Here is a 113,999-nt window from a genome sequence, read left to right as displayed (position 1 = left end):
TATCAAAATTTAGTTATAGCGCCAATACCTAATTATGATAATATTTTGTTAAAAAATGATGATAGCGATAATGATAAGAGAGAATATTATATTGATATTCGAGATATTATTAATAGCGGTGACGTAGACTTAGGATTTCGTAATATAAATGAAACTGTATATAATAATATCAAAGAAACTGATTCATCTGGATCATATACATATGCTAAACAACAACAACAATTCATATGTAATACACAAACAACTAAAGATATTAAAATTAAATTAGCAGAATATTTATTAAAAATGGATGTATTTAACGCATTAGCTGCTAAATATATACAAATACCGTTATTATTTCCTATACATATATGTCAAGTAAGAGATTTCACACAAGAATTTATAGACGATAAATCATCAATAGATACAGCTGCCACAATCGGAATCAGACATTGTGATACATTATTTACTGTATTTCGCGTAAATCAATATTCTAGAACATGTTTTCTAAATCCACATATCAGTTACAGATTTAATATTGACGGTAAAATGTATCCACGAGAAGACTACACAACAGTAGATGATGCTAAAAATATTAATATGTTATTAGATAGTGTTAATTTAAATGGTAGTTTATTAAGCAGTCTTAATGAAGATTTAAAAACATCAATACAACCGTATTATTACAAAAATACTTATAATGCTTCTGGAGTAAAAACTACAACAAGAATTTGGCACGGTAAAGATAATAGTAATTTCTTTATAGGATTACCTTTTGCTGAAGGAGAAGATTTCCAAGGAGGCATTTCAACAACAGGTACTATACAAATAGAACTTCATGGAAAACGTGTAAATACAACTGATTATTTAGCTACAAGTGCAAATGCATCACCAGTAGGTATATACTTTGAAGATGCTATATTAAAAATACGTTCTGTAAAACCTGAAGGAAGATCACAGATTGAAATTACTAATGCATCTGTAGAACAAGTTATTAACGGATTACGTTAAAAATAATATATATAAAAATGATATATATTATTAAATATTTATTTTTGTTTGTCTATATTTTCATCAGATGCTGTTATAAGTAAATTACTGTTTTTAATATCTTCATCAATGTCTTCATCAGGTATTGGTCTTATAGATATTGTTATATACATAGGTGATAATAAATGAACTTCTTGCATATTAGCATCTACTAATTTTAATTCTAAATGTGACAAATCACTGCTGTTAATCAATACTTCAAAATCAGCATTATTAACAATAATAGGATAATTATTACTAAAAGAATTATCAATTCTGAGTATTATTTTTGATATATTGATGTTTTCATTTAAATTTCTATAACTACTTTTACCTAAATTACTTACTATATATAATACAGGTGTTGATAAATAATTCCCTACAGAATCGCATAATATTTCATATTTATTCGTATCTTTATTTAAATAAGTTGATGTTAAAGGTAAATTTGTATTATATAAACCTGTTAATTGTTTTATATTATAACTCATATCATTTACAGTAAATTCATTAGCACTACTAAATATTAATCTGCTTGTAGAATCAGTCTCAACAATAACATTACTTTTTGTAATTAAACTTGTTAATAAACTCGCAAAACTTGTATAATTTACATCAGTATACTGTGTGTTAAAAGTATATTTTGTATTATTGATTATTATATAATCACCTTTTTCAATGACTACTATATTACAATGAGTTGTTAATGATGTAATTATCATTTTAGCAAATCTTGTATAAGGTAATGGTAAATTAACATTAATTCTGTTATAATGATTACTGTCATATGATGAAATTATATAATCAATTATTTCATTAAACATTGTATTTTATTTTTATAAAAATAATGATATTTGAATTATATATATGTATTATATCAACTATTTATGTAATCAATTCTGTAATAAATACATTTATAAAAATATATAATATTGATATTGATAATAATGAAGAAGAAGAAATTCCTGATAATATAAAGAAATCATTATATTGTTAAAGTTTATTTTTCAACAGTCAGCATTTAATGCTGATAGCAGTTTTACTGCTTAGCTAATGTAATAGTTATTTTTTTGGCTTTTATGTATATATTAAATCTACTGTGTTGATCTTTTATTTTTGAATACTCATTCCATAACTTATCTACGTCAAAACAACTTGCAGGTGATTCTTTAATCAAATAATAAAAGTCTTCTTTAGAGATACCTGGAAATAATACTATATCAGATAAGGTTCTTTTCAAATCTTTTGGTATTGATTTTACTGTTTGTACACATACAATAACATTAATATTGAAGTGTCTTAACTTTTTTAATAATTTCATTAAATCAGTTTCTTTATTTTTTAATAACACGTGATTTGCAAAATCATCTAATATTAATAACATTCTGTGAGGATATGTTTTCCAATTGTAATAAGCTAATTTTAATGATATATATTTCAATATCTTTTCTTTTGAATTTAATTTATGTTTAAAAAAGACTCTTTCTAATTCCTCATTAATTTCTTTAAAGTTACTGTTAATATATTTCATTATTGAGTTATATTTTAAAATACGCCTCATATATTTGTTTAAGAAATCTAATAAATCGTTATCAGATATCGCTATGAGTTTACTGTTTTTTAATTAATATTTTGAAAGAATTTACTGTTTCATCAAACTTATTACTAGTAGAACATATACATATTAACTCATAAAAAGGTTCATTAAATAATACTTCTTGTTGAGCTACTAATTTTAAATAAGTATAACTTTTACCGCTTCCCATAGGAGCAATAAATGCACAAATACCGTTCTGAGAAAATGGATATTTTTCATGTATAGGTTTTATTAAAGCATTATCTAATAATACTTTATTTTTGTTACTAATCTTATTAAAATTGTTATCTATTTCCTTGAATTTTTTGTCAATAGATTCATATTTATGCTTCATTTTGTTAAAAATAAAAACACATCATATTTTTAAATTGTTTTAATATTTTTTCCTCATATAAATATGGAATCATTTAAAAGTTATTTGTTAAGTGATTTTGAAAGTCTTAATTATAAAGCAGTAGATATTAAATTTAAACACTCTGAGAAACCAGGTATCGATAAGAAAACTAAAGAACCATATATTCGTCACAGTATATTAGTAAATATGAAGTTTTATAATCAAAACCTCAAATTATTAAGTGCTGTTAACATTAAATTTATTAATGATAAATTAGCTCCTGTAAGTGCTAAAAAATTAAAGAACATATCACCAGATGAGCTTAATAATAAATTTATTGATGCTAAACAACATATTGTAAGTGAAATATGTAATGACATACAAAATAAAATTGAACATTTAACGTCAAAAATAAATTCTATTAACAATTATTGTCAAACATCTAATAAAACATCTAATAATGACCTCGAAAATGATGATATTATTAAACCCACAAAATCTAAGAAGAAATTTGATATGTAAAAATGAACAAAAATAAAATAATATTATTTTTAATGACTTAATTCAAGGTTATATAATAACCCGCTGTCATTACATGACGCTCAATATTTTTACAGGATCTTTACTATTAAAACATTTATTTTTATACTTATTATTAACATGATATATATATTCATTATCGATATTTTTACCGATCCAATTATCAGCTGATTTAATATATATTTCCTTGAATATGTGTTCAATCTTTAACTGTCCTAATTTATCACCAATATATCCTAAATCCAATAATTTGTTATAATCTTCTTCAGATATTAATAAAGAATCAACTTTAGAATAATATACATCAGATATTAAACTTTTAATATGATTCATTTTATCATTAAAATTATTTAATACAGACTTTGCAAATTGTGGATAAGTAAAGTGTTCTCTATAAGGTTTTATTGTATAAACATAATTATTGGTATCATATTTAATAACGTAAGGTGCAAATTCTTCGATATATTTATCAACGCTGGCATCAGTCTTTAATTTTTTATTAAAATTAGGAGGTTTTCTAATAGACATTCCCCAACAACTATTCATCATAAATTTCAATGTAGTAGATAATTTATTATTGTTATTATTTTTGGCATTCATTCTTAAATTATATAATATTTCAATAAGTTCTTTTATCTTAGTATTTTGACCTTTAAAATTACAGTTATTATCAGGTTTACCTATAGGTATTGATGTTACAGATGACATATATGCTCCGTTTAAATCTATATAATAATACTTTCCTGTTAAATGTATTTGTTGCCATATAGTCTTAGGAAATATACATTCATTACGTATTTTATTAGCAATATCACCTGATAACTCATATACATTATCAAAACAACCGTATTCATACATTATTTTTAACATTAAATCACTGTATCTGTAATAAGCTTTAACATTAATTTTTAAACCTAAATTATTAATAATATCTTGTAATTCATTTAACCTGTAGTTAACTTCATTATCATCAATATTATACCCAAATAATTTCTTACCGTGTTTCATTCTTTTAACAAAATCAGGTATATACTTCTTATCAGGTATATGTATTAATCTATAACTGTTATAAGATTTATTAATAGTTTTATAACTCCAACACAATTTATTATAAGCATTAATATCCATAGGTTTTAATAAATTGCATTGTTTCATAGTATTAATTATATAATATACAGATATAGGTTTAGAAGCATATTCTATTGTTTTATTTTTATCATAATTTTTAATACTGTCAATTGATATATTAACACTTTCGTTTAACATATAATGATTATCTATAATGATTAATTTTATAGTTTTATTATATTGTTTACCGTAATCTCTGTGAGTAAAATCTTTGTTAGCCATATATCTGACATTAATATGTACTTTTAATAAATCTGATATATTATTTAATTCTGATAAAGGAACTGTTCTAGTATTTATAAAAGATCTTAACATATTAATCTCATTATCTGTAAATAAATTACTTGCAATAAATGATTGTATCAAACAAGATTCATTAATATGTTCATTATTGATATTGTTGAAAATACCATATTTTGTAAGATCTATATCAGTAGTATTAATATAAGGAAAGAATCCTGGATTAACTCTTTTACCGTTTTTAAGATCTTTAAACTCAAATTTTATAGATTTAATATTTTTAAAGGTTTCTAATGCTAAAGTATTACTGTCACTAATATCATCTTTTTCATTAATTATATTATATAAGAAATTAACTGTGTTCATATTTCCATGATAATAAGATATATTATTATTATCGTCAATAATTGTCATCCTAATATCTTTATTAATTTTTGATCCAGATGATTTAATAGCATACATTAATGATTTTAACATAACATTGTTTTTATTAGAATTCACTGTATGAGTAAAGTCTTTCTGAACCATTAATTTCTTAATTAATTCTTTAGTTATATTGTTAACGAATTTATTATGTATAGGTTTTTCTACAGGTTCATGATCAGATAAAGCTATATTATAATAATCATCAAAGTAATCATATTTACTGCGTTTATTGTGTTTGATTTTATACTGTAGTTGATTAACTGATAAATGATCATATTTATTATTCATTTCATCATAAACTTTGTATTTGGTTTTAGTATTTATATGTTCAAAATTATCTGGTAATGTATAACCGTAATTATTGAACAATTCTATTACTTGTTTTGTTGTTAGCTTTTTAGGCATATATATATTATATTAAAATAAAAATAAAATAAATTTTATAAAATTATATTTTTAAAGATTGTTTACTTATATGTTAATCCTGATGTTGATTTAACAAATTTGAGTGATATTTTACGTTTATCGATAAATTCTATAACATCTGGAAAACTGTACTTTAAATTATATGTTTCGTTATCCTTTTTGACGTATATTTTGCTAACGTAATCATAAGTATTACTCTTACAACAATATGTATCAGTATCAGCTTTTAACAGTTCAACTTCATTAGTATCACATAATAATTGCAATAATTTAATTAGCTCATCTTCGTCAGCAATTATATATTTATTAACAATTAACGGATTATTTTCAATAATATCTAAACATAATACTAATGCTTGAATTAATAAATCTTTGTCGTGAATAATGTTTTGTAAATTATTATTTAAATCATTAGCTGTTTCGACAGATCTGTTTTGAATGTTTTCGTTATTATCGTTAACGTCAGGATATTTAACTTCTATATGATCTACACTCATAGAACGTTCATAAGGATTTACTACGACATTAACATTTTGATTTTGTTGAGGACTGTTGATATTTGTATCTACTTTTGCAAAAAAGCCTTTTGAACAAGATAACACTCTTGAATGAGGAGGAACTGTCATATTTTATTGTATGTAAAAATACACATTTGTAATGGATTTATTTGATTATATCAAGGAATTAAAACTTAAAAAAGTGTTTACTATAAAACAATTACCTTATATTGATTTAATCAATTTTTATATTGAGGACTTAGTAATATATAAATATATTATAATTGCTAAAAACAATATTTTAAAAAAGTCTAAAAAATTAGGTTTAAAACTCTATAAAATACAAAATAATGTAAATATAAAAATAAAACCTCCAATTAAAAACATTGAGAAAGGACGTTATATTTTAATGTATGATCCTAACAAAAATGAAATAACTGTATGTACAGGCGAAGAAAAATATTAATTATAACATATATATCCTTCATTTAAAAGTAATCAATACCTTCAGTTCTTGATTTAGGCTGTAATGAATCTAAATAATCTCTTATTTTAATGTATTCATCTTCAGTAATATTTGATAATTTATTATATAATTTATCATTTTTAAGTTGCATTCTTATGTTCATACTTGCGGGGAATGTATACTGAACAATAAATGTTTTGAAAGATCTGTTGTTATCAGCTGATATTCTAATAACATCATCATCCTTATATATTGTTAATTTACGATTTTTAACGTTATTAGATCTAACAGCTTCATCATAAATGATATATTCATCAATTTGTTGTTTTGCAATAAGTTCTTTATTTTTGTTTTTGTACAGCTCTAATTCATTTGTTAAATTGTTAATAACTTCTTTCATATTAGATTCATCATCAATTAATTTTGCTTTACCAATTTTTTTTAATAGTATCCATTATTTTTTCCGACATATACTGCATACTTAGGAGAACACCAAATAGCTATGTAATTTATCAATCTTTGATCAACATAAGTACCCTGAACTTTATCAAAACCTTTCTTTAATTTATAAACAGGGTTTTTAGGGTGCACAGAATTCGGAGCACCGTCATTATAACCATATTCTTTAATAAATTCATTTAAATATTCAACCCAAGATTTATTTTCAAATAGTTTATATATTCTTTTATTAAATCGTTTACATAATTTAGTAGCGTTAATAAAACCGTCTTTTTCTCTAATTAATACAGATATATTGTTGTAAGTAGAATATATAAATTTTTCATTATTAGATATTATTATTTGTTGTTGAACTTCTGACATCAATACTTTTATAAGAATTAAAAATAATTAAAAAATTTTATAAATGATGTGTTTTAGGTTGCTCCTTTTTCGCGCAAACCTCTTTTATCAATATCGTAGTATGCGGGACAATTTTGTCCCAACTCATTTTAACATATAAACTTATAAAAAATAATCTGTTAACAACAATACTTTTAATAAAATTATTTCAATGTAACTGCATTTCGATAATTATATATAAATACTAATTGTATAATAAATTTACAGTATCTTGGATATATAAATTTTTTATTACTGTTTGAAAATGTTATATTAAAAGTATTACCGTCTGTTGGAGGATTAAATAATACAGTCGGTTTATCATAGAAAATCATTATTTAGACCTATAAATCTGCGTTTATTATCACTAAATGAAGCATTAAACTCAATATATTCTCGATCCCACACATTATCAAATTGTAAGCTTATATTAGATTGGTTTTTTAATTTATCAATATTTGTTTGTGAAGTATCTTGATTCAAAAACTTTAAGAAATTTGTTAGATTTTCATTAGAAGTGCTTTTGACATCTTGAAAACAAAAATTGCATTGATTTATTGTTTGTGTATCAGATTTATATTTACAAAAGATATTTAATGTATTGTTTTCATCTAAATCGAATAATAATATATAATTTGTTGCTAAGTTATTAAATTGATTACACATATCAAATAATATTTCACGTAATGTATTATTTGATTGAATATATAAAGTAACATTACGTGTAAGACCGCTTGATTGACTCGGACCTTTAGCCCAAATTTTTAACATAATAGTATGACTTGTAGGTGTTATTTTTAAACGTCTTAAACTGATAACTTTATTTTGACTTGGACACTCAATCCAACGCTGTGGAAAACGAAAAGTATAACCTCTACCTTTATCTAATTTATCAATATTTTGTTCATTTTCTTGTACATCGAAATTTGTATATATTTCTTCTACAGGCAGTTGTGATACACTAGTGCTCATTTGACGTTCATTTTTATACATTATTTAATTATAATAAAATATGTTAAATAATAGGATTGACAGAATTGAAAACGTTGTAAAAATCATTATTAAATAAAAATAGTGTTGTATATTCTAATCACAGTAAAACAGCAGATACTATTAGTAACGGTATATGTTCATTAACAATTAATAGTATAGATAAATCATTTATATTTACTTACGGAAGAAATCATATAATAATTAATCCTTTAGATAACAGTATTAGAAACCTTGTTCTCATAAATGATATTTTAGTAAGTGATATTATTACAGGGTCAAATATTATGAATAATGCTTATTTAAAACAAATGTTTAGTGATATTGATAAAGTATTGACTTTATATAAAGAATTTGTTAAAATAAATGAAGATAATAATACTGTTAATATAAGCAATTTATTAATAGATACTATTAACGGCTATTCTACAGAAGATTTTGCTTTAAAAGATCATACTCATGATGACAGATATTCTTTAAAAGATCATAATCATGATGATAAATATTCTTTAATAGATCATACTCATAATATATTTAATAATGATATTACTGTTAACGGTAAAATTAATGATTATTATATTTTAAACAGTGCTGGAGGAGGATCTAATTCAACAATAACAATTCCTTGTATAGCTACTGTTAAAACAGACGGCGTTATGGAAGTAGGAGAATACATTGATTTTCATTACAGAGATGATTATAATAAAGATAATACTTGGAGGATTAGAGCAATAACTGATACATTAAGTTTTCAAGCAAAAGGCGGTAAAACAATTATTTTTAATAATAACGGCAATATAACAACAAATAGTATTAATAATATATCTGTTGACAGTTTTTCTTTAACAACACATAACCATGATGATAGATATTCATTAATAGATCATATACATAGTGATTATTTAACAAGTGCTAATTTAGATAATATTAATAATAAATTAACTGGTATATATTATAACGAAGAATTATTAGAAACTAATGAGGAGGAAGAAGAGGACATTTATGAAAAATATACATTAATAAATCAAGATCTTATTGTTAACGGTAAAATTAATGAAATTGATACTAATAATATAGCACTTATTGAAGACGGTATTTTAACTATTTCTGATGTAATATTATTTGAGAATGGTGTTAATATATCAACTTACGATAATATCACCGATGAAGGAATTACTGAAAACAATTTATTAATTAATTTTCCAAACGGTAATAGTATTATGTTAGAAGACTATGGACATACTTATGGGATAGTTAATGTTGATGGAGTATTAACATCAGAATACTATTTAACAAAACAAATGATTATAGATGATGATGAGATACAAGAATTATTAACAGGAGCGCCTGGAGAAGATGGTGAAGGATATAAGAAGAACTGGCTAGAATACTTATTAGATGTTTTTTCTTTTGCTATGTCATTAGCAGAATTTGCTGAACTGGCAAGTAAAGTATATAACAGTATTAAAAATAGTTCTTGGGCTATGTCGTTAATTAGCAGATTAAAGAATGTGTTTACAGGAGCCAGGGGTTATATACCTATACCTACAGTAAGATCTGTTGTATTTGATGAATATGATATATCAACAGATGAAAATTTAGATGATTTAGAAGGTCCTGATGATACTGATATCGATAATAGTTTTAATGAATATAATTATTTAATAAATCTGTTTCCTGAAATGAATACTATATTTAAGAACTTAAAGTATTATTATAAAGATGTTTCTAAAGGACAGAGAACTAATGAATTAGGTATGTTATTAGTTGACTGTCAGATATATAAACGTTTTATAAATCATACTCATGATCAATACTTAATAAGCTTCGATTTAAATAATTATACAGGAATTACTTATCATAAGGATTTATTAGAAACAATTATTAATGAAGAAGAGGAGGAAGAAGATGTTTATGAAATATATACTGATATAAATCAAAATTTAAAAATAAATGGTGATATAGAATGTAATTTTATTAACGGTATTGATTTAGATGAATTATCAATAATTAGTAATGATATATTTAATATTAACAATAAGCTAACAGGAATTACTTTTAATAAAGATTATATAGAAACTAATGAAGAAGAAGATGTTTATGAAATATATACTGATATAAATCAAGATTTAAAGGTAAATGGTAATATAGAAGTTAATTCTGTTAACAATATACCTGTTGATAATTTTTCATTAATAAATCATACTCATGATCAGTATTTAACTAATGATAATTTAACTGATATAAATAAGGCTTTAACAGGAATATCATATAATGAATACGGCGTTTGGACAAAGGTTGAACAAGATTTATTAGTAGATAATGATATTTCCTGCAGAATATTAACATCAAAACGAAATATAAATATTGATTGCAGCAAATATCCAGATGATACAAATATTTATCAAGGATTATTCATTTATAAATCTAATGCAGTAACAGGTAATTCTATCAGAATGGAAATAGGTGTATTACCATATGGCGATGATTGTAGTATAATAGAACATTACGTAGGTTCTGATGATAATATTGATACTTGTTTAAGATTTAAAACTTGTGACGGTAATTACGTAAGTATATATAAAAACGGTAATATTAGTTGTAATAGTATTAATGGAATTGATACTAATAATATTTCATTAACAACACATAATCATGACGATAAATATTCATTAATAAATCATACTCATAGTTATAATGATATTACTGATAAACCAACAACTTTCCCGCCAAGTTCTCATAATCATGATGAAAAATATGCTTTAATAGATCATAATCATGACGATAAATATTCTTTAATAAATCATACTCACAACACAATTGATAATAATTTAACCGTAAACGGAAGCATTAGTTGTACTTATATTAATGATATTGACACTGATAACATTTCTTTAAAAAATCATACTCATACAGAATTTAATAATAATTTAACTGTTAATAATAATTTAACTGTTAACGGAAATATAAATTGTAATTATATTAATGATATTGACACTGATAACATATCTTTAATAAATCATACTCACAACACTATAAATAACGATTTAAAAATATATGGTAATTTAGAAGTAAATTATATTAATAATATACCTGTTGATAACTTCTCTTTAACAACACATAATCATGATGATAAATATTCTTTAATAAATCATACTCATAATACTATAAATAACGACTTAACTGTTAACGGTAAAATTAATAATTATTATTTGAATAACGGTTCTTCAGCAGGAAATTATTTAAACACATTGCCTTGTATAGCTACTATTAAAAGTGATGGTGTTATGGAAGTAGGTTGTTATATAGATTTTCATGATAATAATGAATTTAACAGTGATTACTCTTGGAGAATAACATCTACTGATTCATTAGAGTTTAAAAAGAAACGGTTCTGGATCAATTACTTTTAATAATAACGGCAATATTCAATGTAATACTGTTAACGGAATTAACTTAAATAATTTAGCATTAACAAGTCATACTCATGAACCAAATGATATAGTACCTTATCAAAATGCTGTATTAAAAACAGGTAGATTTTTAGATTTTGTATATCATGATCAATCAACAGAAGCACCGGGAACATATACTTGGAGAATAACTTCTTATCAAAATGAATTAGGGTTTTGGCATTATTCTAATGATACTTATAGAAAAGCAATTATTAGCAGTTCAGGAGGAGGTCAAATGAATAAAACAATAACTCATAATAGCCCTATTTCTGAAAATGAAAATATCGATAATTTCACTATTGGAAAACCAGTATTTATAACAGGTGATGTTTATAAATTAGTTAATGAAAATGATGTTAATAAGTATATTTCTACTACAGATTCTACTAACTGTATACCTTCTGTTAAAAGTACAGGTTCTTATAAAGAATTTATAGGAATATGTGTTGATAAGCATGCTGCTAACAGTGTTTTTCAAATAGGAGATACTATAAAACAAGATATTAGTATTAATCAAGATACTATAGATTTTGCTACTCATGGTGATTATTATTTTAACGTTAATGATTCTAGTAAATATTCTGTTGGCGATATAATATTATTTGACGGCAGTATTTTAGATGATGATACTGTATTAACAACAAAAATAAACAGTATGATTATTGGAAAAATAACTTCAATAATTGATAATAATACAGTAGCTGTTTTTAAAATTTAATCATTATCAACATTTTCTGTTTGATGATATATATTTTTATATTCATCCTTTAATATATAATACCACTTTCTTTCACCAGAAGTTTGACGTTTTCTATAACACTTATCTTTTAATTGAAGTTGAAAAGACCTTTCTTTAATATCATATGGTTTATTATATAATACTTCTGAACATAACCAACCCTCACATAATTTATCATAATTATCACATATGAATTGTTCTACAGGGTTTCTAGAAGCTTCTATTAAATCTTGTTTAGATTCAGTTATAGGTATGATTCTAGGATTATAATTATTAATATCTCTGTTCATAAAATATGTTAATAAATGATTATAAAACTCAGTAGTAAAACTGTTATATAAATTATTCCAATAATCATGATTGTCCTTATATTTACCGTTACATAATAATACGACATATCTTCTGTCACCTGATTCTATTTTTACAGGATAACTGTTATTAGTAACGAATATACAATTAGCAACGTTTTCAGAAGTTCTTCTAGGTTGATTTTTCTCATTAATTCTAATAGTTTTATCAGTAATAATTGATTTCAAAGTATCAAAATTTGCAAGTCTGTCTTCACCGACATTTTTTAATTCATTTAATACTAATAACATCTTACTTTCAACAACGCTGTTAAAATTACCTGTTAATTCACCTATTTGATTAATATTTTTTTCACTATATCCGCTTAATAATTCACAAATAACGTCAGTGAATGTATTCTTTCCAATACCTTGCAATCCTTTTAAAACAATTGCAGTTTCAGTTTTTTTACCGGGATTTTGTATTATATATGATACCCAATTTAATAGATAATTATATATATCATTATTATTATCAGCAATTACTTCTTTAATCATATTTAAGAAATTAGATATTATATCTATGTTTATTTTATCAACAGATTTGTATTTATATCCTTGAAATATAGAAAATATACCTTTATTGTTATTACTATAGAATCTAACTCCCTTTATAGTTAGTTTTGATTGATATGCTATAAAAGCGTCGTAAGCAGTGATTGTTTTTCTATCATCTTTCCAAAGTTTAATCATTTTAAGCAATTCTTTCATATTAGTATTTGTCATATAACCAATAACATATTTATCATTATGAATATCAAACGTTTTAATAATAAACATTAAATTATTACTTTCTACAAATCTAATTACTTTGCTTAGATCTTCAACAATATCCTTAAAACATTTATATATATGTTTCTCAGCTTTCTCACGTATATTTGTCATGCTAAAATTATCATTAAGGTCAATATTATGTATAACTATATCGTCAACATCATTTTTGATGAATTTTTTATAATAATCTTCATTATAAAGTTTGATTATTTTAATTAAAACTCCGTAATGAGTTTGTAAATGCATATATCTCTCTTTAGCATTATAAAAGTTAGATTTAGCATTAGGCGTTAAGTTACAATTATTATATATAAAGTCATATGCTTCATTTATTACTTCATTTAGGTAAACTATTAATAGCTTGAAATAGCGGGAATAATGTAATTTCTTTTTGATAAAGGTATATCACCAGAATCATTATGTATTTCAAGACCTTCTAAACCATACATTAATGTTCTAGCAAAACCGACAGTGATATTGTCAGAGTTATTATACATCTTAATAATATTTTGAACTTCCTGTGGTTGTTCTATAGTTATTTTTATATCTAAATCCTTTAATATATCATTAACATTTCTGATAATAATACTGTCATAATTACCTCTAATAAATTCATATGTTGAAATAGGTAATTTATGTGATGAATCTCTATATTTTGAACCCGCCATTACAATTAATGAACGTTTATTTTCATCATAACAATTAAATATATCTATATCAAATTCATTAGATTTATAACATTTAATCATTCTGTTATTATTAGCAATAAAATCATCTGTATTACAGTATATATGTAAACCGCCTGAAGCTGTTTTTACAACAATATCATCATCAGATAACTTAGATAAAATATTATTACGTATTTTATCTTTAGTATCGTTATCTAAAGATTTATTTATATCAATATCTATTACTGATAAATTTTTAATTTTATTATTTAATAAAGCTTTGCCTGTAACAGTATTTCTTCCGGGTTGTCTTTTGTCGTGTTTATTGTAATTATATAAGTTGATGATATTATTACCAATACGTTCTTTTAATGTTGTCGTAGTCTGCGACATGATCTATTTTTATAAGAGGAAAAAAAATGAAATTATATAAAAACAATACTGCTTTTTAAAAGTAATATTTTTGATATATATTTTTCCAAACATATTAATATATATATATTTTTCCAAACATATTAATATATATATATATTTTGAAACATAATACTTATAAAAACAATACTTATAAAAACAATACTTATGAAAACAATACTTATAAAAACAATACTTATGAAAACAATACTTATAAACATATTATTTTTCAACAATCAATATTACAGCAGATTTATAGTAAATCTATAGTATTTCTTCAAAGTCCTTGATGTCCCGGTCTGTCCGTAGACATATAACTTCATCTAAAACTTACCCGCAACACGACAATTTACGCAATTACGCAACAAAAATATTATTAACAATATAATTACAAACAACATAAGTTTTAAAAAATGTTGTGTAAAAATATATGTATTAAAAGTATGTTATTTTTGGTTATTTTTATAGTATTTCTTCAAAGTCCTTGATGTCCCTGTCTGTCCGTAGACATATAACTTCATCTAAAACTTACCCGCAACACGACAATTTACGCAATTACGCAACATAACAACAATAATATATATATATATATTGCGTAATATATATTGCTAACAATTATTATAATAATAACCCTTTATAAAAGACGTAGACAGACAATATATATATATATATATTATATTTTCAACAATTTATATGTTAACAATTTATATGTTAATAATATTATGTCTGACTATGTCTTTTATAAAAGGGTATTATTAAAATAATTTGTAGCAATATATTATTATACAACATCATATGTTTGAAAATTGCGTGTTGCGTAGTTGCGTGTTGCGGGTAAGTTTTAAGAGAAGTGTTCGTCCATAAGACAACCGTGGACACAAGGACTTTGAAGAATATATTTTGAAAATTCAACTTTCGAAAACCTAATATTTATCATTATCATGTAAGGATATATACTTCAAAATTTAATTTTATTCTCGAAGCGAATGAGAATGAGCTGAGAGCACACACCGAGCGAAGCGAAGTGCACATAGAAACGAAGTGGAGATGTGCTGTGTGTGTGTATAAATAATGAATTATAATGATTTTTTTTATTAAACAATAATAAACAAAGAATATTAATGATTTGTTTTTTTAAACATCAATAAAATATGAATAATAATGATTTACTCTATAAAGCAATAACAAACAATGAAGTTTAATGATTTGTTTTATTAATCATCAATAGACAATGAATAATAATGATTTCTTTATTCAACAATAATAAACAATAAATAATAATGATTATCATTAATTAAACATTAATATACAATGATTTATAATGATTATCATTAATTAAACATTAATATACAATTAATAATAATGATTATCATTAATTAAACATTAATATACAATGATTTATAATGATTATCATTAATTAAACATTAATATACAATGATTTATAATGATTATCATTAATTAAACATTAATATACAATGATTTATAATGATCATCATTAATTAAACATTAATATACAATGATTTATAATGATTATCATTAATTAAACATTAATATACAATGATTTATAATGATCATCATTAATTAAACATTAATATACAATGATTTATAATGATTATCATTAATTAAACATTAATATACAATGATTTATAATCATTTCTTTCATTAAACATTAATATACAATGATTTATAATGATCATCATTAATTAAACATTAATATACAATGATTTATAATCATTTCTTACATTAAACATTAATAAACAATGATTTATAATGGTTTTCTACATTATATATTAACAAACAATGAATTTTAATTATTTAGTTCTTTAAACATAACACAAATTCATGATTTGCTTTATTGTTGCACATTTATTCAATTAATTTGTTTTTTCAAATTTAACAATAAGTTATTCAATATATAAGTGCTTATAATATTTAGCACATACTCAAAAAACTATTGCTTTTATTCATTCATATAATGTAATTCATGAATTACATTGATTATCGATGTTTTACAAATAATTTTAATGCATTTATAATATTTATTATTTGTTCTCATTACTATTATTGGCTTTTATAAATTTAACTTGCACCTTAATATTAACTTTTTTGTAGGAAAGCAAATATTGTTATTATATTCATTTGCTTATAAATGTTCAACAAATAATAAATTATTGTTTTCTGAAGTATAGTAAGATTAAAAAATGATTCATAGCTTTTTAGATGATCAATATTTCTTTGTTTACAACAAGTTGTTGTCTATTGATTCACATAAAAGATTCTTATATAAGAATCGATTATTGATAAAATAATTAAAAATTTATTATATTATATATAATATTTTATAGATTATATCATAATTTATTGCATTTCGAATGTTAAGCATTTTGCTTTAACAAAATCTTCTGATTATTTCATTTATATATTTAATATAAATCGATATATTAATTGATTGTTTTTTAAATGCTAGTTTTTAATTTCAATGACAATAAATTTGTGCTTAATGCTTAACATTTTACTTAAAAACTCTCATGTTGCCTAATTGAAATTATGAATCATTGTATATTAATGTGCAATAAAAGAAATGATTATTATTCATTGTATATTACTGTTTAATGTAAGAAATGATTATAAATCATTGTATATTAATGTTTAATTAATGATGATCATTATAAATCATTGTATATTAATGTTTAATGAAAGAAATGATTATAAATCATTGTATATTAATGTTTAATTAATGATAATCATTATAAATCATTGTATATTAATGTTTAATTAATGATGATCATTATAAATCATTGTATATTAATGTTTAATTAATGATAATCATTATAAATCATTGTATATTAATGTTTAATTAATGATAATCATTATAAATCATTGTATATTAATGTTTAATTAATGATAATCATTATTATTAATTGTATATTAATGTTTAATTAATGATAATCATTATAAATCATTGTATATTAATGTTTAATTAATGATAATCATTATTATTTATTGTTTATTATTGTTGAATAAAGAAATCATTATTATTCATTGTCTATTGATGATTAATAAAACAAATCATTAAACTTCATTGTTTGTTATTGCTTTATAGAGTAAATCATTATTATTCATATTTTATTGATGTTTAAAAAAACAAATCATTAATATTCTTTGTTTATTATTGTTTAATAAAAAAATCATTATAATTCATTATTTATCAATGATTGTAAATAATGTTTTTTCATAAATTATTGTCATTTAATGCTTATTGAAGAATATATTTTGTAGCTCATTGTTTTTCAATGCTTAATGTATATAATTATTCTTATTTATTGATTATTCATTTAAATTATTTTGTTTTACAATGTCATTTTTTATTTGTTCAGAATTTATTGTGGCAAAAATGTAAAGTATTGAAATTAAAATTGAATGAAATTATTTCTTCACAATTCCCACTTTTTGAACATGAATTCAATAATGCATAATGGACATCAAAAACATTTGCTAATAACACAATATACATTTTGTATTTTGGCAAAAAAAGAATACAGTAATATGTTTTAACATATGGAGAATTCGATTATACTATTTATTTTATAATATTTTATGATTATTTTCAAAATCGTTTTTTTCCACAGAATACTCATTATTATTTAATTCTATACTATTCATGAATAATTATATTGATATAGTTCTTACTATTGTTAAAATTATTTTCTTTTGTTGAGCTTTATTTTTTCGAAATTTTTTTTATCCAAAATTTTGGAAAAATGAGACGGTTATTTTACATCGAATTCAAAAAGTCGAAAATTGTGGGAATAACCGTCCAAAAGTGGGTATGTTTTGGGTATGCTACCCAGACTCTCATGCTTCCATTTCCCCATTATTACAATAACCACCGTAGGAGTAATCTCCGACTATATTTATAAGTTGTTCAAGCCATTCATAAACAGATATAAATTCATCTTCTGATTTAATAGAATCAAAATTAAAGTACAGGTGCACATAATTATCATTAATTATAAATTCATTAAAGCCTTTACTGAAATCATAATCGTTAATCTCGTCAAATGATATTTTTTTTGGAATGAAATTATTAGGTCTGTTAAAAGATATGTCATATTATATTTTTCTTTCATTAAAAGAATCTAATAGCTCATTAACGGCATCGTCGACGTTAGCATTAATAACGGATTCAGCAAAACACATCGCTCTTTTTGATAAAATTAAGAAAATAATTTTTTTAAAAATTAGCTTTATTTTTTGATTCTTCTAAAATGATTAAAAATAGCTAGTCGGAAGTCATGATATCATATATCTCAAAAACACATGGAAACACATAAAACATATCAAAAATGTGCAAAATTGATGAGAAAATAAGCGTTTTTCATGATTTTTTGGCATGTCAAAGCTGAACAAAAAAATGTCAGGTGGTTCAGCTACCCTCATTCGATCTGACACATGTGTCGGATGCAGAATCCTTCAAAGATGAATCAAAATTGAAAGACTCATGAATAGAGGACAATTCTCCTCCATAGTTTTTATTTCGACATTTTACCACAAAAGCAAACATAATAAAAATTCTATTTAGGCATGTTGTTAAATGGGCAAATCATGTTGCCATTTCTGATAAAAATATATACAACAGTCGGCACTTATCATAATTGACAAAAATAATGAGTCCTTTAATGATTTACGCTTACTTTTCAAATTCAAAATTATATCTTTTTACAAATTCACCGAATTCATCAATTTTATGTTCTGCATCTTACAATCCTTGCTTAATTTCTTTATTATTTATGATGGCAGCACTTAAATCTTGCTGTTCCCAACAATCAAGATTGTATGCTGAGTCAGGGACGCTCCAACATTTTTGATTAACTAATTCCTGATTAACAGATGACGCAATTTGTTTTGCAATGTCAACAAATACAGGTTTGGCATTTCCTACTGTATCCTGTAATTGTTTTTCTTCAAGTACTTCATGCACTTTATCGTTAATGCTATCCATAATCTTTCCAACAGTAATAGCATATTTTGGTGAAGCCCAAATCGCTATATAGTCAATTAATCTTGGATCGACGTAAGTTCCTCTTAAATCCTTTGTAACACCTAAATTTGATACGTAATGGAACCCTCCCATTTTTGGGAGGGTTGTATATTCATCACAAAATGCTTTATAATATTCTTGCCAGGAATGGTTTTCATTAATATTAGCAAATCTCTTATTAAATTGCTTGCACATTTCAGTTGCGTTTATGAATCCATCTTTTTCTCTAATTAATACTGCAATGTCGTTATATGTTCCGCGTACAAACTTTTCACCGTTGCAAATGATAGCTTGTTGTTCAACAAAACTTATTATTTGTAATAAAATATAAAAATATATTATTTTAAAATATTTACTGAGTTATTTTTGATCGGCCATTTATGACGAAAAATAAAATGAGTTCATTCATAATTTCATTAATGCTTTAATTGGATCTTCCTTTGTTTGGCATAATTCTTTAAGTTTCGGTGTTAAATGATAATAATATGTTCCGTCAGCATGTTTTCCGATCCAATTTTCCGCCGGTTTAAAAATAAACTTCTGTAAATACATGTTCAATATTAAATTCACCAAGTTCATCACCGACAAATCCTTTATTTCTCAATAATATGAAATCTTTCTCCGACACTAATGCTGAATCGACTTTTGGATAATAAATATGTACCATTTCCTTCAGATTATTCATTTTATCATTAAAGTTCTTCAGAACATTTCTTGCAAATTGTGGATGATAATAATGTTCAACATAGCTGTTAACAGTATCAACAAATCCTGATATATTATCGTTGTTATAAGTATACTTCAGTACATACGGTGCAAATGTTTCGGTATAGTTATTGACATCATTTGTTCGCTTATGTTTTATATTACTTGGCTTCTTTATTGAAAATCCCCAAGAACTGTTCATCATAAACTTAATTGTTGTCGCTAGTTTGTCGTTACCGTTTTGTTTGCCTTCTATTCGCTTTTGATATAATAATTCGACAGATTCTTTTATTTTTGTATTTTTTTCTCTAAAGTTTCCTTCTTCGTCCGGTATACCTGTCGGAATGCTTGTTACACTTGACATATAAGCTCCGTTAATATCGATATAATATAATTTCTGTGATAAATATATTTTACTTTATATAGTACGTGGGAATACTAATTCATATCTAATCTTTTCTGCTATATTTCCTGATAATTCATAAACGTCATCAAGACATCCGTATTCATACATGATTTTTTGCATTAAGTCAGCAAATTTATAATATCTGGCAACATTAATTTTAACACCTAATGAATTTACTAGCTCTTGTACTTCTTGTAAACGTTCATGCACTTCATTATCGTCAGGAGTATATCCAAAAAATGACTTCGTTTGATTTACTCTCTTAACAAATGACGGTAACTCTTTTTTATCAGGTATAACAATTTTTCGAAAACTATCATATTTTTCGCTCTTCCGCTCATAACCTTAACATAACTTATTAAATGTTTTTTGATTCATTGGAACCAATAATTGTTCTTCTTTCATGATATGTATTAATTTTTTAATACTTAAGCCAATAATATCTGTTTTATTAAGACATGGAAAGAATCCAGGATTAATTCTTTTTCCCTTCACGAGATCTGTAAATTCAAAATGAATTGATTTAATGTCGAGATAAGAATCTAAAGCGACTTTGTTTGAATCACTGATCTCTTTTTCTACTTCAGATAATGATCGGAGATAGTCAACTGTATTTTTGTTAGCATGCGCGTATTGAAGTTTGCCGTTTTCATCAATAATCGTCATTCTGATATAGTTATTGATCCGAGGACCTATTTCTTTCATCGCTAATATTAGTGAGTATAAGAAGGAATCAACATTTCCGCGATAGCTAAAGATATCGGAGATCAGCGATCCGTCAAAAGTCATTGTAAAATCTTTCTGCTTAATTAAATCTTTAATCATTTTTTGTGTATTCTGATTAAGTTCCTGTTGAAATTCATTAATCTCATTTTTGAAATGATCATCTTGTTTTTCCTTAAATCTCTCGAATGATTTTTTATACTTCAGTTCATTATCATCAATTGCCATATTCATAAATTGTGGAAAATCATATTTTTATCTGCCCTTATTAATTCTATATCTTAATTGTTTAAGAGTAAGTCTTTCTCCTTATCCTGTTTGCTCATCAATAACACTAATCAGTGTAGTATTATTTCTGTAAACGAAGTTTTCCGGTAAAGTATGACCATAACGTTTGAATAATTCTCTAATTTCTCTTGTACTATATTTTTTCGGCATCCTTCATTATTTGTGAAAAAAAATAGATTAAAAAAATTAAGCTTAGTTTAGAATCTACTTATTTATGACTTATTTTTTTGATGACTTGACAAACTTAGTTGAAATCCTTATTTCGGAAAGAAATTCACACACATCGGAATAATTATACTTCGAATTATAAGTGTTTCCATCTTTTTTAACATAAATTTTCGAAACATAATCATACGAACTGTTTCTGCAGCAGCCTGCTTTCTGATCTGCTTTAAGTAATCCTACTTCTTCCGTATAACATAATAGTTGAATTAATTTTACTAATTCATTTTCCTCAGCGATGACATATTTATCAACTATCAGAGGATTATTTTCTACAATATCCAAACATAATACTAATGCTTGAATCAACATATCTTTATCATTCATTACTTTTTCAAGATTTGCTATAGTTTCATTTGCAGTTTCAACACTTCGTTATTTAATTTCGGGTTCTTCTGGCGAAACTGGTTTGACATCCGGATAGCTAACAGGAACTCTTTCATAAGGATTAACGATCACATTAACGTTTTGACTTTGACTTTGTTTTGGAGAATTAAGATTAGTTCCGACTTTTGCTAGAAATCCTTTCAAACATGAGAGAACACTACTTCTTGGTACCGACATTTATTTATTGTAAAAAAATATTTTTATTACTAATTAAATGACTAACGTTTATGACTTCATTAAAGAATTAAAATTAAATAAAGTTATCACTACTAAACAATTACCTTTAATAGAAAACATATTCTTTTATGTTGATAATCTGACGATATATAAATATGTTATTAGTGTTCGCCCAGAATTATTAAATCGAGCGAAACGTGTCGGATTAAAATTATTATATGACATTCATGATAATATTAATGTCAAAATTAGAGAACCATTAATCAATACAGCAAAAGGTAGATTTATTCTTATGTATAACCCCGGAAATAGTGAAATTACAATTGTTGAAGGCGAAGACAGAAATATCAATTAAAACACTTTATTTTTAACGAGCTGCTCCCATAATGATCTGCTCGATTGATGCGTTGGTGATTTCAATTTGTGCGCGACCTTCAGGTTTCATACTACGGACCTTCAATAAAGCGTCTTCGAAGTAGATTCCTGTAGGAGCAATGTAAGCTACATCCTTCATAGAAGTGTCAGCCAATCGATCACCGAATAATCCAATTTGAACAGTTCCTGTTGTCGATATGCCTCCCTGGAAATCCTCGCCTTCAGCAAATGGTAGTCCTATGAAGAAATTACTGTTATCCTTACCGTGCCAAACTCTTGATTGGGTATTAACACCAGATGCGTTATAAGTATTTTTATAATAATAAGGTTAAACAGATGTTCTAAGATCTTTTGACAAAGAACTTAAATAACTTCCGTTAAGATTTACTGCATCCAAAAGCATATTAATATTCCTGGGATCATCAACTGTTTAATAAGCTTCTCTAGGATAAATTTCACCATCAATATTAAAACTATATCTTATTTGTGGATTTAATAAGCATGTTCTTGAATATTGTGATTGACGAAATACTGTAAACATAGTATCACAATGCTTTAATCCTATTGCTGCAGTCATGTTAAATGATGTTGAAGCAGATGTTAAATTGCTTCCTAATGGTTGTGTGAAGTCTCTTATCTGACAAACATGTATTGGAAATAGCATTGGAACTTGAATATATTTAGCAGCAAGTGCGTTAAACACATCCATTTTTAAGAAATATGTAGCAAGCTTAATTTTAACATCTTTTGTAACTTGTGTATGACAAACAAATTGCTGTGGTACATCCATTGTTGCGTAAGTTAAAGTACCTGATCCTGAGACTTTAATGTTACTCTTAACTGTTTCATTAATGTTTCTAAATCCAAGATCACATAAAATATTACCTTCGACGACTGACTTTGCTGCTACAAGTGATTCGTGATCACATACAAGCGCAATAACTATATTTTGATATGATGGCATAAGTTCAAGAGAAAGCTTTCCTCTTTAGTTAGGATAATATCTCATATTAAATAATAAAACAAATAAATTAATAGGAATTCTTAAAGGAATTTTAACAATTACTTTTTTAGATGCAGTAATAGCACTAAAGTCACAATAAACTCCTGAAACCATTGGATCATGATTACGGATTTTTTCTGAAGTCGCGAAACAATCATTTCCTGCTTTAGCTTCATCGGATAATGAATTGTATAGCATAAACCACTCATACCTGGCATTATGAACGTCTTGAATTTTATCCGTATTTGAATAGACTCTATACTGATCAATAGCATCAGCAGAGCACTTATACCCAACATAATATACTTCAAACAGAAGATTTGATTGTGGTGGAACAGTTATTGGAACTTCTTGTTCTAAAGTAATATAACTATTATCTAATCCAATAATATTAAACCTATCGGTGAGAATATCGACATAAGTTGTGTCACCTTCGTTAATGTCTCCAACATTTCCGTAAGAAGTAGCTGTAGTGTATTCATAATTACCTGGAATGATTTCAGAAGCTTTAACCGCTTCATCAACTTCATTATACCAATCCTGTGATTTTCCTGACATAGCGTCAATAACGTTTGGTTGTTGATTCTGTGGCGCAAACATTTCTGAATGGTAAAATAAATAAAATCATCACATCTATTTTATCAATTATTCACCGCTCCTTCTTGTTTACTCTTCATATCAATAAAAGCCGCAAGATCTTTATCAAGTGATTGTAAATATTCTAAACTATATGTTGACGGATCATTTGATGCAGCATACTGATATTTAGGATTTTTCATATGAGATTCATTTGATATTGGTGGAGGCACAATTTTATATTATTCATTAATTGAAGCCTTTACTAATTGTAACGCTTCGGCGTGACTAGCTAAATTATTTCTTGCTTCTGTTAATTGTTCTTCCATGTATTTAACTTGTGAGACGATGGACGCATCATTATTGTCAAGCATATATTGTGCTTTTTGCTGAGCAACACTACTTTTCCATAATTCTTCTTTTACTTTTAATGAATTCTTTAATTCTTCAGTTTTTTTATCCTCCATTATTGTTTGTTTTTCTTCTTCCACAATTTTATTTTGTAAGGCGACTGATTCTGGTGTCATATAATAATTAGCTGCTGCTTCTGTTTCTGCTAATTGTTTTGATAATTCGGAACGTTTTGCTCTAGCTTCTTCTAATTGTTTGTTTCGTTCAATAGCCATTTGTTTTTCCACATTAACAACAATTGCCTTTTTTAGATCTTCGCCTGGATCTGAAAAATCATTGTTTCCATTAATTTCAGTTATTTTATCTAAGACAGCGTTTGAATGTATTTTTCGCATCATTTCTTTTTCAAGTAATTGTCGTTGTTCATTATATAACTTTTGGTCAAGCTCTTTTCCTCTTATCGATTGCTCTAATCTAATGTTTTCTTGAATAGCAGCAGTAATTTTATTTTTTTCTGCTTCATTTATCTTATCCATATCTTCTTTTTATAAAGCTGCTTGATATTGAGCTTTTGAGTTATAATTTTTTTCCAATACTTTTAAACGTTGTTCAGCAACTTTAGTTTGGTATGTTTTTAGATTATTTTCATGCTGTGCTTTAACTAATTTAGTCAAACCTGTTTCATCTTGATATTTTTTCGCTAGTTCTTGTACTTGTTTTTGTCTTTCATCCAGCATCTTATTTTTCGCCGTTAATGAATCAATTTCTTTTTTAACTTGACTTTGATCTATTTCTGCTTGTTGTTGTTGAATGTTCATCTCCTTTTCAGCAATTGCAGCTTTCATGAAATCACGTTTACTTTTCAGCTCATTCAAATCAAAAGTATTCTTCAATCCTGCGTACTTCTTCGTCATTTCACGGTATGTATCTGTGAAACGATTAGCTTCTTCTTTTTCTTGTTCAGCTTTCCGCAACTGTTTTTCTTGTTCTTCAATATGTTTTTCCATAATCTTGCGCTGCTTCTGTTCTTCATTATATTTTTGCTCAGCTTCTTTAGTCGCCTTTTTCATCTTTTGTTCTTGTTCATCAAGATACTTCTTACGTGCTAGCTCATCATCTTTTTCTCTCTTGGTATCATTAATTTGTTGTTGTCGAAAACTACTAAACACCATACTAAATTTGTTGGTTTAACATAAAATTTTAATTCTATATCTTTAAATAATCGATTAGGATATAAATCAAATGCTTGTAAAGCTAAAATATCTTCGAATGGTAAATTCATTTCAAATTCTATATCATGTGGTTTTCCATCTGCGATATCAACTAAATTTACATATGTACCACAAACTGATTGAGAATAATTTGATACATTTTCATATAATGAATGTGTATATTTAAGTGTTTTCTTTTCAGAATATGGTTTAATTGTAGGATAACAATAACCTTCACGACAACATTCATTTTGTTGATGACCTGCTGATATATTATTTGACATAATTTGTAATTGTTCTGATAATTGATTTGAACTCTTAAATCCGACAAATAATTTAATTAAATGGATATCATCTTGAAAATCTGGTATTTGTGTTCTCAATTGAATTGTTAATTTAACTTTAAAATTAATAAATCCTTCTGTAATTTGTGAAACCATATGATCGCCATGTGTGATTCTTAATCTAGTTTCTTGTGATTGATTAAATGGTGCATTTCGATCATGACAATGTTGATATACTCTCCATTCTTTAATTAATTTTTTTTATATTCACTTCTATCTTTAGGAAATGTTTCAAGCATTTCTACACAAAGATCTGAAAATATTTCACTTTCTTCTTTTGTAATTTCTTGATTCATGATCTTGAGGTAAAATAAATCATTTTCATTTACTATTTTCAAATAGAATAATTCATTAATAATTTGTTGATATAAATCCATATTATTTCTTAAGTATAAATTATGTAGATAACAAAAAATTTCATAAATACAATTTGTTAAATTTGAAGTTGCCACAATTCGATCAACTTCAAATTTTTGATCATTTTCATCATTTGTACCTCATATTGCTCCTTGTGAAAGACTAGAAATACTATTCTGCGATAATTGACTATTGTTTTGCGATAATATTTGACTATTGTTTCAGGAAATTATTCGACTATTATTTTGAGAAATTAATTGACTATTATTTTGTGGTAAAAATTGACTATCAAAAAAAGGCAAAAATTCTTGACTACTAGTTGAAAGAAAAAAACTCTTGACTATCGAACAAAAAAAAATGAATTGTTTCCTTGACTTTGTAACACACCGATCAATAATTCATCATCTTTTCTTTTTAACTCTTTTTTTTTAACGTAAGCTTCATAATCAAAAGTTTGATCCAGTTCTTTTTTTTGATCCGGAAGTGGAATTTTATTTTCTTTTTTCTTGAGATTCATTGATGAAGAAAACAGTAAAAAAATGAAACAAAAATAATCAACATAAAGATTAATTTTTTTTTTTGGAATTTTGTCACAATTAAAAATAACCGTCGACAATCTATTGAAAATTATCTACAAAACCGAAAGTATTGAAATTGAATAGGGCCTCGGAACTAATTTACAGTTGATTTGAGGGGAAAAAACCGCAAAAATGGTTAGATATTTTGGAATTGAATACTTTTCAATAGGGCCGAGAAACATCAAAATCTTGATATACACACGCAATCATAGAAAAATAACCGCCGCTTCGCGGCGGTTATTTTTCAAAAGTTGTGATTTTTGTATCCCGTTAGGGACCAAAAATCACAACTTTTCTATGCTACTCTCAGTAAATCTTGATACTGTTTATTATCTAAGTTTGAAATATTGTAACATTTTTATATATTGATGTATTTATTAATTCTTAAAATATTACAATTTTTGAAAAAATGTCGTAGATATTTAATTTCATAATGCAATAAAATCAAAAATTCGTTCTATTACATTTTTAAACATTGTATTATACGAATAATTATATGAGTAATTCAAATTTATATGTGATAATTGGTGAGTTCTATTGATTTTAAGATCAAAAAATGAGTTTTTTGATATTTTGAGATTATAATCAACGTTTTGTATCTGATTGTTGCTCAATATTTTAAACAAAAAATATTGTTATATAATAACATATGTTATTATTTTTTGTTTTTGTAATAAATATGTTTAAAAGTGCAACTTACGATCAAAATGCATAGAAAAAATCTCAAAAGTTCAAATAAGAAAATCGGTTTATAAACATATTTATCTCGTAATTCTATAAATTTAATTTGATTTATTAATAATTAAATGAATTGAATAAATATGTAAATTATAAATGATGAGTTAAATACTAATATTATTCGTAATGGTTTCGTAATTTACATTTGAAATTTTTATCTTTATATTTCCAATATCTCTCTATTACATTATTTTTATTGTTCCATTAAATAGTTTAATGTAATTTATTTCATTTTATCTTTTATATCCATTGCTCTCTATTCATTATAAATTTTATTTTTCTGAAATTATATGAAATATGTTCGTTTCGAATTAAATTTTTTTGATGTATTTTTTCAATGCATTTAAAATTTTTTGATATTACTCTTTCCTTTTTATTTATTTTAACATAAATCTCATAAAATTATTATAGATTTTGCAATATTCATTTGATTCGATAATAATATTGCTTTTGGTTAAATTTTTTTTATTGTTCTTCTTTTTCGATTTCTTCTTCTTCCATATATTTTTGAATAAATTCATTATCATCTATATCATCATTACTCTTTTCACTATATTCATCACTGCTTTCTAAATTTTCATCTGAAAGAACAAATTCAACATCATTTTCATCATCTTTTTCTGTTCCATCAAATCCCATATTTTTAAACTCGAGTTTTTGGATATTGATATTATTTTTTTATCTCTATAAAAGATCAATGACGACCGGACACCAAGCGATTATCTCCAATGATGAAAAGTTCCTTAATGGTAGTTATAATGGTATAACTGTTTTAATAAGAGAATTTGAACTTTTGAAGTATTTTCTATGCATTTTGATCGCAAGTTACACTTTTAAACTTATTTATCTCGAAAATCAAAAATAATGGGATGCTAAAAATTTTAGCATTAATCAGATATAAAACGTTAATTATAATTTTAAAATATCAAAAAACTCATTTTTTTGATCTTAAAATGAATAGGACTCATCAATCACCAATATTGGTAAATTACATTTTCATTCAATTTTAAAACTATCAGTATTGAAAAATTTTTGTTGTTATTATATAAGTTGGTTTGATTTAACGGGGTTTTTCTCGTGAAAACTCTATACAAATTTTAATTTTCAGATATCTGAACGTTCATTTGAAAACGGTTAACCTTTTTCTACATTCCAATTATGATCCTTTTCTATGCTCTTTGCATTGACCTCAAATCAAACTATGTTATAAACCCATCATTTGAAACAGGGCTATCGAATTGGGGCTTTAATGACAATACATGTACTGTAACATCAGAAGTTTCACATTCTGGTAAATATTCAATCCATTGTCATGATACATCAGGTGAACGAAATTCTTTAGCGTATCAGGGTTCAGAACCGTTAGAAAACGGATTTTATTATAAGCTTTCAGCTTGGATTAGAATGAAAGATTGTACATCACAATTATTAGTTTATGCAGAGAACTGGAGTCCATACGCATCTGGTATTTATGCTTTTAACACTCAAAATTCTTCATGTTCTAATAACAATTGCAATGATCAATGGTATTATATTGAAAGAATCTCATTAGAACCAATAAATTCCACACGGCCATGTGTAGTTGGTTTTGGTCTTCGTGATAAAGGTACTGGTGAATATTGGATTGATGACATTACATTGACACCTGTTTATACTTCATTACTGAAATCAGCGGATGTTACATGTTGGCGTCAAGAAGCATATAAAGACAAAACTAATGTAATTGTTGATCTTGGAGTTAAAAATACACATTGGGAAAATGGCGAAGATTTATCATTTGATGTTGATTTTATTAATCAAGAAACTGGTCGCAAAGAACTAACACTTACCAAATTTACAATTAAGCGTAATATCGAAAACATATATGCTAATTTTGTCTTAGATCCTAAACTTTTAACACCAGGATATTATAACATTAGTGTTACATTACATAATCTTTTCTGTAATACCGATGAACATATACAAACACATATTCATATTTTATCAGAAAAACGTGATTATGCGATTTTTATTGATGATAAAATGCGTACAATTGATCATGGAAAAGTATTCTTTCCACTTGGATTATATTATTATTGTGGTTATTCGGAAGAAATAATTCGAGATTATATAGCATCTGATGATAGTCCATTTAATTTAATTATTGGTGGAGGAGGTAGTAAAGCAGCAATAGAACGAGTATATAATATTACTCATGGTAAAATTCGAGTTATAGATATAGGTACAGGAGGTAAAGTCTCATATAATAATGCAACAGAACGTAAAGAACTTGCTCAAAAACTTTCAAATTATGCAAAAACAGTTAAAGATTCACCAGGTTTATTTGCATATTATCATCTAGATGAACCTACAATAGAAGCAGTACCATCATTACATGAAAATCTTATAGCATTACGTGAAGCAGATCCAAATCATCCAGTATATACAGCAATTGCTGCTAATCATAGATTAGATTTACCTTATCTTAAAGAAGGTATAGATTGTTTTGGTAGTGATATTTATCCAGTACAAAATTTTGATCAATTTAATGCCGTTTATATAGTTTCTTATCAAAGTCGTAATGCTGTTATAAATAATCGAGCTCATTGGGGAATTCCTCAATTCTTTAGTTGGAAATATTATGATAATGTAAAACATGCAAATGAACTTCCACCTACTTATGATCAATTACGTCAAATGACTTATCAAATGATTGTAGGTGGAGCTAATGGACTTATTTATTATGATTTTGGTTCTACTTTTTGTGGACCACATCAACCTTGGCAAAATGAATGGGAAAAATTAAAGAAAGTTGCAAATGAATTAATGAATAATTATATACCTATTATTATATCAGGTAATGATATAGATCCTGGTTACGCTCAACCAACTTTTCCGAGAGAAATTATTGATGGTAGAGAATGTGGTGTAAGATTCTTTAATTATGATGGTTATGATTATGTTTTAGTTGTGAATGTTTGGCAATTTGATTCAAAAGAATGTACTTTCTTTAAACCTAGTACTACTTCAGATATTCAAATAATTACCGGTTCTTCTACAATTAAAAATCAAACAGATACTACATTGACACTGAGTATGCCTGCTATGGATGTTACTTGGTTAAAAATTACAAATGAAGCTTTTAATGGAAAAAAAGGTTTATCTACAACTGTAAAAGTGATTATATCAATGATTGCAGTATGTATTGTTATAGGTGTTTATATTGGAGTTGCAATATTCGACAAAAGAAAGAACAGAAAAGATTTTTCTGATTCTAAAACTTAGTTAATTAAATATAATTGACTCTTAATTATTGTTTGTGTTTTATTTTGAAATGTGAAATATATTAATGTGTGGAGAAATGTTTAAACATTCGAAAATGTTTTAATATTTTTTTAATAATAAGGGTGTGAATTTTTCCTTATTTTGAATAAATATTAATATCTCTGTTTATTTTCTAAGATTAAAAGAATGTAATATTTTTGCATTTTGATGTATTTATTAGTTCTTAAAATAAGATGATTTTTGAATAAATATTGCAGATATTTAATTTCATAATTTACTAAAATCAAAAAATCGCTCTATTACATTTTTAAACATTCTGTTTTGTAAATAATTATATGTGTAATTTATCTTCTTCGAATGATGAAATAATGGAAAATAGCCTTAAAGTTAATGAAGACGATCAAATTGGCATTAAAATTCCTAATGAAAATAACATAGGAAAACATTTGGAAAGGGATTATAATGACAAAATAGCAAATTTGATTGATAAATCTCCGAAAATTCGAAAAATAATTGCCCAATATCTAGAAGTGTTGAAGTGGAGCGATTTTGGTGAGTCAGGGAAAAAGAAAATAATTGATCTAATTCGATCAGATGCATGTTACGGAGTTTCATGTAGAGTTTTGGAGCATATACTGCCTTGCAGTAAGTCATCCATTTCCAATTACAGGAATATGGAGGCCGAAGATATGATTGAAAATATTAATAATCATCAAGTTGGCCGTCCATCGAAATTAACAAAAGAACAGGAATCTGAACTTATGGGCGAAGCGATGCTGTTAAGAAAACAATTTCAACCTATTTCCTTGAAGTGGGCGATTGATTTTATTTTTAAACGTCATTCTTTAACCGTCTCCAAATCTATAATCAGGAGAACGTTTGCAAAATATGGGTGGAAAAAACGAAAGGCTCAAAAAAGACATCCTAAAAGCGAGCCGAAAAACAAAAAGACACTAATATATTTATTTCAGGAGTATGTGTATGGTTACATTAGGAAACATAACCTATCACCTAGTAATGTGCATATCATGGATGAGACAGCTATATACTCCAATTCCATTGTCCCTTACACATACACGTATAAAGACGACAAAGAGGCGTATGTTATAACAAGTGAATCATGTGTAAAAGACACATTCATTGCAACTCTCACTGCCTATATATAATAATTAAATTGAGATTTCATATCATATATTCAATTTTTATGATAAAATTTTCTTTATTTATATAATACAAACAAATATATTTTTATTCAATAACAATAATATATTTATGTTTTTTATCTCTCATGAAAGCTTGATTTATGTGTATTCTTTTTTAAGAATTTTTCAAGTAGTTTTACAATTTTGTCTTGTGATTTTTCAGCTGCAAGAATAAGGGCTGTTTCAAAAATATTATAATGAATTCCAAATGTTTTTATAAAATCCTAAAAATTTGGAGAAAACTTCAAATAAAATAAGGAAATATTTTTAATATTTACATTAATTCCTTTATATTTAAGAAGTATCTTAATAATTTTTGTTAATCCATAAAATGATACAATCATAAGTGCTGTATTAAACTAATTACATAAATTCCAATTTATATTGTAAAACATAAAATTAAAGTAAAAAGCATCAAATTAAACAATATAATATTTTTTGCATTAATATCAATTTCATTACGAGCAAGAAGTAATTTTATAATTTCTTTGTATCCATTTTTGGGAAGCAATCATTAAAGCTGTCCAAAATAATATAAATTTATTCCAACAACTATTTACAAACAGAAAATTATATAAACAAACTTTAAAGATAATGAATTAACATCTTTTGTATTAACATCAATGCATTTTTGTTCAAGAAGTAATTTTATGATTTCAGTTTCGCCTGAAAATGATACGTACATTAATGCAGTTCGAAATTACATAAACATATTCCAAATTTTTCATTAGAACAAAGAACAAACAAATTGAATTATAAGCAAAACAAAAAAATATCTTTAGCATTGATATCAATACCATTTTGATTTAAAATATATTTTACAAGTTCAATATTATGTGATTGTGAAGAAAAAACTAAAATATTTTTTGGGATTTTATTTTTAATAAGAAAATGCTCAACGAGATATATATTTCCAATTCTTGCTGACTCATTAATAATTGAATTATTGATTTTCATTCCATTTTCTTTTAAAAATGAAAAAATTTCATAGTTATGATATAAAATACAATACCTTCCTAACTTAGATATGTTATTAATTCTTATAATCTTATTTTCATAAATGTATTTAAAGATATCATTTCGATGAAATTCAATTGCTATTTTATACGCTTTGTTAAATGATAAATGATTTTGTTCACATAAATGAATGATTTCTATATTTCCACCTGCAATTGCATATTTACCTGTTTTATTTACTTTCGAACCATTCATAAGCAAATATTTAAAACATTTAACAGCAGAAAAAAATGCTGCATAATCAATTAATGTAACATTTTCTTGATTAATGAATGAACATCTTTCATAAAGTGATGGTTCAATTGTTTGGTTAAAATTAAAATTTGTTTGTGATGATATTTCTTGAAGTTTTTCTATTTCATCATTTCGAATTATTTTCGCAATCTCATTTGGATTATGTCCTTCTTTAATTAATTGCTTATGAAGTTCCCAATCATTCTTTGATAGTTCTTCATAATTATTAATAATTTGATCCATGAATTTAACATAGTAAATATTTTTAATTTTATCTTCTTTCATACGATGCACAAAATATGAATTATTTTTAATGAATTTTGGTTCAAGTAATTTGTGTTCAATCATTGCTTCAAGAAGATAATTCCCTTCTTGTGTATTTTTATTAAGAAGAAATAACAAAAATACGTCGAAAAAATTCGATTTTATTGAATTTTTCTTAATAGATGATTGAATTTCTTTTAGAAGATTTAAATATATTGTAGATTTATCCATATCAATAGAAAACGATTCATATATCATTTGGGTGATGATTATGTTAAAAGATAATGGATAAATATTGTCAAGTATGTGAGTCGCGATTAAATTTACTGATTGAATAATCCTATCTTCATCCATATCAAATATAATGCGATTAATTGATAAAATTGTTTCCCATCCATTCCAAGATTTTTTATTTGTTATTTTTTTCCGAAATCGCTTTTTCATTTCAACAACATGAATAAAAGTGACGAATTTATTTGCTTTTTCAAAGAATACTTGTTTTGCGTTTGTTTTTAAATTTATAAATCGATATCTGTTAAACATCTAATATGTCACTGTATCAAAATCTAAAAGTTTGATTTCGGCGGATCTAATGTATTTTAATAACATCTGCAAAATTTTTCAGATTAAAAAAAAAATATATGAATCTTCTTACCTCGTCTCATCCTATGAAATTATATACATTTTTATATACATTTGATAATTTATATGTATCTGCAATATTATAAACTCTTGCTTCTTCATCTGAAAAAATAATGTTTACTGTTGTCACTTTTGCGCAATGTGTGTGAAGACCGTTTGTGTAATTTGTCCGGCATTTTTAAAAATTTTTAAAATTAATGAGTGAAGCAAACACAGCAAAAAAGAACGGATTAGAGGTAATGCAATTAATTCAACAAACCATTCCTAGCTTAAATGATAAAAATATTAATCAAGCGTTCCATTCAATAATAAGCATATTTAATGAGAAATATGTAAATTCTTTTAACATAACGATTAGCCGAATTATATATACATACATTGATATGGGAATTGCTGATAAAAAAGTATATTTTGATTTCATGAAAGAAATTGAAAAATTTGAAGAAACCAAAAAAATCGAAACAAAAATATTTAAAATATTTTCTGATTTACTTCTTAAAGAATATACTCAAAAGTCACTTTATTTTATTGAATATATGATTAAAGAGAAACTTATGGATTCCAAAAAAATTGACAAATTACATCCATATTTTATTCATCATTCAAATGAAGAAGAATTTAATAAAATTCTTTCTTTGAAATCTAAATATATAATAGAAATCAAAGATAACATTAAAGAACTAACAAAGAATGATTGGGAACTTCATAAGAAATTAATTGCAGAAGGACATAATCCAAATGAAATAGCAAAAATTATTCGAAATGATGAAATAGAAAAACTTCAAGAAATATCATCACAAACTAATTTTAATTATAACCAGAAAATTGAACCATCACTTTATGAAAGGTGTGATTTTGTTAATAAAGAAAATGTTACATTAATTGATTATGCAGCATTTTTTGGATCAGTTAAATGTTTTAAATATTTACTTCTGAATGGTTCTGAAATAGATGATACAGGTGAATATGCAATTGCTGGTGGAAATCTAGAGATAATTCATTTATGTGAGCAATATCACTCATCATATGAAAATGCGTATGAAACAGCAATTAAATTTCATCAAAATGATATCTTTAAATATCTTTATGAAAATAAAATTGTCGAAATTAATGATTTAGAAAATTTAGGAAAGAAATGTATAACATATTATGACTATGATTTATTTTTGTACTTGAAAGAAAATGGAATGAAAATTAATGATGATATTATTAATGAATCAGCAAGAATTGGAAATATAATCATTGTGAAATATTTTCTTAAAGAATATCAACTTCCCAAAAAGATTTTAATATTTTCGGCAAAATCAGGAGTTATTGAACTTGTTAAATGTGTATTAAAGAAAAAGGGAATCGACGTCAATTTAAAAGACATTATTTTTATTGATTTAATATTTTAAAGTAATATTTGAAATCTATATCAAATATTTTTATCAGCACTTATGTGGGCTACTGTTTATAATTACATCGAAATAGTTAAATTACTTCTTCAACAAAAAGGAATTGATGTTAATATTAAAGATGTTTTTTTATTTTATTTAAAATTTATTTTAATAATTTGATATTTCAAAATAATTTTTAAAAATTATTTATATTATTTAATACAGTACTTATGCATGCATCCATAAAAGGTTTCAATGAGATAGTTAAATTACTTCTTGAACAAAAAGGAATTGATATTAATGCTAAAAATATTTATTTGTTTTATTTAGTTTTAATTTTTTTAATTTGATATTTCAAAAAAATATTTGGAAATTATTTAATTTATTTAATACAGCACTTATGTGGCCATCTTCAAAAGATCATATAGAAATAGTGAAATTACTTCTTAAGCAAAAAGGAATTGATATTAATGCTAAAAATATTTATTTGTTTTATTTAAAATTTGTTTTAATAATTTTTGATTTCAAAATAATATTTAAAAAATATTTTCATTATTTGATACAGCACTTATGTATGCATCTGAAAATGGTCATACAGAAATAGTTAAATTACTTCTTGAACAAGAAGGAATTGATTTTAATGCTAAAGATAGTATTTATTTTAATAATTTTCTATTCCAAAATAATATTTGGAAATTATTTAATTTATTTAATACAGCACTTATGCAAGCATCTTGGAAGGGTTATACAGAGATAGTTAAATTACTTCTTGAACAAAAAGGAATTGATATTAATGCTAAAAATAAAATTTATTTGCTTTATTTAATATTTATTTTAATAATTTCTTATTTCAAAATAATATTTGGAAATTATTTAAATTATTTAATACAGCACTTATGATAGCATCTGAAAATGGTCATACAGAGATAGTTGAATTACTTCTTGAACAAAAAGGAATTGATATTAATGCTAAAAATATTTATTTCTTTTATTTAATATTTATTATAATGTTTTAATATTTCAAAATAATATTTGAAAATTATTTAATTTATTTAATACAGCACTTATTAGAGCATCTGAAAAAGGTTACACAGAAATAGTTAAATTACTTCTTGAACATAAAAATATCGATGTTAATGCTAAAGATATCAATTTGTTTTATGTGAAATTTATTATAATGTTTTAATATATCAAAATAATATTTGGTAATTTTTCAAATAATTTAATACAGTACTTATAAAAGCATCTTTAAAAGATCATATAGACATTGTTAAATTACTTCTTGAACAAAAAGGAATTGATGTCAATTCCAAAAATATTTATTTATTTTATATAAAATTTGCAATTATAATTTTTTATTTCAATATAATATTTGGAAATTATTTAATTTACTTAATACAGCTTTAATTATAGCATCTAAAAATGGCTATATTGAAATAGTTAAATTACTTCTTGAACAAAAAGGAATTGATATTAATGCTAAAGATATTCATTTGCTTTATATAAGATTTATTTTAATTACTTTATGTTTTGTTATAATTTTTGGGATTTATTTGAAATATTTAAAACTGCAGCAATTTATGCATCTCAAAAAGGATATAATGAAATAGTTAAATATCTTTGTGAACAAGAAGGAATCATTAATAATTCCCTAAATATTCATTTATTTGATTTAAAGTTTATTTTTATAATTTGAAATTTCAAGCAAATGAAAATGATTATTAATATTAATAATTAACTGAAATCAAATTCAAATTAGCTGAAAAAACGTTAATAAAGGTAAAATATTTCTAATTTTATTCATATCATTATATAGTCTGAGATACAATGATTATCTCTTGAGTTTTAGAGTTCTATATATGTTACTAAGATTTTGGCAAAAATCAGATCACTTGAATGCACATCTGTACAAATGTCCTCATGCTTTGATATTCATCCTCATAATGCTTACAAGCTTTATATTTATAGCTTTCAAATACTATTTCATAATAATTGGAATTAAAAATGAAATTTATAAAACCTGAATTTGATCTACATGATAGAATTAAACCATTAAATTAATATTTTAATTCCAAATGTTGATGCTGAAGATACTATTAAATTTATCAAATTGAAAATCTCTTATCAAAAAATGTGTTATCTACTTCCAAAGAATGCATTTTTTATCATCAGCTGTTAGTAATACAGATTCACATATACAACATGCAGAAAGTTTATGATGAGGCCACCATGAGTTATCTCCAATAATGATTGCATCATTTTTCATTTCGAAGTCATAACATTTAATTATTGTTTCATCACCAGCTTGAAAGAAATAGTTTTCCCAATTAAATAAAAACTTACTTGTGACACCAACATTAAAACTTGTAACAATACCGTCATAATTACATATTATGATTTCAGTTCCCAATCCAGAAACTACAAAATATTGCGATGAAGAAGTGATTAAAGTTGCCTCGAAATTTAAATCAAATTCAGAAATTATTTTAACTTCAGAATCCATAGCAAAAATAGTAACTTTCTTGTTATTAATGGAAATTAATTTATTTGGAGCTGGTGATAGTAAATTTGATTTTATTGGAATTGATTTGCAAATACTGATGTTTTTATCATAAATACAAATTGAATCATTTTCATAAGTGACAAAAAAATAATGTGAAAATGAATCATTTGGCCAACAGGCAAATTGTGACATATTAATTACACACTTGTTGCGTTGTAACCGAGCATCAGATATATAAATATGCTTATTATTTGTTTGAATTGCAATATAAGATTGTGATAAACACCAAATATTGATAATGGAGAAATTATCATAACACATGCTTTCTTTTAACATACGATTTTCAGACAATGAATAAACAAAAACTTTTGATGTATCAGTTCCGATGTATACTAAATCATGCGAGTAAGATACAGAAGTAATTTTGTTTAAGTTATTAATGGTTATAATTTTAAAAGGATGGTAAAAATCTGGATGGAAAGAAAGATATTCCATAAAACTAAGTCTTTGGTTGAGATCATTGAATAGCATTGTTACTGATGATTCAATTTTGTTAATTTGTTTCTCAAAAGAAGACATTTTTTCTATGCCTTTGCGTTTGAGCTCTTGGTTGCTCTTTTTTAAAAGTTCGAAATTTTCTCTTTCTGATATTATTGCAAAAGATTTTTCCTCGATTTGAGAAACAAAATTTCCCAATTCTTCATCAACATTTATGTCAATGCTGAGTTTGTTATTTCTTTTAATTTTTTGGTTTGATTTTGAATTTTCATTTTTTTCCATTTTATTAACGTCTTTTTTGACCGTTTATTGTTTCATTTGAAACTTTCTTTCTTTTTCCAGCGTTTCATTTTTTTAGCTGTTTGGTTCTTTGTCAAGTTTTATGCAGAAAAATATTTCATACTTCCTTACTTTCAGGCAGAAAAAAATCATACATTCGGAATTTGTTTTTCAATTTTTTGGTTTACAATAACTTTTATTTGGTTGGCTTCGTATTTTTTTGTTAGCTGGGGAGATCCTGGATCTGTAGAAGGACAAAAATTAAAATTAAGAAGAGTTGTTCAGAATTTAGATTTTCAGCTATCACATCTACAACTATGTCAGAAGTGTGGTGTGGAAAAGCCAAATAGAGCTCACCATTGTTCTAAATGCGGGAAGTGCTACATTAGATTTGATCATCATTGCCCTGCTGTTGGAAATTGTATTGCTTTTTCAAATGCACAACCATTTGCTTTATACCTTTCCTATGGGTCCCTTATTTTATTTAGTTTATCTTTCATTTCGGCTCTTTCAAAAGTTTTTTGCTCACCAATTAGACAAGATGTTACGGCATCATTAAGCGTATTGTTTTTCATTCTAGGAGGTTGCTTATCAATGTTTGCTTGGAATACTGTTTCTTCATTGCTTAGTGACCAAACAACTCTCGAAAAAATTTATCGAATGCAAATGGGACAAAAAATCACAAAAGAAAATTTTGAGCCTTTTTGGGGTAAATCAAAATTTAAATGGTTCATTCCTCATCATCCAGAAATTAATGGCCTTGTTTGGGCAAAAGCTATTTCTTTACGCCAAGATTTTTAACCACAACTCAAATTTTTTATTTTGTTTTTTATTTAATAAAATTTCTTTGTTTTCTTCTTTTTCAAATAAAGTTCTAATTCTTTTTTTCTGATACGATTTTTATTGATCAAAATAAACTATTGAAACAATGTGATGTGGGAGTTGACCGGAATAAGCCGTTTAATGCATAGAAAAAACAATTTGCTTCTTTTTTTTCAGTAGTTTATCGAGACAATGGAAATAACTTTTTGACCGGGGTAAAATTTTGCAAAAGCATGTGCTGTCTTCAATTTTTTCTATGTGTCAATAGAAACATTCGAGTAGTGGAATCATCGATAAAAAATTTCGATTTTAGGAAATAACAATAGAAATTTAGACATAAAATAATTCATTTTTGTTGGCGAACTTCAAATACATGGATAAATTTAATAAAAACCTAAATATTTTTTAGAATTCCAAAAGATCTTTTTTTTAATCTTCGTTTTGTCACTTTTCCCAAACCTTTTTTGAATAGTCAATAATAACCGCAATTTGTATTCAATTTGCCAAAAAAATAATTTCTATGGAAAATAACCAAAACAGCGCACCATCTCCCAAACCACAACGCAAGCAGAAGAGGAGAGATGACTTTAACCTCGGGAAATTGCTAGGGCATGGTGCCTTTGGTCAAGTACTTGAAGTTACAGATAAAGAAACAGGGAAAAAATTTGCAATGAAAGTTCTCTCAAAAGCGCACATCGTCCGCGAAAATAAAATGCAATACGTGAAAGTTGAGCGTGACGTTATGACGAAATTAAACCATCCAAATGTTATCAAGTTATGTCTTACATTTCAAGACCCTGGAAACCTTTACTATGTTATCGAATATGCACAGAATGGAGACCTTCAGAAAGTGTTAGAAAAGGTTCACACTTTAGAGTTTCCATGTATTATTCATTTGGCCGGCCAAATTTTACTTGGCTTGGCGCACATTCACAAACATCGAATCATACACAGGGACTTGAAGCCGGAGAATATTCTTCTTGATGGTGAATACAGAGCCAAAATTACAGATTTTGGAACAGCTAAAATGTTTGCTGAAGATCAGCCATTTTATGTTGAAAAAGGATCGTTTGTTGGGAGTGCTGACTATGTGTGTCCTGAAACACTGGTTGAAACGCCTGTTGGCCCAGCATCAGATTTATGGTCGTATGGATGTATCTTATATAGGCTCATTGTTGGCCAACCTCCATTCCATTCCAATTCCATGTATGAAACGTTCCAACGAATCCAAGCATTAGATTTCAAAATACCAGAAAACGTTCCAGAAGATGCCAAAGATCTTATCCAAAAGTTAATCGTACTTGAGCCATCAAAGAGACTTGGTGAAGGAGAGTATGATTCCGACTATGAGTCCATTCGCAACCATCCGTTCTTTAGCGGCGTTGATTGGGAATCGCTTCCGCTTTCACCAACCCCCAATTTAAACGTTCCGGCCGACCCTGACGATGAAGCCGAAACCGCCGAAGCCAACGATACACAACCGCCGACCCCACCCGAACCGTCAAAACCTCCCGAACCGTCGGATCAACCGACTGAAACACACAAGACATCAGAACCAACCCATTTTAATAGCGTCAAAAAGACGAAAGTTCCTGAACTATTAAGTCCTGATGAGGATTGTATTTTCGAAGAATTCGTAACGAAGCAAAGACATCTTTCATTTAAACATCGTCTTCTCGTCCTCACCACAAAAGGGCGTCTGATATATGTAGACACTGAAGCTCATGAGATTAAAGGTCAAATCCCTATATTCTCAGATACGAACGTGGTGATAAGTTCTAATCCGAAGAAATGGTCAATTCTCGTCGGAAAGAAGAGAGAGTATAAAATGTCATCAGAAGACCCAGCATCTTCCGGAAAGTGGAAAAAGCTTATCGAAGAACAGAAGGAGAGAATGAAATAAAGAATTATGCATCGAGAAATTATTTCAAAGTAATAAAATATTTCTTATTCGAATGAATTTGATGCATTATGTCCAATCGAATTAATCAAAATTTAAAGTTGTTAGCAAAATTATAAATTATCTTATTCAGAATAACGGAACTTCCTGTTTTAAATCGTATGCAGCTCTCGAAAAACAAAACTGTTTCCCGAAAAACAAGACTTATTAATCATTAAAAATTGATATTTTAAACTCGACGAACAGTGTAATAAAAGTTGGGATTAACCAGAAATTTGTGCCATTTTATAGTGTCATATCAAAATAAAACAAAAGGATTTAGAATCGTTAATTTCGTTTTAATGATCTTTAACAAGGTTAATAAGCATTAAACACCAAGGAGAAAGCAATAAAAGAAGTATATTTTTTATTAGAAACAAATTATTCAGTTATGTTTGAAAGAGGAAGTGTTTCGTTGTCTTTTCTTAATCTGAAATATGTCACAATTATCGAAATGTCAATTGCACTTTGTAACACTGCGCCAAACGTGAAAGCTATTCCTGATCCATCAAAGAGAGAGATGACAAATTTTAAGATGTCGGCAATTATTGATTGTGTCATCAAAACGATACTGCATTTCCTCGGATCTTTCTTGATGACAACCTGAATAAATTTTGGAAGTGAAACTGTCGTATCGATTATGCTTGCGGAGAATATTAAAAGTGTTGTGATGGCTTTGAGTCCGAAAATAATACATAAAATTTTGAAGGTTATAAGAATAAGAACAAAATAAAATAGAATTGAAACAATAAAGTCCGCAAGGTATTTGTATTTTGTGATCTTGAAATGTTCAATTGGATGTTTTCGAAATACTAATCGAAAAGACCTACCACCAAAAATCTTTTTACCTCGTCCAACTTGCATGTAATAGAAATACAAAACAATTTGTATGACTTGAGCTAAAAATACTGCAATAGATTGACCTAGTAAATATGGAACAAATGGTTCATAGCTCCAATATATGAAACGCAAAAAATTACTTAAAATTAGAATTAAAGATGAGGACATATCAAAATTATTTGAATTTTTTGTTTGAACCATTGTTCGAATTATATCAATGTAGCCAATTGTTGGAAGAAAGATGGCAATTGTATTAATAATATTGAATTGTGAGTTTGGAAAGAATGAAAAAAAATCTACAGAAAGTCGATCAATTGCTGAAAAAGGCAAAAGCATTCCAAGATTGTAAAGCAAATGTAGACTATTGAATTTGTTTACGATGGAATAATCCAAAAAAATTAATGAAATGTAATATATTTGATATCATTTTAGCAATACTTACTTTAAAATATCAAGGTGGAGCATATGTATGGGATAAAAAAATTAGTGAAGAGTGTATAAATAAATTTATCAAAAATACAAGAACAATATTATCAACAGAACCATCACTATTGAACTTGACTGGCAACTTTACTGTCGTAGGTGATATCCATGGTCAGTTATATAGTTTGTTACGAATTTTTGATGAATTTGGATATCCACCACAGACAAACTATTTATTCTTAGGTGATTATGTAGACCGTGGTAAAAACTCATTAGAAGTTATTTTGTTATTGTTACTGCTTAAATCGCAGTATCCACATAATATTTATTTACTCCGTGGCAATCATGAAGATGAATATGTATCCACCTCTTATGGCTTCAAAGCTGAGTGTCTTACAAAATTTACACCTAATGTATATGAAAAATTCATCAAAACTTTTAAGCATCTTCCATATTCTGCCATCATAAACAATAAATATCTTTGTGTTCATGGCGGAATAGGACCACATGTTAAGAAGCTCATTGATATTGAGAGAATTAAGAAGCCTAGCACCATTGAAATGTCTGAAATTTCTCTTTCAATCGTTTGGAGCGATCCAAGCAAAAATGTAAAAGACTTCAAATGTAGTTATCGCGGAAAAGGATATCTTTTTGGGCAAGAAAACTTAAGAAAGTTTCTTTCTGAAAACAATTTGACAAAATTGATTAGAGCTCATGAATATTTCAAAAGCGGATACACAGAGCCTCTAGAAGGATGCATTTCCTTGTTTAGTGCTATGAATTATTTTGGTGATCAAAATAATATTTCTGTCGCAATTGTTAATGAAAATGTATCAATTTACACATTTGAACATGCTAGCGAAAAAGAAATAAAAGAATTTAAGCCAAAATTGCCAGAAAACAAAGAAGAAAACGAAAATGAATTATGAGTTAACCAAAGTTAAAATATAATGTTAACCTTAATAAAAATAGAGTTTGATGTTGTTGTTTATTTAAGTATGTTTTTGTGAATTATAATTCAATAAGTAAAAAATCGTTTTCCCACTGAAACTTCCTATCGTAATATTGAAACAAAACTTTGTTTGTTTGCTATCAAACAAATTAAGGAAAAAACATGAAAAATCTTACCTAATACCAATAGAGTGTGCTTCCGTAATGTATCGGATAAGTCTGATATTTCTTGTGATAAAATTTTAATTTTTTTTAAGCTTCCTTGTTGGGATTATTTTCAGCCGTTTATGAAGAGAACGTTTATACAAAAAAACGTACAAATGAAGGAAAGCTCTGCTCCTTTTAGAGTTGTACCTGATTGTATTAATTTTAGAGATGTTGCCAAAGATGAAATTGATGTATGTGAAGTATGTATAACAAATGTTACACAAAAATCATTACGAGTTCGTTGTTCAATTTCACCTAATAATTTACCATTTATCTTATCTACAGAAGGAACAATTACAATTTCACCCGGGCTAACCTCAAAAGTTAAACTTCAGTACAAAGCAACTGATAATAAACAATATTCAGGAACTCTAAAAGTTGAGTCATCTGATTCACAAATTTCAATTCCTGTAACAGCATCTCCACCTTCAGGCTATGTTATTCCAGATACCCGTTCAATCAACATGGGTGATATTGGAATTAATCAAAAATCCATTTTTTCATTTGCGATAACGAATATTGGGAATCAAGAAGGAAAATTCGAAGTAATAACCAATGAAGATTATGTCAAACTTGCGCCACAAAAAGGAACAATTTTACCTGGCAAAACACAAGAAATTACTATACTTATTGAACCCACTAAATTGGGTTCTTTTTCATTTCCAATATTTGTTTTATCACCAAATCAATTTAAATCCACGGAAGAAATCCAAATCAAAGGAAATGCAGTTCAAAACTCTGTTGAATTAACGATTGATAAAAAGCCATTTCAAGAATTAGATTTCCAATACATTTATGCCAACCAAAAACGAATAATTACAACTGAAATCACAAATAATAGTTCACAACGAAGATCATTTGTCATTATCATCAAAGATACACCATATAGTGAAAATGCAATTCCTAAATCGAATGAAGCAAATCAAAACGCAACATTTTTTGCTGTTCCTTCTGAAGGTTTTTTAAATCCACATCAAACAATTAACATAAATTTCATATTTGATCCCCCAAAAGTAACTTCACCAAGTAATGAAGAAAATGAAATTTCATTTACACAATATGCATTAATTGGAATTGTTGAAACGTGTCAAAAAATCGAATTTCAAATGTTTGGGAAAATTGTAAATCATTTAGTTACGATATCACCAATAGATTTTTCATTTGGGAAACAATTATCAAACACACAAACGAAACAAACTTTAGTGATAACAAATAATTCGCAATTTTTACCAACATATTTTAAAATTAAACCAATTTCGCCTTATCGATTTGAGCCTTCAAAAGGTATGATATCACCAAAAAGTCAGAAACAAATTACAATTATATTCTATCCAAAAAATTTCGGTGTTTATGATAAGTCAACAATTATATCATTCTGTAAAGGGCTTATAAAGAAAAACATAAATTTGAATGGCGAATGCGGTGAAATAACAAATAAACCATTCAAACGAATACCAGTTTATGAAACAGATGAAAACGTACGTTATAATGTAACACATCCTGAATTAAAATATACATATGGAATCGAAGATATAAAGAAAAACGAAGTGAAAAAATCAATTTTTCATTCATATATTTCTGAAAATGAAAGGAAACGAGAAGAAAAGTTACGCATTATGAATTTAATTAAAACACGAAAAAGTTTACAAAATCAAAATTCTAAATCGTCCACAAAAATAACAAAAAATGTTCAATTAAAGGATTCATTTAATTCTGATGATGACGAAATTGATTATATTCCATTTGAAGGTTTAAAGCCACCAGACCCACCATTACTTAATAAGAAAGTTCCATTATATCTTGAGCATCCTGAAAAATTCGGACTAATTAAATCGAAAGATAATCAACAAAATAATAAATTTAAGAATTCATCACAAAAGAAATATGAAGAACATTTAAATGTTCAAAAGAAATTTAAACAAGTTCCGACAACAACACAAGAAATTAGTGAATGTTCAAGAATATTAACACCAACACAACAATTAATGATCAATTCATCACATCAAACAATAAACTTTGGTAAAGTTCCAGTTTTTTCAACAACAAGTAAAACGTTTTCGATCACTAATAATTTACAATTTAATATAATTGTTGCAATACATTTTGAAGATGATGAACTTTCAGGGAGTACACCAACAACTCAAATTATATCACCACATAGCATTGGTAGTTTTGAAATTAAGTTTTGTAGTAAACAACCAATGAATTATATGAAAATTATCCAATATACAATTAATGGACATCATTCTAATTCATTTTCTGTAAGTGCACAAGTTGTTCCTATTGAGTTAAAATTATCAACAAATGTTTTAGAATTTAAGTTTTCGCCTGATTCTATTTTACCAGTAATAACTGATTTTATCTTAATTACAAATGTTGGAATCGGTACAGGAAAATTTACATGGAATGGAATGAATAATTATATAAATATATCAAAAACTGAAGGAATTATTGAGCCGAATAAATCAATTAGTTTAACAGTTACTTATACTCCTTCAAATCATTCACATGATGAAGTCGATTTAATTATGAATGTTGAAGGAGGATCGAAACAAATATTAAAATGTATTGGTGACGTAGGAACGCCAAAGATTAATATCTCTAAAAAATATATAAATTTCGGATTAATTCCAATTGGAATTGAAAAGATACAACAAATTAAATTAAAAAACATTAGTGATGATGATGGAATTTTTAATATAGCAAATATCCAAGATAAAGAACTTAAAATATTACCTAAAAATGGAAGAATCCCTTCAAATGATTCTATAACATTAGATTTAATATATAATTCTTCTTATCCTCATCAAATCGATGAAACAATTCGAATCGATATAGCTGGAACAACTTCAATATCATTTAATATAATTGGACAATCAGTTTTACCTCAAGTACAATTAAATAACACTGAATTTGAATTCGGAAAACTTTTTATAGGTTCTTCATCATCGATCGAAGGAACATTAGTTAATACTGGTTCAATTCCAGCTATCCTTTATTTAAATCTTACATCGCATCCGGAATTTCATTTAAAACTTACAAGTCAATTATCATATAATAATAATAATCAAAACTCAATTACTATTTCATCCGAAAATGATCAAATTATTCAACAAAATGATGAAAATGTTGGGTTAATATATAAATTTTATATTATCGAAAATTCAAGTATAAATTTTGATTTAGTATTTCAACCTATAAAAATTGGAGAACATTCATTCGAATTACCATTAACAATGATGAATATGGATTCTTCATCATTTCATTTGCAACCTATTGTTAGTGCTGAAGCAATTCAACCACCTTTATGGATATCAAACACATTTTTAGATTTTGGTATTTCACCATTATATAACAATGAAAATCCGAATTTTAAGACTAAAAATAATTTCATTAAATTACGAAATGATTCTAAATTAACATGTTTATGGAGAATTGATACGTCCAATGAATTAATTCAAAACCCCGAAGTTTTTTCTATTGAACCTTCAAATGGTAGTTTAACTAAAGGTGAAACTATAACATTAAATATATCATTTAAACCAAGAAAACCAATTCCGTATAACTTACATTTACAAATATTTGTATCTTATAAAGATTCGGAAGAAAATGTAATTGGACAAATCCAATTAACAGGAATTGGTACACAAACACAAATAAAAATGTCTTCAAATTCAATAGCTTTACCAATAGTACCATTAGGAGTTAAAAGTCAAGAACAATTATATGTTATAAATGAGGCTAATATTGACTCTAATTTGAAATATACAATTGCTATTGATGAAACACATTTTCCATTACAAGTTAAATTTCCAAAAGGTACACATTTCGAAAACACAACAGAAAAGTTACCAATTATTATATCTTTTTCTTCATTAAAACCTATGAGTTTTTCGACTAATGTTGCAATTACTGATGATAAAGGTAATGCTACAAGTTTCTCCGTATATTGTACAACAGATAATTCTATTTTTACAATTTATCCATTCATTAAACAAAAAGATATCATTAAAGTTATTGATGAAAAATTACAAATTGATAATAAAAAAGATTTTGTTGCTATGGAATTAACTTCTCGTTTTATATCTTGTTTTGATTATATTGATTTCGAAAATGTCGATAATTGGAATTCTATTTTTACTAATAATGATATTTTATTCATTAAAAGATATTTAAGTCAAATTGCATTAAATTCGCAAATTAATAACTTTCCAAATGATTTAATATTAAATAATTTTTCGTTATTATTTGAAATGATACAAAATCTTTATGGAAATAAATTACCTAATATTGATATAGATATTAATAATAAAACAATTAAACAAAATGATCATATTTTAAAGAGATTAAACTTATTAAATAAATTGTTGTTACAATTAAGTTCACTTGGAGCTTTATTATCTTCTATTAAACCCGAGTTTTTATTATCTAAATCTGATTTTATTCATATATTAAAAGATCAAATTTCAGATAAATTACTTGGAATTGATTATTTTAATGCTCCGAATATAATAAATCAAAAGGATTTAAATGAATATACTTCATCGAAATTCTTTTCTGAATCTTTAATGAAAAGAATTCAAATCGTCGAAAAGTTATATGACCAGTTAAGCATTGAAAGCTGGATGTTATTATTATTACAAATAATTAAAATTTTTATCATAAATAAAATTGATTCAACGAAATTTAATCAAATTCCTGGTGTTAATGAAGCTACTTCTAATTTAAAAACTATTGCTAATCGTTATAATGATTCATCTGATAAAATTTCAATAATTTTACCCTCACAAAAAATAATACAAAATTCGAATATTTATAATTCATCTGAACGAACAATCTTTAAATGGTTTTCATTATATTTATGTATATATAAGAATGATATTATTAAACCGATATATACATTTAAAGAATACAATAATTCGTTAGCATTTGAAGCAATATTAAAATGTTATATACCAAATATTTCCATAACATTAAATCATGAGAATCCTAATGATGAAGAAATAATACAACAAAATGCTCATTTAATCGTACAAACATTAAATGAGTTAAAATTAGGCTTTTATCCTTATGCAAATGAAATAATTAATGGTAATGAAATAACATTAGCATTAATTTCTACGTTTTTATATGAAACAATTCCATATTTCTTACCTTCGTTAACATTAGATTTTAATTTACCTTTACATAAATCAATACAAAAATCAATAGCTATAACAAATCCTTCGAAAAATGAAATTAGTTATCATGCGAAATTAGAATCAAATCAAAATTATCAATTAATTAATGATAATATAACAATTCAACCATTTAAAACACAAGAATTTCCAATACAATTCTTCGCACGTTCAATCAGACAAACAAAAGGTCGTTTGATATTAACACCATCAAAAACACGAATTATTACTTCACGTTCAGATAATAATACACAAAATAACAATAATAATAATAAACATATTTTCCCTGCACCAATTGTAATTGATTTAATATCAAATGTTATATTAAATCAACCAGATGAAACTTATAATATCGAAGGAATAATTTATGAACCGACGAAATTAAAATTAAAAATTAAAAATTATATTGGAATTCCTTCAACTGTAAAAATATATTCGAAAGTTATCCAAATTAATGAAGAAAATGAAAATAATTTATCAATTCAACAACAAATTAATAATTTAATAAATAATCATCAAGATGATAATAATAATAATTTACCTGATGAAAGTTTCGACTCATATATAAAATTACATAAAACTTTTATATTTAGTGAAAAAGAAATTAATTTCGAAGAAGAAGATCAAAATATTAATTTCGATGTTGAATTTATACCAATTTCATTAGGACAATATAAATGTTTAATATTATTTGAAGATGTACAAAACGGAGAATTTATAATTGAAATAAATGCTAAAGTTAAATTCCCGACACCAATAGAAATCTCATTAAACAAGTTTAAAGTCGAAAGTAACTCAACAATTACTGCAAATATTCCAATTGAAATTAATAACAATTCATTAATTAAAGCTTTAGCTTATTCATTTGAACGACAACGCTTTTTTAACACGTTAAATGAAAAAAGTTTTAATGAATATTTACAAAGGAAACAAAGAGAAATCGAATCGATATATAAACAAACGTTTTCATCTATAAATTTCTCGATAACAAATTCTTCATCACAATATTTCGATATGCCAACAGAATTTAAACTAATAAAAAACACATCAAATTCATTATCAGTCACATTTAAGCCTAAAAAACCTGGAAATTATCCATGTAAAATTGCGTTAATATCACAAAATGATATTCGTATCTTACAAATACATGGAATAGGTTTAATACATACAAAAATTATAAAACTTTTGTTTTCAACTGTTTCAGGTCAATCAATAAAACAAAATATTCCAATTCCGAATAATACAAATGAAGTTTGGAATTATAAACTTTCACTTTCTGGTGATAATTCATTTTCTATTCCAAGTAATTTAACAATAAAGCCAAATAATATTGGAAATTTAGTAATAACATTTTCTCCAAGACGAATTGGCGAATTTCATTCCGAAGTCACAAGTATCAATTTAACTAAAGAATCAACAATTATATATAAGTTAAAAGGTATTGTAGCAGAGCCTTATGCAGAAGAAAAAATTGTTATTAATTGTCAAGCACGAAAACCATTTATTAAAACATTAAATATTAAATCGAACATTATTAAAGTCGGAAAAGTTAATGTTAAATCGACAATACCAATAATAACATTTCCGAATGAAGTCGAGTTTTCAAATGGAGAACCAACAAAACCATTTGAATTCACTGTTTATTCATTAAGGAGTGGTGTATCCGCAGGTACATTAACTTTTATGGATCCAATGTCGAATAATTTTATTTGGTACGTGATCGAAATTAATGTCGAGCCTCCATTACCAGAAGAAACGATTCATGTGTCAACAGTTGCACGGAAATGTATAACTATAACTATACCAATCACTAATTCGAAAGATAAAAAAATTAAATTTAATACAATTATATCTGATGATGATTTATTCGGTGAAAAATCTTTTGTTGTACAACCGAAATCAACAATTAATTATTCATTGTTAATTTCACCTTTGAAAGCTATGAAACGAATTTCTTCAATATATTTTTATGATGATGATGATAGTGAATTTTGGTATAAAATAGAAATAGATGTATCGGATGCCCCTATAAATAATTTGGCTGCTGTAACTTCGCCAATTGGTAAATATTCTTCAGTTTTTATCGAATTGGATAACCCTTTAAATAAAATTGTCTCATTGAGAATAGAAAATGATAACCCAACTGCTTTCCATGTAATGACTAAACGAATAATAACATTAAACCCTCAAGAAAAGAAAAAAATCGAGGTTCGTTATATCCCAACTTGTTTAGGCACAAAAGAAAACGCTTTAATCATATTTAAGTCAAATGAAATCGGCGATTTTTCTTATAAATTAAACGGTACCGGAAAACCGCCGCAACCGCAGTCGCCGATAATAGTCACTTCACCTGTCAACACTACAAGTTCTGCTTTAGTAACTTTTACAAATCCTTTCCCGTATCCAACAAGGTTTTCGATATCAATGAGTAATGATTGTGAAGATGGAATTTTCTCGTTTTTAATCAAAAGAAAAGTTTTTACTTTGCATACATTTGGTGAAGAATTTCAAATTCCTTTTACTTTTATTCCGCCAAGACTTGGACAATTTCAAGCTCATATAATCATCGCTTCATTAGGTTATGCTAAAGGTCCTTTGCCTGAATTAGAAACTGTTCCTTCAATTCAATTCTTATTTCCAATTATTGGTAACTCATTAATTGATAATCTTGAAATCCTAACAGTACAATGTAGAGCTAATGAAGTCGTAAAGAAATCGTTATCATTATCCCTTGTCGGCGAAAGCGATGACTTGGAAGCAAGCGAATATGTTCTTGACCTCACAATTCCGAGCGGTTACGACTTTTTGAAGAGCATCTTTGAAATTAAGCCATCGTCGATTCAAAAAGTCGGAAGCTGTCCTGAGTTAAATGTAAGTGTTGTTTTTACGCCACATAGACCTTTACAGTTATCATTACCATTAAAGGTTCGTAATAAGCTTGGTCAAGAATGGCAGTTTCATATTTGTTTGGATGTTGATAGAGGAGATCCTATATCTACAATTACAATTGAAAGTTTATTAAATAAAACAGGAACAGCAAAAGTTGTTGTTCCTTTTGTGTTTCATAAGGAAACTCCATTTCATGCTTATTTTGTGCAAGGATCGGCTGCGGAATTATCAGTTCAACCTGAAAAAGGAATTATTGAACCAACACCAGATGGCAACGAAACAACAGAACTTCCGATTACTGTTGTTTTTGCTCCAAAAATGTACGGGAAATTGTTAAAAGGATTATTAGTAATTGATACATTAGATTCACAAAATATTATAAATGTAATAGGAAAGAACCCCGAATATGTTCCACCGGTTGTAAAAACAGGGATATGGAAACTTGAAATGAAAAATGAATTGGCACAAAATGGATTGACAAATAAGAAAAAAAGAAATATTGTGAAGGAAAACATTGAAAGTGTTCGTGTTTCTCATAACAGAAACAAAAATTAATTTTTTTTGTAGTTTGTGAATAAATACGATTTAAAAATTTTTTTGTCTTCGTGTAAATTTATTATCTGTTGAGTGCCTTTGATGTCATAAGGTATTTGTCAGTTGATTTTATGATATCTTACTGATGATTTGAAATTGAATTATCATATAATAAGTGAAAGTTTTTATTTAATATGACAAATATAAAATATACGCATATAATTTATATGTTCTTAAATTCTTCTGGAAGATTTGGAAATGCTGATTTCATTGCTTCATAATGTTTTTGGAGCAAGTCAGCCCAATTTCCTTTAGATGGCAGCTCAGAGAACATTTGAAATCCCAAAAATTTCGCACCAGCAACTGATGTTTCAGCATCTAAATTCACGCAAACAACAACTCCATCATTTTCTTTAAAACCGCTGTACATGTTTGAAATTTGAGAAAGTGTGTTCGGTTTGCAACCGCCGATTGATGCAATCCCATTTTCGCTCCATATACCAACAACTCCATTAGTTGTTTCTTTAGGGTCTGTCCAATTAACAAGTTCGGTATAAAACTCTTCTATGCCACTTGAAACCAATTCTGTTAGTTGATTTATGATATCTTCGAAATCTCTTTGATCTTTAAACATAACAAATAACTTTAAATTTTCATATATTTCACTAACTGCAAGTGTCACTGGAGTAACGTTATCATTTATTGGAAGATATAATGAAAAAATTTTGAAAAGAGATTTCATGCATGAAAAACCAAGTTCTGTTTTTGGAGCGGAAAACAACGGCAAAAAATAAGAAAACCATTTGGGAAATGTTGAAGTTACCAATTTGTCTGATTCGAAAAATGCAACGTAAAGAATTCGATCCGAAATCTTTTCGATTAATTCGAACAATTGCGCAATAATTGGCAACGAATGCGCGGAATAATTAAAAATGGAAACAGGGCGAACTGTGTATTGGAAGTTCTGGTTTTCCTTCCCGACGTTAAATGTATAATTTGTATAAATAAATGATCTCGATGATAATGATTTTCGAATATAACAAATTAACTCGTTGTCATCGTTACTGTACGTAAACAAATTGGAATCAAAGAGCTGTATAGCGTTAAGTGTGGTTTCGAGTGTATCTGTGATTGAGGATGATGAAAAAAAATTGGGCATTTTTAAAACAAATAAAACAAAGTTACCACTTGGTAACTGTATTGCCTTTACGGAAATGTTTGATGAACTCCACGAAAATGAGGAGACCATTGAACCTATGTTTAATTTAGAGAATGTCATAAATGATGTTAAAACACCAATAAGCGCTTGTTGCAGTTCAATTGGGATTTTTTGTGGATAAATATATATTAGGTTTTTAAGAATATGACTTGGATCTTCATTATCTTCTTCCCCAATATTAACATTTTTAAACATAATTGAAGCAAAACAAGGAAACCCAAGAGATTCTTGTGGCGTTTTCTTATTTGTTTGCCAAAACTCTTCCATTCCATCATTCCAAAAATGTTTGGGAAAAATGTTGTTTTTATTCATTAGAACTAAATTCTCAAAATCAGTTAAATTTTTCAATAACGATACATACATGAACTGATATTTGTATGCACAATGTATCAAAAAGTGGATTTTCGATACATTTTAATCGTCCTTGAAATTGCGCTTCTTTTACGAGTTTGATTCAACTGCATAAAAATATTTCTAAATTTTTGATCATGTGCTCTAAACTTGTGACCCCTTTCCACAAAAAATGATTTAAAATATGAAGATGGTTAATCATTTGGTATATTTCAAATCACATGTCATGCAAAAACTAGTCACACCAAGTTAAGGTCGTTTTTCTTAAAATGATCCTCTGATATTTATACATATACATAATGTAATTTGAAAAATTTTCATAAAATAATGAGAAAAATATTTTTGTCAAAATTTCGATTTTTTGTAGAGGATCTTTTTTTTTTCAGACACTATTTTGTTTCTTTAATATTTCATTTTTTGTGTATATTTGATAAAATATAGCCTCTATTAACAAATTTAGGATAAAGATAAATGCCTCTATCATTCAACATAAACCATGCAAAAGTCGATTTTTGTCACTTTTTGAAATGAAAAAATAAATTTATCTAGTGCTAATTATGGGATTATTCTTAGATTTATATTAATCATAGATGTATATATATATATATTCATGATATCAAGATCGCTATATACGTTCGTACAAAATCGAAGGTTGAGTTTAACACATAGTATTAAAAGTGGTCAGCATATGAAATCATGTTGTTTTATAGAAAAATTTAAACATGATTGACAATCTAAGTTTTTAATGGACTTTTTTTTATAATGAAAAACGAAAAAAAATCTTTCAATTTGTTCATCAGTTTTTTCTAAACAAAATTCATGCATGTATACATAACCAAAAGAGCATAGATTGAGTTCGTATTATTGCTTGCTAACGGGAAATCTGAAATTATTTGTGGGAATAAATCCTCGCAGTGACCGTTTATTTTCTGACTTAGCTGTGAAAATGCTATAGAAAAAGTTTCGGCCAAACAACAAAAAATGGGAAGTACCCAAAGCCAGACAGAAAAATATACAAAAAATCTTCAATCACTGCTTGATCTTCAAAATATTATTTTAGACTTAAATGAAGACAATATTGATCAATCAGTTGAAACTTCATTTGCATATCTTATTACTTCCGATTATTCATATTCATTTATATTGATTCTTTGTAAAATTGTATATTTGTGTTTTGTTATACAAGGTAATGATAAAGTGTGTTTTGAATATTTAATAAAAATTGATATAAAAAATGTTGAAAAAGGGAATAACATCAGAATCATTGAAGTTTTCACCCAATTTATTCTTTCTATTTCTTCTCAAGAATCATTTTATCTTCTTCACAAAATGATCGAAAATGGATTAATTCAACCGAAGATATGTCAATATAAAAATATACCATATTTTGCACATTATTTATCAAGCAAAGAATTATGTTATTGTAGAGATTGTCCAAGGTATAAATTTTTCTTTGAAGAAATTGATAAACTTTCTAATAATGATTGGGAACTTCAAAAACAATTAATAAATGATGGTGTTAATCCAAGTGAAATTGCGCAAATAATTCGAAATGATGAAATTGAAAAACTTCAAGAAATTTCATCACAAACAAATTTTGATTTTAATCAATTCATCAAACCATCACTTTATGAAAGACATTCATTTCTTTCTCAAGATCCTAATGAATTATTTCCAAATAATGTCTCATTAGTTGATTACGCAGCATTTTTCGGGTCAATAAAATGCTTTAGATATTTATTATTAAATGAAGCAAATTTGAAAAATTCATGCAGATTTGCAATTGCAGGTGGGAACAATGAAATTCTTCATTTATGTGAACAAAATCATATACCATTTATTAGAGCATATGAAGCGGCAATTGAATATCATCGAAATGATATCTTTCATTATATTTATGAGAATAAATTAGAAGATAATCAAAATTTAATATTGTTAGGGAGACATTGTATAAAGTTTAATAATTATGATATACTTTTGTTTTTATTTAATGAAGGAATGGAAATAAATGAGGCACTTATCATTGAATCAATTGCAAATGGAAATTTATTTCTTACACAATATTTTCTTAAGAAAAATCCAATAATAATAGATTTTCTGAAAATCAAATCGATTTCTGGAAACAATGAACTTTTAGAGTTTCTTATTAATAATAAATATATTGATTTAAATCAAAAAATTGTTTTTTAATTCTATTAGAATTTTATTAACATAATAAAATAATTCAATTTATTATTTAAAATATTTTTGTAATATTCGAAAAAGAATTTATAAATGCAGCTGAATATGGTTACGATGCTATTTTTAAATTATTTCTACAAATAGGAATTGATATTAATGCTAAAGATATTTGTTTTCTTTATTTGGTTTCTTTTTTCCCTTATAATACTATGTTTTAAAATAACATTTGGAAATAATATAATTTATTTGCGACAGCACTTATGTACGCCGCTCGGGGTAAAATTGAAATGATTAAACTCCTTCTTGAACAAAAAAATATTGATGTTAATGCTAAAGATATTAATTTGTTTTATTTAAAATTTATTTTAATAATTTTGGATTTCATAATAATATTTGGAAATTATTTAGGTTATTTCATACAGCACTTATGAAAGCATCGGAATTCGGCCAAACGGAAGTAATTAAATTACTTCTTAAACACAAAAAAATAAATATAAATGATCAAGATTTTTATTTGTTTTATTTATAATTTAATTTAAATGTTTCGTGTTTAAAAATAATATTTGGAAATGTTTTAAATTATTTAATACAGCACTTATGACCGCAGTTGTAAAATGTCAAGCAAAAGCAGTCAAATTACTTCTTAAACAAAAAGGTATTAAAATAAATATCAAAGACATTTGTTTACTTTTTTAATTAGTTTGTTTCTATAAAATAATATTTCAAAATAATATTTGGAATTTATTGAAATTATTTCGGTCAGTAATCACAAATGCATCTGAACTCGGTTATATAGAAATACTTAAATTACTTCTTAAACATAAAGGAGTTAAAATAAATGATAAAGATGTTTTTTTATTATATAATTAATTCCTTTTAATAATATACTGTTTTAATTTTAAATTAGGACAGACAGCACTTATGTGTGCATCTATGTCTGGTCAATATGAAGCAGTTAAGGTTCTTCTTCAACAAAAAGATATTGATGTAAATGCTAAATCTAAAATTTCTGTAAATAATTTTATGTTTCAAAATAATATATGGAAATTGTATAAAATATTTCATACAGCTCTTATATTAGCATCCAAAAATGATCATACTTCTATCATTAAATTACATCTTAATCACAAAGGAATTGATATTAATATTAAAAATATATATTTGTTTTGTTTAGTATTCATTCTATCTATCTATTATTTTTAAATAATATATGGAAATTATTAAAATTATATGATTCAGCACTTTCTTTGGCAATAAGAAATGGTAATGAAGAAATTATTAAATTACTTAAACAAAATAATTAATAAAAATTTCTTAATATTTTTATTCATTTCGTTAACAATATGATTTACAATAAAAAATTATTTGAAAAAACTTGAAGCACTTCTTTCAAAAGCAGTATACTTAGAAATACTATCATTCATATTCTTTTTCGTCGTGTTGATTTGGTTATGAAGTTGATTGATAGTTTCATCAAGAAGACTTAATCTTTCTTGAAAATCTTCTGGAAATTCAAAATTTGGTTCTTCTTCATCAATTTGGATTTGTAATGGTTTGCTTTGTTCTTCTAGCATTTGCTCTGCTTGAACTTGAACCTGTTGAATAAAAAGACTTCGATTTGAATGTAATGTGCTTTTTAATCGAAGTGCTTTTTTCTGTAAATTTTCGATTTTCAATTTTAGATCCTGTGCTTGTTGGTCATCTTCAAAAGATGGAACTCTTTCAACTCGTTGATATAATAAATTTTGAAATTCCATTACAACTTTATTTATATCTAAAACACCTGGTACTTCTTCTAAGTTTGTTTCCAATGCTTCTCGAAAAAGATCTACAACATGATCTATTTCCTTTTGTGTTGCTGTAATTCGTTGTTGTTGTTGTTGCATTTGGTTTGGGAAAAAAATAAACGGCAAAGCAATACAAAATTTGGTTTTGGAGAAGCATCAACAAGGAAAAAGCATATCAAAGATTAACCAACAGTTTTCGCTCATAGTGAAAGAGCTTGTTTATGTCTTTTTTGCAATTTTTTCATTTTACATTTATTTATTAATGAGAAAAGATGAAATCCAAAATTTTGAAGACGGAAAACCAAAACTTGATCCAAATCAAATATTGTGCATGCAACATTATAAAAATAATCAGTGTGACCAACCAAATCTTGTGCCAGCTTTAGAAACAATGTGCAAAGAATTTCAAAAATGTATGGAAGCAAACCAGCATAAACAAAGCTTGTCTCAGATGGTTTTCTTGAAGCTGGGTTTAGTTATAGATGATTTCCTTGGTGAACTTAATAATTTAACAATTGTGTTTATTTACACTATTTTATTGATTTATGTTTTAATTACTTCACTAAAAAAGAGGGCTTTAGCTTAACATATTAAAATTGGGATGATATTTTTCAAAGCAAAGCAGTTTCAATTGCATCATTCATGAAAAAAAAGTAAATCTAAATTACATTAAGTGTTGTTAAATAAAAAATTATTTTATTAAAAAATATAAATCATTTCATTTTAAACATTACAACATGAATTCAATTAATTATTAAAAAGTGACATTGTATATAAAATTTTATGAGGTTTATGCTCAATGAGGATCAACTTAATCTGACGGTTAAAACAACCAATCCGGCCTGAAAATTTAAATGCTATTGAATTAATTATATGGTTTATTTTTTCCTGTTTCAATGAAACGTGTTCACCAGATAAAAAGTTTTTAATTTGTAATCGAAAGTATGATATCGTTATTGCTATCTCTGCTATTTCTGAAGCATGATTTTGTTATAAATGGCGACCATCGTTATGCTTTATTTGGGCCTCATGGGTTCCGTAAAAATTCCATTATTCTTGCAACATTTTCTATGGAAAATACTGAGTTAAATAGGACAATTGATATTTCTGCATGCTTTGTAAGGTCCACATACGCATATTCATCATGTTATTCACAGGAGTACGAATTTACTGTTAGTAATTTATCTCTTACACACCAAATTAATATAAATGAAAAGGTGACAAGTGAAGATTATCTTCGTTTTCATCGAGAATCCCTTTTTGTGGATGAAACACTTCATCTTCATATTGACATAATTGGAAATAAATCGGATTTTCAACAAGAATGGTTGATATATTCTACCGGTTCATGTGCTGTTGTTTTAGTTGTATGTTCAATTCTCATATTTCGGTGGATTCAAAATAAGAGTAGTATAAAATTAACTCCAATCGTTACAATTCCAACTGCTATTTTAACATTACAATTTCTAATTTTTCTCATGTTAACAATTTTCGTTAATCAAGGTGTATTTAATATGGAACTTGATACTCAATTTATCATTGCTTCGATTTTTTATCTATTTTTTATAATTTTCACTGATTATAATTTCCTAAAACCATTTTTTGATGATCTTTCTCTCATTGATAAAATTTATTTCTTTGGTATATTTCCATTAATTTCGGCAACAATTATAATTGTTTCCGGTATTTTCATTTCGTTTGTTGCTTATATTTCTGTTTTATTTGTTGGTTTAGTAATATTAGTTATAATACACACCATATTAATACGTAAAAGATTCGACGAAAATATAAGAAAACATGTTGAGAAGTTCTTTACAATTACAATATGTCCACTTGTCGCAATGGCTATAAAGTTAATATCAAAAGCCAAAGACAAACAAGCAGCCGAGAGAGAGCTTCTTTATGCGTATGTACAATTTATTGTTTTCGAAGCGTTTGAAACACTTTTCTCTTTTTTGATCCTCGCAACAATACCTAAAATGAATGACTTGAAAAATGAGCTTCCTTTGGATGATAGTGCATTGATTAGTCAAGAAGAAAATAAATAAAAAGTTTTATATTTTTTAAACATTTAATAATAAAATATTAAAAAAAAATTAATAAAAAATTTGTTGGTTTAAATAAATATGAAAAATGAGTAAAAGATACAAAAATTTTAAATTAAAGGATCAAAATATATGATAAAAATGTTTATTTGTTTTCTTAATAGTTATAATGTTCCAAAATAACATTAGGAAATCACCAAACATTACTTCATAAAGCATATATGGTATATTAAGTCTTGAACAAAACGAAATTGCTTTCTAATGATAAAACCATTTATGCGATTTACCATCAAGCAAACAACTTCCTGAGAAAAATTACAGTAACATTAAAAATTATTGTAAGCAATCATAAAAGTACAACAACACATTTAATGAATTATTCATAAAAAAATATTTTTTAAAATTATAATTTTTACTTAAATAAATGGTGGAATAAGATCTGACTCACCCTTTTTGTCTACATCATATTGATTCCTAAAAATAAATCATATATAAATAAAAACTATTATATATAAACTAAACTCTTATTTTATTCTTTTAGAAATTTAATTAACATGTTGAAATGTTTCCGAAACATAAATGATTAAATTTTTCTCTCCATTCAAAAGATTTAATATAACTATAAGATTCACAAAAGAAAATTTATAATTCAAAAATAAAAAAAATATAATAAAAAAGGAAGTCGGTACCAATCAGATGGAAGACTTTGATGCACTTTCTATAATGGGAAAGAAAACTTCAATGAGATTTGTTAATCAAATTATACGTATAAAATGTATGTAACTTTAGTTGGTGTGATTAATTCAAAGACTTAAATGTTGAAGAAGAAGAATCACAAAGAGCACCATAAATAAAATCTAATTTGGAAAAACTCTTTTTAATTCTACAACAACAACAATAGAAAAGAAAAATAATTAAAGTCATAATAATGAAAAAATAAAAAATAAAAAATAAAAAGTAGTGTCAGGACTTTTTGCCTGTTTCATTATTGCAGTATCCTTAGCACCTCAGGCGTCACCATTGGCATTCTTCTCGCCTTTTCATACAGCACTTGCGCCAAACTCGGGTGCGTCATCACCAAATTCTCAATTTCATCGGCTCGAAGCAACTGCAGTGCCAACTTCGACGAGTACGGCCTTGTCATGGAAATGATCTTCATCAAAATGTCGCAATTTCTTTTCTTATGGAACAAATTTAGTTCTGCTAATTGTGGAATATTAATATTTAATACATATTTATAACATTTTTCATTTTGGAATTTGTTTACGATACCAAACAAAGTGTCCATGATCAAGTCCAAGTTCGTTTTGTTACGAATAACAGCATCAGCAGCTATTATACATTCGGCATAATTCACATTGAAATCGAAGTAATAACTTAATGCTTCGACTGCTTTACCAAACAACCCCGATTTTTTTGGTATTTTGTTTAACTCAAATAGAAAGAATGAGTTATTAATATTACTTGAATTAATAATATTAGAGATAACTTGCTTAAGTGATATTGATGGTAATTTTAACATATGTGGAATGAACTTCGTAAGCTCATTTTTATTTAATGATGGAATAATTGATATTAAAAATTGTGGATCATTTGGTTGTTCTAATTCATTCATTAAAAATAAACTTACATCATTAAGTTCGTCTTCGTGATTTAGGCGAGATTTGTTGTTTAGGTTTTTAGGAATTCGATCAATGTTGTTGAACATGAAAAACAAATGAAGATTTACAAAAAGTGCAAAGTTATAAAAAGTGACAATTTTACAAAAAGTGTAAAAACTCTTTCATTACATTTTTTTTATTTTCATGAACTTAGACGCTTTCCATATAATGCAATGCGTCTATTTCTCTCACGTAATAACACAAAAGATAAAAAATAAAAATTAAATGGTTTATTATGATGCTATTATTTTCCAAATTATTATTCCAATTATAACGACGCCTGCGACACATCCAATTGCAATACCTACGATTGCTGCTGTTGTTAATTTATTAATAAATTCCTTTAATGGAAAAGATATTACATTAACGATATCTTTTAATTCTTCATCAATTTGATAATTACAACCATCAACATTATAAGCGATAATTGTAATTTGAACTCCTTTCGTTAAATTACGTTGACCTTCCTTACCTTTTATAATTAAATATTATAAAGTCATATATGACGTTGGACGATAAGTTTCGAAAGTGAAATTCATATTTTCGATTAAATTAATTTTCTTAACTTCTTGAATAGATGAAATAAGTTCAATATAATCATCATAAACTTTAATTGTTGAAATTGGCACATCAGCGTCAGTAATATTAATTTCTTCTTGTTTAATTGAATCAGTATAAGATTCATAATCTATAAAAAGATTATCAGCAGATAAAATATAACCATTTGATACCAATGTAACATTTGAAAAGTTCAAATTATCAAAATAAATTATTTTATCATTTGCATTTGTTTTAATATTTTGTGTTGTACTTGTTTCAAGATTATTTGTTTGTGAATCGAGAATAACTATTAAGTCATCAACATCTAAATTGGCTATTCTACTATTTAATTCTTCGGGATCATAACCTGAATTTATAATAGTAACCGAATGTTTTGTTAATCCATTTTTATTAAGTAATCTAAATTCATATTTCTCTGGAATAAATAAAAATAATAAAGACATTGAAAATGATTTGTCAACATAAATTATTCTACCATTAAGATAATGAGAAATACCTAAAATTGCATTCATATCTGAATAAGTATTTTGTTGACTGCACTTATCTGGTATTGAATATTTGTTATCTTCACAAATACAAATATCTCCATCTGTTGGCTCATTTAAAATATGTAACTGAAATGTTGTCTCTAAAATTATAGATAACATTATATAATGTTCTGTTTTGGCATCTAAAGTTTTGAATTTCTTGTCAATAGAATCTAAAATAGAAGTACCATTAATTACCTTTACATGATTTTTAGAATGAAGAGGTAAATAATCATTTTCAGAATTTAATTCAAATACATATGAAAAATTATTGAAATTATTGGAAACAAATGCAGCTAAAATGATTTTATCATATTGTTCTTGAATTGGGATCTTATAATATTTAAATTCATTAGCTTCAACTTCAATTAAATCAGATTCATAATAATATGGTATTACTTCATATTGTATTTTACATAATTGACCAGTATAACCTGAATTACATTTTAATTTTCCATTTTCACATTGACTTCTGTTATGTTCTTAGTGTAACTTGTCAAATTAAATTTATTTTCAGCACTCAAATAACGTCCAGAGAAGATAATATCACATCTTTTCATACAGCTCAAATATTTTCAAATATTTTCCATCCCTTAGTGTACGATAGGAATTTCAACACAACGATGGGTTTTTTCTGTGGAAAACAGTTTCCTGATCATTTAATTTGTCTATCGTTTGTCCACTAACAGTAAAATTCATATTATACACAATGAACAATTTCTATCACTTGAAGCGTCAACAGACTATGAAAATCGCGTGCGCACTTCTTTCACCAAAAAGTCACAAAAAATCTGAGGTTTTTATTCATCATCGTCTTCAGCCATCCACACCTTAATTACCTCTCTCATATGTTTTCTTGTTCTAGTCAAATCTATTGGTTCGTTTTCGTACGGCGAGACCAAGTCGTCACAATGTCCAATGTTATGCCCAGTGATAGTATGCGCTATTGAGCCCTTTGGCACTCCGGACTCCTCTGTTACGCATGTCCATGTCCATGGGTCTTGCGATCCGGTCGTGTAGTACACTCTCGTTGCGTTTTGTTGTAAGCCGCCATACTTGCGATTAAATTCATCGACTTTCGGTGTGACCCCTGCGCCAAATACATTAGTGCATTGGTCTTGGAACGCCTGTTTGTCCAGTTTTGGACTTCGTAATGATAATCGGCCAGATGCTGTTTGCCAATATGCTAATTCGTTACATGTCATCCATAGCCATGAACGTGATGACGCGTTACGATTCGTATTCGCTAATTCAATTAATACTTCATCACTATATGTGCGGGCAATGTCGCCATTGCAAATCTCGGGAATAAAGTATTCGCGATTGATCTTGGCTAACGCGGCAATTGGGTCGTCTCCGGTCTTTAGTGCATCAACAATTGGTCCACATATAAGTTCGACATTATCATATTGTATGCCAATTGTGAAAAGTTCACCAATGAGAAAACGGAAGTTCATGTCGGTAAGTAATGAGGCATTGAACATTTCTTTGACATATGATTTGGTGCTTTCGTCTTCCATAAGTTGATCAATTAAAATGCGGGTATGACGAGCTGCTGCTGCACATTCTTGACCCATGGAAACAGCTACTTGAAGATCGAAATCTTTGTAATCATCTGTGGCTAAAACAACACCGGAAGAAGAGATTGCGGCATGGAAATTTTTCGGATAAACTTCACGGGCAAGAGCTGAAAGAAGTCCTGGATATGAGCCTCCGATAATAAGCCATTTCGAGTTTTCGATTTTATGCTCCTTAGAATATTCCTCTTGGAAATACTTCAAATCTGCTAAAGCTTGCTCAACTGTAAGATACTTGTAATCTTCGACAGTGGATGTGCTGGTTGGCCATGATTCGCCAAAGTAACGATGTTCAAGATGAATGACGATAGCGCCAAGATCTTGAGCATATGTTGTTATAACATCTGTGGTACTATTTCCTTTGATTTTGAAAACATCACTTTCACCACCAACATAAAGAATTACGGGTCCGCCTTCAACATAGTTTTTGGTAACTTCGTAATATCTTTGATTAAATTTTGGACTATTTGGGTTAGAATGATCAGTTATTTGACTGAAATTCTTGAGCTCACTTTCTATATCAAGACCAGTGAAATCTAAACCATGTCTGATTATGTAAGTGACCAGAAAAAGAAGAGGTATCATCGATGATGTTTTGTCTGGTTTGAAGAAATAACCGTTTCCTAACTGAAGCTTCATCGTTTTGAAGTTTGAACGTTAGATCGTTTTTGAGCTTGTTGTTTGAAAACATTACAAAAATGTGACATCAAAAAACAAATAAGTCTTAAGACTTGTTTTACTTAATAAATCCTTTAAAAAATGTTATATTATGTAACACTTACTTCTACTGAGCAAGGAATATTTTGTTTCACTAAAAATTTTCTGTAACATGTTTAATGTATTCTCCTTGTCGAATTTTTTACATCCCGAGTTTAACAACAACTAACATTTGCTTACTGTACGAGTAAAACAATGATATTACTTGGGAAAACAAAACATTTAATTTTGCTTAAAAAAATAGTTTTCTTGTTTTATTTTGTCAAGTGGAAAGAAATTCGCTTAGAGATGAGAAAATAATTTTATTTTGGTTCATCGATGAACAATTACAGCAAAAAAATATATATGAAAAACCAAATTTATTGTTTGTTGCTCGCCCCTTTGAATTTTATCTTTTTAGGCGTTTTGCCCTTATTCGTCATTTCAAAGTAATACGGGAAAACTTTCAGTTGTTTTGTTTTTATAATAAAATTTTTAAACAATGTTTTCATATCACATGTCGCACCTGACCACATCTCCAAATGCAAAGAATCAAATTTACTCCAAATGAAATCATTGGTTTTTTTGTGGAGTGTGAACCTCTCGTTAGTAAGGAGTTATTTGGTCCTGTTTATTCTGAGATATGTCAACCACCTTTAGATCATTCAAAATTCCAAAAAAAAATTCAATCTGCAAATAAATTCGTAAGGCCTTATAATAAGAGGCCCCAAAATAGAAATCACGATAAAGAACAAAAACCAAAAACACATCAAAGTGCACAAAGTCGATTCTCGCCTGAACCTACACAAAAAGAAACGCAAGGTCCAGAAGAGTCATTTCCAAGTATCATTAGTCCAACACAAGAAGAAATTCAAATCCAATCCAAGGATGAAAAAGATTCCCATCCAAATATTGAAGAGCAACAACCTGTAGATGTCAAAACATTTACGCCTGAACCAGAAGATCAAAATGAACCGAAAACTCAAATTGAATTTGAATTTCATCCAGAACCAGAATCACAATCTGTTGAATTCAAGCCAGAACTAGATTTTCAGCCACAAATAGAACCTCAACCTGTTATAGAATCTAAACCAGAGTCAGAATTTCACCCGGAAGTGGAATTAGAATCCAAACCAGAACTTGAATTTCAACCAGAGTTAGAACCTCAACAAGAATTAGAATTCCATCCAATCATCCAAGAAGAAGAAGAAGAGGAAGAAGAAGAATATTTCATCGAAGAATCTGATTCTGAGCCTATTTACGAAGAAGAAAAACATGAAAAGCATCAAAAATCCTTTGAATCAATTGTCAAAGAAGAAGAACAAAAATCCATTACACAGCCTCAACCCAATCAACCGGAGCATGTTATCAAATCCTCACCCCCAAAGCCTCAATACAACATGAAAGCATCTTCCATTGAAGAAATCACTCGACATGAACAACGCATTCAAAAACAGGGCACCCCGAAAACCGTCGAAGTGAAAGAAGAAACTTCACCTTCGATTTCATGGAATTCCACGTCATCCAAAGTGCATCCTATATCTATTTCCAAAGTATTAACAAATGAAGCCAACAAGAAACAACCCGATACTAATAATCAAAAGTCGCCAAAATCAAAAAATAAGAAACAAAACAAAGTCGTTATGTCATTCCAAGAACTTCAAAGAAACATGAACAAGCCAGGACAATGGGGGCAAGATATCACCAAAAGTAACAACGTTTCATTTGCTCAAATGTTAGCGAGTGAAGAAAAGACAGTTCCAACAAAGCAAACGCCTGCGTCATCACCATCAAAGAGCAAAGGGAAGAAAAACAAGCCAATTGTCATGTCGTTACAAGAATTTAATGCGTCGAATCGTCCGCCACCACCAGCTCCACCACAGCAACAAAAGCCGCAGCCGCAAATACGCTCATCATTTAATGCGCTGTTAGAAGCAGAGAAGCATTCGTCAACATTTGCGCCACCGACAGCGCCACCAAAACAAGGAAGGAAGAACCACCGCAGAGGCAAAGCAGTTCCATTCGAAATGCCCAAAGAAGAAAAGCCGCAGCAGCCCGCGTGGAGCACGCCGACGAAGGCAGCGGCGCCGAACAAGTCGACGTTCTCATCGCTGTTAGAGTCTGAAGAGAGCAAACGCCAAACACCGAAGCAGCAACAGCAACAACAACAACAACGAAAAGGAAAAGCAAAACCAAAAGTTATTCCGTATGAAAATATACAGTCTCAACAATGGAATAACGCGACAACGAAACAAAACCAAAAGCAAAGTTTCGATGACCTTATTCGTAATGAGATCACGAAATCGAATCATAAAGAAGAAGTACAACAACAACAACAAAAACAAACGAATGATAATAACAAACAACAAATTAGTTATAGCAAAAAGAAGAAACAAAACAAAGTGTCGATATCAGACATCATTAAACAAGAAGAAGAAATACAAAAGAAACGAAACATCTCAAATCCGAACATTGAATCCAAGAAAATTATTTCGTCGTTTGATCAATTACTTGAACAAGAGCAACAAAAGAACCAAACTGACGAACTATTTAATGCCGAAATATTAAAAGCGCAAAACGCCAGTAATAATATTAAGAATAACAATAAAAAGAAGCAGAAGAAACTCGACAAGAACTTGTTTTGGGGAGCGGCAACACGTGATGAGGTTCCTGACTTTAACTACTCGAAAGAGAATATTAATTCGCCGGCAAAATATCTGCTGAAGTTAATCGAAGAAGTTAATGACGAAGAAGGTTTGGACGAATTCGCAAACTCGATATCGAAGGCAAAGAGTATGAACGAAATGGTAAGGAACTTGTCAACGATAATGACGCAACAAGACGCGCAAATTGTGGCACAGCGATTTTTTAGAAGATTCCCATTGCAAAAATAATAATAATAAAAAGAATTTAATAATTTTGAAATTATAATAAGTGCGGAACCAACAAAAAATTGTTTGAGCTTTGTAATTAAAATTCCGACCAATTTATGGAATGATCTTTATTTGAATATGTGCGGTGTTGTCCTTAGACAGGCGTTGTATATAGAAATGAGTCATAAACTTTATGATTGTCCCTTTGAAAAATTATGACTCAAATATGAGAAGGATTTATTCGATACCAAAAAGTTCACCAAATTATGTTTCTTTTCTCAGTTTGAGGACCTCTTATAATATATTTAAAAATAAAAAATTGAGTTATAATGTTTCATAAAAATGTATAACTGTTGGTGGACATAAAAGCATTTTCATTAAAATTTGGTTGTAAATTGCCATAATAATAAAAAATTGAAGTTATAACAATTTGATCATTAACTATCTTGTAGAAAAATGTAATGAACAAAAGAATAATATTATAAAGATTTAAAAACTTTTATAAAATGATATCTAAAATATCTATGTATTTCAATAAGCATTTTAAAATGTTACAAACAAGTCATAAAATTATTATGGAAAATCATCAATTATATAACAATTAATCTGAGAAAACAAAGAGAAGACCAAATATTTCCACTCATAAGAAGAATAATTAAATTTATTCGATCAGATTCAAAGAGTTAAAATGACATTTCGCAATTTATTGTTAAAAAAATTGGCAAAATAAGGGATGTGCTTTTAATCGTTTTAGATTCACTTTTTTTTAGGTTTGATTCATTTACACCTATCGTTGTAAAATTGTACGTTTAAACGTCACCTTTCAAATTTCTGAACGGCACATTTTAAATGCCTTTGAATTTTTTAAGTGTCTTTGAACTTTTTATTGGCATTTTTAGAATTATAATTTTATGAGGAAAAAGACAAACAGCGAAAAAAAACCTATTCTTGGGTTTGATTTCGGCACGACATATAACAGTGTAAGTGTGTGGAGGAATGGACATGTAGATATCATCAACAATAATCTAGGAAACTATTCAACACCATCTTATGTCACAATCCAAAAAGATTCTATAATTGTTGGTGACGTAGCAAAGAACATAGCAACCGACTATCCAGATTGTACAATTTTCGATTCTAAGCGTTTAATTGGTCGAACTTATCATGATCCATGTGTACAAAGTGACTTAATGCACTGGCCATTCAATGTTGTTTGTGACCAACGAGGCATGCCTTTTTATGAAATAAGACTTGACAATGAAATCAGAAAATATTCAGCCATTGAAATCGCATCATATATTTTCGACCACATGAAGAAAATTGCAGACCATTTTCTTGGGCTAGACTCAGATTGTTCAGAAGGGATAAATGATGATGCTGTTGTAACAGTTCCTGCATATTTTAATGCAGTTCAACGTGCAGCAATTATGGAAGCAGCAAGACGTGCAAACCTTAATGTATTACGTATTATCGATGAACCTACAGCAGCAGCCATTGCATATGGGCTGAATGAAAAATCTGAGACAGCACGCAAGTTATTAATTTTCGATTTTGGTGGAGGCACACTTGATTTATCTCTTTTGGAAAACTATCAACAATCTTTCACAGTTCTTGCGGTAGGAGGTGATACACATCTTGGAGGTCAAGACATTGATAATCTTCTTGTCGATTATTTTGCAACACGATTTGAAAAAGAACACGAATGTAACATTCGTGGAGATAAACGCGCAATGTTTATGATAAGAGTTGCATGTGAAAAAGCAAAGATAACCTTATCAACCACTAACATTGCAAGGATATCATGTCCATCATTATATAATGGAAAGGATTATTCTGACACAATAACACGTGCTGAATTCGAAGATTTAATTTATGAACTCTTACAAAACATATTAAAACCAATTGACGATGTCTTTAATCAAGCTAATGAAAGAAAAGATGAAAAAGATAAAATATACAAAAAAGATATCGATGCCGTTGTTCTTATTGGCGGAACATCGAAAATTCCACTTGTGGGAATGATGCTTGAGGAAATATTTCCAAATAAAATACTAAAAACTAAAATTGATCCTGAATAAGCAGTGGTAATTGGCGCTGCAGTTGAAGCAGCAAATATAGCAAAAGAAGGTGATTACCCTATTGTTAGATACACTTCAAAAATTTCACACTCCATTGGTGTTGAAGTAAATTGTACTGATATGGATATAATTCTTAAACGTGGTACAGAAATCCCAGTTAAATCGGAGCCAATATACTATACAACGTATAAAAAAGAAAACGAAATAGCAGATATTAAAATTTTTGTTGGTGATAACCCAAAAACAAAGGACAACATATTCTTGGGCAAATTCAGATTAACCGGTGTTAAACCTGGTGATCGAAAAATACCAAAAATAGGAGTAGTGTTTGAAATAGATAGAAATGGTATTCTAAGTGTAACAGGAAAAGATGAAGCTACAGACGTATCTGGTGGCATCAAAATACGAGTTGAGAATATCTTGGACTTGTGATTTTTTCGCTGTTATTCTAAAATAAAAACATGGAAAGTTTTCAAATTGTGAAAGTTTTCTTTAATTTAATAAATAAACATATCATTAATTATAAAATTTCATTGAGCTCTTTTTCTTGTGAAGTAGAAACATGTGATGTGACTTATAAAAACTTGAAAATTTGAGAACGTGTAAACTTATCGATATTTCAGAGCAGCGAAAAACAAATTATTCAATTAACCGTCTTATCAAAATTATCGTTCCTAAAATGAGAATTTTATCACTCATATTTTTTTATGCAATACCAATATTCTCAATAACTCCTTTTAGCATGAATAAGAAGTTGTCCACTAAAAGTTTAATGTCATTTTCGAGTACACTCGTAATTAACGAATCGAGTCAATTTACGTCTGAATACAAAGATGTAGCAAAAACTGTTATAATTGGTGGAAATGTGAATCAAATACCATCAAAAGCATTTTCTAATTGGACTAAATTAATAACTGTTTCAATTATAGGTCCTGTTTCCACAATTGGCTTTCAAGCATTTTGTCGTTGTTATAGCTTAGAATCAATTGATTTTGGAAACTGCGTTACAACAATTGGAAGTTATGCCTTTTATAAATGCAATTCATTACAAAAAGTCACAATTCCAAACTCAGTAATTACAATTGATGCTTATTCATTTTATAAAATGCACAAAGTTAGCAAATGTCCAAATAGGCGACAATGTTACCACAATTGGAAATTATTCATTTTATAGGTGTGATATTATAAGCATAATATTACCAAATTCGATAATTAGTTTTGGTGATTATACATTTTATAAATGCACAGATCTTTAAAAAGTTATTATTGGCGAAAACATAACATCCGTAGGCAAATATGTATTTTATAATTGTACCAATTTATTATCAGTAGAAATAGGCGAAAATGTTAAATAGATTGGAAACTATGCGTTTTATGGATGTGAAAAATTAGAAACGATTTCCAATACATTAAACGTTGAACGAATTGGAGAATATTCATTTGCACAATGTAAAAGCTTAAAAAAGATCATATTATCAAATTTAACATCTGTTAACAATTATACATTTTATTATTGTAATAATTTAAAGAATGTTCAACTTGGAAATCAAATTACATCAATAGGAAACTCAGCATTTCGTCAATGTTATGGATTACAAACAATTTCGATACCAAATTCAGTTATAACAATTGGAAACTCAGCGTTTCGAAGTTGTACATATTTAATAGTGATTAATATTGGTAATAATGTTGAAACAATTGGTGATTATGCATCTTATTTTTGTTATGATTTAAAGAATATTACATTTCCAAATTCAGTTGTTAAACTTGGTAAATATGTATTATGTTATTGCCCATATTTAACCAAATTTAATTACTGAAATTGATGATTATTCATTTTATGCATGTTCTAATTTACCATCGATTAAATTAAGTAATAACATTAAAGCAATTCGAAACTGTGTATTTTATCAATGCTCTTCTTTAAAATCAATTAATGTTGGTGAAAACATTACTGAAATTGGAATTTATGCATTTGCTCAATGTATTTTTTGAATTCACATTCCCAAATTCGATAACATTAATTTCTGATGATATATTTTTTGATTGTTCCTATTTAAGAACAGTTAAAATTGGGGAAAACGTAACAAAAATTGGAAATTATTCATTTTACTTTACACCATTAAGTAATATTAATATACCAGAAAAACTTGAAATTATTGGCAAATATGCATTTTATTATACTAAACTTGAGACATTTACTATTGGTGAAAATGTTAAATTCATTGGAATTAATTCATTTTCTTATTGTGAGGAACTTCATACTATTGAAGTATCATCTAATAATAAATATTATTCCAATTATAATAACGATGGAATTTTATGTAATAAAAATCGAACATCAATCATTTGTTATCCATTTAATTTAAATGCGAAATATAATATTCCAAGTTTCGTCATCACAATTGAAGATTATGCATTTTATTGTTGTTCGAAATTAACATCAATTAATATCGGAAATAATGTTAAAACAATTGGTAAATATTCATTTAGTGGTTGTTCAATTGTTAACGTTATTATTCCAGATTCAGTTTTAATTGATGATAATGCATTTTGTTATTGTGATGAATTAGAAACAGTTAAAATCGGAGATAATGTTAATAAAATTGGTAATATGACATTTGGCGATTGTGAAAAGTTACAAACAATTGAAGTCCCATCAAACAACAAATATTATTCCAATTATAATAATGATGGAATTCTTTATGATAAAGAGATCACTCAAATCATAAGTTATACAAATGGTAAAACTAATACTATATATGATGTACCAAATAAACTTAAAATAATTGGCGAATGTTCATTCTTTAGATGTTATAATTTAATAACGATAAATATGAATGATAATGTTAACATTATAAGTAACGGAGCATTTGCTGAATCGTATATTAAAATAGTGAACTTTGGGAATAATGTAAAAGTAATTGGTAAATATGCATTCATGGGCTGTACTCAATTCCATAATGTTATTTTACCGTCTTCGATAACGTTAATAGATGATTACGCATTCTTCAATAGTCATTTAAGTTGCGCTTATTATAATGGTACAAATGAGCCAAATGTATCCGCAAATGCATTCGAAGAAACATTTGTGAATGTGATGATGGTAAATGATTATTATAAGGGATTCTACTTCGGTAGCTTGGATGTGACATGGGATATAATAGAGAGGTGTATACCTAAAAAAGAAGATGAGAGGAGTAATACCCTCGCAATTGCACTGGGAGTGTGTATACCAGTGGTAGTAATAGTAATAGTGGTGATAGTGGTGGTAATCTTAATTAGAAGGAAAAATAATCAGAAGAATCTAAGTGATGATCTTTTGTATCTTGAATAAATCATTAATGAATTTGATTTTTTATAATTTCTCTGTTTTTGCTGATGAGATTTATTTATTTAAAGAAAATAGAACTGATTTTTTATTCAAAATTGTATAAATATTCACAGTTTAATCAAATATTTTGTTGCATTTTCTTATTTTAAATTGGAATTTTAGCAAATTAATTATAATAAAAATTTGTTTTAGTAAATTTTACTAAAATTTTTGCCGCTATAAAAAACGTTAATAAACCATTTTGTAAATAATTCAAAAAGATTGTGCAAAAATGACAAGTGAAGTCGAAAACACCATCCTCCATTTGATGTCTCAGATTCAGGCACACGTCCAAGAAAACCCACGTGACTTGGAGGTGGTAATTACAGAGCTCCATTCAATTATCAATAAAATTGATCCAGAAATAGTCAAAAAAAATCGACCAAAACTTTCGCTTATAAATCCAGAATTTAAACCACAACTCAAAAACACAAAGGAAAAAATTTTTGAGAAAATTGGAATTAAAATCAAAATCCCAGATCTTCGATATGAAGCAGATAAACTCAGTCAAGCAACAAACGTACCTCTACCAAACTCAACAAGAAAAAATAACGGAGCACTTCTCCAATGGTTTGACTCCAATTGGGCTGTTCTTGAACCAAAATTAATTGAACTAAAGGGAAAAATTCAAACGCGAAACTAGGAAATTTTTGGAGCGGGATTTCAAATTGATGTTTTTAAAGAATTTTTTTTTCACTTTTTTTAATTTTGAATATTCAAATCAATTGATTAGCAAAAATTCATAGGTAATGAAATAATCCATCTATTTGTTTTTGTTTCATGTATCTGATTTGTGAAGAATAGGAAGAATAATGTGGCAATAAATTTCATTTGTTTTGTTCACATTTATTTTTTATTGAATAGTTTACAAGTGAATTCTCTTTTTAAAATTTTAAATTCATGAATTTTGCTGATTGCTCAGCAACATCCTTTTTTGCATTAAATCAAGCGCCTCACCCTTCATTTTCAGTTCCTTTATTAGATGGTTTTTTGCCAAATGGTCCATTTCATAATCCAAGAATATTTCATATAACTGGGCATCCTCAATCATATAAAACAACCTTAGCAGTTGAAATTGCATCTGATTTTTTAGCAATAAAATCTTCTGCAACAAATATTGTTTGGCTTGATTGCGATTATAAATTTCCATTTGACTTGATGAAAATCAAACAAATAGACATGTCAAGAATCATTTTCGCACAGTGCAGAAGTAGTGAAGAAATTCTTTTTAATCTTCTTCATATAGAACATTTACTACAATATCATGATGATGATAATCAAGAACTTATTCGTGCAATTTTTATTGATGGATTCAACTCTTCCTTTTGGATTGATGAAAAGACAAGTGAATTTACAAAATCCAAAAGATGGGTTTTCAAATCAATGATCGAAAAATTTGTTTCATCATATGGAGTTTCAGTTATTGTTGTTTTCCAAGACATCGGTGACTTTGACATATGGCAATCATTTGAAACAGCACCTTTCATGAAACTTCGTTGTTCTAAAACTTCTCCTGGTGAAGGAATTCTTTCATATGATGTTTATTCTGACAAATTCCAAATAACAGAAAACAGAGAATTTAAGTGGGGAAAGCGCTTGTTAAACTCTGATATGAACCAGCAACAGGAGCCCGAAGAAGAAGCAGGAGAACCGCATATGTAAATGTTTATTTTGACAATGTTTGTTTGTTTCACTTTTTAAATAGTTTTATATAGTTTACGTTCGTAAATAATATAAAATTTTCGGTTTTAATCGAGTTTGCTGAATTTGTACACATACAATTACTCTAAAATTACTTTTACTAATACTTTAACTCTTCGATGTTTGGTTCATCAACTAATTATATTAACAATATATTCTTTAAACGAAGAACAAAATATTGACGAAATTCTCATTGGGGTTAGTATTGAATTTCTTATAGTTATTATTATAATTATTGCAATTGCAAAATCAAACAAAAGAAAGTCCCATGTCTAGACAACATTTGCAATTGCTGCATGAAGTACAGTATTAAATATTAAAAATTCATTCCAAAAACTTAAGGCAAAAATTTGTTAAATGAATAAATCATTATCTTTTTCATTAATATCAACTTCTTTATGTTAAAGAAGTAATTTAACAATATTGTTAATCAACATGACGAATTCTAGATGCTTTTATAAGTGCCGTCCAAAATGAAAAAAATAATTTCCAAATCATTGCAAAAAACCTAAAAACATTAAAAAATATAAATAATAAAACTAACATTAATTTCGTTTTCTTCAATTAAACCTAAAAACTCAACATAAGTATCAGCATGAGACCCCCTCTTTAAAAAAGCAATACATATCATGTTTGCAAACCTCAAAAAAACGTCACAGCACTTTTGAATCAAAAGTCGGAGAAGACGTTAATTTCAATTAGAGACGTTTAGAAATACCATGATATCATTCAAATGTGACAACGATAGCTCTTAAATATGGCAGACTTATTGAATTATGTTTCAGTGCCTACTCAAATATGGCGCCATATTTAACTTTAACTTTAATTTTTTCTGAAATGCCGTTTTACTCCAACAATATTTTAAGATGCTCTAAAATCAAAATGGCGCCTTTAATTGGGATAATGGCGGGATAAAAGTAACTTCATAATTTCATTATGCCAGCAAAGAAAGGTGTCAAGAAAACAGCTACAAAGACAGCAGTTGATGGAGAACGTTCTCATCCAAAGACAAGATCAAGCCGTGCAGGACTTCAATTCCCTGTTGGACGTCTTCATCGTTTCCTTCGTGAAGGTCGTTATGGAGATCGTGTTGGTGCAGGCGCCCCAGTTTTCATGGCAGCAGTTCTTGAATATCTTACAGTCGAAGTTCTTGAACTTGCAGGAAATGCAGCACGTGATAACAAGAAGACAAGAATTTCACCGCGTCATATCATGCTTGCAATTCGTAATGATGAAGAATTGAACCAACTTCTTTCCAACATTACAATTGCATCAGCAGGTGTTGTTCCACACATTCATAAAGTTCTTCTCGGACAAACCAAGAAGAAGGAAGAATAAGTAAACTATTTCTTTTTTGCCGAAATCATTTTCTTTTTTGTTTATGCGTTTTTAAATTATCATAATTAATAAACTTGATTGGTTATTAATATCATTCATGAAAACCCAATGACAAATAAAATCTATCTATGAATGAGATTGGGAATATCCATGGATATCATGTTCTTGTCCAGCAAACGGTAACGCTCAAGTCAGCCTACGATTACGCGGTTTTTTCATTGAAAACATTATCGTATAATTGAAAAAGTTTAAACAAAGATTTCATTTTAAAATGGAGTTTCGACCCCACCTTGAACCTCAAGAGGGAGCCGATGTTATAATAGGATTCGATAGGGTGGGAACTTCGTTTCAAATTCAAGGATCAGCAGTTCCAATTTTAAAAGAACCACAATGTTTTTCATCTGAATTACCAATTTTACCATTATCAAAATACTTATTACAAAACCCAGAAAAGGGAATAAAAAACTTGAATTTCCCGATTTTTTGCGATATTTTCCATCCTAAAATCACACAATTAGATAATGCACCACAAAAATGTCAAAAGTGCGGATCTTATATTCCACCAGAATATCCACAATGCTGTTTTTGCTCAAATTTTGAGTATCAGCCTACATTTTACTCTTTTCCTAATTCTGAAATTTCACAACCTTTATTTCTCTTTTTGGCATTAGGAAATCCATCTGATTATTTTTATGACTCACTTGAACACTTTCCTTATCCCTATATATTATTTTCATTTGGTAATGAACATTTTATTGTTCTACACAAATCAGGGAAAATCCTTACACATCTCCATCTCATTGACACGGAAATACCTCCGAGTTCCATAATGAAAGATGTTCACCAAAAATTACCACATTTTCCTATTGTTTTTTCTAATAAAGTAAATTTGAACGAAATCCTTGATAAATTAATCCAAATGATACAACCACTTCAGAGCCATGTGAACATAGTCATTGTGAATAGTCAACCACACAAATGTTTATCAGCTTTTGATAATCCCAACATCACAATTTCTATTTTATCATCTAACAGAATCAACTGTGAATGTAATGCCTGTTGCTATCAAACAGGAGGCTTCTTTCTTCCTAATTCCGAATCCATTTCCATGGAACAATTATGTGAAGTATATAATTCATCAATTCGTTATTCCAACAAATTTATTACAATCCCAGAGCATTCACTTCTGTTCCCTGGCTATCATCTCATATTTGATCAAATGCCAATTGTTTCTTCTTCCCCATCAACACCCATTCAAATCATAATTGAATCGAACGATCGCACTTTTTGCTTTACGACGCAATTCAAATCCCGTATCGGCCTCAAATCTTTTCTTTATGAAACATCTTTACCCAACATGCTTATTGCACTTGGGGAACATAGAGAAATATTTTCCGAAATTGTTACGCAAACTCTTGATCAAAATTCTATTACTGTTCCATATTCTTTAAGATATTTAGTTCATTTCCCATCAATTACTCAAAGGCGCACCATACATTCCATGTTATCATTCCGACCATTTGCAGTCCAGATTTTGCCTGTCATGCGAGTTCCTGATTTTATTTCACAATCATTATTTTCTAATTTATCAATACTTTTAATTTTGTATGAAAGCACTATATACGTGTACGTTGGCGTCGATGTGACTAAAGATGAGTGGAGAAATGAAATTGGATATGAGCGGCCTTCGGATTACACGTCATTTGAGATTTTGGATGTGAAAAGTGACTTCAAGTCAAAACTTTGGACCACAATTCGATCAATAAGAAGAATGTATGAGCCGTATCATTTGCCTGTGATTGTTGTGCCGAGTGAGAGTGGGAAAAGAGTGCAACTGTACGAATTATTCGAATATGATGTTGTGAAAGGCGGAAATATGATCTACAAAAAGTTTGCTGATATGATACGAAACGGAAAGAGCTTCTAATAAAAAGTAAATAGAGTTATCTTTTGTTCTTAAGTTGAGATAAAAAAATTTTATTCAAAAGAAGCAAATCAGACTGAATAATAGATATATCTCATATGAGATGTACATTAACAGCTTGTTCTTATAATAATTCACTTTATTTTGTGGAATTATTATGCCAATGCTTACTATGTTTAGAAGTGAAAATTGATTTTTCTCAGGAGAAAAAAATTCCAAATTTAAATGTTCTTTTCTTCATTTTGGATAAAAATAGCAAAATTACTGCATGAATAAGAAAGATTTGATGCATTTGTATGTGTACTAAATTTTGTAACTAATGGTTGAGGATTAACATATATTATGAACAACTAAAATAAAATTAATTTGTGACGTAAAACATTAAATTGAAATATTTTTAGTTTCACTTAAAAAAAAATAAATTGATGAAAAATATATAATGAACAACAAAAATAAAATTAATCTGTGACATAAAACATTACATTGAAATATTTTTCGTTTCAATGAAAAAACGAATTTATTCTCAGACATTTTCAAAGAAAAAACACAAAATTTATTTACAATAACATTACATTTCTTTCTTAATATATTCCTCAATACGCAACATTTGGTTATATTTTGCTGTCCCATCAGCAGAAAAGGCTCCTCCTGCCATCAAATATTCGCTTTGTATTGCAACTGCAAAATCAGCAATTAAACTTTCGCAAGTTTCTCCACACCTTCTTCCGACGCAAACCAATTTTCCTCTTTGCTTAAACAAAATTGCAGTGTCAGCGGCGTCCGAAAGACAGCCGACTTGAAGAGGCTGAATTAAGATTCCGTCTGTCCATTTCTTTTTTAATCCTTTACGCGCAAGTGTTGATTGCGATGAATATACATCGCCGCCGAAAAGTTTTACTTTACCAATTAAGGCATCTCGCATTAAATCCCATCCTAAGTTATCAACATCACTAATCCCATCATTAATCATTGATATTGATGGATGTTTCGTCATTAAATCAATATAAAATTGAATAAGTTGCGCAGATGTTAAATTATTTTCAATTATTTGATAACATGGTGTATCAATATCTGAAAGATAAAAAGTTGATGCTGCACAATCAATGCTTATTGTGATGTCAATGCCAGGCTTATAACCGGATTCTGTAATAGCTTCTTCAAGGATTGAAAGAGATGTGGAAATATCATTACGATAAACAAGGCCCCCCATTTTGCCGATAGAAAAGTGGCGACCGTTTGCGAAGATTTTATGTTTTAATTGATGCGAAACTTCTGAACAAATACGAAGTTGCTCAGCAAACGAAATTCCGCTTTTAGGAATGATGTTAACAGATTCAAAAGGTATTGGTGAATCTTCTGAATGTTTTCCTCCTTCAAATACAGTAAAAATTGGTGTTGGAATGATGAAATTATCAGCTGATTGTAATGGAAAAAAAGATTCATAAAGATAAAGGAAAAGAGGCTTTTGCATAATGTAAGAAGATGCTTTCGCAAGTGAAAAAGAAATTGCTGTAAGAACATTTGAAATTCCTGTTTTATCTTCAAGACATTTCTTAACCATGTTGTCGAATTTAACAATGTCAGTAAATTCTTTTTGTTGAAGATGTTTAGAAACAAGATCAACCAAAGAAAATGTATTTTGAATTCCTAGTCCAAAATAACGAGAGGAATGAGAGTCTACAAGTGGTTTTTGTTCTTGTATTGAAACAGAAATTCCTACTGGTGCAACTGATTTTCCAACCAAATTATTTTGTCCAAGAACATTTGCATATACTTCAACACATAAACTTGGTCCTCCTGTAGAAACTATTACTTCTCTTGCTTTTAAGCAAGTAATTGTTGGTTGTTTTGATTGACTTGCAAATTGATTTGCAAAAACACCAAATGGATCAGAAGGACGTTCATGAACAACTTGTCCTATGAACTGTTCTATTTTTTGTTCGATACAATGTTCTTTTACATAATCAATTGCCTTCAAACATTTTTTTGTTTCTTCATCCCCCATTTAGAAACCGTTTATTTATGAAATACCTCCGGTTTTTAAGTGCTTTACACAATGGGGTGGCCCAAAGCAAACTTTATTCTGAGGAAAATGATCGTCGATTTATTACATGAAACAAAAGTCATTATTTGCAACATGCTTTTGTGTAATAACAGTATTATTTCTAATTAGTTATCCCCGATATGATTATCAAGGATTACTGACAACATTATATAACAACAAAATGAAAAATTCAAATGAACTATTTGGAGATTCTTTTCCTCCTATCAAAATATATTGTTATAACATATCCAACAGATGGCATCCAGACAATGAACGCGTCAAAAATGAAATGTATTATCCAAACAGTCGAGAATTTCAATTTTTTGTCGAGATTGAATTACATCGCGAACTTCTTCTCTCACCAATAATAACCAATGATCCGGAAGAAGCAGATTTTTTCTATGTCCCAATATATACTTTTGCATGTATCTTCAATGAAAAACTTCAAAATGTTACTGACTTAATCAAAGAACTACGATCCATAGGACCATGGTATGACCGTCATAATGGTGCAGACCATATTATGGTTACTGGCTTCGAAACTCCATATGGAAATTGTCCACTTCGTCAATCAGTCACATCTGACAACTTCATCATCGCCAGTCCGAACCCACAGTCATGGATATCGTGGCAAAGTTGGCATGGACAACGGAATATTATTGTTCCGTTTGTATCATATTTTCCAGAATATCCATTTGATCAAGTCCAATGGAATATTCCTCGCAAACACACTGCGTTCATAGCACAGACGTATACCATTTCCAGTAAGGGTAACAAAGTGATCAGAACTGAAATCTCGAATCAAATGCGGAAACTTAAAAGAGGAAACTTGGTAATGTTCAACCGGTACACGAACCAAATCGTCGAAACAGTCGCAAGCTTACCGAAACATATGCAAAACTCTGATTTTTGCATATGTCCAGGTGGAGATTTACCATTTCCAAAGCGGTTTTTCGATGCAACTTACTTCGGATGTATACCAGTGATCATATCGAATGAGGCAGTTCCGCCATTTGCAGATCTCTTATTGGACTATTCGAAATTTTCGTTGAGAATCCCAGAGGAAAACGTAACGCAAATGGCCGAAATCCTCGAGAGCTTCTCCCAGGAAAGAATTCAGGAAATGAGGAATGAGCTGAAGTTGGCGGCAAAAACTTTCAGATTCAGGTTGGGCTCACCGCCTGTGGTTGGGGAAGCTTTTTGGGCCTTCACGTGGATGCTATATATAAGGTATATGTACCACGAACAGTTTAATTAGTGAACATATAGATGTGTAAAAAATCATTATTTTGATATAAAATCATTTACAAATTGGACCAAATAAGGCACTTGAAATCATGTGCAAAAAATGTACAAATTACACGAATAGCAGGAAATTTAATGCTGAAGAAAGTTATCATCAAATATTTTTGATGCACTTTCGAATAACACTTTGAAAAATTTGAACTTTCTTTTGGCTTAATTCGAATGTGAAAGTTTTGATTTTATCTAAGAAAGAAAAGTGTGTTCCTTTAAAATATAAGGGAAATGTTATGAATTTGGAATTGTTGTTCGATTTTTTTTTTTTCAGAAATCCAATTCAACGACGACTTTTTCAGAATGGAACGATGATTTTCTTTTGAATTTTTTAAAGGCCGCATTACCATCAGTGTAATCTTTCTGATTTGAAACAAAAAGATATATGAAAAATAAAAATATTTTGATATACATTAAATGTTGCCTGTAAAAATATGACTGATTTTTGGTCTGGGTCGTAAAAAATTTCATTTGAGATTGGGATGGTGAACCTGGAACCCCGTTTAAATATTCAATTCCAAAAAATTCTATTGAAATTCAATGTACGTTAAATTTTCCAATAAAAATGACGAATGCAGCTGCACAACAAAATGAAACAGTAGGATGCAACTGCACAGGCGGTAATTGCTTGATGTTGGGCTGCCCATGTTTTAAAAGAGGAGGGTTGTGTGGAAAAGATTGTAAATGTACCTCATGTAGAAATTGTGAACAATATGCTGTTGAAAGAATGGCTTGTATTGAACAGATTCTCTCCCAAACTCCGGGTGTATTTACAACAGAAGAATCATTAACACAAGAGGAATATTCTTCAATTTGCAATTTTGCAATGCTTAATTCTTCTGTTGATTCTGAACAATTCCAAATTGAACCACGGGAAACAAAACTATCCAAAGTTTTAGTACCAGAAGTTATTAACCAAGCTATTCGTACAATTGTCTCTGCTGGAAATGAAGGTCAAAGTAACAATGCAGATGCTGAATTTGAAGAAAAGGCCGAAAACCAAATTATCCAAGAGTTTGAAAATGTACTTCAAACAATACTCAGTCATACATCCATACCACAGCCACCAAAATAATTATTTTTTTTTTGTAAATTTTTATAAAAGTCTCTAGAAAATTTTTTCGATAGAACGATGCGTATTGAGTCCAAAATGATCGTCTGACAATTATTCATGGAGTGCCACTTTTCTTCTGATTTCAAATGATCTTTGAAGCCTTGCAAGAGGTCTTTGGTCTGCTTGAACTTCGCTTAAGTTTTGTGGAAGCTTCTCCATCTCAAGGGAAGGTTCATCAGCAATGAAATTAAGAATTCCATCAACATGTTCTTTTTCTTTCTTTGGCCTATTGGCTAATTCTTCCATTCTTTTGTTGATCTCTTCAGCTGTTTCTTTTGTCCTTTCAAATTCTGGAACAAGCTCTTCTTCCTTTTCTTGGCGAAGCAATTTGAAGTTTTCACGAATTTCTCTCTTAATTTTCGCTTTTTGTTCATCTGGTAAATATTTTGGCACGGGCATGTTAAGCAATCTCTTGGGTTTTCTCTGTGGAGGATTTGGTGCAGGAATGTCTATTAGAGGACCATTTGAAACATCACCTTCAAGAGTGTCACCAATCCCAGAATCACCAATGTATTGAATGTTAGTGATAGTAGATTGAATTCCATTAGCTTCTTCTTCTTGTTGTTTGCGAATCTTTTCAATTTCTGGATTAACTAGTTCTTTGGAACGATATGACATTGATGATGGAACTGAATATTCTTTTTTAGTGTTTTTTTTCTGAGGTTTTGTTGATTTTGTTGGTGCTGATGCCCAAATATCATAGTATTCTTCAGCAGGCTTGAGCTTAGGTTGGGGTTCTGGGCGTGGGTGTAGTATTATCTTCTTTTTTTTCTTTGGTTTTTCAATTGATTCCGCAAATAATGCAGAATCTGGAAGAATTTCAGGAACTTTTTCTTGATTACGAAGAATCTCACTCTTTAATGCAGATTCTCCAACTTGCCTGATTCTCTTTTCCTTGCGGTGATTCTTTCCCATCGAGAAATTTTGAAGCTCGTGGTCAAGATCGTTTTCCCTATCTTTGTTTGAATTTAAAATCCATTGTTTAAACGTTCTCTGATATCAAACGTACTTTAAATTTTTTTGAAAAACTTAAATAATCAAGCACGTTCAATATCGAAGTATGTAATTCGGGATGCAAATAGATTGCTATAACAAACCGTGAAATTACTTGGTAAGTGATTTTTATAGTGAAAATTGTGGGGAAATCGTATTTTCACATCCAAACATATTCACATTTAAGTAGCGCAACATATTTCAATAGTATACACTCTTTAACTCATTCATTAACATTCTCTAAAACTTTAATAATTTATTCAACTCATTCCATTTCATTATCAGTTTCATATTTTGGTTCTTTTTATGCATAAACATTCAAACTCAACTTATTGTTTAAGATTATAAAATTATCGAATACTCATTTTATTTTAGTTATTATTCTGATTTCTATACAATAATATCTCAAAATGAAGCTCCAAACGATGCCAACATAAACATTTGGAAATTATAATAATATTGGATGGAGAAGATCCATTTGCAAATGATTTCAAAGAAGATTAAAATAAGTTGTTTCAAATAGGAAGTAATGCAAATAATGCGTTAAATGGAATTGATAAATGGTAGTGAAATTGCTTGAACAATTTTTGTTTATTCAATAAATTTGATCTTTATTTAATTGTTGAAGTCTGTGAAATTAGAATTGATATGATTTGAATTCAAAAGAATTTTAATTTTTAAAAAATTTCATTTTACTAAGTGCATTCATTAGTTACACCAACTTTTTTCCAGCAACTTAAAAAGCCATTATGACGTCATGGAGGAATATCGAGTTGTCATTCGTGGACAAGGTGCATCTGGCGCAAGATCAATCCTAAGAAAACTTAAATATGATGTTTTTGATCCTATTATTAATTATTATCCATTAATTGATGATCCTATATATGAGCATACTTTATTAGTTGATAATGTAAATACAAAACTTTCCTTTTATAAGGCTGAAGCGACGAATTTCTTGCGTTAAGGAAAAAGATGTTTTCGGAAGCTAATGGTTTTATCGTAATGTATTCGATAGATAATCCCTACTCGTTCGAAAATGCAGAACTTCTATGTACAGATATTGCTAAAGAAAGAGGAAATCAAATACCACTTGTTATATGTGGAAACAAGTGTGATCTCGAAGATCAAAGGATAATATCTCAATTTCAAGGTAAAGTACTTGCAAAAAAATTTGGGGCAAACTTCTTTGAAACTTCTGCTAAGGAAAACATAAATATCTATGTAATGTTTTCTACTTTAATCAGAATGAGATCTCCTAAAGATAAAAAACCAAAAAAAATATGCACAACATATTAAATTATTTTTTTAGCACTCTGGTTCACGAAAAATATTTGTTTCTGGCGTGAAGTTAATTTTTTCATTTTAATTCACACATTAACAATGTTAAGTTTACGTATTTGCTCTTTTGTGGATTTTATGAAAAATAAAAATCATATGATATCATTTTAAATTTGGAAAAATTCATCGGCTTTGTATGTGCATGAATGTTGTATTGGTTTCTTATTGCAAAATACCTTAGATTCATATGAACTTAACCAATATGCACATGGGTTTAAACATGTATATACACAACTGCTTCGTATTTTGAAGGTGGGGGGTTTCACTTTTAAATAAAGCTTTGAAAAACAAAAACATCAATTTGTACAAATCACTTATTTTATTATGAAAATGAAATAAAAAGTTAAAATATTATGCGTTCATTCAAATATTGTGTAAATGGTTGGAAACTATTGATAAATTTTAAAGATACAAAGTGGAACAATTTTAGTCACAATTCATGAATAATGTGCTTTCTGTATCTAATTCGAATTTATTAATGCTTTCAGCCAATTCGATTTCGAGAGAAATTTTTGAAAAATTATATGTTATTCTGCGTAACCATAATAGTTTGTTAAAGGTTTCCTTGAAAATCGATTTTTCTTTCAAAACGTTTAAGGACGATACGAGTTGTTTGTGTGATTTTTATTCGTTTTTTCATTCAAATTTGAATATGAACTAATTGAAAATCAATAATCTTCTTATATAACATTGGATTTGATTTTTTCCTTCGGCACAATTTAAAAATATTATTCACTTGTTTTTTTCTGTGTCATTTCTCCTATCTAATCTTATCATAAATTTTCATGAAATTTAACAAGTTTCATAATTTATGCAAAGCGGATATTATTATAAAAGCAAATTACTTTCGAAATATTAAAAAGATTTGTTAAATTATGTGATATCATTATATATTACTAAAAATTATAAAAATCACGTTTCTGATTTGATAAAATAAAATTGTAAAAAACTTGATTTGAATGATATATTGATATTAGTCTTATTTTTTTCTTGAATAAAGTCATATGATAATTTTTCTATATAAATATTAATTTTATACTTTGAATGGTACTCTGAATGTTTATACGGAAACAATATATTAATATCAATTCCACTTTGATTTAATCATTAATTAACAAATTTATGAGTTTCAGGATTTTGTTCATAGTTTTCACTTTAAAAACAAATTCTTGACCTCACTTTGATTCAATTTTAAATCTTTAGTCATTTTTATTATTAACAAATTAATTCTTAAATGCATCGGCAAGTTTCTTTCTATCTTCATCTGCTAAATTTTTCGGCCACATCACGACAACGTGTACAATTAAATCTCCTCTTTCGCCTGGAAACATGTATTTTGACATTCCTTTTTCCTTAATTACAATTTCATCTCCGTTCATCATCTCAGATTTAATCTCTATTTCATCTCCATCGATTCCCGTAACTTTTCTCTTGAATCCAATTAACATTTCTTTAAGTGTAATGTTAATGTTCATATGCAGATTAGAACCATCACGGCGAAAAACAGGATGCTTGCGACTAAATAATGCTACTTCAATATCACCAGGTGCATTACTTTCACTAGTATCACCAGAATTACTAAATGTAACAACAGTTCCTTCTTCTGTTCCTTTTTCAATGGTTAACACCAAAGTGACGTTTTCTTGGGTTGTTGGCTTTCCTCGGCATTTCTCGCAGAAATAGCCGGATTCTGGACATCTACACATTGTGCTTCTTGTAATTGAGATTTCGTGCGTTTTTCCTTCATGGAAATCCAAAAGATCTGCATAATATATTACACGAATTGTCTTGCCTTTTCGGGTTACTTGTGATGTAAGCTCATCTTCATTGTTCTTCTCTAAACTATCTTTTCCTTGTGTTTCATAGACAAGAACACCTTGTTCACCCCATAAATCATAAATTCTTCTTTTATTTGCATCACGAAGTGTACTATATGCATCATTGATGTCATTGTATTTGTTTATTGCTTTTGAGTCTCCTTTATTTTTATCTGGATGATATTTTCGAGATAATCTCATATATGATTTCTCGATTTCCCTATCTGTGCAATCATGTTTCAATCCAAGTGCTTCATAAAAATCACGCGATGTTCCGGAGTTTAGAATGGAAATAGAAAATATGAACCAAAACATTAATTTGTCAGTTTTTGTGAAATGTTAAGTGAAATGAACCAAATGTTTTACTTATTTTAGTCGCCATGCTTGCTCTACTTACTCAACGATATGTGTCTTCTCAGAGATGTAAATACCATCAAGGAACTTACGAAGATCTTTGTTGTGGATGTGTGTGTGTTGGTGGATTTGAGCGCAAACTAAAGAAACCTTGTCAATGTCGTTTCCTTCAATCCAGATTTCTTCCTTTTGGTTGGGACTATCCATGATCTTAACACCTTCTGGAGCAGTAACAGATTTCTTTTCACGTTGACCCATAAAGTGAGTGAAGCTGAAAGAATCTTTGTTATCACCAATGGAGTGCTTGATTGGGAAGTGTGCTGTAACAAATCTCATCTTGTAGCGATATCCTTTTGTAACACCTGTGACCATATTTTTGATGTGTCCGAAAAGTGTTCCAATACGTGCAACAAGCTTACGGTTTCCAAACCAGCAGCGAGCCAAAACTGTCTTTTCTTCTTCGTTGTATTCGATATCAAGTTTAAGATGTGAAAGGTCACGAGTAAGAGTTCCACGAGGACCAGTTACTGTAACAACGCCGGACTTAATTGTGACTTGGACATCATCTTCAATTTTAAGGTGATCTTGGTGCAAAACAGGGCGTGGCATGAGTCGTAAAAGGTCGACCAAACCGCATTAACCGAAAGAACGTTAATTATGAGGCGCCCCAAATTTCTACTATCTAAACAAACTTTATCCAGTTAAATATTCAGTTACTTTAAGTGTTGGTATAAAAGAAAACTTCTTAATGCCAAAAAAATATTGTTTTCCTTTTCGAAGTATTAAAATAATAATTAATTATTGATAAAAAAATTCTTATTATTGCATTTACTCGATTTTACTGCCTATTTGCTGGTGATCCTACTGGAGAGTATTTTGATTTTTCATTTTTCGATTCATTCAATTCTTCATTTTTTTGAATATTATCTGGTGGGAATTCATTACCTCTTGGTTGGCGATACTGATTTCTAGAATCGCGTACTGGCCCTTGTCTTGGCTGTGGAGGAAAATCCCTTGGATATAGAGATGATGGCATTGGATATGGAGGTGGAAGTGGAGGTGGATAATAACCTCTTGGTTGATAAGGTGGATGCGGGTAATCATCATATGGTGGGATTCTTCTTGGTTCTGGTGGGAAATAGCCGCGAGGAGGATAATCATATGGATCCTTATATCTTCCTCGGTCAGGACCGTAGTAATCTCTCCCCCTATTAGGACCAGGCGGATCCATGTAGTCGTTAAATCTTCGAGGTGGTCCACGATCATCAAAATCTGGTCTAGATCTATAAGGACCTGGAGGCATGTGTTCACGTGGTGGGTTGAGCTTATTTTGTTCTCTTTTTTTTCTGACTGCGGCAATATTGCTTGGCGGATTATTTGCATGGCGGACTGAAAGCTTAACTTCGCCGAATTCTGTTTCATTTCCTTCTTTGATTGCTTGTTCAGCGCTTTCCTTGTTTTCGAAGTGCACAAAACCATACAGTCTTTTTCCATTTTTTCCATCAGGTATTTCGACACGATCTATCGGTCCATATTTTGAAAATATCTTTTTGAGTTCCTCTTCTTTTGCGCCATAAGGAAGATTTCCCACCCAAATTGAATTTGGCGCGATTTCGCTTTCTCCTTCGGTCATTTGTTTGTCACTTTTCGGTTTAAACCCACAAAAACGTCAAAACAAGAAAAGTGACACTTTGAAATTTTTTAATTATATTCTTCAAATATTTCGATTTATTTTCTAAATCTCAGAAATAAATAACATCAACAAGTTAACATTAGTTTTATGCTTAAAATTTTTGGTGAAAGAAAGTTTATGAGTTCAATAAATAATTATTAAATTATTTGAAAATACGATATTAGCATTTCAAATTGTGAAGACAAAAAAACTTATTGGTGAATAATGATTTGATAATAATGTTCAATGTGAAATATTGTCAATAAATATATAGACACATGAAACGTAATTTTTAGAATTCAATAAAAAAAGTATCCAAAAGAATAAATGGAATACATTCTAAAAGAGATGTTTAAAAATGATGAAATTGATGGAGTAGAAATCTGTATCAAGTTAAAAATTTTGATTTGAAATCTTAAATCCATAGAATATCATGCAATAACCAAAAGCGCATTTAGAAGCATATGTTGAGAACAAAAGAAAAATAAAACATGTCCAAATGATTAGTCAATCACGCAAAGGAATGAAAATATTTATAAAAATATAATGATGAATTGTCATGAAAATGACTAACCCAAAAAGTCATAAAGTTTATGAGATCAGTGGAAATACTTAAGGGTTGAGTTTAGAAAAAGATAAATCCAAAATGATCATTTTGAGGGAAAGTTCTAAGATGATATAAAAACAACTTGCAAATATGTAGCATTTAGTTTTGATGAAATTAAAGCTATTGATTGATACAATTGTATGGTAATGAACTTATAAAGAAGAATACTTCCGATTTTATCTTACACAGAAGGACCAACAGTTCCTGAAGGTGCCCTTGTGGAGCTCAACCTAATAAAAAGTAATAGATCTGCATGTGAGCGAATAGTGCTCGGCTGATCAGAAGATAAGTTTGACCAAAAAGTGGACATTTTGAATTGAATAAAATGTTTGGCCAAATTGTTATCGTTTTAAAAAAAGATCGACTTTTTAAAGAGGAAGGCATAACGGTCGTCATTAACGGTCCCTGTCGTGGTAAAAGCCCGCCGAAAACTGGAAAATCCATTGGCCAATAATATTATCCCTGCCAAAATTGACATCACAAAACAATCATTTGAATGTTATATATCATATACAGATAATTTTAAATTACAATGGATCGTAATCGCGCTATTACTTTTCAAGATTTAGAGATAGGATATGTTTCACTTATGGCATTTTTACCATTAACTATAACAGAAAGGATAAAACACTTTACAACATTTATTAAATCAATACAACAATGTATTATATATGTTCAACTATAAACAAAAAACAAGATCCAACAAATTGATTATGATATTCCACCGATCATTGCAGAAGAATATAGTAATGTTGATAAAATCAAAACTCTTCGTGACGCGGTGCGTTTTTTGGTATTTGGACAATGGTATTATCATCCATGAATGAGAATATTACCCTGATGCACAGAAAGATCACCCTTTTTTGTACGTTGGGCCAAAAATAACGTATTTTTTGATCATTTTTCTTCAATATCTTTAAAATTACGAAATCATTCAAATGTGATGTTATTTCCTTTCAAGATATGTAAAAAGTTAATAAACATTTTTTAATATTATTATAAAATAACATTCTAATTTTTAAATATATATATTAATATTTTTCACCCTCAAATTAAATGAGGAATATAAATAAGATTTATCATCTAAAATGTAGATATTGAAATTTGATTTTTTATATAATAGAACATAATACAATTTTTAATGTAGTTTACGTACACTACTCCGTAGTATTTATACTATATAATATAATAGTAATAATATATATAATAGTAATAATATATATAATAGTAATAATATATATAATAGTAATAATATATATAATAGTAATAATATATATAATAGTTATAATATATATAATAGTATTAATATATATAATAGTATTAATATATATAATAGTAATAATATATATAATAGTTATAATATATATAATAGTAATAATATATATAATAGTTATAATATATATAATAGTATTAATATATATAATAGTATTAATATATATAATAGTATTAATATATATAATAGTATTAATATATATAATAGTATTAATATATATAATAGTATTAATATATATAATAGTATTAATACATCATTATGATACTGATATTAGCATATATCATATCAAGAGCTAATCAAAAATTCATTTACTTTATTTTATTCACTGATAAAAAAATATAATTTACACCATCATTTATTTATTTTTTGATATTGTTCACACGATAATAAATAGTAGTTTGGTGTCGTTCACACAACTATATAAAGAATTAAAATAAAATCAGAAATGTAGATGTTGATATTTGCTAATGTGATAATTATATGAATTTTTTATTTGCTATATAAGTTAACGAAAACCAAAGTGATAATATTATATATTATAATTACATATAGTTAATCTTTCAATTTATTAATATATATACATTTATTTGATGAATAACTATTTCATATTCATTTTTTATAGGAATTACTATTTATTTGACAACGTAATTGTTAATCTTGATTTTTTTTTCATATGTAATACATTTTATAATCATGTGATATCACATATGTAATGTATTTCATAAATAATATATAATAAATCCAAAAATACTTATTATACGATTCATACATATTTTTAATGATACGAATTAATATTCAACATTATTTTCATTATATTCTATTTCATCTGTATTCATAGACAATTTTTTGCTGCATTCATATATTAATATTGAATTTTGATAACACGAAAAAGTTCACATGTTTATGATTGGGACAATAATAAAATTCTCTCAATTTTAGATAGATACAAATTCGAGCAAGATAACATTTCTGAAATTCAATTTTTTCATTCAATTTTGATCAATGCAAAACGGCACTTATTGTATTCAATTTTATTAATTTAATTTCATTTGGCGTAAAAAGTCACTTATCGAAAAAAAATTAAAGAATTTGAAAGCATAAACTATACAATAATTCAATGGAAACGACCGTTATGCCCTGGAAATACGATTCCTCAAAATATATTTGAAAATAATATCACTTTTCATATAGGAAAAAATAATAAAATGTTAAGATAGCACGATGTACACTTCGTTCAGTGCAACTTCTCCATAAATTTATTTACTTCTTTTATCATGATGATGAGAAATAAAAGAAAATTAAAAAAAAGATGAATTATAAATGCAACACATGAAATTTCATGTCATCATTGGGAGACACATTGCATCAGCAAAGCCTGTTAAAATATAAAAATCATTATATAATTAATGTTAACTTTTATGAATAATTAATAGCAAATGAATGGATTCAATATTTTATAAAATGTTTTTATCATTAATATCAATTCCTTCTTGTTCAAGAAGTAATTTAACTATTTCTGAATGACCTTTTGAAGATGCTTTCATAAGTGCTGTTCTAAATAATTTAAATAATTTCCAAATATCATTTTGATATATAAAATTATTAAAATAAATTTCAAATAAAACAAATAAATATCTTTAGCATTAATATCAATTCCTTCTTGTTCAAGAAGTAATTTGACTGTTTCTGTATGACCATATAAAGATGCCCAAAAAAGTGCTGTATAAAATAATTTAAATAATTTCCATATATTATTTTGAAATATAAAATTATTAAAAAATATTTTAAATAAAACAAATAAATATCTTTAGCATTAATATCAATTCCTTCTTGTTTAAGAAGTAATTTAACTATTTCCGTACGACCATTTTCAGATGCAGATATAAGTGCCGTTTTAAATAATTTAAATAATTTCCAAATATTATTTTGAAATATCAAATAATTGAAAGCAATCCAAATTAAAACAAATAAATATTTTTAGCATTAATATCAATTCCTTTTTGTTCAAGAAGTAATTTAACTATTTCTGTATGACCATTTTCAGATGCAGATATAAGTGCTGTTCTAAATAATTTAAATAATTTTCAAATATTATTTTGAAATATCAAATTATTAAAATAAATTTTATTTTTAGCATTAATATCAATTCCTTTTTGTTCAAGAAGTAATTTAACTATTTCTATATGACCATTTCTAGATGCAGATATAAGTGCTGTTCTAAATAATTTAAATAATTTCCAAAAATTATTTTGAAATATCAAATTATTAAAATAAATTTTATTTTTAGCATTAATATCAATTCCTTTTTGTTCAAGAAGTAATTTAACTATTTCTATATGACCATTTCTAGATGCAGATATAAGTGCTGTTCTAAATAATTTAAATAATTTCCAAAAATTATTTTGAAATAAAAAATTAATAAAAAATATTTTAAATAAAACAAATAAATATCTTTAGCATCAATATCAATTCCTTTTTGCTTTAAAATGTATGTAACAAGTTCAATATTTCCTGGAGATGAAGCAAAAACTAAAATATTTTCTGGAAGTTGATTATTTTTAAGGAAATATTTTACAATAAAAATATTTCCAATTTTTGCTGCTTCGTTAATGATATTTTCATTAATTTTCAGTCCTCCTTTTTCTAAATATGTAAAAATTTCATAATTAAAATATGAAACACATTTTTCTCCTATTTCTTCTAAATTATTAATATCTTCAATTTTATTTTCATAAAGATATTTAAAGATATCGTTTCGATGAAACATAATTGCTGCTTCGCATGCATCTTTAAATGATGAATGATTTTGTTCACATAAATGAATGATTTCTTCATTTCCACCTGCAACTGCATATTTACCTGTATTATTTACTTTTGCACCACTCATAAGCAAATATTTAAAACATTTAACAGATCCAAAAAATGCTGCATAATCAATTAATCTAACATTATATTTATTAACAAATGAGCAACTTTCATAAAGTGATGGTTTAATTTCTTGGTTAAAATCAAAATTTGATTGTGATGATATCTCTTGAAGTTTTAGGATTTCATCTTTTCGGATTATTTTGGCAATTTCATTCTGATTAACTCCTTCTTCAATTAATTGCTTATGAAGTTCCCAATCATTTTTTGAAAGTTCTTCATAATTTACAAAATCATGTTCCCTTAAATAGGTTGATAATTTATCTTTAGACATATAATGTACAAAATAAGCACTCAGTTTGTTTTTTACAATGCTTGGTTCAAGAAAATTATGTTCAATCATAGCTTCAAGTAAATAACATGATTCATGTGTATACTTATTGATAAGAAATCGACCAAATACATCAAATATATTGGATTTGATTTTATTAATCTCTTCAAATGTTCTTATTTCTTTTATAATATTAAAAAATAAATCTATATTATTGTTTCTAATTACAAAGGAATAATATATCATTTGAATAATAATTAAATCATAAGATAAAGGATGGATTTCATCAAATTTGTTGATTATTAAACCTAAAGATCTCGAGAAATTTTCTTCATTCAAACCAAAAATTGCTTGATTTATTGATAGAAGTGTTTCCCAGTCGCAATGTTCCTTTGGTCTCATGTGGAAAATATTAATAACGGATATATCAATTCAAATTTGTATAAATAATCAAAAAGTTGAATTGTTCAAGCTAAAATGAAAATATCTTGCTTTATAAATGAAATAAAATAATAAAAGTGGGCTTATTATTATCACCAATTAAAAGTATATATTTTTATTGATTTATATATAAACATTTTTCCTCTAATTGTCCGACAAACTAGTGAAAAAGTGAAGATTTTAAAAATTTACCGTCCCGAGCAAATGTTTTGTAAAACTATAGCTCGGAATTAGTGTACATGAAAATGGCTCGTGTACCTATCGTTTTCCAAATTTTTTGTAGCGCATAAAAAACATAACGATGTTTGCATATTAACTGTATATTGATTTTCTGGAGTTCGCTATTTTCTGACCAACTACGAATTGAAAACAAAAGAAAGGAAAAAACATTTTTATGTTCTCATTTTTGTTATATTTTTCACAAATTATTTTCAAATATTTTATGATAATAACTTAAAATTAATAATAACAAATTTAAATGATTTTAATGAAATTGATCAATATCAAAACATCACTTCTAAATATAAAATCATTGACTTACCAAATTCCAAGAGAAATTATTCAAGAATTTTTCATCGGAAAATATTACATTACAATTAGATGTGATGGTTGTAAATCGATTAATATAAATTATGAAAATAAAAGCATTGTCGATAATACGAAAGATAAAGATAAAAATAACATCTTTCTGTGTTATCCAAAATATTCAGAAAATATTTTAAAATAATTGAGAAAATCATTCAACCAGATTCAATTAATTTAAGAATAATCACACACAAAAACTAAACAATAGAAATATCACCAATGTTTGGTAAATTAAGTATCCCATTTAGTCATAATCAATATGCTTATAATCCAAGGCAATTTTTTAGTATTCTTTGAAAATTCTTCGAAATTATTTTAAAAAAAATTGAATGGTCTTAAAATATGCTTTTTGTTTTCTTCTTCTGTTTTGCAATGTGCAAAATATTTAGATTCATTGTTTTTTATCGACTAAACATTCACTAAAAATGTTAATAAATTTTGGATTCCTCCAATAATTACTTCTTCATTATATCATCATTGATTTTCATTCCTTCTTTAAGTAAAAATGAAAATATTTCATAATTTTAATGTAAAATACAAAGTTTTCCTATTTCTTCTAAATTATTAATTTCATCAATTTTACTTTCATAAAGATAATGAAAGATATCATTTCGATGAAATTCAATTGCTGCTTCATATGCATATTCAAATGATGAACCATTTTGTTCACATAAATGAATGATCTCAATGTTTCCACTTGCAATTGCATATTTATCTTTTTCACTTATATTTGCACCATTCATAAGTAAATATTTAAAACATTTAACAGAAGAAAAAAATGCTGCATAATCATTTAATGTATTATTTTCTTGATTAATAAATGAACATCTTTCATAAATTGATGGTTTAATTGTTTGATTAAAATAGAAATTTGTTTGTGATGATATTTCTTGAAGTTTTTCTATATCATCATTTCGAATTATTTTCGCAATTTCATTTGGATTAACTCCTTCTTTTAGTAATTTCTTATGAAGTTCCCAATCATTCTTTGAAAGTTCTTCATAATGATCAATAAAGTATTTTTCTATTGGATCATTTCCATATGCCATATGGTTTTGATTTTCTTTTTAAATGTAGAATGATTAAAATGTATTTAATCGATCATAAAGCTTTTTAATGGCAATTTTTTATGATTACAGTTTCATTAAATGAAGCACCTCAGAGTTCCTTCTACAAATTTTTTTTATTCCGTGATATGTAAATCTATACGATCTGTTTTAGTAGTATACAGATTTTTAAGAAATTTCTGGCTTCCAGTTTTGAGAAAAACGAGTTTTTGTATGACATGTGATTTGAAATATAACATGGAATTTATTATCTTTTTATCTCTCAAAATTATATAACATTTTGTTTTTGTTTTTATTTTATGAATTTTATGAATTTATCAAGAATTGAATGATCTCGAAAAATTGAAGATTCTTAAAATATATATTTAAATCCTTCCATTCTTATATATGTTAGTCTACATTCATTTTAATGTAATTTTTGATTTAGACGAAATTCTTGAAAACTTAATTATAATTATGATAAAACGAAAAAATTTTGAATTTGAGTCAAATTATTTGACATATTGAAAAATAAAAATATCTTAAAATTCAAACTGGTGATATAAAATGTTTATTATTTTCTGTTTAAAAGAAAATTAATAATAAATTGAATTTTTTTCGGCATCATTGATTTTTTGTTACCGTGAAAATATTTTTTTTTAATCTAGATATAAATTTATATCATTATACAAATATGATATAACATCGGACCAAATATAATTAAACACAATTTTATAAGCTTATATTTATTATACATATTTCATTTATTAATAACTATAATTCATTCAAATAAAAATTGAAAATTTGAAAATCAACTTGCAAAACAGCTGATTTACTGAAAAATTGCATTCCAGAAAATTGGTAAGAGCGATTTTAACCAAACCTTAATATGAAATTTGTGCCACTACATAATGCTTATATTTTGAGTTTGGTGTAATATTAAAGTTGTGGAGTTCAAAACGCTTTCGCTTGTTCCCTTCTGAATAAATCTTAAAAAATTTTTCGAATAGGTTTTGATTGGAGTCATGATATCTTTATAATTTTATAATGATATCAAAGGGCCAGAACTGATGTGTTTGTGTATGTGAAATTGCATAACGTCTTTAAACGCCCTTTCATCATCAATAAGGATAACAAAGATATGAACAACAAAGACAATAATGTATCGAATCACAAAAAGAAATGTTTTATAGCTTAATTCTAAACAAAATGAATCAATAAATTATAAAAGATATCTTTTAATATTGATCAATATTAATGAGCTCAGTTGGTCGAGGAACTTTTTAATGTTTTGATAGCTATTTGAATGAACATTTTTTTTTTGAATATCTTTTTGTTGAGTTCGATAATTCAATTATCTTGCTGAGCATTAGGACTTAGCCCCGAATGTCACTTTTGTAAAGGTTTGATGGGATACCCCAAAATCTGAATAATGCAGAGTAAACGATATAATATAACAAAAGACAGTGAATCATCAATTCTCAAAAAGAGAATTAAAATCCTGAACTACAATTAAACAAAGTAAAAAAAAAATGATTTTAAAAAATATAGTTTAAGCAAACGAAAAAAATTAAGTAAGTCTGTTCAAAGCAGGCAATGTTGGCAAATTTCAATTAAAAATGGTCAATTTTCAATGCGGTTATTTAAATAAAATTGGCCAATTTAATTTTCAACATTGCCCAAGCCTGGTTCAAAGTCAAAATAATCCAATGATATTGAGTAGTTTCTAATCATGTCAAAAGATTTTGATAAAATTATCAAAGAGCAGCATCTACAATGTAATTATCATTTTGAGGCATGCCTCCGAACATTGGTAATATGTTTTTATTCAGATTCTTTATGAAGAAATGATTCGAGAAACCGTTTAAACTATTACTTCATAAAAAATCCCAACACAGAAAAATAAAATGGTCACAAAATAAACATATATAATCAATGACATAAATATTTTTTTAAAGTTATAAATTTTGTTGTTTCATAGGCAACCACCATTGAGTCAAAGTATTGCTCTCAAAGCCAATTATTGTGCTTTGAGAGAAAATATACTAATGTTTTTCATTTATTAAGATCAAATTAATTCTGAAGTAATTTAATTATTTCTGTATGACCATATAAAGATGCCCAAAAAAGTGCTGTTCTAAATAATTTAAATAATTTCCAAATATTATTTTGAAATTTTAAATTATTAAAATAAATATTAAATAAAACAAATAAATATCTTTATCATTAATATCAATTCCTTCTTGTTCAAGAAGTAATTTAACTATTTCTGTATGACCATGTTTAGATGCAAATATAAGTGCAGTATTATATCATTGAAATAATATCCAAATATTACTTTGAAATATAAAATTTTAAAAATAAAAATTAAACAAAACAAATAAATATCTTTATCATTAATATCAATTCCTTCTTGTTCAAGAAATAATTTAACAATTTCTATGTTACCATTTTTAGATGCTTTCATAAGTACTGTTTCAAATAATTTAAGTAATTTCTATGTATTATTTAAAAATCTCAAATTATTAAAATAAGTTTTATCTTTAACATTAATTTTAATTCCTTTTTGTTCAAGAAGTAATTTAACTATTTCTGTATGACCATTCCAAGACGCCCACATAAGTGCTGAATTAAATATGTTAAATAATTTCCAAATATTATTTTGAAATATCAAATTATTAAAATAAATTTTGTTTTTAACATTAATTTTAATTCCTTTTTGTTCAAGAAATAATTTAACAATTGCTATGTTACCATATCTAGATGCTTCTGTGAGTGCTGTATCAAATAATTTAAGTAATTTCCATGATTTATTTTAAAATATCAAATTATTAAAATAAATTTTATTTTTAACATTAATTTTAATTCCTTCTTGTTCAAGAAGTAGTTTGACTATTTCTGTATGACCATTCCAAGATGCTAAAATAAGTGCTGTATTAGATAATTTAAATAATTTCCAAATATTATTTTGAAATATCATAAAATTATTAAAAAATATTTTAAATAAAACAAATAAATATCTTTAGCATTAATTTTAATTCCTTTTTGTTTAAGAAGTAATTTAACTATTTCTGTATGACCATTCCAAGATGCTAAAATAAGTGCTGTTTCAAATAATTTAAATAATTTCCAAATATTATTTTGAAATATAAAATTATTAAAATAAAATTTAAATAAAACAAATAAATATCTTTAGCATTAATTTTAATTCCTTTTTGTTCAAGAAGCAATTTAACTATTTCTATATGACCATTTCTAGATGCAGATATAAGTGCTGTTCTAAATAATTTAAGTCATTTCCAAATATTGTTTTGAAATAAAAAATTAATAAAAAATATTTTAAATAAAACAAATAAATATTTTTTGCATTAATATCAATTCCTTTTTGTTCAACAAGTAATTTAATGATATCTAAATGTTTATTTTCAGATGCTAGAAACAAAGCTGTGTCAAAAAACTAAAATATTCACCAAATACTCATATGAAACATAATGAAACATAAACAATTTCCTAATTTTTCAAAGAGACATTACATACATTAACATCAATTTTTCTAAGAAGAAAATATTTAATAAGTTCAATATTTCATGAGCTTGCACAAGAAACAAATATATCATTTGGTAATTGATATTCTTCAAAAAAACATTTTATTATATATAAATTTCCAGTTGATGACAATTCATATATGAAAGCTTCTAATTTCAATCCTTCTTTATCAAGCAAATATGAAAAAATTTCATATGAATTATTTACAATACATTGTTTATATAAAAAATTTAAATACTTAGTTTTAACAATTTTATTTTCGTAAAGATATTTAAAGATATCATATCGATGAAATTCAATAGCTGCTTCATATGAATCATAAAATGATGAATGATGTTGTTCACATAAATGAATGATTTCTATATTTCCACTAGCAATCGCATATTTACCTGTGTTATTTACTTTTGCGCCATTCATAAGTAAATATTTAAAACATTTAACTGATCCAAAAAATGCTGCATAATCAAGTAATGAAACAATGTTTTTATTAATAAATGAACATCTTTCATAAAGTGATGGTTCAATTGTTTGATTAAAATTAAAATCATTTTGTGATGATATTTCTTGAAGTTTTTCTATTTCATCATTTCGAATTATTTTCGCAATTTCATTCGGATTAACTCCTTCTTTGATTAATTGCTTATGAAGTGTCCAATTGTTTTTTGAAAGTTCTTCATAATTTTTTAGAAAAGATTCATTAAACTGATTAGATTTAATATCATCTTTATTGTTCCAACCAATAGTTAATAAGTTGATTTCATTTTTTTTCATATGTTGTGCGAAATATAAACAACTTTTTTTGGTTAATTCTGTTTCATCAATCATTCCTTGATCAAACATTTTTTCTAAAAGGTAATATGATTCTTGAGAAGTTAGAGAAAAAAGATGAAAGTTATAAGAAAATATCATAATACATTCTTATACAACTCAACAAAAATGCTGAAATAAAATTATTAATAATTATTTAGATGAAAAATAAAATTTATTTTTTATTATCTGATCTGATCATGTGTTCAATTGGATTGAATTAGTCATGTGTTTTTATCAAATGATGACGCTGGTCATATTTCTGTTCGATGTTCAGGCATGCGAAAGGGCATGAAAATTCATGCACGAAATTTAATGATGCTTTTCTTAAAAGGTAATCATGTAACAATGGCAAAGCGCTATCGAAAGACTACACAAGAAAAAGGTATAGGTGTACCATATACAGAGAAAGTATAAAATAATCCAAACATAAATATTCGATTTCATGATTCTTGGGATAAGAATCGTACTGCAGCTTATCAAGAATTTCAAAAAATTTACTTTAAATGTATTGAAATATGTAGATAAATTTATACCAATATTTGTAGAAAAGATTAATGAATTTGATTTTGGTCCATCATTAATTTGTTTGTTATCACGTTTATCCAATGAAACTATTTTGAAGCACAAAGAGAAGATATTTTATTTTTTATCTCAGAAAAAATATTTCTTATAAATACGAATGAAAAAATGAATTTTTTTTTTTTTTTTGAAAATCCTTTTGGAAATTTAAAAGTTATATACCGAATGACAAATTAAAGAATTTGATTTTATTTGTCGAGAACTATTAATTATCGGTTTAGGATTTGATCATATTATGGATTTTGGTTCGATAAGATTAAATCTTGATTATGTTTATAATAAGACAAGCTTATTAACATCTGTATATGATTCTTATCAAATCACAGGTAATCCAGAATATCATGAAAAAAAAAATGGATGGATTGGAATGCTAATTGGCCTTTTGTATATCCTGATGATATTGTTGTGAATTCAACAAATCAATTAATATTAATTGGTTCTGTTAATAATTTAACAAATCCCGGACAAAAAATTGATACTTGTGATAAACAAATACTTAAGTATGCTAAAGAAGATTATGATTTAGAAGTTGCAAAATTAAATTTATTGATGGTGCAGCATGTACAATATTATTTGAATGTTATCATCTACAAACAAGAAAAGAATCAATACAAAATCGTTTTAATTTTTTACAATATTTCCATGAAAATGAACATGGAAAACTTGTTGTTTTAAGGAAAGATGGTAGAGATCTAGCAATTCCTTATTGTAATTATTTTTTATAGAATTTGGTACAAATGCAGCGGAATATTTTAGTGAAGCTTCTGTAGCACAAACACGAGTTATGACTAATGAAAGCATAAGCGTGCCTTTATTCAAACTTGTTTTTCATGATTGTGTTAATATCTTTTAGGAGTGGTGACGATTTTAATTCTAAATATATTCCTTTATGCGATTTATGAAATATATTACATGATACACCTCCAGTTTATGTTATAGCACAAAATAATTGAATCAATTTGTTTTGAAGACAAACAAGATATTTTCTTTTTGTGCGTGTCACTACATATTTTAATTCTTCATTCTTTATAAAATTATATTTCAAAATGTTTAATCAATTATTGATGACATCAAATTCATATGCAATGCATTAATGTTATGTATCATCTAAAAATTTGATTTCATAAGATTCATATAATATTTATAATTATCATTACAAAATTTACAAATATATAATATTGAAAATTATATTTGTTCAATAAATTTTTCTTCTTGAAAATCTTCAGCAAATGGATCTTCTTCAATATTTATGTTACTTATTCCCGTAGTAAATGTATTTGTCGTTTCGTTTTCATTTTGTTCTGATTTATCATTTTCATAAATTTCTTCTTTTTTATTTCGAATATGTGTCAATAATATAATTAATAATATGATAATTACTATTACTATAACGATTACACAAACAGAAATGATGATAATTGTTGTTTTATTATCGTTATTTTGATTATTATTATCAGTGTAAAACATTGTAAAGAAATTGGAATAATAATTATAATAAGTCGAATAAATAACAATCGTGTAATTGTAATAAATAAATTCTGTTTCAATATATGAAAATGTCGAATTATTTATATATAATGAAAATGTTTTCGTTTGTGTTTCATAAATAGTTAATGAATGTGTAATTGATAATGTAACTGTTAATGTATATGAAAATGATAATGATAATGAAATATCACTTTGAAGTGATCCAGTAAATGTATTCGAATTAGAAAATGTATTTGATTGACTAAATGAATATAATTCTGGGGATGATCTTGAATCTGACTGTGCATATGTATTCGAATTAGAAAATGTATTTGATTGACTAAATGAATGTGTTGCAAGTGGTTCGCATATTCTTTCTGTGGATTCGCTAACAACATCTAAATGTCCAAATTTATTTCCTACATATGTTGAATATGTGATAACACTTGTTGATACATTATAAAATGCACCTTCACCAATTTCTGGTTCTTTGTCTCCATAATAATATATACATCGAAGTTTATTACAATCCCCAAATGCTGAATCTCCAATTTCTCTGATTCCATATCCAAGGATTAATATCCTTAAATTAGAACAGAATGAAAACGCTCCACCGCCAATTGTTGTAACTGAATTTGGAATTGTAATGTTTTTGATTGATGAACACAATGAAAATGCTGAACCTCCAATTTCTGTAACACTTTCTCCAATTATAATCGTAACCAAATTAGAACATGACGAAAACACAGAACCTCCAATATTTGATACTGAATTACCAAAATTAACGGAAACAACTGAATGCCATCCTGAAAATGAATCACTTGGAATTGAATAAATATTTTCACTCATAGTTATAAATTTTGTGTTATTTTGATACTGATCAATATCAATAAAATCATTTGAATTTGTGATTGAAAGTGTTGAATTATCTTTATGAAATATTTCATAAGATTTTGTGAAAAATATAACAGAAATGAGAATGAAAATATTTTCAATTTTTTTCTGATCTTTTGCTTTCAATATATATTTGGTCGTCAATATTTTCTGAACTAAAATTGTGTTTTTCTGATAAAATTTGATATATATAACCGAAAATGTCATTGAAAAAATGAAGGTTAAATGAAGTAAAACATTGAAAATATTTGGTCCTTCTTCGTTGTCGTTTCGCATCATCAAAAAATGTGAAAATTCACGTTTTATAGAAGATATATATTCATAACATTTGTTCAAAGCTTCCTCAAGTATGCCGTTATTAACAAATATCTTGATTTCAAAGTCTTCTTTCAAAATGCTTGAAAAATATGTTCTTTGAAAATTTTGTTTGTTATTAAAATCATGATGTGTCAGTACTGTAGATTTGTTGTTAAGCCTTGAATTTAAGTATAAGTTTCTGATCAAAACTTTATAATAATTATTGTTAAATCTTTTAAATTTTTTGGTCATAATTTCATTATTTAAAACTTCTCTATCACATTGGTAAGTCATTCCTTCTTTGCTTTTGTCTTTTTGTATTTGTAATATTTCTTTTTGAATGATATAGGGTGTAATAAGCTTTATATCGTTTCTGAATCGCTTTGTCATGAGCAGAATGCTGAACAAATAAAAGATTCTCATGCTTCAGCTTGTAATATACTTCTAGGCCTTCACCAAATATACATCGGCTTTCTCAAAAGTTCAAAATCTCACGGTTAAACGTTAGAACCCCTGTTGTATAATTATAGTTTTTCACATCAACTTAGAGATATTTGAATTCACATTTTAGAATGACAATCAAAGGAACGACTTTAAAACATTATGAAGACACTTTTGAATAACATGATGAACGTATGTTATAGAGCTGTATTTGTGCTTTAATTTGATGTGTCTTTTGTCTGTTTATATCGTTTTTGTCATAATGAAAATTCATTCTTTTATAATACATTAATTATTCTTTTATTTTAGATTTTAAGTCTATTATTCTGTAAAAAAAGCTTGATGCACATAATCCTTTAATGTATCTACAAATTAGAAAATATTTTCTGATTTTATGATATATCAATCCAAGTAAAATTCATCAAATTTCATTCAAAAAGTGCTAACATTTAATGTAAATGTAATCATAATTCAAATTTAATCGGTGTTCAAACAATATTCCCTTGTTATATCTAAAGACAGTTATACATCTTCAAAATTCAAAATTTCTTATTAAAACAATGTAAAAAAAAACATTAAAAAGTCAAAATGATAATATCGTTAATATGATTTCATTTTATTTTATACAACAACAAAATAATTTTGTATAAAAATTAAATTAAAAAATTTTCATTGTTACATATTTTATTCATAGCCAATTGTCTTCATCTTCTTTCACAATATCTTCAACTAAACTATTTACTTCTTCGATTTGCTTTGTACTTGATGTTGTCGTGTCCTTAAATTGTAACTTTGATTTCGATTTTTCTTTCTTATTATTACTTCTCACTAAAAATATAACAATTCCAACAATGATCAAAACAAATGCAAATGATCCGCAAATAATTCCAATCAAAGCATTTGTCGTAATTCCATTTGGTGAATTTTCATTAGAAGTGTAAAACATTGTAAAGAAATTGGAATAATAATTATAATAAGTCGAATAAATAACAATCGTGTAATTGTAATAAATAAATTCTGTTTCAATATATGAAAATGTCGAATTATTTATATATAATGAAAATGTTTTCGTTTGTGTTTCATAAATAGTTAATGAATGTGTAATTGATAATGTAACTGTTAATGTATATGAAAATGATAATGATAATGAAATATCACTTTGAAGTGATCCAGTAAATGTATTCGAATTAGAAAATGTATTTGATTGACTAAATGAATGTGTTGCAAGTGGTTCGCATATTCTTTCTGTGGATTCGCTAACAACATCTAAATGTCCAAATTTATTTCCTACATATGTTGAATATGTGATAACACTTGTTGATACATTATAAAATGCACCTTCACCAATTTCTGGTTCTTTGTCTCCATAATAATATATACATCGAAGTTTATTACAATCCCCAAATGCTGAATCTCCAATTTCTCTGATTCCATATCCAAGGATTAATATCCTTAAATTAGAACAGAATGAAAACGCTCCACCGCCAATTGTTGTAACTGAATTTGGAATTGTAATGTTTTTGATTGATGAACACAATGTAAATGCTGAACCTCCAATTTCTGTAACACTTTTCTCCAATTATAATCGTAACCAAATTAGAACATGACGAAAACACAGAACCTCCAATATTTGATACTGAATTACCAAAATTAACGGAAACAACTGAATGCCATCCTGAAAATGAATCACTTGGAATTGAATAAATATTTTCACTCATAGTTATAAATTTTGTGTTATTTTGATACTGATCAATATCAATAAAATCATTTGAATTTGTGATTGAAAGTGTTGAATTATCTTTATGAAATATTTCATAAGATTTTGTGAAAAATATAACAAAAATAAAAACATTTTTCTGTTTTTTCTTTCATTTGTTTTCATTTTATAAATTAAAAAATTTGATTTCATAAAATAAAAAAAGTCCCAAAATAAAAAAGTTATACATTAGAACTTGAGCAGTTTCATTGAATTTAAACATTTTCTTCATGAAGCCATTATTCATTGAAACTGGTAAATAAGCTTTTAATGGAAAATGATTAAACAAAGAAAAGAATTTGAAATAATGTTTAACATATGATATAGGTAGCTTTAACAAATGGGAATGATGCTGATATTCTTCTGTGATATAATTAAATGTATTTGATTCATTCGCTGTTTGCATAATAAAATTTGTGACTTTAATGGATACACTCTCTTTGTTATAGGCTGAGTATGTTAAATATTTAAACCCTTTGGATTCTAAAGTAAGGTAAGGGGAGTGTTTGAGAATTTGAGAAATAGATAATTGATCACTAAAAATCTTTGAACCTGAATTTTTTGGAGAGATTTGTAATAAGCAAAAAAAATACATGGGTAAAACCAAGAAGAGAGAACACATCTGCGAGAAAACTTGGGAAACTTGCTAATAAATCAGTCAAAAACGATACAGAGAAATTCAACCGCGCCGCCTTTCCGTCAATTCATTTGTATAATTTTCGTTGAAACATGTTTTATTGTTTCTGCAATCGGAAGCTGTTTACAAAGCTGAAACGTAATGTTTTTATTAAAAAGTGTCAGAAAATTGCCTCGTTTATATTGTTGAAACACAGAAAAAAAATGATCGGAAGAAAGTGATTTTGCTTGTCGTCAAGGAAAGCTTTTGAAAGAAAAACTATCAAAAAGTTCGCATCAACACAATTAACAGACAACGTATTGAATTTTGAATGCAGTATTTATCCAAACAACGGCCCGTTTTTGTTTCATCGATCTGAAAAGAAGCTGTCAACAAAATAAACGGTCGTTTCAAATCAGAAAATCAATATTTATCATTTTCCACTAAACTAAATTTAAAGAAATATAAATTAATAAATATACACATTCTATTCAATAAAATTATTGTAACTAAATTTTGTTATCTCATTTTTTTTATGAGCAATCTCCAAAATTTCAAAAATAAATTTTGGGCTTTAGGATTAAAAACAGAAGTTCAAATTCAATATATATTGAAGTAATAATGGTTAATATTAATTCATATAATTGGTTTTTAGTTTTCGTTCTGTTTTTAAGTTATACAATATTTTCAATATCTATAGACAAAAGCAAAAATTCCAAAATCTGTCTTTGCAATTTTTTATAATTTATTTGTTCTATAAACCGGATAATTCTAGAAACGATTTATTCATTATTGGAGGCTCTGGACAAATAAGGAAGAATGACTTTTTGAATCGATTTTCGGTTACGAATTCATCAAGATTCGTTCCTCCACGAGTGAGCAATACTTACAAAAAAGAATTACAAAATTATACAGAAAATGAAAATATTTTAAACATTTTATTAACAATACTCGTATATACTGGTTTAGATGTGGTTAATTGGAAGTCCATTTAAAAAAAAATTATTAAAATTTTCATTTAAAAAAATATATTATAATTAATGATTTTTGAACACTTTGATTATGATTTAATTGTTAAATATGAAGAATTCAATTCCAAAAAGATGTTTTATACAATACAAACTGTTCCAAATAATTCATTAATGAATGAGATGTCATTTGAAGCATTATAAGTTTCAATTATAATTGTGTCGGTCGTTTATTTTCTTTTAAATTTCCGAAAAATATTATTGATATGTGTATCAAAAAAATTCCCTTTTATTATATATAAATTAGGATATGAATTTAAAATTTAGGGATAACTATTGCCTCCAAAAAAGTAATGATATTCGTTATACGGTCTATAACTGGTATCAAATCAATAACAATGCTTTCAATAGGTCAAAAATTTAATCGAAATTTTTTTCCTGAAGTTGTACTTGGAGATTTGGCAAAAAGAATTTCAACTAAAAGGTATTTTTTGCACATGGATAACGCCCGACCTCATTTGGTTTATGAAAAATCGAATGAATTGGGCATTAAAAGGCTTCCTCAACCGTTTTCGCCAGATCTCGCACCATCTGATTTTTTTCTGTTAGGATATTAAAAAAAAATGCTCGAAGGTGAGGAGTTTGAAGATGAAGCTCAACTTTTTCAAAAGGTTGAGGCATTACTGTATAGTATTTCTAAAAACACCTGCAGAGCCGTATATAATGAATGGATGAACAGACTTTTGATTACAATTGAAACTCAAGGTGAATACATAGCATAATAAATTTACAAATTTTTTTTTTACTTTTTTATTCATTGAAAAAAAGGCTGACGAACGCACTTTTACCACCCCATATAATTCATCATTTACTTTTAGTGTTTATGATTTGGATAAATTAGATTTACTATAATAATCATATAATAGAAGAAACATAAAATTTGCTAAATAACACAAAAGTTTGTATTTATTAAATTAATAAACAAATTAAAATATTTTGTTCTTAAAATATGTTTACTTATATCTGACTGATAAATTTTTCTTCTTTGAAATCGTCTGCAAATGGATCTTCTTCAATATTTGAATTATTAATACCAACTGAAAATGTATTATCTAAACATTAATTTTATTATTATTTTCATCTGAAATATTCATTTCTTCTTCATTTTGTTTCCACTTCTTATTTTGATATTTAATCATAAAAATTATAATTATCATTACAAATACAATAATTATTACAATTACAATAACAATTATAATGATAATTAATTTATTATTATCATCAGTGTTTATTATTACATCTTCGATATAAGAAATATAAAAGAAATTCGAATAATAAGTAAAATATTCTGGATAATATATAATTGTATAATTATAATATATGAAATCGACATAAATATATTTAGTTTCAGATTCAATGAAAGTAAATGAATAAGATTTTATGAATGTATAATAATCTGATAAAGTTTTTATAAACGATAAAGAATAAGTTAAAGTATAAGTGTTAACGAAAGTAAAATTCATCGAAAATGTATTAACATAAGTATTTGAATCAAAATTATTTTTTGATTTCGTAAATGTGTTTGAATTAGCAAATGTATTTATGTTAGTAAATGTATCACTTTGTGTGAATGTGAATGTGCGTGTTGGCGGGAGACATTCGTCAAGTGTTGTTCCAAGCTCGCCAACATCAATAATTATAACACGTTCTGTAACATTCATATAATCTTTTGAATAATCATTGAAATCAGATATTGTGAGTGTTTTTGTCTCTTCGTTATATGATTGCTTTGTATTAACAAAAAATATAATCATTAAAATCAGAATAACTTCGTTTTTTTGATGAATGATTTTCTGATTAAAATAAATTTTGGAAAAGAAAGTAAAAACAAAAAATATAAATACGAACAGTGTTATATTTGAATACGTAGAAGTAATTAAGGCATTATATATCTTTGGTAGATTTTTAAGAATATTATTGCTGCAATTCATTGATAAATTACATTGAAAACTTTCACTAAAATGATAAATATTATGCAGGATATGAAAGATTGCAGTTATTTTGGAATCAAAATACGAAATTATTAAATTTGAAGAAACAAAATGCTTAAAACCTATTCTATTGTTATTTAGAGAATTGTTGAGTGAAACGAATTGCAGTAAATGATTTATGTTGTTTGCTGTTTGAATTTTTTGTAAAAATATTTTGCTCTTTATGTGTTTTCTCTTGTTACTTGGGATGTAATGAATGCTTTTGCTATGTACATGCTTGTTCGTTGTTTTATTTTCAGTGAGAGAATCAAAATTATATTTGAAATAAAAACATGTTTGCTGAAATTTATGAGGAGGATGAAAGTGCCAATGTGAATTAATGTTATCATTAATTGAGAATGGACATTATATTTCATCGATTTGGTATATGCGTTTCCAATATAAATCTGGTTTGGTTGTAACGAAAAACCTATAATTTTTCATTAGAAATGTGTGTAACAGCTGTTTTTCGATGTGACATGTGAGTTTTAATCGAAATTATTTTGGATGCCGAGGCACACACATGAATCATTAGGTGACATGGAAAGATCTCATTTACTTGCTCACAAGTGAGGACTTGACATTTGAATGGATTTAAGGGAAAACGACAAGAAACGACCAACTTTTTATTAAGAGAAAGTTTCAATTGAATGTTCATTCAACTTTTGTGTGTCTATGTCAAAATTGTATACTCACGAATGAAGATATGATGATCAATCATAAAAGGAAATATATACATATATAGATGTTTATTTATTCATTTTCAAATAAATCATTCTCGACATAGTTCGTACTGTTGAAATAGTTTTCTATTCACACGTTTAGGTATAAATTTAACGGTCTTTCGTACAAAGGGTCCTGTTTTCTAAACGGTCGTTTGGCACCAAATATAATTAAATTGTCTCGTTGTTGACATTATTTTAATTTTTGAAAAATATATAGCAAAGATTAATCATAACAGTAGATGAAATTCTTGAATGTTTCTTAGACAATAACTTTTATTTAAAGATTTGACGATCCAAAATGAAACAAATATATTTTCATATAAAATTGGTTTACGCATGTGATGATAGGTGTTTTATATATTTCATCATATTATATTATTGATATTAAAAATAATCGAATTTTAATAAAAGAGTTATTGACTTTCTAGTTAGAATTGATTAGTCAAAAAAATATTTTGCATTTTTTCGATAAGACGATTTATAGTCCAATTCAAAAGGGTTGGGACAAACGATAGAAGATTTTTATCGTATCGTAAAGTATTTAATTTAAGTTTTACATTTTATTATGCTCAAAATCACTCAAACTAAAAAATAAAAAATTGCATTCGATGCAGGAAAAGGTTTAACAGTGCGTCAAATTAGTAAAAAGAAGGATGTTTCAAAATCTTGAGTCTATCGAATTTTATTAAATATGAAGATTGGGGAACCTCATTCATTCAGGGTCGACCCTCATTCACAGTTTAGATATCATTTTGTTGCAATGAATATTTTGAAAGACCCTAGTATAACGAATAGAACAATTTCGAGTTTAAGTTGTGATTATGAATTCAAAATGTCGGAGTCAACTGTTGAGAGGATTTCAGCAGCAATCGGCTTCAAAGCTAAATATCAACAGCCCAAGGAAAAACTCACCGAAAATAAAAAAGTATATCGAGTTCGTTTTGCCAAAGAAATACCCAAAACCTTACCTTATTTATTGCCTTGGTGCTCTTCAGATGAATGCATCATTGCATTAGAACCATATAAGAGAAAAGTTAGGGTATTTCCTGGTATCCAATGTGACGAACAATATTATGAAAAAGAGGGATATCCCTTCAAAATCATGGTCGGGGAATGCATTTCAAAGGAATTCAAATCAAATCTTATGAAAATTGAAGGAAATTTGAATGCAGAATTCTATCAAAAAATGTTGGCAGAAAACCAAATCTTTGAAAAGTTAAATGACAGATTTGGTCCAAAATGTTTTGTTTTCCAACAAGATGAAGCAAGACCTCACACAGCAAAGTCAACAAAACTGTATTTAGAAGGGAGAGTAACAATGTTACCTGATGATCTTCACTGGCCATCATCATCCCCGGATCTCAATGTCATTGAGATATGTTGGTCGATCATTAAATCCAAAATCAATTATCAAGAAATTCACACAGCAGACGATCTCTATCGAGCTGCTTCTGAAGCTTGAAACAATATTTCCATAGAAACGATCAATCTTCTGATTGAATCATTTGATGCAAGACTTAGCACTTGCATCTCTCTCAGGGGAAAAAGTCTTAATGGTTATCGCAAACGCGTTTCATTATATAAAAAATCCATTGATCATGGAAACAATTATATAATCAATTTAGATATAAAAAACAAGGAATAGCTACTTTCTTGGCTCATTCTCAGTTCTTTTTTAATCAGCTTAAAAAATCGAATGAACAACAATGTACATCCGAAAATTTTAATGAAAGTGTAATGATTTGTAATTTTTTACCTAAAAAAATGTATAAAAAAGCACGTATGCTCAAACCATATCTGGTTCAACCTAAATAAGTTTATACTTTGAACTCGATCAGAAAAAAATTAATAAAAAACAAAATATCCAAAATTTTAGCTACTTTTCACTTAACATGTTTAAAAGTATTCAATCTGCGTTCACGCGGTTGGGACAAAATTGAATACTTTTCTGTCAAGCTTGATATAGCTTGTCCCAACCCTTTTGGGTTAGCCTTTATTTGCCTATAGTTCATTGACCGGACAACTTTTTCAATGCGTAAATGGTCGATTTGCTTGTTAGCCCCTAAATAACCGCTTTTTTTAGAACATAAATATTTCATAAAATAAGCTGTCTGAATTATTTTTATTCATGCAATCTTATATTATATTAATGAGTGAATATAAATCCTAAATATCTAATGAATTTGCAGATATGAAATTTTCGATTTTTTGCAAGATTGTTATAAAAATTATTTTCAATGCCTATTTGATTAATCAAATAGTTTATATCATTACAACGATTTATCAGATAAAATTACAAAACAATATAGCTGAGAGTTAAAATAAACTTAAACCATCAGCAAATGTATCCACTATGTCTAAAATATTTATATGAATATTTTGATATGAAATTAATTTTTTTACTTTGTGATATATTTTCCGTCACTCAAAATATATAATATTTATTTAGTTACATATGATTTTACTATCTCATGATGATGCACACACAGCAGGGCGTCAGAGCTAAAGCTCTTTTGTCCTGCACGAGCTAAAGCTTGGTGTGTGGGGCGGCCACATCGAGCAAGCTCGCTGCGTCGCCGGAGAAAGTTTTACTTTTATAAGCATATATTCTAATGTGATAATGAAGTATTAAGCTTTTAGAAGATATCTGTCGAAATATCGTGTTTTTAGATGGTTGTAGAATTACGATGTTTTTGCTTAAATCTATAGTATGTCCTCTTGTCCTAGATGTCCTAGTCTGTCCTAGGACGTACAACTTCATCTCAAACTT

The 113,999-nt window shown here is 27.1% G+C and overlaps 22 protein-coding genes across 22 annotated transcripts; 11 read left to right on the top strand and 11 right to left on the bottom strand.

The window, feature by feature from the left end:
* Positions 1-19,645: 19,645 nt before the first annotated feature.
* Positions 19,646-20,020, bottom strand: GO595_003529 (N1R/p28-like protein; the record flags this gene model as incomplete). The annotated part of the gene is made up of 1 exon (XM_067916560.1): positions 19,646-20,020. The coding sequence occupies one exon, from the start codon at positions 20,018-20,020 to the stop codon at positions 19,646-19,648; it is 375 nt and encodes a 124-aa protein (XP_067776386.1).
* Positions 20,021-23,202: 3,182 nt separating this feature from the next.
* Positions 23,203-24,771, bottom strand: GO595_003528 (uncharacterized protein; the record flags this gene model as incomplete). The annotated part of the gene is made up of 2 exons (XM_067916559.1): positions 23,203-23,461; positions 24,476-24,771. The coding sequence occupies 2 exons, from the start codon at positions 24,769-24,771 to the stop codon at positions 23,203-23,205; spliced, it is 555 nt and encodes a 184-aa protein (XP_067776385.1).
* A 260-nt stretch (positions 24,772-25,031) lies between these two features.
* Positions 25,032-25,538, bottom strand: GO595_003527 (uncharacterized protein; the record flags this gene model as incomplete). Its single annotated transcript, XM_067916558.1, has 1 exon — positions 25,032-25,538. One exon carries the CDS (start codon positions 25,536-25,538, stop codon positions 25,032-25,034), a length of 507 nt encoding a protein of 168 aa, XP_067776384.1.
* A 147-nt stretch (positions 25,539-25,685) lies between these two features.
* GO595_003526 (uncharacterized protein) lies at positions 25,686-26,312 on the bottom strand (the record flags this gene model as incomplete). Its single annotated transcript, XM_067916557.1, has 1 exon — positions 25,686-26,312. The coding sequence occupies one exon, from the start codon at positions 26,310-26,312 to the stop codon at positions 25,686-25,688; it is 627 nt and encodes a 208-aa protein (XP_067776383.1).
* A 3,214-nt stretch (positions 26,313-29,526) lies between these two features.
* Positions 29,527-31,632, top strand: GO595_003525 (carbohydrate binding domain containing protein; the record flags this gene model as incomplete). The annotated part of the gene is made up of 1 exon (XM_067916555.1): positions 29,527-31,632. The coding sequence occupies one exon, from the start codon at positions 29,527-29,529 to the stop codon at positions 31,630-31,632; it is 2,106 nt and encodes a 701-aa protein (XP_067776382.1).
* A 9,360-nt stretch (positions 31,633-40,992) lies between these two features.
* Positions 40,993-42,375, top strand: GO595_003524 (AGC family protein kinase; the record flags this gene model as incomplete). Its single annotated transcript, XM_067916554.1, has 1 exon — positions 40,993-42,375. One exon carries the CDS (start codon positions 40,993-40,995, stop codon positions 42,373-42,375), a length of 1,383 nt encoding a protein of 460 aa, XP_067776381.1.
* A 1,277-nt stretch (positions 42,376-43,652) lies between these two features.
* Positions 43,653-44,603, top strand: GO595_003523 (Ser/Thr protein phosphatase; the record flags this gene model as incomplete). The annotated part of the gene is made up of 1 exon (XM_067916553.1): positions 43,653-44,603. One exon carries the CDS (start codon positions 43,653-43,655, stop codon positions 44,601-44,603), a length of 951 nt encoding a protein of 316 aa, XP_067776380.1.
* Positions 44,604-52,166: 7,563 nt separating this feature from the next.
* On the top strand, positions 52,167-53,453 carry GO595_003522 (uncharacterized protein; the record flags this gene model as incomplete). Its single annotated transcript, XM_067916552.1, has 1 exon — positions 52,167-53,453. The coding sequence occupies one exon, from the start codon at positions 52,167-52,169 to the stop codon at positions 53,451-53,453; it is 1,287 nt and encodes a 428-aa protein (XP_067776379.1).
* A 202-nt stretch (positions 53,454-53,655) lies between these two features.
* On the bottom strand, positions 53,656-54,681 carry GO595_003521 (uncharacterized protein; the record flags this gene model as incomplete). The annotated part of the gene is made up of 1 exon (XM_067916551.1): positions 53,656-54,681. The coding sequence occupies one exon, from the start codon at positions 54,679-54,681 to the stop codon at positions 53,656-53,658; it is 1,026 nt and encodes a 341-aa protein (XP_067776378.1).
* Positions 54,682-64,564: 9,883 nt separating this feature from the next.
* On the bottom strand, positions 64,565-65,980 carry GO595_003520 (Clan SC, family S28, unassigned serine peptidase; the record flags this gene model as incomplete). Its single annotated transcript, XM_067916550.1, has 1 exon — positions 64,565-65,980. The coding sequence occupies one exon, from the start codon at positions 65,978-65,980 to the stop codon at positions 64,565-64,567; it is 1,416 nt and encodes a 471-aa protein (XP_067776377.1).
* Positions 65,981-66,579: 599 nt separating this feature from the next.
* Positions 66,580-68,931, top strand: GO595_003519 (fibrous sheath CABYR-binding protein; the record flags this gene model as incomplete). The annotated part of the gene is made up of 1 exon (XM_067916549.1): positions 66,580-68,931. The coding sequence occupies one exon, from the start codon at positions 66,580-66,582 to the stop codon at positions 68,929-68,931; it is 2,352 nt and encodes a 783-aa protein (XP_067776376.1).
* Positions 68,932-69,821: 890 nt separating this feature from the next.
* GO595_003518 (cytoplasmic heat shock protein 70) lies at positions 69,822-70,988 on the top strand (the record flags this gene model as incomplete). Its single annotated transcript, XM_067916548.1, has 1 exon — positions 69,822-70,988. One exon carries the CDS (start codon positions 69,822-69,824, stop codon positions 70,986-70,988), a length of 1,167 nt encoding a protein of 388 aa, XP_067776375.1.
* A 4,273-nt stretch (positions 70,989-75,261) lies between these two features.
* On the top strand, positions 75,262-76,023 carry GO595_003517 (uncharacterized protein; the record flags this gene model as incomplete). Its single annotated transcript, XM_067916547.1, has 1 exon — positions 75,262-76,023. One exon carries the CDS (start codon positions 75,262-75,264, stop codon positions 76,021-76,023), a length of 762 nt encoding a protein of 253 aa, XP_067776374.1.
* Positions 76,024-76,998: 975 nt separating this feature from the next.
* Positions 76,999-77,400, top strand: GO595_003516 (Histone H2A; the record flags this gene model as incomplete). Its single annotated transcript, XM_067916546.1, has 1 exon — positions 76,999-77,400. The coding sequence occupies one exon, from the start codon at positions 76,999-77,001 to the stop codon at positions 77,398-77,400; it is 402 nt and encodes a 133-aa protein (XP_067776373.1).
* A 2,492-nt stretch (positions 77,401-79,892) lies between these two features.
* GO595_003515 (enolase family protein) lies at positions 79,893-81,329 on the bottom strand (the record flags this gene model as incomplete). Its single annotated transcript, XM_067916544.1, has 1 exon — positions 79,893-81,329. The coding sequence occupies one exon, from the start codon at positions 81,327-81,329 to the stop codon at positions 79,893-79,895; it is 1,437 nt and encodes a 478-aa protein (XP_067776372.1).
* A 328-nt stretch (positions 81,330-81,657) lies between these two features.
* GO595_003514 (Exostosin family protein) lies at positions 81,658-82,626 on the top strand (the record flags this gene model as incomplete). Its single annotated transcript, XM_067916543.1, has 1 exon — positions 81,658-82,626. The coding sequence occupies one exon, from the start codon at positions 81,658-81,660 to the stop codon at positions 82,624-82,626; it is 969 nt and encodes a 322-aa protein (XP_067776371.1).
* A 603-nt stretch (positions 82,627-83,229) lies between these two features.
* On the top strand, positions 83,230-83,739 carry GO595_003513 (tesmin/TSO1-like CXC domain-containing protein; the record flags this gene model as incomplete). Its single annotated transcript, XM_067916542.1, has 1 exon — positions 83,230-83,739. The coding sequence occupies one exon, from the start codon at positions 83,230-83,232 to the stop codon at positions 83,737-83,739; it is 510 nt and encodes a 169-aa protein (XP_067776370.1).
* A 90-nt stretch (positions 83,740-83,829) lies between these two features.
* Positions 83,830-84,693, bottom strand: GO595_003512 (uncharacterized protein; the record flags this gene model as incomplete). The annotated part of the gene is made up of 1 exon (XM_067916541.1): positions 83,830-84,693. The coding sequence occupies one exon, from the start codon at positions 84,691-84,693 to the stop codon at positions 83,830-83,832; it is 864 nt and encodes a 287-aa protein (XP_067776369.1).
* Positions 84,694-87,332: 2,639 nt separating this feature from the next.
* GO595_003511 (DnaJ domain containing protein) lies at positions 87,333-88,241 on the bottom strand (the record flags this gene model as incomplete). Its single annotated transcript, XM_067916540.1, has 1 exon — positions 87,333-88,241. The coding sequence occupies one exon, from the start codon at positions 88,239-88,241 to the stop codon at positions 87,333-87,335; it is 909 nt and encodes a 302-aa protein (XP_067776368.1).
* A 78-nt stretch (positions 88,242-88,319) lies between these two features.
* On the bottom strand, positions 88,320-88,889 carry GO595_003510 (ribosomal protein L6; the record flags this gene model as incomplete). Its single annotated transcript, XM_067916539.1, has 1 exon — positions 88,320-88,889. The coding sequence occupies one exon, from the start codon at positions 88,887-88,889 to the stop codon at positions 88,320-88,322; it is 570 nt and encodes a 189-aa protein (XP_067776367.1).
* Positions 88,890-89,118: 229 nt separating this feature from the next.
* On the bottom strand, positions 89,119-89,913 carry GO595_003509 (uncharacterized protein; the record flags this gene model as incomplete). Its single annotated transcript, XM_067916538.1, has 1 exon — positions 89,119-89,913. One exon carries the CDS (start codon positions 89,911-89,913, stop codon positions 89,119-89,121), a length of 795 nt encoding a protein of 264 aa, XP_067776366.1.
* A 22,007-nt stretch (positions 89,914-111,920) lies between these two features.
* Positions 111,921-112,691, top strand: GO595_003508 (Tc1-like transposase; the record flags this gene model as incomplete). Its single annotated transcript, XM_067916537.1, has 1 exon — positions 111,921-112,691. One exon carries the CDS (start codon positions 111,921-111,923, stop codon positions 112,689-112,691), a length of 771 nt encoding a protein of 256 aa, XP_067776365.1.
* Positions 112,692-113,999: the final 1,308 nt, after the last annotated feature.

The sequence above is a fragment of the Histomonas meleagridis genome, assembly GCF_020186115.1.
Source record: "Histomonas meleagridis strain 2922-C6/04-10x chromosome Unknown contig_204, whole genome shotgun sequence".
In the NCBI taxonomy this organism is placed as follows: domain Eukaryota; phylum Parabasalia; order Tritrichomonadida; family Dientamoebidae; genus Histomonas; species Histomonas meleagridis.
The sequence above is the reverse complement of the archived record's forward strand: the minus strand, read 5'-3'. Positions and strand labels throughout refer to the sequence as shown.